A 117,049-nucleotide genomic window follows, 5' to 3' on the forward strand; every position below is an offset into this window, starting at 1 on the left:
CCGCTGCTCCCCTCAGCAGTGTACTTTGTCAGTCTGCTTGCTCTGCTCTCCTCTCTGGCTCTGGTGAATTCTCTCACCCTCCCGCGCTCTGACTGTACCCAGTGCTTGTATAAATGAATAAATAAATCTTTAAAAAAAAAAAAAACAAACTGAAGTCTCTGAGGTTAAGAGGCAAGGGGCGGGACACAAGGGATGGTGGTGGGGTAACTTTTCTTAAATAAATGAATAAAAATAAAACATTGCAAAGATACACCTGGTGACAGAGCCAAAATTTTTATTCAGACCCTCTGATTGCAGTCTTTATCGTTAATAGCCAGGCTATTTATTTCCATTGATAATCAGCTGGTTCAGGTCTTCATAATTGCATTTCACAACTAATGAGCTTCAGCTCCTCAGATGTTTCATATATAAAGGGATTAACATCATTAATCAACAATTAATTGCCATGCCTTTAAAAACCTACAAACACATTTATTTAAGTTCCACTGATACAGGAAAAGAAGTAGAGCTTATAATACTAAAAATCTTAAGGAATAGAGCTATATATTAATTTCATCTAAAATCGTTTTTGAATAGGGTTATGAGTAATGAAAAGTCCAAACTTCCTTCTTTTTTCTTTGTAATCTATGTAAAAAGACATTCTAAACTGTCCCTTAGGCAAGCCTATGTCTTTATTGAAATTTTAAACTAATTTGACAATAAAACAGCATATTCATCATAATTATGCTAAGGAAGAAATATCAAAATATTTATATTACACCATTTTCTTTAAAACCAACAGGGACATTAACTCTGACTCATAAACTTAGTCATCTGAAAGGACTCTCCATGATGAGACCTTGGAGCCTTCCAGCTTCTGAACTTGCAAATCCATGCACTTGGTATATACTTTTCATTAGATAAAAATAATGATTTGCATTTGAATCTCATCTTTGCTCTTTCCAGTTCTGCGTCCAATTCAATAACTTGCCTACCCATATTGGCAGCAGCTGGAAGATGAAATGAATTCGTTCCGTCTGTGATACTGCGTCTTCCAGTCAATACCAATGACCTCATTTCTCCATCTCAATTGGTTTTCCACTTATTTGCTTAGTTCCATGATACCCCAGTTTTCTTGCCTCAAAATTCTCAATTCCCCTTTCATTCTTTCTCTTCAAGTGTTTTAGTGCCTTCCCTATGTTTACCACCATCAGTTCCCCCGTTTTGACCCTTCCATCATCATCTCTGGGATAGATATCAATAACAGAGTTGAGGTCTCTCAATAATAATTTTTAAAAACTAGAGAAAAAATAAAATATGCCTACTTAATTATATTTAGCTTAAATATATTTCTATACAAAATATTTGTATTTTATTATTTCAATATTTCTATTATCGTATTTCTGTAAAGCGTAACACAGGTATACATTTTTAAAACTAACTTATGTTTTATAATGTATAATTCAGACTATAAATTAATTTCAGTTTCATTAGTAATCTAAAATTCAAGTTGCCTATCATTGCATTGTTTTTTATTTATTTTAAAAGATTTATTTATTTATTTGTACAAGAACCAGGGTACAGGCCAAATGTTCAGGAGGGTGAGAGGATTCACCAGAGACAGAGTGGGGAGCAGAACAGGCAGACTGACAAAATACACTGCTGAGGGGAGCAGCAGGTGAGACAGGAGAGGTCTGCTGCGCCATGTGGGACCCTCGCCGGCTGGCCGGGATTGAACCAGCACTGCAGAGGCTGCGGACAGCTTCACGGTGTGGCGCTCAACCGCCTGTGCCACCAGGGCAGGTCCCCCATGTCGTATTCTTATACCATTTTTTTTCTTCTCCCAACAAAATGATGACTCTGTGAGAGCAGACATTGCATCTGCTCTCCTCTCTTCCACTACACATTATCTGCCTTCGTAATCACTGGTGAGAGAATGTACTCAGGAAAGATGGATGAATGAACAAAAGGTTATCAATGTTCATTTTGAATGTCCCTCATATCATAACTAGGAAGAAATTCTCAAATATGACATGTTTTTAGGCCATGATGATGTAGCCTACCCGTGACGAAACAGAATAACTACCAGGAAATTTTAGATCTAATTTTTAATCTGAAACAAATCAAAAAATAAAACAAGACCTCAAGGACTTAAGAATCTTAAAGGAGTGATCATGATGTGAACATCTTTCTGGAATATTTAGCCAATATTGGAACTCAGAAAAGTTCATCAATGTAAAAAATGAAGTGAAGCAAACATTTTCCTTTCCTCACTTTCCCTTGAAATGGGCTCTAAAGAAATCTGGTATATTTTAGGGAGACAGACGTGTTTGCTGTATAGCACACACTGCCTGACTATTGATGAGTCATGATGGTGTTTAACATGTCAAAAGTTCATTCCCTGCAGTATTCAGGCAAGATTTTCTAGCCATCTTTTTTTACTCACTGACTTGGGGAAAAACTACTTACAGTCTACAGAAGGATGCAGGGAAACATGTCATTTTTCTGGTTAGCGTAAGTGAAGACAGCATGGCGACTTCCTTGATGATTGCTCTGAGTAGGTGTCCTTCCACTGCCTCTGAACACAACCATTGGAATCCAGATCTCCATATGAAGGGACTTAGGCAAAAGAAGCAAAGGGCAATGAGTCTCTTCAATCACAAGAATGGACAGGCTGCCGCCTTATGTGCATTGCTCAGTCACGGTGTAAGAATCGTGAATCGACAGTCTGTTTCATATCTCGTAAGTAACATCCAGAATTTTGTCCTGATTCAAGGCAGAAGTGATGATCTGTACCCCAGAGAATATAAGCATTTCAAAGCAGAAGCACAGGAAATGTCTATTTCAGTCAAAAATATCATTAAAATCAGTGACACAGGTAAGGTATCATCTTCTCTTGACTGTTTCATTCATGCAACAAAATATAATGTTGAGAAATAAATTGCTCCTACTTCAGATAATATATTCTACCAAGTCGTTAATGGAATATATCAATACATCATTGTGGAATGGAAATCATTTATTATGTCACCTCCTTTTGCAGATACCTGTCCCCACGATGTTGACTAGGCAAATGGATTTCCATTTCACATGGATTCTTTCTAAATTCTATTAATTTGTGGGTTCTTGCTCAAACCATGCTACTGCAGTGCGCCTTGTAAAAACATATTTTTCACCTATTATCCAAATAACTGCATTTTTTTCCACTGAGAAAAATTCTTTTAGTTCTTTTTTTTTTTTTAATAGAGGCATGCTTTATTTATTTGTTTGCTGGTTTGTTTGTTTGTTTTGTTTATACATGCACTGGGTAAAGTCAGAAGCGCGGGAGGGTGAGAGAATTCACCAGAGCCAGAGCGGGGAGCAGAGCAGGCAGAAGGACCGAAGTACACTGCTGGGGGGAGCAGCGGGAGGCAGGAGAGGTCTGCGCGCCATGTGGGACCCTCCTCTGGTGGCCGGGGAGCAGCCGGGGATCGAACCGGCGCCGCAGAGGCCGCGGGCAGCTTCGCAACCCAGCGCTCCACCGCTGCGCCACCGGGGAGGCCCTCTTTTAGTTCTTGAGTGTATTTTGGTCTTCAAGTTCCACTGTTAAAGCAATGTTATGTATCAATATTATACCTGATTAATTGATTAATGGGTTGCTGAGGGTCTTTGCTTGGAATAAACTCTGGAGATTGTATCAAATTTTATTGATACAATTATTGACACAATTCTATTAATAAATTTATCAAAATTTATTGGACTGCCTTGAGGAAGGTGACAAGACAGACTAGAACTTCATGATTTTGCTATGATCATCCCATATCTCAATACTTACTCATGGAATGAGAACTGGGTGTCATGAAGAAATAGCAAGTAATTCTTTCTTTTCTTTTCTTTCCTTTCTCTCTCTGTCTCTCTGTCTCTCTTTCCTTCTTTCTTTTGAGGCTATATTACGTGTGAGACCCTGCTCTGAAAACTTTATTCATCATTATAAGACCTATGAATTTGATATCATCTGTTCTTATTGGTGGGTTAAGAAAGTCAGCACATTGAAGGCTTGAACAACACACCCTAACTCTAAAAACAGGAGTCAAGATAAAAATTTAGAGTAGTGCAGCCCAGGAGAATTTTCTAAATGATGAAAATGTTCTGTGTCTGTGATGTCCAATATGGAACACATTAGCCTCCAATGGCTACTGAACACTTGAAATGTGGCTTGAGTTTCCATTTATTTAAACATGTTTCTTTTGACTTTAATTACATTTAAATAGCCACATGTTGCTAGTAGGTACCCTATCAGACAGCTCAGGTCTAGATTTTTTCAGATACCAAAGCCAGTGGTGTTTCCAATGATCTCATACACTGTTAAGGTGTTTTATATGCTACACATTAAAATTATTTCTTTGAGGTGACAACTTTCAACATATGATAGAAAGAAGTGTTAAGCTTCTTTGGAAATTCATATTGGAAAGAAAAGCTTTTAATCTGTGAATAATTAATAAACCCACTAATTGCCAGTCTAAAGGATGTCTTCAAGCCACACAGAAACTTAATTTTTAGGGCTTAATTGGAGTGGAGAGAGGACAACAGAAACAGAGCAATAAACAATCCATCCTCTGACCGTTGATATGAAATAACTTCTGAAATTCTCTGACCCAAAGCCTCCTCAGAAAAGAATATCCTAGCAGTCCATCTTCCTCTACAGTTTGTGTAGAAAGAATTACCTAAGTGCATTCCTTAATACCTTCCTGTTGCCCTGTAGCTGCCCTTCCCTGTTCTCATGTCTCTTTCAGTGGTTTCCATGTGTGAAGTCAGCTGAGCGCTGTGTTCAGAAGATATGCGTCCAGATCATCACGGCCTGGATACATCTTCAGATTCGCCACACAGAGAAATATGCCTTTGCTTTCCTAATTGTTCCCTCTTCTCTCCTCCTCCTATGAAGCTTTTACCCAAGTGTGTTCCTGATGTATTTACTGATCTTAGGTTTCTCTGTCTCTATAAGAATTTTATTTCATTTTATTTTTAAGATTTATTTATTTATTTATACAAGCACTGGGTACAGTCAGAAGTGCAGGAGGGTGAGATTATTCACCAGAGCCAGAGCAGAGAGCAGAACAGGCAGAGTGACGAAGTACACTGCTGAGGGGAGCAGCAGGCGGCAGGAGAGGTCTGCGCGCCATGTGGGACCCTAGCCCAGTGGCCGGGGATCGAACCGGTGCTGCAGAGGCTGCGGGCAGCTTCGCAACCCAGCGTTCAACCGCTGCACCACCTGGGAGGCCCCTCTCTAAGAATTTTAAATAAAGGTATTTAATATAGGTGTCTTTTTGAAAATTTTTTAAAGGATTTATTTATACAAGAACTGGGATACAGGCCAGATGTGCAGGAGGGTAAGAGGATTCACCAGAGACAGGGCGGGGAACAGAACAGGCAGAATGACGACATACACTGCTGAGGGGAGCAGTGGGAGAGACAGGCGGGGTCTGTCACGCCATGTGGGCAACTCTGCCACCATCAGGGATTGAACCGGCACTGCAGAGGCCGCGGACAGCTTCTCAGCGCTGTGCTCAACTGCCTGCGCCACCAGGGAGGCCCAATATAGGTGTCTTTTGAAGATGATTGCCTTGTTTTAGTATAAAGACAGTGAGGTGAGGTACCATCATGTGAGGTACCATCAAGTGGGAATTGGTTAGCCTCCTGAAGGTCAGAAGTCACGACATCCCACTTGAAAGTTCTGGAAGGCTTCAATAACAGTATTTACAATTTCGGTTGGGGCCCTGTAAGGTCTGACCTACCCATGCGGGGTGTGTGGCATCAACAAGAACATATCCTGCTTTCTTTGCCCTCTCTCCAGCTACTGCTTCCAGTACTTTATTTTTAGAGCAGAATTTCACATGGGCACAAGCAGGCAGCTCTTTCTGTTCTTTTTCTTGTTAAAAGTTTAAAATTGTTGAGTGGTTAGCTTTGCATGTTGGAAAGCAAGACTTTTTTTGCTATTAAAAATTTCAGGCAACTGCGATTTTTAAAAGGTTCTGCATCTTTTTGAAAATTTAAGGCAGTTATGTTTCAGTTTGTGGGGTTTTTTTGTGGAAGTGACAGGGAGTAGGGAGTCAGGAGGAACAGTGGCTGGGGATAAGACACTGGAGGAGGGCTGACTGTGTGCTTCCCTTCCCAATTCCACATTAAGTTCACATCAGAAATGGGCAAATGCTACAATACAGGATTTTTTTTTTTCCTGAAAAGTCCGTTGTTGAACATTTACCAGCAAATCACTGGGTAGGCCTCACCAGATTCTAGGATCAGATGAGTGGAGAGGAAGACCTGGTTAACTGAACAGGTGAAAAAACACTGTATTCATTTTCATTGCTATCATCCTCCTAGTCAAAGACATCATTACATACTTACAATGTCGAGCACTGTCCTAAGGCATTGCTTTCATCATCGTCCTCACATTAAAAAAAAAAAAAAACCTCTTTGAAGTTTATACTATGTCAGCCCCATTTAAGGGTAATGAAGTCCAGAGCATTACCTGCCTGGACTAGGAAGGCAGATGCTGGATTACCCATCTGAATGTGGTTGGATTCAAGGATCAGGTGGCAGCGCTCAATGACAGGATTTACCCAAGGTGTTCGAATCCCTCCCCCTCCCAATCCCCCCCCCCCACAACAGGAAAGGGGCAGGATGTGCTTCATGTCTGTGACCAGATGGCAGGCAGCAGGGCCAGCCACAAATACTCCCTCCCACTGTCCTCGCAGACACATGGAAAGCTTGCCCTCCCCTTGGCCCTCTGAAGTCAGGCTTGGTTAGAAGACCTGCTCTGGCCAATCACTGAGAGCAGCGGTAATGTTCACAGTATGCAGGCTGAAGCTTTAAGCATCACCCCTGCATCGCCATTTCCTCTCTTTCCAGTGCCAAAGAGATGGGCAACACTCCATTTACATAGCGAACAATTTGACAAAGCAAAATACAAAAACGAACAGATGTTAACGAACAATGTGGGGGCTCTGGGGTTAAGGCAGGGTGGGAAAAAGGTATAAGGAGAAAATGGATGGTGGGGTGGGGAAATAAAAACGCTCCAGAGCCAGGCTGTCAGGCTGGGCTGTCACAGGAATAGTGGCAAGCAGAGTTTTTAGCTGACCCTTAAGAAACCCTTAAGAGCGGCAAGTAATTAACCATTATGGAGTTAGGCCTCTGAGATGCTGGGGCATTTGTTACTGCAGCATAACGCAGTCTATCCATCAGAAGAGTCTGAAAAGCACAGGTCTCCAAAAAACAAGAGACTGAATGGGAGGGAGGGAACAGGATCATTCATTTCCCCTAGGCTGGAGGTAAAGCAAACAGCCATGTCTAAAGCTTACTCTCAAATATATACTCGTCACTAGGTGGGGGCCAAAGCCAGGTTCTGACTTTTATTTCCTTAGGTCACACTCAGGCTGACCCTGACATTGGTCAGTAGTGGGGGCTCTGGGGGACCATGGAGAGTGAGGAGCTAAAGGGACAGGGACATGAGATGCAGGAAGAGCCTGGGAGATGGAGATGAGGAGAGACAGTTAGAAGAAGGGAAGCAAGAGATGGGGGCAGCTGGGGAGGAGGGAACAGAGACTGGGAGAGAGATTGTGTTCAGCCCACTGAACAGGAAACCAAGAGTGCTGGAGACAGGGAGACAGAAACGAGAGGTGACGACAGAGTCCCGGGACACCAGGAAGGGGAAGTGGAGGCACATGTAGGGGCCCAAAGAGGCCAGAACTGGGAGAGAAACAGAACCACTGGGGAAACAGGGAGATGGAGACATAGGAGAGGGGCTCTACCAAGAGCCAGGTGGGGCCAAAGCTACTAGCTGTTGCTCTGGGAGTCCTTGCTGGTGGTGGAGTCCGGGCCGGTGCTGGAGGCGGGACCTTTGCTGGACTCTGGGGTGCCACTTGATTCTGACGCCGCACCTCTACTCTCTGAGACACCGAGGCTTTCCTGGCCTCTGCTGGACTCCAAGTATCCAGTGGACCCCAGGTTGCTACTAGAGTTGGGGTCTCTGAAGGTCACATGGCCCCCCATGGAGCTGCGACTGGACATCGGTCTGTCACTTTGGTCACCAAAGGTGACATGACCAACATTGGAGGTGGTGGCATGGCCTCCACTGGACGCCGGCATGATGCTAGTCCTGTGGCTCAAGATGGACCCGGGGATATTATTACTGGGATTCCTGCTGCCCAGCATGGGCGTGCCAGAGCCCAGGCGGCTACCGGTGAGACTTGAGACACTGTCCCCCTTCTTCAGGTTCTCAGCCATCTGCTTCTGCTGCTCCCGGGCCTCCAGCTTGGGAGGAGCGGGGGAGAGGTGAGTTAGGGACCCACAGGCGAGCAGAGGTCCCCTTCCCGAAACCCACGCCCCCATGCTCACCGCCTTCTCCACTTGTCCCAGCAGCTCCTCCTTGCTCAAGGGGTAGTCATCCTTGGCTTCAAATCCAAGGTGTTCTTCCCTGATGTGGGGGACAGGGAGGGACTGCTACACTCTCCACCCACAAAAGGTTGAGAGGAGCATCCCACACTATCCCCTCGAGCTTCCGACTCCTTCCTGTGCCTCCAAAGCACCCACTGCACTATCTGCTTCCTCCCAGAGCCACACCTACCCTCCGGTTCCCAAGCCCCGCATCCTGTTTGTCTTCTCGGTCCCCAGGGATTCCCCTCCCTCTCCTTCCTCCCTTCTGCCCTAGGCCTCACAGGTTGCTCGGGGGCCGTGGGTAGGCCATCTTCTTAGGCTGTTCCTCAAAGCTCTGGCCCAGCACCGTGAGGGCCGCCCGCTCCAGGCTGTTCTCGGTGCTGTAGTTCTGCAGGGTGGGGAAGTCAGCCGTCAGCTCTGACCCATCCCCTAGGGCCTGACCCAAACAGGACCAGCTCCCTGACCCCCTTGGTGCCCCTGACTGCAGACCTGGGTATCAATGAAGGCCCGCACTGTGAGGAGGTCTACTAGCCGCTGCTCAATGAGGCCTAGGAAAAGGGTTATATCTCGGTCTCGCATGAAGTTCTTGATTCCGAGGAGATCCTTGATGCTGCTGCTGTCACACTGGGCCGTAGTGAAGAGTTTCTGGATGTCTGCAGTTAGGAGGTGGACAGGCTGTCGTGGACAGGTGCCTACCTTCACAGCCGTCTAGCGGCCACAACCATATTTGTTGAAGGAGACAGCAAGCTGGTCCAAGACAGGGAGGCAGCAGACCTGCTCCAACACTCAGCTGGGACAGCTGGAAGGGAGGGGGGTGGACCCACCACAGGTAAAAAGTGGGGCAATTTGAAGCAAAATCTGGAAAATGGACCTACAACTGGACTTCTTCACCCAGCTCGGAAACACCCAACTTCCATCCAGCCCAGCAGCTCCACAGCTCACAGGAGGAGACGTGGAGCTGCTCTGAGGCTGGCCACTTGGTTTTATTAACATCAGGCCCCAGCTGCACACAGCTGACATGACTGATGCCTGTCCTTGGTGGGCCAGCAGTCACGTCACCTATCACTCTCATCACCAGCCCAGCAAGGTCTGTTTGCATTTATTTAGGAAATGGCCCCCAATTCAGCACCCAGACAATGGTGCTCAGCCCCAGCACCCGCCCCCACACCTCCTCCACCCGAGCTCCAGATTCGGATAGGCACTTTCCTCCTGGGATTCCTCCTGAACATACCAGGAGGCCCCTTCGCACCGTGAGCTGGGGCATCCCCCAAACCCATGCCATCTGTCAGGTTCCCCCTCTCAGGGAAGGGCCTTGCCCTCCTCAGGCCAGACTCTGGTGCACCTCATCCCACACTCCCCACAGCCCATCAGCCCAAGACCTCTGCTCCATCCCCTCCTCTCCAAGCCCCTAATTTCCCTGGCTAAAGCCTTCCCTGCTTACAACCCTCCCACAGCCCCCCTACATCTCTGGGAATTAGCCCTGATGCTGCTGCCTGTCCTCCCTGAAGGATCTACCCTCTCCCACTCCCTTCACACCCCAGCTTTGTCCTCACTGCTCCCTAAATATACCTCCAGGTACACCTCAGCCCCACCTTTGGGGAGCAGCCCCCTCACCCCAGTGTCTCAGTTAAACATATCCTTCAAAATCAGCCTCAAGCAAAACAGCTTCCAGGAAACCTTCCCTGAGACCCCAACAGAGTGGGTTTCATGAGTGATATAAGCCCTGTGCTCAGAAGGAACCCCATGTGCTCTGAGGCTCTATTGTTGCCACCTCTGAATTCTTGGGAATGCTTTAGCAACGGGCTCACATCTTCACTCTGCACTGAGGTCCTCGAACGATGGCTATGCAGTCCCTGCTGTCAGGGCCCCACAGTGCCGAGGTGTCCTCCAGATCCCGTGTGCCAATGTCAGTCTCTCCCCGGTGCCCCTCCCCACCGATACCCAGCACTATGGTCACACGAGCAGAGAGAGGGGGATCGGCCAAGAACTGAGCTCCCACCGTGTACCGCCCATCAGCTCTCTCAGGACCACCTTGGCCTCACTATCTCTGTCTACCATGAGGGGTCGATCCATCACCCCATGTAATTCTCAGGACAACCCTACCAAGTAAGTATCACCACCCCATTTCCAGAGAGACTCAGGGAGGAGACCACACACCAGTATTCACATGTGATGGAGCTGGGATTCCAAGCAAGGCAGCCTTGCTTTTGAGCACTCTGCATAGGAAGGAGGGGGAAATGTGTGGAGGGTGGACGGGTAGGTGGGTAGGTGGGTAGAGGATAGATGCATTGATGGCTACATGGATGAAGGGATGAGTGGATAGATGCACAGACAGATAGACGGATTAAAGTGGGTGGATGCAGAATGGATGCTATGGGATGGCTGGAGGGATAGAGATGGATGGATACAGGATGGGCCCATATGCAATGTACAAAGCCATTGGTGAAAAGCCTCCAAGTGGCCCGCCAGGGTCATCTACATGCTCACCGAATCCTCCCAGATAAAGAAGTTGGGGTATTTACCGGCTTTGAGCTTCTCCAGCTTCCCCCGAAAGTCCTGAAAGCGAGTCTTGATGAACTCGGCCTCCTCACGCACCTTGTCTGCCTGCTGCTGCATTTCTAATTCATACTGCTCTTGCAGCAAGCGCCTCTTATTCTCATCCGCACGCCCTCTCACCAGGGCCTCCTGGATCTGTCAGGCAGGGGTAGAACATGCTATGGCACAGCTCCATGGGAGAGGGGCAAACTGATGCAGGTGGAGAAGACGTGTGAGCGGGAGGCGCACGGAGGCAGGGCTGGGGGGTCTCACTCACCTCCTTGATCTCCTCCCGAAGATACTCCAGGTTGGAGTTCTGCTCATTGATGAAGTTGAATTCTGTGAAGTTGCGCTCCTCCCCTGCAGGAACCAGAAGAGGCCCAGTCCAGAAAGCCCGAGACCGAGGGAAAAACAGAGCCAGGGAGACGCACAGGAGGACGGAGAAGATGTTGCAAGAGACAGCACCAAGACAAAAAGAGACCATGCTGGAGAGCTGTAGGTGGAGAAAGAAGGCACAGAAAGAGAGGCAAGTCAGAGTGAGAGTGAGAGGGACAAAGAGGAAGTCACAGAAAGGCAAAGAAATTCTGAGCCCCCGAGATACAGAAATAGCCAAGTGAGTCAGAAAAAGTGGGAGAAGTGGGGAAAGAACTGAAGACCTGGCCGGCCAGGAGACAGAGAGCAAGAGGGCCACAGAGGAGAATACGAGGTAGAGGGAAGGTATGGAGCATAACCAAGAGCCCAGGAATGCGGGAAAGAAGAAAGAATTGGGCAGGGGACATGGGCTTGGTGGGAGACACCCACAGACACTAGGAGAGGACAGAGATGCAGAACCAGGGGTGAGAAACCCTGAAGGAAGGGACAGAAGGCCCCAGACAGGGGTGGAGAGAGATGGGACAGGAGGACACCAAGCACACAGGGATGGGGAGGGAGGGGTAGAGATAGGGCCGACAGAGGCAAGGAGGGAGGTAGCCCTTCCCAGGCCTAGGAAGGTGGATGAGACCCCAGGGTAAAGCAGAGCCCCTCAGTGACCATGACCGAGCCCACTCTGCACTGGATCGGGGGTGCTGGGGGCTCAGGGCTGGCCTCTCTCTACCCCGCACTGCAGCCCAGGTCCTTACTCTCCAGGTACTTGTCCACCAGCAGGTCCAGGTCACTCTCCCCTGTCAGCTGGGACAGTTTATTCAGGGTGTCCTCGTAGCGCAGCACCAGCCTCTCCTGGGAGGTCTTTCGGAGACCCTGGGCCACCTCTTGGGCTGGGGAGAAGGGGACAATGAGGTGGGCGCCCAGGGCAGCCAGCAGTCAGAAGGCCCAGAGGGGAGAAGCAAAGGCCGCGATGCTCCCCAGGCCTAGGTGGCCCTTCGACTGCAGCCCTGTTGGCTGGTGTCCACTGGGCTGGTGTCCCCAGTGCCCTTGGAGCGGCCTGGCCTGTGGGAGGTGGTGGTGGCGGCTGCTCACCTTGCCTCTGGCGCTTCTCCAAGACCTCAGGATCTGGCTGCCGGTCGTGGTTCTTGAGCTTGAGGAAGCAGTGCAGCTGCTCCAGGTGTGCTATGCGGCGCTGCAGGGTCTGCCCCTCCATCTCATTCTGGGTCACCTCCTTGTCCGCCCTCTCCCGCAGCATCCCCATCTTGGTCTTTGCCTCCTCTCTGGGGGTGTAGAAGAGGGGGTGTTAGCCCAGGGTCAGGGAGGTTGGAGGTTGGATCAGGGCCGACCTGGGGTGGTGTGAGGAGGGTGGGATCATCCTGCGGCCCCAGGGAGGAGGCAGAATCAGATCACAGCTGTACTGGGGTCACAAAAGGCAGAAGTCTGAGTAGGTTCCTAGAGATGGATGAGCAAGGAGTTACAGCGTGAGTCAGGGCCCGGGCTTGCTAGGCCATTCAGCACACCCCCAAGGGGGCACCGCTATGAGGCAGGCAGTAGGGAATCAATGGCTGTGGGGAAACCTTAGAAATTATACTCCAAAATGGAAATGTTGGGGATACCTTAGAAGCCTCACTCACTGAACTTCCCCTGGCCAGCTTAGTGGAAGATTCAGCTTAAAAGCCAGTGCAGTCCCCTGTAAATTCAGAGAGCCCTAAACCTAGCGATCCAATCTCATTACAATGTGATTACTAAAAATGAACTCCTCATCTTTTGGGGTTTATTGGCTTTGGACTTTTTTGTCTTGTTGCCACGGACCATTCCAGCTCACACCAGCACACCTTTGCCAACCACAGTTGCCTCCACCTAGAGCATCAGCATCTTGGTCTACTCTAATTCCTCCAAAGCTTGCGAAGGTCAATCCTGGGTGGGAAGCTTCCCCAGCAACCACCAGCCCCAGCACCAGCCCCCACCTCTGGCTTCTGGGGCAGCCCCCCAGGGAACAGGTCTCACAGTTCTTGCTGTGCCTTGCGTTCCACACCAACTGAAGGGCTTGGAAGAGGGAAATCAACACGAGATCCTGAGCACCAGACCCTCAGGGGACACCCCACAACCATGAGCTATGAATCTCCACAGTGGCCAGTAAGGTAGACACCATGATAGTCAGAGTGTGGAAAGGAAGGCTCTCGAGAGGGAGGTGACCTGCCCCAGGTCACCCAGCAAGGAAGTGCTGGAGACAGTGGCTGGTCTGACCTGAAGAATCATTCGCATGCCCTTGCCCACTGGCTGAGACCACCCTGTCCTGTGCCCTCGGCTTCCCTTGCCATCACTGGAAAAGCGTGGGCCGAGGCTGATCCTGACTACTCAGGCAGGCCTATGAGCCATGTAAGGAAACCCAAGTCAGGAGCAAGCCAAGGCCACACGTGAGCAGAAGCCGCTGTGCACAGTCCAAGCACTGAAGGGGTCACAGTCCCCAAAGGGAAGAATTTACAGTGTCTGCCATCAAAAGCCCTGGTGAGGGGCCTCCATGGTGGCACAGGGGTTAAGTCTTAGAGCTATCAAGCTGTTGCCAGTCACTGCAGCACAAGTTCAAGTTTGATACCCAGCCAGGGAGCTGACCCACGGGGCATAGCAGACCTCTCCTGTCTCCTGCTGCTCCCCTCAGCAGTGTATTTCAGTCAGTCTGCCTGTTCTGCTCCCCACTCTATCTCTGGTGAATCTTCTCACCCCCCTGCACCTCTGGCCTACACCCCAGTTCTTGCATGCATAAATAAATAAAAATTAATCTTAAAAAAAAAAAAGAAGCCCCTATGAAGTCAGCCAAAAGAACCTTGAAAGCACAACACAAAATGAATGAAGCCAGACACAGTCACGTGGTGTCTGATTCCATCATATGAGATGTCTAGAGCAGGTAAGCCCTGAGACACACAGGAAGGAGACTGGGGCTGTTAGCGGGGAGGTGGGGGGAGGGGCGGGGAGGGAGGGAACACAGGTTTCCTTCTAGGGTGATGGACGTGGTTTGGATCCATCACTCTCGTAGACAGAATGAGAGCACACATTTTGAATGTACAAAATGCCACTAAATTGTACACCTTTAAATGCTGGATTTTGGTGTGTGTTTTAACTCAGGGAAGTACAGAAAGGATTGATGAGAAGAAGTGCGGGAGGGCAGGAGGGAGACCTGGGCTGCAGCTGAGGTCTGGAGGACTCATGAATCTTGAGTAAATAGAAGTTATGTGATAGAAACAAGAAACTACAGGAAGAAAAGAAACCACCTGGGGCAAGAGAACAGGGCTGAAGCTAAGAAAGCAGCAGGGTGGAATGAGACAGAGGGAGGGCATGTTGCCGAGAGCCTGTCCCTTACAGCCAGCACTAATAAGCACGCATTACTCCCATTCACGGAGTCCGAGGTTCCCGGGCCTTTCTCACCTGTTCCCTGTACATCCCAAGTGCCAGTCACAGACAAAAGCAGTCAGCCATACACCCAAGGAGCTGGGAGGTCAGTGGAGGTGGGAGAGGGCCACCTTACCCATAAAGATGTAGGCTATGATGGTCTATGTCCTGAATTCAGAACTTTTTGCTAATGCCTTAAGAAAAGGCCAGTACTGAGGGATAAAGGATAATCCAAAGGCTACCCAGGAAGCCTCCGAGGGGCCTACCTGATGGCATAGGCTGCAGTGGAAGAGACCATGATCTTGCTAACCATCTGGTGCAAGAGCTGGATCTTCTGCAGAGAAAACCAGACAGAAGACTCTGCTTACAACCTGGGCCCCACATTTCCCCACTGGGACTTAGAGCTCCTGGGCCCCAGAAATACAATCCTTCCTGATTCTGGGTAGCTGGTGGAGGTGATATGAAAAAGGTGTGAAGTGAAAGTGGCCAGGGGGAATGGTGGGGTAAGGGCTATCCGCCCCACCCCAGCCATCCACCCAGAATTCTCCTAACCTAGCCCACCTGACTTTCTGTTCTACGTCAAAAATTTGTGTGAATTTTATCACTGTGAATTCACTAATGTTTCTAGTTCCAGGGAAATGGCTTTGCAAGTGTTATGGGCTAAAAAGTTTTTTGCAGGAGGAAAAAGAAAAAATATACATATATTATTTTTTACATATGTGTGTATGTATATATTCTATATTTATACACGTGTTTATATATTAACTGTGTACCTATATACACACAATACTAACATGATACGTGCACATGGATGTATGCAAACATACATGCATGCACACACATTTACTTTGGAAAAAGATAACCAGACACCACAGCAGGGACCTCCGAGAAATAAAATAGAAGAGATTGGTGAGGACATGATGTCTCTCTGGGGTGCCTTATGGAGTTGTTTTGATTTGGAGACCATGCTAATGGTTTACGTATCCCTGAAGAAAATTACAAGCAAGACAGGAGAGAACTTAAACCGAATGCACACAAAAGCAAATGAACCTAACTATTTCAAAGAACTAAGAGCCCCATGGAGGACCAAAAAAACAGGAACACTTGGATTGTGGATACAATCATTTGAAGAGGCTAGACAGACAAGACAGATACCCACAGGCTCAGATGACAAAACAGACCACCAACAAATCTTAAACTCCATGTCTTGGGATGGGGTAAGGAGGTGCAGCTGTACTAATTCTGATTCCTCTGTGTGTAGGGGAGGATTAAGGCAATGTATATTGATGCTGTTGGGAGCCAGGGAGATAGAAAGAGAGGAGGGGAATATTCGGGAACAGGCCAGTAACCCCAAATTGTAGGAGGAGGTGTCCCCATGAACTCATGAGTATAAAACAGTCAAGCATTTCCTGGATCTCTCCAGAGAAAGGAGCTCTAAGGCACCCCATTGCTGTGCCTTAGTCTTGGTTCCTCAACACCTCCTTCTCACTAGAAAGAACCAGAACACCTCGAAGTCATGTCTAGGGGAGGATTGGGGCAGAACAAGTCCAAGATCATCTGGACTATACTCTTGTGCCAGAAAGTCAGGAACAATTCACAAAAATAATGGGGCCTGTCAAGAGAACACAGAAGCCAGCCTGAAGGGGTGCCTGCTAGCAATATGGGGAACTTCATGTGAACAATAACCATTTTAGATTCTAACCCATAAATCAGGTAAGACCACAGAATCTCATATTGACAGCCCAGGACTTCAGGCGGGGGAGTGATAAGCTCTTTCTTAAGCTTTTCCTCTCTTAGCAGAGATGACAGGTAGGGAAACAGCCAGGTGGGGAGTTGGCAGGCCTTATGGAGAGAATCATTACTGGATGCTAAGTGGGTGCAAGGGTGTCAGGAAACAGGCATTTCCAATGTCAAATCATCTCCCCACAAACCACTTCTTCATTACAAAGAAGAAAGCTCTGCATTGGAGAAAACTGGCAAACTGAGTGATCAAGATCAACATCACTTAGGATGGGACAAACGGACAGCATTGGCCTTCTGACAGGATGCAGGTGAAGAACAGAGTATCTCCTCCATACACCTCCTGAAACACAGAGCCTGAACCAAATCATGAAAAGACAGTAGTGATACCTGTATTGAGGGCTCTCAAATGACATCCAAAATGTCACAGTCATGAGGACTAAAGAGGTGTGAGGGACTATCCCCAATGCACCATAGGCCATGTGGGATCCCAGTCCAGCACCTACAGCAGAACATGGAATTAGGGGCTATGAAGGTCGGCCCTTGGGATGGTAGGTGAACTCTGAATACGGAACACTTGGAATTAGAATGATGTGCCTGATGCGATCGTGTAAGAAAGGGGTCATGTGCTCCAGAAACAGGTCCTGAAGTCCTTAGGAGCAAACTGTCTCCAATGACCTCTCGGAGAGAATAGCTGTTGTCGAAGATCACTCATGGCTTGCAGCCAGAAGAGGAAGTCCAGAGACAGAGAAAGAGTAAATGTGGTGACAGATCAATCTTGCAGAGGGATAGCGAGGAGTGCATTGGGCTATGCAGGCACCTTTTCTACAAGTTTGAAATAATTAAAGAGTAAAAGTTAAAAAAAGAAATGAGGTTGGGGGGAGCAGGAAGGAAGAGAGAGGAGAAGCAGAAGAGGTTGCTCAAAGGACCTCAAGGCTCATTGAGAGGCCCTCAGAATGTGAACAGTCTCTCTGCTCATTGGTTGCCCTGAGTGATAATGTTCAAAATGATGTTCTGTGTTTCTGCAAACATGAAGGAGAAGGCTCCTTCCTCGTTAGGAAGTCTCTGGCACATTTTCCGGGTCTCATTCCCTTAGGATTCAAGCAAGCCTGTGGCTCCAGTGGATTCTATCCTTGAGGCCCAAATGTCAGAGAAGATAGGGTGCATGGTTTGGGGAGAGTCTAGGTGAGACTGTGTCCTCCCCCTTGCTGGGCCATGGGGTCCTTGGTTTCAGGGCCACTGACCTTCTGCAACTTGCTGTGCACATTCAGATAGCGGTTCCTCTCGATCCGCAGGAGGTCCAGCTCCTCCCGAAGAGCAGAATTCCGAACCAGCTGGATGTCAAAGCGACAGGTGACCTGGGAAGGGTTGTGGGGAGCAGAGGATATGAGTCCCTCTGAGGCCTGGCCTGGCTCCCTCCTCCATACTCAGCCAAGGAGGGGCCTCTTCTCAACTGGGGCCTATTAACCTCTTGGAGGACCCTGAGAGCATTGTCTGCTCCCCACCTCAAGGACCCAGGCATCAGTCCTCTTTCCTTGGAGAACCTCCATCTCTTCAGGATACTGATCCCAGCCCTCTAGGATACTGATCCCCTCCGAAAGCCCAGTGATTCAGGCCTGCCCACATCCAGGAATCTGGTACACCATTTTCAGAACTTGACCCCATGCTCAGTTCGCCTTCCCCCACCTGCTCCCCCCATTCCTCCCTCTCCTGTCCCCTTCCCCTACTGCCCCAGGGTTGAGATGTAAAGATAGTCAAGAGGCTGAACCTTACCCTGTCCAACTGGTCTTCTAGAATCTTGATCTTTCTCCGGATCTTGACCTTCTGATCCAGGAAGAATCCTGGGTTTCTGACATCCTTACCTTGAGTTGAGATCCGGGTCTCCATTTCCTGAATCTGGAGGAAAGAAGATGGTACCAGTCTGTTGGCTGAATGTGGGAGAAATTAAGGGATAGACAGCAATGAGTGGGAGGCTGAGTGTCAGTGTGGTTGAGATCCATGGTGCGTCTGTTGTCTTCTGCTGACAGTTCCCAACCTTCCATGTTGTCCTGGCTTCCAACCCCCAGAAGCTGCCTGACCCAGGTCTGGACAATTCACCTAAAGATGGACACTGGACCCAAGCAGAGCCTGCCTGAATCCCTGGGAAAATGCATGAGCTGGATGGGTGTGTGTTTCCTAGCTCTCTCCAGGACTTCTGCCATTGTCATTCTCCCCACATGGAGAATCCTGGAGACAAGACACTGAGAGATGGCAAGACTGAGCCTGGATTGCCATCCTGGGTCTGAGAATGCTTGAAATCAGGTTCCAGCCTGTCCTCATTTCTGTACACATCCCTACTTATTTGGGGAATACTTTCTCCCCAACTAAACAGGAAGCTCTGAAACAATAGCTTTCTCTCTCTCTCTCTCTCTCTCTGTGTGTGTGTGTGTGTGTGTGTGTGAGAGAGAGAGAGAGAGAGAGAGAGAGAGAGAGAGAGAGAGAGAGAGAGAAGGTATTCAATAAAATACACAGACTGAGAGAGAGAGAGAGAGAAGGTATTCAATAAAATACACAGACTAAATGAATTTCTTAATGCCATGTTTCCCAATGTGTGTGCTGTTATGGGTTCAATTGTGTTCCTCCCACAAAAAAAAAAAAAAAAAAGTCATATATTGAAGTGCTAATACCCAGTATCTCAAAATATAACCTTATTTGGAGACAAGTCTTCAAGGAGGTAATGAAGTGAAAATGAGATCCTTAGACTGGCCCCAATCCATGAATACAGGTGTCTTTATAAAAAGAGGCAGTTTGCAAACACAGATACACAGATAGAGAGAACCCCAGGTGAAGATGAAGGCAGAGACCGGGGTAATGCTTCGATACACCTTCTATACAAGGAAAGCTAAAGATGGCCGGCAAACCACCAGAATCAAGAGGCACAGAACAGATTCTGCCTCCCAGGCCTCAGAAGGAACCAAAGGAACCAACCCTGCTCACATCTTGATTTTGAATTTCTGGCCTCCAAAACTGAGAATCAATTTCTACTGCATAAGCCACCCCAGCTTGCTACAGAAATGCCAGGAGACTAACACATGCACTGAGGCACCCCAGGGCACTGCCACAAACTCGGTGGGGGGGTATTTTAATTTTGGAGGGAGACACTTTGACATCCATCAGACACCACACCAACTTCAAGTTCAAGGTAGTTCACTGGGTAACACGAGATGGGGCCATAGTACTTTTGTTGATATTACATCCTTGTGAAACTGAGTTATTAGTGGTTGCTATGATAAAAATAAAATACCCCAAAGTATTCCCATTAGGAGACACTGGCAAAGTACACAGGGAATCTTTCTGCATGATTTCTTGTAAGGGCATGTGACTCAACAATTATCCCAGGAAATTTTTCAATTACAAAAAAAAAAAAAAAGTGCCCAGAGGCAAAAACATCCCACAGCAACTGTGTTTTTTTTCAGAATGAAATACAGTTTTTTTGTGATGTATGTGTATTCTTTTTTCAGTGGTTGTTAGATGCAAACACTCAAGTGAACTATCTGATGAATAATACTGGCAGCAGCAGAACCCCCTTGAACAGCTTCTGAGAGCTGATTTCCATCTTCAGGAATGTGGCAACTTGAATTTGATCATTGGATTCGTTGTCTGACTGGCCTAACCAATGACCTCAAACTTAGTGGCTTAAAACAACATGCATTTGTTTTTTAGACATTTCCGTGGGTCAGGCGTCTGCACTGGATACTCGGCACAGGGTGTCCCAGTGGCAATCAAGGCACCCACCAGGGCTGTAGTCTCTGGGACTCATCATGGGGTGGCCAAATTCAATTCCTCACAGCTGGGGGACTAAAGCTCTCAGCTGCTCAGAGGTCCAGCATGTGCATTCCACTGCACGATAGCTTGCTTCTTTCAGGCCAGAGGGCAAAGGATCCACAGAATCAAAATAAGAAAATCATCCTTCTTGGGCTTGTCGCTGGTGAGTTTCCATGAAAGACTAAGGAAAACCATTTGAAGCAGTCAACACCCACTGTACCACCAGAAAACAGCCAAAAGTTTGGCCCGTGTGAATCAGAATTCAGCTTCCAAAGGCAGTTTGGGGTGATATGGAAAGCTGAACAAATTGACTGAAAATCAAGTGTGAGAAACCTAGAGAACATGTGGTAAACGAAACAATACCCTCACCACCCCCCCCCCCCCCCCCCCCCCCCCCCCCCCCGGCACAAAGACCTCCATATCCTAGTGGCAGGAACTTATGAATGTGTAAATGCAAAATTCTTTGCATATGTGATAAAGTTGGGGCTCTTGAGGTGGGAAGGTTATTCTGGATTATCTGGTCAGCCAAATGTCATCAGGAAAGTCCTCAGAAGTGAAAAAGGGAGGAAAGAGAGAGTTCAAATAACTGGAGAGATGACAGCGGCAGGGGTAGAGCTACACAGCATGAGAAAGACTTAACCAAAATCCTTACTGGCCTAGAAGACAGAAAGTCAGGAGCCCAGGAGTCTAGAGGCAGTTTTAGAAGTTAGAAGAAGTCAGGAAACAGATTCTTTCCTGAAGCCTCCAGAAGGAACACAGTCCTGCTGACAAGCTCATCTTAGCCCAGAGAGACCCAGTGAGGCCTCTGTCCTCCTGTACTGTAAGAGAATTAATTTATAGTCTTTTAGGACATCAAGTTTGTGGTCATTTGTCACAGCAACAACAATACAAATACAGGCCACTGAGATAAGTACCTGCTAAATGCCTGTTTGTGATCCAATCATGTGCAAAAAATCATTTGGCCTAGGCAAGCAACTTTGTTTAGTGAAGCATCCTAGAGAAAATAGCACCATGAATCCCACAAAAAAACAAAGTATCATTTGGTGACACTTTAGTTTCTAAGATATATGTGTGTGTGTTAATATCTTTATGCATCTGTGCTTGGAGGAGCTGCAGTACCAGTGAGTCATGGCCATAAAAACCTGAGAGAACATGGCCTAGAAAAGTCACATTACTTCCAACAAGGTCAAATAGCAAGGTCTGGAGGCAAATGGGATTAGAATCCTGTCTAGACTACACTGCCTTAGCAGGATCCTTTTTGCCGGTGAAGAAACCAGAGCCCAGAGAGGTGAAGAAGCTTGCGGTCACACAGCTCTGATGTGGCAGGGCAATGACCTAACATAGGTTTCACTGACTCCAGAAGGTGACCCTTCTCCCATAACCACCCAGTGCCCCTTTTTTGTATGCCCGTGACTTCCCTAAGTCCTGCACACCCACTAGAGCTTGAGTTCAACTCTCCCAGGTGGATACTTGCAGTAACCCACTTTCAGATAATGATGCTAAGGCCCAAAGTGGTCAAGACACATGCCCTAAGCAGGATCCAGTGTCTGGTCTCAGAACCCACCTCCTTGTCCAGGGTGCTGATCTGCTCCTGCACCTCATCAATTTCTGCCTGCACTTGGGTACGGCACTTCAGCAGGTGAGCCATGTTCTTCAGCCTCTCTCTGTCCCGCAGCCGTTTGACCTGGCCCTGGGCCACACTGATCTGCTTCTGAAGTAGGTCCCGCTCTTCCTGCAGGTGCTGGATCTCCCCACTGCCCAGGCCGGGGCGGGGAGGGGTGACCGGCAAGAACAGAGCTCAGCATCATTAAACACAGTGAGCCAGGCCTCTCCACTGGGACCCAGTCCCTTCACCAGCCCCCTTGCCCAGCTCCAGGACCCAGGCACTAGCTGAGCTCACAGTTGTTTGTTGATGCGCTGGTAGACTCCCTTGCTGTAGGCCCGCCTCTCGCCCTCCATCACTTTGCACTGTCGCTGCAATCTGCTCAGCTCCCACTCCACTGAGGGATGACCAAGCAAGGGATTCAAAGGCAATCCAGACCCCAGGTTTTCCTGTCCAGGTCCTACAAATCCTGGTTTCCTTTGAGCCTCACAAACAGCACCTAAGCTGCTGGTCAAGTCCCCAACATCCCTCTAGTACTGAATGTCAGTTCCTGTATCCCTGAAGCTTCCTCCACCCTTCATATGCCCTTTGTCTCCCCAGGGGTTTTTCCTCTAAGTCCTCTTCCCCTGGGGTTTGAACACACATCTGTTTCTCCAGCAAAGGGCACTCCTGCAGGGCCTTACAGTCCTGGGAGCCCAACCCTTTCCCAACTTGGGAAAGCTGAGGACAGGGGCTGAGACCCTCATGGCCCCTTCTTGTTCCATCCGTCACCTTCCCGTCAACTTTAGTCCCCAAAGCCCAGCAGTCCTCAGTTCCCTGCTCCCACCTCCACATTCTCAACCCCAGCCCCTAGAGTTAGGCCTCCTTATCTGCTGCCTGGATCATCACTCCGGCCTCCTTCTCCACCTCCCCTCCACACCTGCTCTTACAGACCCCAGAATCTTTCTACACCCAGAGACCACCTGCCCCTCCCCTTCCTACTCACAGACCTCTGCTGGAAACTCCAGCTCCTCAGCCAAGAGTTAAGGCTGAGAACCCGGTGACCTTACACTACACAGACTCTCTCCATTCTCCCCCACCAGCTCCCCACCACCCCAGCCCAGTGGGCGAGGCTTCAGGGGACTGCCAGGGACATGGTAACTCTGTCTCACACAGGGATGTGGCAATGTCTGGAGTCCTGTTTGATCATCATGGTGGCTGCGGAGGGGAGGGAGGTTCTACTGGCATCTAATGGGGAGCGGTGGGGAGGGATGCTGCTAAGCACACTACAAGGCACAGAAAAGTTCCCACAACCAAGAATTCTCTGACCCTAGTGTTGACAGTGCAGAAGTGGAGCAACCTGCTTCAGAAAACGCTGTTTTCGCTACTGAACCACTCTTCCCTTCCTTCTCCCCTTGGTAATTCTTGGGAGGAGTTCTGTCCTCCCTGGAGAAAAATGAGGAAAACAGTGAGTGAAACAGAATGGATGAATTACCGAGTCCCTCCACAAAGACCTCACTTCCATCCTCCGAGCGGCTGCTCCCTGTTGGGGCTCCCACAGGCATCGTGGACACTGTGGACAGGCTCCTGGAAGGGGTGTACAAGGGACACCTTCAGAGAGCAAACAAGAGAGGGGCAGAGTAGGTGGGCGAGGGACCCCAGAAGCAGCTCTGGCCTTTCTGAGCCTCAATTCCTACATTGGGTTGGAGGGGCATCTTTCAGGCTTCTCGTACCTTCTCAGTTTTTTATCTAGGCTCCGACTCTGGCGTCGGGCACAGGTCGCCTGGGCCCTCGTATCTCCGCAGCAGGGCTGTTTGGGGAAGTGGTCACGGTGGAAGGCGAAACCCCTGCCAGGCTGTGGGTTCCTACCTGACCGAGTCTCTGCTTTGTCTTTGGTGCTCCAGGCTCACTGTTGTGGTCTGGTTGCTGGGGAGACAAGGGACCAATGAGGCCTAAGGACAGCGGGAGGGGTGGGGACCGAGGCCAGGAGGAGAGGCCGTGGGAGGAGAGGCTGGGGATCAGGGACCTAGATGCTGCAGCCGACCTGCTGTAAAGAGGGGCGGGTGTGCTGTGGGAGGAGGGGGTCACGAGGGCAGTAGAGATGGGCGGAGGGGTCCTGAGAGGGGCGAGGCAAGGAAGGACGCGGGCTGCGGGCGGCCTAAGAGGGCGGGTGAGGAGTGGGCTGCGAAGGACCGGCCTTGCGAGGGCCTTGTGAGGGGGGGCTGGACGGGGCGGGGGCGGGCTTCGGGGTGTGCGGGACAGGGCGCCAAGACCTGCAAAGAGCGGAGCTGGAAGGGCCTGCGAGGGTTGGGCTGCGGCGGGAGCACCAGTACCGTGAAGGGCGGGGCTGCGGGGACTGGCAAAGGGAGGGACAACAGTACCGCAGGGGGCAGGGCTTCGGGGGACTCCCCGGGGCGGGGCCGGGCCCCGCGAAAGGCGGCACAGTGTTCTTGTAAAGGGCGGAGCTTCGGGGGTCACACGAGGGGCGGGGCGCGGGTACCTGTGAGGGCGGGGCCGGGTACCTGTGGTGGACGGGGCTCCGGGGAGCGGAGAGCGGCATGCTTGGCAGAAATCGCGAGGTGCCTGGTGAGAAGGCGCTGCAGAGAAGCTCGTCCCCAAGCTCGGCGGGGGCCGGGGGTCGTCAGGACGCACGCACCCTCGGGGAGCCTGCGGGAGGTCGGGACGGCCGGCACGGAAGCTCGGAACTGGGACGCCGCGGGCTGTGAGGGGCGGGCCGCGTGTTTCCGAGGGGGAGAGCGCGGAGCTGGAAGAGCCTGCGGGGGCAGGGCTGGGAGGGAAACGTCGGGAAGGCTTGGGGGCTAAGCCAAAGCCCTTCGGAACAGGGCGCGAGAGATGCGACTCCCAAGCTCATGAAGACCACGTTATTTGGAGAACTCAGCAGCAGGGAGGCGGGGCCGCAGCCGGGAGTGGCGAGAGAGACGACCGCTCACCGCTGCCTCAGGGCCTCGCAACGCTCAGTACGCATGCGCAGCTAACGGCCTCCAAAGCAGCCGCCAAAAAACGCTTTGCCGCCTGGAGTCCGCGCACTCGGAGGCGGAAGTGGGCGGGGCCTGTGGCGCATGGTACCGCCCCTTCCATCCGACCACGCCCCTGGCTGGGCACTCCCCCTCGGTGGCCAGCTGCTGCCCACGTGGGCCGTCCGGGAGCGGGCGGGTAGTGGGCGCCTCTCTCTTATGGCTGGGTGTGCCCAACGCCTGCGGTTTCCTGTGGGAGGAAGCGGCAGCCTACGGGCCCTCTGCTCAGCTTGTAGCCTTGGAGGCCCAAGAGGGGGAGATCCCACCACCCCCCTCCCTTACCCTGGTCTCACCCTTCCACAGGACCCTAGCGTGGGAAACCCCAGAGCAGCCTCTGGGTACTAAATCTGACGCTGATTCCACTCAGGGAACTTGGCTCAGAGTCCTAGCCGCCTATTCTCCACCCTTAAACCCCCCTTAATTTTCCATCTCCACTCTTCCAGGCACCCAAGGCCCATCCACTGTCCCTGTCCTCCATGAAGAGCACATGACCTCCAGCCCCTAATATTTCCCCCATGACGTGACCAAGACACTAACACAACTGGAGATTGGCAGTCTGAATCCCAATCTCTCTCATCTAGGACTCAGGCTCAGGACTGCTTATTCCCCACCCGTGGAAACCCTCATTTAGGACCCTCTTGGGGTCCAAAGGATTCAAGAACTTACACTTCCCCAAACCTAGAGATCTTGAACTAAGGTCCTGAATCCACTGGCTCCAATGCCTTGTATAATCAGCACATACCATAATGCTTATAGGTGTCAGGAACTCTAAGGAACTACTAGGATGTATTTATTATTACCTCTATTTTACAAAGAAACTGAGGCATAGAGAGATTATTAGTAACCTGTCCCAAATTATAGGCAATGGCTGCAGCAGCTTGGGTTCAAATCCAGCCAGTCTGGTTCTAGAGCGTGGGCTCTACAGCTTCTGGGTCTCCCAAGCAACCAAGTGCCTATCCAGTCACTGAACTGCCCATCCCCATTACCCCTTGGGGAGACCAGATGGTCAACCACCACCTCGTCTTAGACTCCATCAGACACCCAGAAGTCCCAGTTCCCTTCCCTGCCAATGACCCAGGATTTCAGTTCTCTCTCCTTCTGGTCTCTGTGCCTCACTTTTCACGAGCACCCGAGCTTCCAAGAGAGCCAAGTACATACTAGTCATCACCTACACACACAAACGCCCACCCTAATTCAGATCCCCAAGAATAAATAAATAATAAGAGTTAACATTAAATCCCTAGTGCCATACTGCTGTTTAAACCCCTCCAATGACTTCCCACTGCACTTAGAATTAAATGCACACTCCTCCCCTCAGTTTCAAGGGCGCTCTTTGATTTTCCTTTCTACCACTCCCTCTGGCTCCCTACATTCAAGCCACACTGGCCCTTCTGTCTGCTCCCCAAACAACCTGAGCTTGTTCTCAAGAGCCTTGCAATTCCACTCCCACCCCCACCCTCACCCCATTCTGATAACTCCACTCTTCAGGTCTCAATTCAGGTTATCACTTCCTCAGAGAGGCCTCACTCTGGTTGAGGTGACCTTCCTCCACCTCACTTTCTCCTTCAAAGCACTTAACACTATCTGTAATGTGTCTTCTTCATGGATACGGTTTCTCTTGCTACTAAGAAGGTAAGCTCCACAGTAACCGTAGGGTTCGAATCTGTTTTCTTCATTATTAACAAGTAGTTCCTAGCAGATGTCCAATAAATGTTTCATGAAGAAAGGAATGGATATGTTAAACGTGTTAGTGTGCTGGCATCACCTTACTCATTTAGAGTAAGTCTTAGTATTATCAATACTAGTATATAGTCAGTATTATTAGTATTTATTGCACCTACCTCACAGATTTGAAAACTGAGGCTCAGTTGAAATAATTGGTCAAAGTTCCCCCAGCCAGGAAATGGCACTGAGATTCTTAACTTCCATCTCCTTCTAAAGTTTTACACACTCCCCTTCCCATCCCCTGACCCCCCACCATGGCACCAATTCACCAGCCACCAGGAATTCCCACTCCTGGCTGCAGAAATCTGGTCTCCTCCCCCAGACTGCTACCCCTCCAAGTATTCAGTCCTAAACCTCATCGGGGAAAGCTGACATCCGGTCCCAGAACCAGCCCCAGCCCAAACCAGGAGCAGTGGTGGCCTGAGATTCAGACCCTCCCACCCTCTGATGCTTGCCCCACCCCAGGATACCCCTCCCTCCCTCCAAGGACTTCTCCTCTCAACCCTGTTAGGGAGCCCCTGAAGATGCCTGTCTGGGGGCAGTGGGTGGGGGCCCAGAGAATGAGGAACCCGAGAGCCTGGGCCCTCCCTCTGGCTACAGACCTCAGCTGGGTGCGGTGAGGGTGGGTATAAAAGTGCCGGTATATATTCAGAGGAGCAGAGGAGAATCCAGGAGAGCGCGAAGAGAGAGAGGAGGAGGTAGAGACAGGCAGTGAGAACAGACAGAGTGAGACAAGAGGCAGAAGGACCAAGAAAGAGACAGGGAGAGAGAGAAAGAAAAGGTTCCGGGATTGGAGGGAAGGAGGGAGCAAGTCGAGTCGGTGGGGCGAGCGCGCGAGCGAGCGAGGGAGGGAGGAAGGCAGCGAGGGAGGCGGGGGGCCTCGGAAGGGTGGAAGGAGGGAGGAGAAGGGCGGGGCACGGAGGCCTGAGCGAGGGACGAGACTCCGACTCTGACTTTCTCAGCCGATCGGTAAGTTTCCAGTCCGTTATTCGGACTGGGATTTCTTGATTTCCTGGGGAGTACATCAGTTTGGGGAGGACCCCTGTGGAAACCCTGGTGATTTAAGAAGTGATCTGGTAGCACTCAGGGTGAGGACTCGGAAAGGGGTGGGGCCAGGAACGTTTCGGGGGTCCCAGCAGACCTCGCCACCCTAAAACTTCCTGCAGATTGTCCCAACGGCAGTTCACTCTCTCCTGGGGAACCTGAGGTCAAGGCTTTTACCTGAGAACGCTTCAAGTCTGAGGAACCTTCAGACCCTCCCTCCCTTGCTGGACACTGAAGGGTGATGGGAGGCTGACTCCTCCCCTGCCCTATCCTAAGATGGGTCTTGTGTCCACTTTCCCACCAGGTGTCCAGCAGGCACCATTCTGGCAGCTGGGTGGGGTGGGGACCTCATGGGCATAACCAGGGGATGGGGTTTCCCTGGTTAGTGCTTGGAGGCAAGATGTGGGATGAGTCACCAGATGACTCATCTGACCCCCCTCATCCCCCCCACCCGGGGAGAGGAATGGGGTGAGTCAAGGATGCCTGTCCCTGGGGGCAGCCCCCAGCTTCTGAGAAATCTGGAGGGGTGTCAGCTTGAATTTTTATATCCTGGTACATATGTCTCCAGGGATGGAGCTCTGAGGAGAAGGGAGCTTCATTGCTAGTCTTACTCCCTCCAGGACCTAAGAGCCCATCCCTAGCCCTCTCTAGGGACCTAGACCTCTCTTTAGGACCCCAACCTCCTCCCTCAGACTTAAGAAACCTGACCCGCAGCCCCTTTCTCCATTAGACCTGGGAATCTGGACTCAGGATTTGGGTATCTCACCAGCCCCTGTGCCAATTTCTTGAAACTACCATCTCCTGACGTCCTCCACTGCAGACATGTCACTCCTCCTGCTGGTGGTCTCTGCTCTCCATATCCTCATTCTCATCTTGCTTTTCGTGGCCACTTTGGACAAGGTAAGTCTACTGGAGGCCCTGGGACCTCCAACTTTCCTGCAGACTTGAGCCACATCCCATCCTCTAAAGTCACCTAGCCCTGCAACAGGGTGGTCCCCAGGAAAGGGGGAGGTTCCCTGCCCCACCCCACCTCCCCTTCTCCCAGCATTTACCCCTCTGAGCCACATTTCTGACCGCACGTCACTACTACCACCTCACCAGCCCCTTTCATACTAAATCCATGCTTTCCCCAGTTCAGCCCCTACTTAGTATCTCACCATTTTTCCAAACTGTTCCCACCCACCTGCCTCCTGGTCCTGCCCACTTTCTTCCCTAACTGTTTCTCTCTCCACCCCAGTCCTGGTGGACCCTCCCTGGGAAGGAGTCCCTGAATCTGTGGTATGACTGCACATGGAACAATGTCAACAAAACGTGGACTTGCAGTAACGTCAGTGATAATGGTAAGGGCTGAGGGGCATCAGTGACTAGTCTGCAAAGGGGAGGGGTAACCCCAAGTCCTCTGCCAGGACCAAGGATTGGGGGGTCCCCTGCCCCACAGGCTTGAGTAGACAGGGCTGAGTCCCAGTGCTGAGTGAGGATGAGCTAAAAGTCCCCCTCATCACTTAGAAAGAGAGGAAGCCATGCGTTAAATAGGTTTAAGGAATGGGGGGAAACCACTCAAGATTCCAAAGTTCCAAGCATATGGGACTAGGGTTCTGAATGGATGGCTCGACCCAATTTGTCCAAGTTCCAAGAGGGTTGGCGTGGAACCACATTAATATTCCAAAGAGGTGGGACTGAATCCTTGTAAGGTTCTGAAGGAGTGCTGCCATATGCATCTGAGAGGTGCACAGAGAGCTACATCCACTAAAATTTATAAGTGAAAGATTGTATGTTTTTTCCCCTCGGAGCAAAGAATTTCTGCACTCTATTCAACTAGTACTAGAGGTAGCCAATTCAACATAGCAAGAAAAATAAATAAAAGGCATAAAAATGGGGAAGATGTAAAAACGTCACTATTCCTAGTGGACATGTTTATGTATAAAATTCTAAAGCAGCTTCTGCAATTGATAATTTAGCAAAGCTACAGGAATCAAGCATCCAAGTGATACTGCTAAGTATCTAAGGTTGTATGGCTCTAAATGGAGAAGGTTTGTGAGCTGGTAATGAAAGCACAAGCAGGTGGAACTAGAACTCTGGACCCCCTGTGACTTCTACCTCTACCTCCTTATTACAGGCTGGCTAAAGGCAGTGCAAGTCCTCATGGTGCTTTCCCTCATCCTCTGCTGTCTGTCCTTCATCCTGTTCATGTTCCAACTCTACACCATGCGTCGAGGAGGACTCTTCTATGCCACTGGCCTCTGCCAGCTGTGCACCAGTAAGCACTGTTCCCTGGGAGTTGAAGGGTAAGGAGGGGGCCTATCAAGAGGCTGGAGGCCCCAAAAACGGACATCTGGTGAAAGAAAACAATTCTCAACAGCCTGAGGACCACCTCAGGTGCTATTTGAGCTACCTCTGCTCCAGGGACTTAAGAGCTGTAGATTTCAGTGCTCCATGGTGGCTTGTGGTATCTATGAATTACGGGGGATGGGGTGAGCGAGGAGGCTGGCCCTTAGGGTTTCAATGAGGATCGGGGAAAGGAGTGTAGGCAAATGATTTCAGTCACAGGGATGGGAGTAGGGTTAGGTGGCTAATCAATACCCCAGGATTCTGAATCACATTAGTACTGGTTTCACAATTATCACGGTGACCAGTTCCGACTTCTTGTGAACCTACGGTGTAGCAGACACACCAGGGAGTTTTAAGTACTTTTTTTTTTTTTTTTTTTTTGACTTCAGGTGCAACAGCTAAATTTATTATAAGTCCTCAGTTTGGGGAGCAACATCTCCCGGGTCTGCAAAGCACCTCTCGTTTTATTAATTCACTCTCTGAGTACTGAGCTTGTAGAAAGGCACTCAGAACAATTCCTTGGACGGGTGGATGAGTAATTTATCATGGTCTGATTTTACGGAGTAGTCATGGGAACTCAGAAAAATTAAATTGTCCAACCCCCGGCTGAAGGAGTCGCGTTGCTCAGAGCGAGGGAAGCAAAACCACAACTCCCAGAAGGCCGCTGTGCCGTGCGCTCGCCCTCTCCGGTAGCTTCTTTGCCCCTTGGGTTGTTGGGGAATGTAGTCCATTAGCGAGGACCGCAGGACACGTGATTCCGTCTCCCCGCAGGCGTGGCGGTGTTTACCGGGGCGCTGATCTATGCCATCCACGCGAAGGAGATCCTGGCTAAGAGCCCGCCGGGGGGCAGTTTCGGATACTGCTTCGCCCTGGCCTGGGTGGCGTTTCCCCTCGCCCTCGCCAGTGGCGTTATCTACATCCACCTACGGAAGCGGGAGTGAGCGAACCGACTCACTGGCGACGCCCCCAGCCCGCGCCCACCCCACCTCTCACCCCGAAACCCCAGACCCCGCGCGTCCTCCACAAAATAAAACGGTTTAACCGCCGGCTCTGCCTTTGCCTTCTTGCTTCCTTCCTCTCCAGGGACCCCTGCTGCTCACGCCGGATCTCTTCTGATTCTGGGATGGCCCCCCACCATCTGCAGCTCCGCCCTCAGAATGTCTAGCTACAGATCCCCCGTCCTTTTTACAGGACGCGGCAGCCCCAGGCCCTGAAACCTCCCATTAAAAAACCCCAGTGCAGACCTTCAGGCACTTTGGGAAGATACAGGAGTGTGGGCTTCCCCACCTCCCCTAGTTGCACAAGGGTCTGATACCAGGCCGGCTGGATTTCTTTCTTCATCTCTCTCACTCTGCCCTTTCCTCTGGGAAGACACTTCCCTCATTAGGACCCAAGCCCTCTTCTTCCCCCTACCTCCAGATGCTGCCTCTAGACCATGAGATAGTACCATCCTTCTCAAGGCTTACCCAACCCCCATCAGGATACATTGGGGGGGGGGTTGGGGGGGGACACCGAGGAGCAGAGGAAAGCTGGGAAGCTGGCTCTCACACCTGCGCACTGCTGTGTGCAGTGAACAATCTGCACAACTGTACATGGTCACCCTACCTCCTTTCCTGAAGTATCGGGTCCTTCCCAACATCCTCTTCTGTGACCCACTGCTACTGTATTTTACCAACTACAAGCCCGGTCCCTAGGACTGTTACAGCTCTCTCTGCCCAGTACCCACCCCATTTCCGGAGACTCAAGAGTCTTCTTTCCAGGACTCAGGTGCCTTCCTTCTCTCCATGCTCTGCAGCTACCCCACTCATTCTGGTATGGTAAGCATGATTTATTTCTTTTGGAGAGAGGACAGGAGAAACTGATAAACTGATAAATATTGCACAGGCCATTGTTGAGGGGAAATGCAGACCGAGGTAGTTTCTTTAGAAAGGGTGAGGGATGTGGGGAGGGAAAGCACCTGAAGTTGTGGGGGCCCCAGTGGAAGTGAGTCTTGGAGTAAGAATGGTCTCTGGCCCACAGCTCTGTGCCTGGCACAAGTCTCCCAACCCCTTTAGCCTGGACAAGCTAGTAAGTGGCTGACCAGATGCCAGCCTGCCTGCCTTACAAGCAGAGGCAATTGATAGAAAGATCAGGTTTCCTTTAGAAATTCTTACTGGTTGCTTCTAGGCAGCAACAACTGGCTGCCCAAGGCTGATGGTGCCCAGCAGCTGTCACTGGCAGTTAGCCAGAGAACAGGGCTAAAAAAACGTCTCATTGGCTGTGGACTGGAGCTCCTCCTTGGTGAATATGATGGGCAGTTCGCCCAGAACAGGCTAAAAAGACAATGATATATAGTCTTGGGAGGGTACAGTTTAGCAACTGTGCCATCCTCAGCCAAACGGGGGTGGGCCTAAGAAATGGACTAGAAGCAGAGCTAATAAGCTGTGATTGGCTGTTAACCGTAAGAGGTGGGCCCAGTAAGTGGAGGCTGCCTTGATTGGCAGATTTAAGACTTACAATGTAACAGGAAGCCATTGCCTGTGACTGGAAAATGGGGAGTGGTAAAGCTTAGCAGCTGTAACTGACAGCTTGTCATGGGGAAGGCGGAGCTTAGTCCCTAACCAGGTGGCTGGGCTGAGCAGCACAGAGGTTTCCATCATGCGTGCTCACTACTGGTGCTGCCTGGGGGAACTGGGAGGTAACTACAGTCAACGGGTCTAGTTTGGGGAAACCTGGAGGTGGGTACATCCCGATGCTGGGGGTCAGGGCTTGCAGGTGGGCCAGGGCCCGAGTTCCGTTGAAGGCCACCTCACAGCCTGACTGCGCCAGAAGCCAATTCTCCACCTCAGACTGGAGCCACCTGGAGGTCTCTGTGGGGGTGGGGGGGAAAAGGAAGGTGTGAAAAGGTGACGTTGGTACTAGGAAGGAAGGCCTGGAGGGCTGGAGGGGACTGGAGGGAGGGTATACTTGAAGCTAGAAGGGGAATAGGACAAGGCCTAAAAGGGGTCTGACTAGATCTCTCATCTAGGGCCAAACTCTCCTGCAGATCCTGTTGCTCAGGTAAGGGTGGGGGCTCTTGCTGGGAAAAGAACAGGAGAGAATAAACAAGAATCACTTGCTGGGAAAATGTGGCCTCATGTACAGGAATGAATTCACAGGGAGTGTGGGGGCCTAAGTAGCCGGGAGGTATACCACAGCAGGAGTCTGATCCAAGACCCTATCTAGCCTGAGGTCAGGAAAGTGAGGTTATCCCAGGGAGGGGCTACACTCATCCAATTCAGAAACGGGGTTGAGGGTCGGGGTCAAGTTGGAAATGGGTAGGCTTTACCAGGGGGAGTGGGGATGCTGTCTCACTAGGGTGGAGCCACTTGGGACTTAGAATGAGTTTGGGTCCTGCAGGGGCAGGGCAGAGACAATCTCCTTGGGTATGGGAACCCACCTCCCACAAGGGGGCGTGGCATATTAAGGGCGGGGCTGTGGCATAGTGGGCAGGGCCATAACTGTAGGGTCCTAGGGTCCAGTCCTACCCTCTGGCAGGTCACTTGCACCCTCGGGCCTCCTAGCCAGGAAGCTGTGTGCCAGCAGCGCCTCCTTGGTATGCTCGTCCTGGGCACGCTGGGCCAGTGCACTGAGCAGTTCCGAGTTGTTGGACGTGCTGCGGTAGTAGAGCATGTGGGCCAACTCCAGCGCCTGCACATTGCGCAGCTGTCCGAACATCTGCAGGCAGAACAGCCCTCACGATGGAACCGCCCTTTCAGCCAGCTCCCTGGCCTACTCCCACACCGCCCAGATCGCTTCTGTTCAGGTCCAAGGAATGGGGCCCGACTATATATATTCTGTTACAATGTAATAGGAAGCCATTGCCTGTGACTGGAAAATGGGGAGTGGTAAAGCTCCCACACACATAGACAGGTCAACAGTTTTTAGCCACTGCTGCACTGATCTGCTCATCTGAGCCATATGTTATGAATTGGTTCAAGGATTTCTAGACCATTGCAGGTGTAGCCGTGGAACTTTTTATGAAACAATGTTCCTTTTTTAAGAAGTTCTTCTCTTTCACCCACTAAATTAATTCATGAACTGGGTTTTAAACTAGGACCTTAAGAACCCAAGAGACTCCGCAGCCCCCCAGAGCCACTGAGAGGTGGGACAAAACCCATCTGGGCTGGGACTCTGCTTGACACCCCTCACCCGCCTCCCTATTTTAGTCTGGCCCTTCACCTCACTCCTCCCTGGTAGCTGCCCTCCCTCCATGCTAACAGTGCTTCTAAGGCTCCCTGCTGCCCTGGGGATAAAGCCCAGGGCCCTTATGTTGGCAATCAAGGACCTTCCCACCCTCTGGGGCTCACTTCTCCAACTTGGGAGAGATCCCACAATGCGCTCACCCAGCCCTTTCTCTACCAGGCCTAATCCTCCCCTTTCAAAGTGTGACCCCTGCTTCTGAGCACCGAATGGCTCCCTGCTGCCAGTCCTTCTCAGCAAGCATTCCCTGGCTATTTTCTGCGGGATTTATTACCAGTCCTCCTAAGAGCCCGTGGGGATGGCTGAAAACAGCTTGAAAAACAATGAACCAGCACAGGAATGATTGGGTACCACGGATGCCTCCAGCCAACCTACACGCCTGGGGCCAGTGCCAACACTGGGGAGAGTCAGTAAAAGGCAGCCCTCCAGGCTGACTCAGCCTTGAGACGGGGCCCACGGCCCCACCAGCAAAACACAAGTGGGGTGTCAGCCCCAGCCACCCCTCCACCACCGATCCTTGAATGGTGAACAACCTGTGCAACTGTATGAAGCGGCCCTGTATTCAGGTGGAGCAGAATAGTTAAAAATATTAGGCCCAGAGTTTCCTCTTCCTTTCATCTAGGCTGGAATCCTAGAAACTGCATTTATAAACTATAAGACAGCATCCTCGGTAAGAGTGACACCCAGGCAGGATGGGGAAACACAGACTCCAATTAGTAATAATAATCATCAGTAATAATAGCTGGTTAGTAATATTCATCCTCACAGCTGCTTCTCCTATATCACCCTTTGTACCGTATGCCAGATTCTGTTCTCAGCCCCGGAGACATATTCATCCATTCATATTTATATCAGTTTTTTTTTTTTTTTTTTCAAAAAACCAACCTTTCTATTAGTTTAGCATATTTTTAAAAAGACAGTACATTTATGGCCTACAAAGAATAACGATTTTAATTTTTCTATCATACTAGTAGCTTCTAGGGGGGAAATTCTTTGTTTCAGTAAGACTGAAAAGCTCCCTAAAAATATGAATTCAGACTTTTTTTCCTATGGAGTTGTTGTGAGGAGAATCTTTTTTTGGGTCCCTCTTCTGGCCTTCCCTGGGTCAAGATCCCCTCTTCCTCACGCCCCCTGCAACCTAGGCACTGCCACACCTGCTCTGCTGGAGACACATACCTGGACAGATACTGTCTGGCACTGCATGTAAAGAATTCATTGAATCCCTGCAAGAGCCCTATGCTGTTGTCCTCCCTGCTTTCCAGACGTGGGAGTTGAGGCACAGAGAGGTTAGGTAGCTCCTTTAACACAGCAGGAAGAAGGTTTGCAGAGCTAGCTTCAAACCCAGGCAGTCTGGTTTGAAAAGCATGTCCTTCCCCACCTCTTGGAGCCGTGAACATTCATTTGTTGAATTCTCAACCAACCCTCCAAGGTGGACTCAATGTTATCCCCACCTTCCAGATGAGATTCTGAAGTGCAGAGAGATCGAGACATTTACCCAAGGTTGTGATGAGTAAATAAGGTAAAGAAGGAGGGGAGAGAAGAGCAGAAAAGGGGAGTGGGGGTAGGGGGAGAGGAAGAGGGAAGAAGGGGACAGGAGGGCATGAAACTGCAGGAAGCGGGCATAATATACGAAATAAATCACAATTACAGAGTGACCTAACTTTTGGCTGAATTCCAAGAAGCAGGGATTGGGAAGGCATGGGGGTGGACTCTTACCTTGGAGGCACGCAGGCCCATGAAGGCAGCAAAGAGCAGCAACAGCAGGGAGGTGGCCATCTTGAGGTCTGACAGCACCACCATGCCCACATTGACGAAAAATATCACACCAGACACGACGAGTGTGAGGTTGAGCAGCGCCCGCTGCAGGGTGGGTGTGCGCACCTTCAGCTCAGGCAGCAGCTGTTCTAGGCCCTCCAAAGGTGTGTCCTTGAAGCTCTTCAGAACCAGGTGCCCCCGCCTTGTTCGAGCTGCCAGCACCACCCGCTTAAAGTATCGCCTGGAGAACACAGAGACGGGGGGGTGAGGGCAGCCTGGACTACCCCAAGAAGCCTCCAATCTCAGGACACAGCCCTGACTCTGTAGTCACACAGTCCTTTCAAGCTACTCAGTGACAGAGAAAGGAAAAAGCAGAAGTAAACTAAGTACCCAACAAGAGGGGATTCGTTAAATAATGCAACCCCCTGTTACTGGACAAATAGGCTGCGTTTGATTTTATATACTTGACAAATGAAGAGCTGAATAAAATTCTTCTGTTCAGCTAACTTTCAAATTCTGCATATGTTTCAGAGTGCCAGAGAGTACTATGGGGCTCTGGAGAGACCAAAAATGAATCAGTCATTGCCTTTGTGGAGCTTAGTGCCCAGGGTGAGAGACAGATCATTGAACACACAGTCTGCAAGTATAAATATCTCCTTGGAGTAGATTCAGGAAGTGGAATTACTGGTTTTGGAGACGTGAGGGCTTTTTTGTTGTTCATTTTGTTTCCTTCTGTTTTTTTGGATTCGTGACTATATTTGACAAAAGTAGTTGATAAAAGGTTGAGTGAGTTATAGGTCCACTGGCCAATTGTGGGAAGATCTGGCTCTCCTGACCCCACCCTGTATTTGCATATCATCTGTTAAAGTTATGATATTCATCAGAACCTGGTTGTGCCGCTCCGCTCTGCCACTAAACTTTCCTCTCTGAGCCTTAATTTTCCTCATTTGGAAAATGGGGAATAGCATCCCTACTTTTTCTCCTTCCCTGGGACTTACAGTACTTACTCTCCCTTGGAAAAAAGTCAGCCTTTGGGTGATGCATCCCTCCCGCTTCCTCAACTGCCCACCCAGGCCCCAGACACCCAAATCCAGACACTGACCTGTCAGTCCCCTTTCGACTCTAACCTTGCTCCCTTCTCGCTGCATCTGGGGAACAAGGGCCACCTCACCTCTCTGCAGGGGGTGACTTGATGAAGAAGCCACGCTTGGAGCCCACGCTGGACTTAAGGGGCATTTGCCCGACTCGCTGGCCCAGAGCCCAGAACTGCATGTAGATATATTGATCCAAATTTATTGTCACCTGCCAATGGGGGACAAAGGAAAAAGAGGCAGCTGAGCATGGGCTGGGGTGTGAATGTGGGATACTGGAATCTGATGCCTCTCCACACAATGATTCTCCTCATCCCTTTCCCAGTGTCTAGGCAGGGCAGTCATGTGCAGCTGTCCATGTTGTATACTGCACAATGGCACATCATCTAAGATGGCACCATTTTATCTTAGTCACCTTTATAACCATAATTTCCTAGAATCTAAGATGCCACTGATTTTTAAGATAGTCCATTACTTTATGAAGTGAAGTAGATAAAAGAAAAATATTGCCCATTAAACTATGTCATACCAAGACTTGGAAGTCACATCCCAATTTCAGAGCTGACAATATATGACTTAAACAAACATTTTAAAATCACCAAAATATGGAAATTTTAAAGATTTTAGTATCTTTATTATAATTTTGTTTTTTTTAAGGATGAGTCTTTTGTGTTATTTTTTTTTTTTAATTTATTTATTTGGGCCTCCCTGGTGGCGCAAGGGGTTTAGCACTGCACTATGAAGCAATCCGCAGCCTCTGGGGTACAAGTTCGATCCTTGGCTGTCCAGGGAGCAACCCACATGACGAGACAGACCTCTCCTGTCTCGCCCGCTGCTCCCCTCAGCAGTATGCTTCAGTAGATCCTCCTGTTCTGTTCCACACTCTGTCTCTGATGAATCCTCTCATCCCCCGCATCTCTGGCCTGTACCCCAGCTCTTGTATGCATAAATAAATAAATCTTTAAAAAAATGGTTTATTTATTTATACATGCAAGAACTGGGGTGTAAGCCAGAGGTGGGGGGGTGAGAGGATTCACCAGAGAGAGTGGGGAGCAGAACAGGTGGATCTACTGAAATACACTGCTGAGGGGAGCAGCAGGGAGACAAGAGAGGCCTGCTGCATCATGTGGGTCAGCTCCCTGGCCAGACGGGGATGGAACTCATGCTGTAGTGGCTGGCAGTGACTTGACAGCTCTGTCTTTAACCCATGGGCCACCAGGGAGGCCCCGAGCCTTTCATATTAATTATTATGATAATTTTCTGGCAGAAAATCTCTAATCCTAGGTATGTCTTATGATACTTTTCCAACAGATGGCAAGAAGTAACCTGAGAGAGAGGTACCTTTTTCTAATTCCCCAAAGGTATGACATGGGCTGGTGCACTGTGCTCAGGACTACAACTCCTAGCAGCCTCTGCCTCCCTAAGCTTCTACTCCTGCCCAAAGGCCTCCTGGGAGTTGGGGTTCTCCTCAGGAAGACTGGTACCTGGACCTCATCCTGAGGGTGGTGGACGGCCAGAGCATAGGCCAGGGCATCCTCAGACAGCGGAGAGAAGTTGGCCTGGGCCAGCAGGGGCTCCAGAGCCTGAAGCACCTCCTGTTCATTGGACAGACGCTGGGGGTCCGTGAGTGATGGCTCATCCAGGGTCTCCCTGTCAGGGTTGATAGGGTCATACAAGGCCTAGGGAGAAAGTGAGAGACAAGGAAGATGGGCTATGCCACAATGGGAGAGATTGTGGGTACACTCAAGGATGAAGAAACTGGTCACACAACCAGAAAGTGTTAGATCAGGAGTCACATATCCACTGCCGTGTGATGACCCTCTCCAGGCCCCTGTGCCCGCAGCTAGCAGGACCACACTCCATATTACAGCCTGAAAAGCCTGCCAGGGCCTCAAACCATAATCCCTCTAGGCAGTCTAACCAGACACCGTAGGTTTTATTCCTTCAGGCACAGGGACTTTGCACACGCTGTTCAGGGACACTCCTTTGTTCCCTCACTATCTCCTACCCTTTCTGCTCTTGTATTCCTACTCTTCCAACTTATTACAGCTCCTTTTTCATTCTCAAAAAGGCTTCCTCCACTCCCTTGCCAGCCTATGTGGTTGGGCAGGGCATGGGCTGCATATAGGTGCCAGATCTAAAAGGCACACTGTAGATGTCATAGACCTGCGTATTTGTGTTCGCCCTTTCTGACAGCATTCAAGGGGGGTTAGCAGTGCTGTCCAATAGAACTTTCTGCAGCAACAGAAAGATCTGTGCCATCCAGTAGGTCACCACTGGCCACCAGTAGCTAGTAAGTTCTTGAAACATGGTGAATATGATGGGGGAGTAGATTTTTTATATTTTACTTAATTCTAATTACTTCAAATTGAAACAAATACATATGGACAGTGACTACCACATTAGACAACGCCAACTAATGTGCACACCAACCCTGGCACAGAGACCAAGCACAGCTTTGCCAGCCAGTTGCACGTGCAGTGCCCTGGTCTTCACTGTCTGAAGGGCCAGCTCACTGAAAGCAGCATGTTATCATGGCCCAGATTCCCTCAATGGAGCCCAGCACAGCACATAGCACTGGGCCTCACATGCACACCTGCTGCAAGAGAGATTGATGTCGTTGGGTCTTCATGGCAATCACTGCTACCATTTTTTATCTTCAAGTATTCCCTTGGGGACCTCAAGCACCATCTGTCCAATGACAACCCCCAGATTTCTGTCTCCAGTCCAGATGACTTCCCTGAGCTCTGGACTCACACAGACAAGATCCTGCTCAGCACCTCCATGTGATTGTCCAGGGGCCTCTCCACACAGGCTCCAACAGGCATTCCCACCAAATCACTGTGTCGTGAACTCAGGCTCAGAAACTCTTCCACCAATCTGCTCCCTGGCCATCTTCCCAGGCTCCTCTCTTCCTCACACTTTCAACCTATGAGCAAATCCTAGTGGTACCAAGTGCAGAAAATAGTCGTGGGCCATATATTCATACATAGTTCCCAGATCCCCAACCACCTAGCAGCCCCATTGCAGTTCCCGTGTCCACCCAGAATTCTGCTTTCTGGATGTGCACAGAGTCACCCATCACTTAACAGCCAGTTCTGAGAAACCATGTCCTCAGGCCATTTAATCATTGTTTGAAATTACAGTGTAATTACACAGCTGGTGATGGTAGAGTCTGTTTCATACCTTGGCTGGAAGGTACAGCCTATGGGGACCACCACAGAAGGCCTGTAACTGACCAGAAGGTTGTTAAACGATACATGATTTACCTAGGATGTGAAGACTACAGACAGAAATCCCCACCTTCTGGATTGCTGCACTGGCCTTGCCGCTGTCTTCCTACTCACATCCTCACTTCAAGTCTGTTCTCCGCATGGCCACCAGAGGGCAGATGTTTTAATCTAAGTCAGCTTTCCTCCTTCCTCTGCTGAGTCCTCTGAGCAGTGAGGTGGCTTCCACCTCACTTAGAGTCAAAGTCCTCCTTGTGTCCCACAAGGTCTTGCAGCAGGATCTAGCCCTGGTCTCCTGCCGCCTTCATCTCTAGTCCTGTCCCCCTCACTCACTTGGCTCTAGCCCCACCAGTCTCTCTGCTGTTCCCCCTACCCGCCACACACACTCCTGCCTCAGGCCCCCAAGGCTCACTCTCAAACTTCTTCAGGTCACTGCTCAAATGTCAGCCACTTAGGGAAAGCTTCCCAGGACTACCCTGCCTAAAATTGCAAATATCACTGCTTTGTTCTTCTCCTAAATTAGGGTTACCAGGGTTAGCACAAAACAAATGACAAGATGCCAAGTTGAATTCAACATTGAGATCAACAATCAATAATTTTTCACTTTAAGTGTGTCCCATGCAACATTTGAAGATTGTATTACATGGGACATAATTAAATAAAATGAAAATTATAGCTTATCTAAAATTCATCTTTAACAGGCTGAAGAAGGTCCTCTAAAAATCTAGATTCCCTCTGAATTGTAGAATACAACCTCCTTTGGAAACAGAGTTTTCTAGGAGGCAATGAAAGTAAGGATACGGATGACTTCATCCTGGGTTCGGGTGGGTCCTCAATCCAATGAGTGTGTCCTTGGAAGAGACAGAAAAGGACACGGAGAGGTGGGTAACATGAAGATGGAGATGGGAGCAAATGTGTCTGCAAACCCAGGAGTAACAGCCAGCAGAGAGGCACAGGATGGTGTCCCCTTAGATCCTTCAGAAGGAACCACTCCTCAGGGGTCCCACATACGAATTTCAGGATTCTGGCCTCGTGAAATGTGAGAATCAATGTCTTGTTTTCAGCCACCCAGGTGGAGGACATTTGTTATGGTGACAGTGAGACATGAACGTACTGGACGCCCCATACTTTGGCTGGCCACCTTACATTGAGTCATTAACAACCCCTAGCATATTTGACTTCTTCAATTTGTTGAGGGTCTCTTTCCCTCGTGAGACCGTAAACCATGAGGCAGACACAGCCATCTGTCATGTTCACCCACGTGTATCCCCAGGACCTGGAGCCACTGGGGGACACAGTAGGTGCTCAATCAGTATCTGTCAAGTGGATTCGATAAGTGAATAAGGGGAATGTGGGTTAGAGAGAGATCACTGGCCAAGGTCAACTGCAAGGGCAGTGAACAATGAAGTCATGCTGACTTTGAACTGGAGCTGTCCTATTTCTTTCCCTGCCCTGAGGTGCTTTCTCAAGTGATTCAGGTTCTCAGCCAATGGTCATCCAGTGTGTCTTTGCCACCTCTGCTGCTTCCACCCTGCCCCTTTCAGCAACTTGGTTTCAAATCCCTTGCCTCTGTAGGAATATGTATATGCATTTTCCCCCTATATATCTTTTCTATGTTTATACGTATTTAAATATTTATAAGAAAACAAATTTTAAATAGTTTAAAAGAAAAAAAAAACAAGTTCTGCCTCTAGAGGCCACAGGAGCTCCAAGTAAGAGTCTAGAGGCAGGCAGGTCATGATGGGTAGGAAACTACATCTCAGGCAGTCAGGAATCTTGATGGCAGCTGGTTCTCAGTGCTAAAGGCAGGATTGCTGAGCCTGATAAGGAACAAGTACTCAGCCATGAGGGGCTGGGGAGCCCACAAAGCAAAACGGGGGACCTTTTGTGTATGGGGAAAGGGTCAACTCAGCAGGTCTGGGCTATGCAAATTCCACACATTCCAAAGGCCTGGCCCTTACTGCCTCCTGGGAGGAACCTGTCAAGCCCTTGGAAAGTCCTGTCTGATAACCTATGCTAACAATGTGCTTTATGGTGGGCCTCGGTGTCAACTTGACCTCTGAAAGGGCTGAGTAACCAATAAAAACTTGGAACACCAAGTCTTTGGTGACTACCAAAAGCTTACACCTGTTCTGTTCTGATCCTGGTTTCATCTGCCTATTTCCTCTAATTTTATTTTATTTTTTAAAGATTCATTTTTATTTATTTATGCATACAAGATTTGGGTGTAGACCAGAGGTGTGTGGGGAGGTGAGAGGTTTTACCAGAGACAGAGTGTGGAGAATAACAGGTGGATCTACTGAAATACACTGCTGAGGAGCAGTGGGCAAAACAGGAGAGATCTGCTGTGCCATGTGGGTCAGCTCCCTGGGTGGGGATCAAACTTGTGCCACGGTGGCTGGTGATAGCTTGATAGTGCTGAGACTTTAACCCCTGTGCTACTGAGAGGCCCCCTTTCCTCTAATTTTAGTCACTAACGTTTTGCTGTGTAAATGATTACTGGGAGCAGAACAGCTTCCCTGAGCTCTGAGGTCCTCTAGAAAAATCACTGAATTTGGGGACCCCCAATACTAGCAGGATCCTGAAAAGAGAAGGACCCTGAGGATTTTCCTTCCTGACACCACATTCCCCTAGAGCTCCACCATCCTCTCTGGCCACATCTTGTCTTGTCTGTGCCCTTCATCGGTACCAGTTTCCCTTCTTGATCTCCACGCTGGCCTTCCCCAGGGCTTAATCCAGAGCCACCTCTCCTCTCTGTCTATGTTAATCCCCATAGTGGTCTCATTTAGTGTCATCCTGATCCTCCCAAGGGTTGTTTCTCAATCCAGGGCCCTCCCTTGACCTCCAGACCCCACATTGTGTCAACCAGGCTGGCTAACAGGCAGCTCAAATTCCTAAGTCCAAAACTGAGCTCTCAATCTTCCCTGCAAATCTGGCTCCCGCCTCCGCCCCATCTTCTGATCTCAGTAAAAGGTAGCGCCATCCTTCCGGAGGAGCAGGTCAGAACAGCCAGAGGCAACCCCTGCCTCCCCTCTCTCCCTCATCACTGTGCCCACACAGCCAAATGCTCATGCCTGCCAACTGTGACCAGCATCTGACCACTTCTCACCACTTCCACTGCCATTGCTCTTCTGGGAGCTGCCATTCTCTCTCACCATGACAAACATAACCAACTCTTGGATGAGTTTTCTGGCCTGCACAACAGTCAGAGGATTCTAGTAACTCTGAAATCAACTCCATAGACTTCCTCTGCTCAGAGCCCTCTTGGGCTCCCAGCTTACTCAAGAGTCAGAAACAAAGTCTTTACCACAGCCCACAAGGTCAGGCCCAATTTGCTCCCTTCCCTTCCTGCTTTCATCTCCTACCCTCTCTCCCTCCCTCACTCCCTTCCAGCCACAGTAGTGGCTTTGCTGTTCCTCCAACACTCTAGGCCCACTCTTACCACAGGACCTTTGCATTTGCTTTCCCCTCGACTTTGTATCAGTCTGAACTCATCTATCACCTTGATATGAAAGCTTTCCCTGACCATCCTAACACAGGCCCACACTCTGCCTCACTCTTTTTCAGAGCACTTGCCACTCATCATTCTAGGGTATCATCTTTTGTATGTATTGATTGATTTATCATCCCCCCCCGTACTGGAATATCACCTCCATGAGTGTGTAGCTTTCTCTGTTCTAGTTACTGTTTAGACCAGAGTCAGGCTCCAAACAGGTGCTCGGAGAATTTTTGCAGAATGAATGGGTAATCAAACAAGCACCATAGGACCAGAAGGGCTCCATCCTCACCTGCAGTCGGGCCAGGATGTGGTGGTAGTGAAACAAGGTGCAGAAGTCCACATGGGCTGAGAACTCCTCCAGAGTAGCCTTCTGCGCAGGACTGGAATGGAATTCCTGTTAATTCAGGAAGCAACACTACTCTTTAGGCATCTTTCCCCTTCCCGTACGTAGGGAAGTGGGGAGGGAGAGGATTCTTTCCCTAACAGCCCATACACACAATCAGAATCGGGGTTTTAATTTTTTTTTTTTTTTTTGGCTTGGAAGATTTAAAAAAAAACAGAATAAAATGAAAAATTTAAAAATTTTAAACTATTAAAAAAGCAAACAATGAAAGAGAAAAAGAGAGAAAAAACAGATAAGAACAAAGAATATTTTAATTGCAAAGAAGTAAGCAATGAAAGACCAAAAAATTAGAAAGGAAAAAAGAAGACAGAGAAAAGATAAAAGAAGGAAAAAACCCAAAGAATAAAGTAAAAAAAAAAATTTAAACCACCAGTGGAAAGTAGAATAAGCAAATAAATGAAAGGCCAAAACAAAGAAAAAAATAGAATGAATAAAGATAAAGAAAAAAAAACAGATAAACAAGGGAAAGAAAAAAAGTTCTTGCTTGGTTTAGGAGGAGGTCAAGCTGAACCAATTTTACTGACCAAGAATCTGAGGTCACCTGGAAGACTGAAAATCATATGGTTTAAATAGCATCCCCTAGGGCCTCCCCGGTGGCGCAGCGGTTGAGCGCTGGGTTGCGAAGCTGCCCGCGGCCTCTGCGGTGCAGGTTCGATCCCCAGCTGCTCCCCGGCCACCACAGGAGGGTCCCACATGGCACGCAGACCTCTCCTGCCGCCCGCTGCTCCCCTCAGCAGTGTGCTTCGGTCCCTCTGCCTGCTCTGCTCTCCGCTCTGGCTCTGGTGAATTCTCTCACCCTCCCGCGCGTCTGACTGTACCCAGTGCTTGTATAAATAAATGAATGAATAAATAAATAAATTAAAAAAAAATAAATAAATAAATAAATAGCATCCCCTAAATCTCAATTCCACCCCAATCTAAGGATTCCCACATGATGCTTTCCATAACATTGCTGTTTTGTTTTCCCAGTAGCACCCATCATGTTATGAGATTGTCCTCATCTGCACCTGAGTCCTGGTCAGGCCCCACTGTAACAGAAGCTTCCTGAGAGCAGGGACCTGGTTGCTATCATTGTTTTATCCATGGTCCAGCACAGTACCAGGGACCCTCGCATCTTTTGGGGATGTAATTTAAAAAGAAAGAAAGAGGTGCTGAGACAGCTAAAGGCTCAAGTTCCTGCTCTGACACTTACTCGCCAACCTCCACACAATGCTTATTGTGTGCCAGGCACTGTTGGCCTGCATCATACTATCCTCCAGAGCAGGCAAGGGGGTGGATAGAGTTCTTTCTCTCATTTTTCAAAGGGGGAAATGGCCTCAGGAAAGCTACTTGCTGAGTGTCTGTTCAAAGAGAAGCTAAGACTCCGAGGCACACACATTGAAGGGCTTCTTTCGTCCTCCCATCTCAGTGCCTGAGCCTGGCTCCTTACTAGCACACAGGACCACACCTTCTTTCTCAGAAACTGAAGGTGAGAATTTTTGTCATTATGTGTGTCCCTATACAGGTGTCACTTAAGTATGTGTGTAAGTATAAAGTCCAGTCCAAGACTTAGTACATGAATAATAATTGTTACATGAATACATGATAATTCTCAATGACAAGGATGATAATGATGCTGATAGTGAGGTAAGAGTTCAAGTACAGAAACAGGACCAGGAGCAGGGTGAGGTGAATGAGGTGTCTAAGGATGCAAAATTTAGGGGTCTCTCAGGGTCAAGTAAGTGCCTAATCACCTCACCCTCGTCCCCACCTGCTATGTAGTCAGGTTGCTTGGGTTCAGATCTGGAGCATGATGTCATGATCTTGGATCTATCACTTCCCTGCTCCTGATTCTAGAGAATTCGTTTGTATAATGGGGATGGTGGTGATATGTCTCTTACTGGGTTGTTCTGATGATTCAACAATACATGGGAAATGCACAATAGCACAATACCACGTAGTAAGAGCTCAGTCTGATAACAATTATGATTATACATTCCTAATAATCATTAGGTAGAAGCAATAGTAGTGATGAAGATGAGTGTTAAACCCACTTGCAGAAGGTAAAACCATGCTCCAGCGACTGCCTGTTCAAACCTCCCTCCTCTAGAGCAATCTAGAGTAGGGATCTATGGTGCGTTGGGATCTATGGTGCGTTCGCATCTCAGCGCTCTTCCCTTAGAATACAAATTCACTCTACGCCCCGTGGGAATGAGAATTGGAACTACAACTCCCAAGAGGCGCCCCCGATAGCGTATAGGGTCCTGCCACCGCGAAGCCTGCCGGGAATTGTAGTCCCCAGGCTTTGGCTCCCTGGACTGCGGGTACCTGTATCAGTAGGCGGAGCAGCTGCTCCTTGGAGAATGGGATGAATCTTTCGCGGTACTGATGGGCCCAGTCGCGGGGCTCCGTGGGGTTCCACATCTTGCGGTACTCCCCAATCTTGGTCGCCAGCGACGACAGCGCCCGGGGGGGCCTGAGGGGCGCTGGCAGCAGGGGCCATGCTCGGACCCTGGATCCCCAGACCCCCCGGGTCACATGCAGCATGGCTAGATCCTTTCCCCGGAGCCTAGACGAGGGAAACGGGCAAGGTGCAAAGGTCACCTGGGGGGAAAGCGCCCTTTCCACTTCCACGTTCAACCTCCAGGGGCCGTCCCGATCCCAGGCAGGGCGCAGAGCCCTTCCGCCCACCTCTTAGCCCCCCTTGCCAGTCTCCTCCTACACTGCTCAGTTGGCCGGAGTCCCAGACACGGGTCAGAGGTCTTAGGTCCTGGGGCGTTTTGCGGGCCTAGTGACGCTGTGATAGTACAACTAGCCTCTGCGTAATCTAGGCGCCGAGGTGGGTTTTAGGAGCAGAGGAGATGTCGGAAAGGCTACACTGGGGGTGCGGAGCGCCCTCCCGGTTCATGCAATCCTTCGCCCGCTCCCTCACCTTAGCCAACGCTCGACTGTCATTGAGCCTCCTGCGCATGTGCAGAAAGGGGCGGCTTGGGCCCCTGAGGTTGGGCTTCAGGCAGCAATAACACGCATGCGCAGCTGCGTAACTGTGCTCTATCTCCGTATATACACTGGCTCATCAACTGCGCATGCGCATTCTACGTGCCTTGCTCCACCGCAAACCTATTTGGCGCATGCGCTACAAAAGGGTCGTCTTATCCTCCTGCTTCAAAGAGAGGGGGGCGGGCGCGAGACTCCTGGAATGAGGGCCAGGGGGCAGGGCAGGAGACCGCTCCCTCGCGCAACCGGCCAACGGCGGGCGGCCCAACGTCCGCTGAGACCACGCCCCCGTTCGTGTCCGCTCCTGAGTAGGCGGGAAAAGAAAGGGGGCGGGACTTGGGAATAGCCAATCAGCTGTGACGGAGTGAAAAGGCGGGAAAAAGCGGAACCAAAAGAAGGCTGAGGTGGTGCCAGGGACCAGGAGGGGAGGGTGGGCGAGAGGAAGAGCGCTCCTACAGGGGACGCAAACAGGGCCTCCAGAGTAGGGGTGACTGTGTCAGGCAGTGTCACCTCGAAGCCCTGCCACCTCCATTCCACGTCTTTAAACGGAAGACCCCAATTCTAAGAAGGTAGCTTAGTGGGGGAGGGGCATGGCCTCCTAATTCTGAGGGGATGGCCTAGTTCTGAGTCCATGTTACCCACCACATCAGAGGTCCAGTCTCCCAACTGGAGGAAATATGCTTGAGTTTGTGAAGCTGCCCCTGAATTCTAAAGGCAGGGAGGGGTTATTCTAAGGAAATAACTCCATATTCCTAGGACAGCCTAAAATGGACCTTGAGATGCCTGAGTTCTCCATGATGGCTGCTGTAAGCGCCAAACCTGTAAGGGGTTCCTCTGGTTCAGACCTCACCGGGCCTCTCATCTCCATGCCATTTCCCCTATGCCCTGGAAATTGTGTCCTCTCAGAACACAGTCCTGATGGGCCCTCTGGCTCCTGTCTGAGGGATATGACTCCCAAATATCCCAGCCCTCTCCCCATCCCTTCTTGCTGGAATGGGATCTCCTCACCCTACACCTCCAACTCAGGGACCGTGATAACCCCCTCACCCTACAGCCTTTTCACTTAGCAGTCCTGACTCCCTGGACTTCCAGCAGCCCCTTCACCCATACCCTCTACTCTAGGATGCCGTGTACCCCTACATTTGGAAATCTCAGGAGCCCCATTCCCTGCACCCCAATTCAAAGCATCCTCAATAACTCTCTCACCCTGCACCTTAAGCTCTGGGACCCCCAGCATCCTCCACACTCCATAGCCCAATTCCTGACAACCCCGGAAAACCCCTTACCCACACAACTTCCTGGGACCTCCTAGCACCCTTTCACCCATGCCCCTACTCCTGGTAGCCCCTTTACCCAGCACCCCAGACCCTAACAGCCCGCCTCGTCTTGCAGCAGCTGAGCTCCAGGGTGGGCGTGGAGAACCCCGGACAGCAGCAGACAGCACCCAGCCTCCCTGTCCCCACCTCTCCAGGCCTCAGAAGCAGAGCAGCCACCATGCACATCCCTGAAAGCCTCCAGGACCTGGCTGACAGTGAAGCGGTGCGGTTTCTGAAGAGACCAAAGACAATTGCTCGGATCTTTGCAGGGGTGAGACCCCTCTGTGATCTGATGGCCCCCTGGGTGACTGGACATAGGCGTTCTCAGCCCCCAGACACAGTGCAGAGGGAGCAGGGTGGGGATGGGGAGATGGAAGGGTCAGATAGGGAAGGCCAAGTCACCTTTACTGAGCACCTAAGTCCAGGCCCTGCACTAATCTGCACAACAATGAACTCATAGAAAGAAAGAAATCCTTCCAAGGTGGTGCCATGAGCTCCATTTTTGAGATAAGAAATCTGAGGATCAGAGAAAGAGAAGTGTCTCTTTTTCCCTCCCAATCTTCCCTCTTCCCCTTCCCACCCCAAGAAAGAAGTCTTAAATCTGTGCTATCCAACAGGGTAGCCAGCAGCCCATGTGTCTTGCTTCATTTAAACGAAATAGGAAATATTCTGTTCCTTGGTCTCAGTGGCCATGGAGCTGGTGGTTCTCATATTGGATAGCTAGAACGTTCCATCATGGCAGAAGATTCCACTAAGCTGCAGTGGCTAGGGCTATACATTAATGGGGACAATCCACATTCAAATAGAAGGGTGTGAGATGCTGGAGCCCATTTGTTTTCCACCTCCTAAACAAGGGGCAAAGAGAGCAGGAGGGGCTGGGCCTCCAGGAAGAAAGAGGGGCAGAGATTATGTGACAGATCTACAATGCCAGGTGCTGGGTGGTTGCTCTGTGCCAAGCACTATGCAAGTGAGGGCTTTCTGCACGTTCATTCCATGCCTTTGTTACATACATTCACTGCATGTCTTCGTTACATGCATTTGTATCCTGCCTTCATAATATGCATGTGCTTCCCTGCCTCTGTTACTCACCTTGGTTACATACCTTCGTTACCACATTCCTGACTAGTCAAGACATCTGGCATCAAATCCTCAGCCCAGAATTTACTGTGTGACCTCAGGCCAATCACTGCCCCTCTCTGATGAACCTTACTACATAAAGAGTTAAACCTGAGACTCTGTTCCGCCTGCATGGCTCTCCTCTGATGGAGTTGGAAACCGGGATCTGGGGAGATGATGAATTTTGATGAAGCCCAAGATCATGGCAATGGGGAGGGGTAACTTGGATGGAACCCAGGGCCTCCCCATTCATTCCTAATCCAGTGTGTCTCCTCTCCCCCACTGCTGGAAACTGTGGTCAGAGAGGAATCAGACAGGCCTGACCCAGAATCCTGGCTTAGCCACAGGCTGACCTTGTAGGGTGACACACTCCCCCATTTGCTGGGGCCAGTCTTGGCATGACTAGCTGCAGCAGCGCCTCTCATTCTCAAGTGTCCCTTTTGGTTAACTAACGTGCAAGGTCACCCATTGTCCATGTGACCTTGAGCAAGTAATGTAACCTTTCACACCTCCCAGGTGTGAAAAGAAGATACTCAAGCCCTGCTCATAGGAAGGACTTGTGAAAATGAAACAAATCAATGCCTAGAAACTGAGCAGTTCCTGCAAATAGTCATCTTTCCTGAAACACCCAAATTATTATTATTAGGACAGCATAGTGGTGGGGACCTGTGTCCAAGGCGGCTCTCTCCCAGGGGAAGAGGGGAATTATCAATTCCAGGTCTCAGTCTCCAGTCCCTGCCTCATGTCAGCTCTTCTCACTTACCACGACCTACCTGGAGCTGGGAATCTGTGACCGTGTTTGACCCAAGGGGAAACTGAGGCTTCCAGAGGTTGAGTGATTTACCCAGCTGGCAACTGAGTCAAAATGGGGATCCACCCTCCCACCCCCAAGCCTGGCAAGGAAAGGCAGGTGGCCAGGGAGTGGAGGCCCAGCTGTTGTGGCCTGGTGTGGGGAAGGAGGAGGGCAGGGCCGCCAGCCGTCTTGGTCACGGACTTTGCCTGCTACCTCTATCCTCCTTCCTGCCTGCCCACTCTCCCCTCCTCCCCCCTGGCCTGGCTCCTCCCTAGGGTGTCTCTGGGCAGCTGGTGCTCTTGTCCTTCTTGCTGCCATTTGCCAGCTGGTGCCTTAACTGATGAATCTTTGCTCCCTCCCTGGGGACAGGCCAGGAAGGGTGTGGAAGGAGGTTGGACTTGGCTTCCCAGGGCCAGAGTCCCTCCTACCCAGCTGAGCGCCCTCCCTCCCCCTTCTCCACCGCAACCAAAGGATTTTAGGGTCAATGGACAGATGGGAGCACAGGCATTTGGAAGTCAGGAGGCCTGAACTCCACTCCCCCTTCCCCACTGACTAACCTTGACAGGACACATCCCCTCTCTGGGCAGATCACAAGATCTCCCTAGATCCAGCCCCCTTCCATCCCACCTCCCATGCCTCCTCTTTCACAGCCTAGACACAGACTGGGAAACTGAGGCTCCAGGCGGTGAGCGAGTTGCCCTGGGCCACCCAGCTGGTGAAGTCAGAGGCTCTGGCTCTTTCCACTCCTCCCTAATGGCTTCGATTTATCACCTGTGAAACAAATGACTGAGGAACATCCACCATGTGGGGCTGGTGTGAAGCTTCAGGCAGGTGGTGCAAGTCAGGGAACAGGGACTCAAAAATGATCGATGGGCCGTCCCATCCTTGACCAGGCACTGCCCAGACACTGCCCTTCTGTGGACTCAGTTCTTCCACTCCTAGTGGGGAACAGATGTGAATCCACCTGGTCGTCATTGTGACCACTTGTCATCGTCTTTCAGAGAAGGCAATTAAGGCCAACGAGAGAGGAGATGGCCAGAAGCAGAGGGGTTTGGGGGCCAGTACTTTGTCTTTCCCTACCCCACACTGAAGGGCAGAACAAGAGCAAAGAAGGGACCCAAAATCAGTCAGGTTTTCAGCACACACTGGCTGGAGTTCAATCCAGTGCTTGACCCTGAGGACAGAGAATCCCATGTGGAGCCTGTCTAGGAGCAGACTCAATGAATTCCCTTCCCCTCACCTCCTTCCCTGATCCCTGTCTCTGTCTCCAGCACCACCAGAGCCAATCAATCACCAAGTTCACTTTTACATCCTGATTATCACTGAATTCACCTCAGCTCTCATCTCCAGGTTTCTAGCCTGGGTCTTCCCACCAATCTCCTCTCTGATCTGTTGGCCTTGCCAAGCCACCATGACCTTAAAGATCTCTCCACCTCCCAGAACTGGTCGTCCAGCCTCAGAAGCCATCATACATAAAATTAAATCCAAGTTAGAAATTTCATTTTCTACAGCTCCCAAGTCTAGGCCTGTGAGTCTGGGGTTCAAGGCCTGTCAGGCTCTGGTCCTGGCCCACCCTAGTCTTATCTCACATCAAGTCCCCTAAAGAGATTCCTCCATTCCCTATGGGAGCTCCATCCTGCAGCATCTGGCTTTTGCACATGCAGCTCCTCATCCCCCCGTCACCCCCCTCCCCCAACCAGCACACACACCTGCCATGCCCATCTCCCTCTGCCAAAAAATTCATTCTTTACAGAGCATTCAAATCTCTCCTGTGACTAAATTCAGCCCCATGAATTCCACTCAAGCCTTGTCTCTCTCCTGGACCCCAGGTCCCAGCCTCCTCCCTCCCTATTGCCCCCTTCCCAATCCATCTCCATGTACCCCAAAGTGACCCTGCCCCTCCCCTGCTCACAGATCCTTTGTGGTTCCCTATTATCCTCCAGACGATATCCCTATTCCTTAGCCTTTCTCACCCTACAACATTCCTCACAAGTGGCACCTTCTCCAGAAAGTCTTCCTGGACCAACTACCAGCCATGCCATGTACACCCAGTTCCTTCCACATCAGGTGTGGACCTTGCCACGCCACGCTGTACTTGCCTGGGACAGATAATTGGGCCTGGAAATCCTTACTAGGTTGCATTGATTAGAACCCCTCAAGGTGTCTGGTCCAGTTCAAGGCAATACAGTAGCGGGTAAAGGCCAACTCAGGAGCTGGATCGTTTCGGTTCATATCCGGGCACTGCCATTTTCTAACAATCTGACTTTGGACAATTTCTTGTCCACTCTGTGTCTCCATTCCATTAGGGAATAACATTCAGTGCCCACTTCCTAGGGAGTCTGTAAGAATGACACAAGCAGGCTAGTGCTTGTGGAGAATTTCAATACTGTGTAATATAAACACTGTAGAAGACCAGCTGAGATGCAGACAATTGTACCACAGTGCACTGTGTGCAGCATTGACAGACAAGAACGGGGCTACCATATCTGTGATGTTGTATTTGTTTGAGGGGAAAGATAATTCCAGGTACACACACGAAAAGCAAAATGGTAGGTAATATTTTTAGGTGCTGAGTGTTAATTATATTCCTCTCTGTACTTTTCTGTGTCTTTAGAAGATTTCACAAATTTATAAATATTTTTTATCGACGTGACATTAGTTTACAACACCCTATAGGTTCCAGGAGTACATTTTCTCACTATGCCCACCAACAAATGATCAGTCACTACCCATCACCAACCAATCTGTCCATTCCCTCCCCACTTCTTTCCCCTCCATTAACTTCCCATTCTATTGTCAATATCTAAGGCTTTGTTTTTAGTTTTGTTCTCTTTCTATTCCATAAATGAGTGAAATCTTCCAGTATTAGTCTTTTCCCCAATTTATTTTACTGAGCCTATCCCTTCCAGATCCATTCCTGGTGTTGCAAATGGCAAGATTTAATCCTTTTTTCATGGCTGAATAGTACTCTATTGTGTGTCTCTACCACATCCAAACATCAATCATGGAGCTTCACAAATTTATTTGAAAAAGTGAATAGGAATTACCCCGAGCTGGGTGGGAGAAGGAAGAGTTGCAGGCAGCGGGAAGAACTTGGAGGTGGAGAGAATAATCCTGATGGCAAATACTGACTGAGCTCTTCATGGGGCCCTGTGCCAAGTATTTGGCACCTGGCTTTGGTGCCCAGTACCAGTTTGGGGTAACTGAAGGAGAGTGTAGGTGAGTTAGGGAGGAGTGAAATGAGGCACCAAGAGAGCTAGAATGGACAGGGTGTAGAAAGACCCCTCTGGGGCCCTGTGGGTAACAGGCTGAGGGTCCTGATTGGAGGACCCAGCAAGAGAGAACCAGGACCAAGAAGCATGGCAGGAGGAATGGAGCTTAGCAGTGCTGAGAACAGGGCCCAATGGACACAAGGCAGGGTCTGCTGTCTCCCCACAGGATCTGGGGGTCTGAACAGGTTTAGGAGTTGCTGAGCTCTACTCTGGGCCCTGGAAACCCCCCTTCCGTCCACACAGGTCTTCTCCCTCGTCGTATTCTCCTCCCTGCTGACGGATGGCTACCAGAACAAGGCTGACTCCTCGAAACTGCACTGTGTGCTCAACAGCCACACCCCGGCCTGCAGCTTTGCAGTGGGAGCTGGCCTCCTGGCCTTCCTCACCAGCCTGCTCTTCCTGCTTCTGGATGCCCAGGAGGCCCGCATTGCCAACACCCGCTTCAAGACAGCCTTCCAGCTCCTGGACTTCATCCTGGCTGGTGAGCCCTGGGGACCAGCCCCAGAGCTGTCCCTGGCCCCCCAGAGCCTCTTCACCCAACCAGCTGGCCTCTGACCTTGCTCCCCTGTTGCAGCTTTTTTGCACCTGCTCTTTCCTCCTGAGGAATTATCCTCCTTTAGACTCAGGGTAAAGGTCACCTCTTCACCCTCAGGCTATTCCAGAAGCCTCCCCTTCTATCCAGCTTTGGGCTCATAGCCACGTCTTTTTCACATAACTTTTCTTGAAAAGTCACCCAGTGGCAGGAGTAGAGTCAGACAGAAATGAGTTCCCATCTCCTCTTGGTGCCTCCTCTCTTGTCTGGGGGCCTGAGTGTTTCTCCCCCCTGGGGTAAGCTGCGGGGGGGGGGGAAAGTGGGGATGTAAACCCCCCCTACACACACATAAGGGTTTTCTGAGGATAAAATGAGAGCAAGACACCTGTAGTGATTGAGGTTGACCTTTCCTGGGTGCGTCCCAAGGCTCAAAGTCAAGCTTGGAGTCCAGGGCACCAGGTGCCTCTCTCATTTATTCCTCAGAACTAGCCTGTGGAGGCAAATCTTGTTCATATACCCATTTCACAGAGGAGGAAACTGAGGAATGAGTTGTTTATGTAATTGGGCACATAGCTACTGAGTGGCAGGTCCAGGCTTCTAAGCAAGGTCAGTCAGCCAAGCACCCTAGCTTAAGGGAGCCTGGCACACAGTAAGTGTTAAATATGTGGGTGTTCCTTGTCCTCGGGGCTCCAGACTCCTTCTTCCCAGTCTGGCTGATCTCTACTCTTCCCCTACCTCTCCCTCCTCCACCCAGGCCGGTCCCAGCATCTCAGGGCCCTTAAAGGTCAGCAGTTGCAGAACCATCCCAGAGAACGTTCTTTGAGGGTGGAGATATCCTGCATCTGCACTCCCAACTCAGGAGTCATCAGCTACATGTGGCTACCAAGAACTTCAGATGTGACCAGTGCAACCAAGGGGCTGCACTGTCTTAAATTTTATTTGAATTGATGGAGATGTACATAGCCAGGGGTGGCCAGCGGCCTCTCTGTGCACAGGGCTGCTCCACCCCAGAACATGAGTGTTCCTGAGGGCTGGGAGTAAGAGGCCAATCGAGACCCCAGATGCCTTTCCTGAGCCAATTCTTCCCCTACCCCTCTTCTCTCCATGACCCCACAGTCCTCTGGACAGGCATCTGGTTCGTGGGTTTCTGCTTCATGGCCAACCAGTGGCAGCATTCGCCCCCCAAAGAGTTCCTCCTGGGGAGCAGCAGCGCCAGGGCGGCCATCGCCTTCGCCTTCTTCTCCATCCTTGTCTGGGTGAGGAGAGCCCCTTCCCTGGGCACCCTCTGCAGGGGATGGGGTCAGAGGGGTCCCTCCCAGGGCCTCCACTAGCCCTTTCTGTGACCTAGGAGGGCCTGGGGGACCTGGACATATGGAAAAGGAGGTAGTAACCCTTGCTGGGAGCAAACAAAAGTCCAGCATTGGGGATGGTGCTGGGTGCCCTGGGGCAGGGAGGCATGGGCCCCTCGGCACCGGCAGCTCCTTCCCCACCCCGCCCAAGCCAGCCTTCAGTCCACCATTTTCTGCCCACAGATATTCCAGGCTTACCTGGCCTTCCAGGACCTCCGGAATGATACTCCCGTCCCCTACAAGCGCTCTCTGGATGAGGGTGGTGTGGTGCTGACCACCATCTCCCCACCCTCAGCTGCCAGCCCCATCAACACACCCGCTTCTGGAGCCAACAGCCTGAGTTACTCCAGTTCCGCTCTGTCCCCCTATCTGACCACTCCGAAGGTCCCCCGCCTCGCTATGATGTCCGATGACTAAACAGTCTCCTTCCAGCAGTAAAGAGATAACCCTCCCTGCAGGGAGCTTTCTGAAACAGCCCTCTCTGTCCTGCACATATCTGTTCTTCTCTGGAGTAGCCCGGGTGGGAGAAGTCCTCCCAGGTTACCACAGGGGTCTGTGCTGAGGTCTCATTCCCCAGCACCTCCAGGGTGCCACTAGGATGGGGCCCATCAGAGGTGGGAACAGGAAGAGGACTTACCTTTCAGAGCTGTTCCCCACCCAGCCCTTGACTCCTCACATGAACCACGAAAGGAGGCCCCCCTATAGAGCTGAGGTCAAGTTTAGGGGAGAAAATACAAAATGAGTGAAGCCCATTCCCTTACCAAGACAAGGGCCCCAAGTCAAACAAAACCAAACTGTGTGAGGAGGAGTCACTGAAGGAACAGGGGGTGGCAAATCCATGACTAAGACAGGACATGATCCTTATCTTCAAGTATTTTAATGACAATCTCAGGATAAAGGAAGGGGTCTTACTGTAGGACCCCAAAGCTAATTGGGAACTCATATGCAGGTCACAAAAATCTACTTCAAAGGGTGAAGCAACCCAAAAGGAGGAGATGGAGTCAGGAGCTATGTCCAGGAGGGAGTCCAGGGCAGCTCTCACAACGTGAGTCATGGGGGACAGCTCTAAGTTGCATAGTTGCCCCATGAAGAAAAGTAGAACAAAAGAGTGGATAGTCATTTCACATCTTTTATTTAACCCACATATCCAACATGTCATCAATATAAAAATCCTTCATGGGGCATCTTAGATGCCCACAGTAAGTTCCCACACTGCCTCTAGACTCCTACTTCAACTGCTGTTGGTCACATGTAGCTCTAGGCTACCGTGTTGGATGGTGCAGCTCTAGAACCTTCTGATTTCCCTAGTACAGTTGGACATTCCAGTGTGGGAATAGCAGAATGAATTAAATTTATGTGGAATTTGTTGGCAATGAATTAAAAAAAAATTTACCCCAAACTGTTTCTAGAACCTAGAGGTGGTTAAGACAGTTAAGGAGGATCTCAGTGGATATCTAGGAAATGTGACTAAGTCAGGAGGCAAAACTCCAAGGGCTCCCAGGTTAAAGGAACAAGGCCAGGTGCAGAGCCAGTATGGAGAGACATGGGCTGTATTTCACTTGCCTTTTAACTCCACAAAACCCAAACCCAAATCAACAGCATCCACCCGATAATGAATTGGTGACAAGCCCTCAGCCAAGTCCTGGGGACTGTGGTGAAAAGCTTGCGTGTCCCAGCCATTGAGCTCCTGCCATCTGTTGCCACCCAGAAACATGGACCTGGCATCATCAGATTGATGAATTTCTTTCTTCAAGAGAAGCCAGAAATCCTGACTTTAATGTGGAAATCTGTTTTTTTTTAAGGCTGGCAACTGATTCTTTTCATTTTAAGAAAGCATGCAATGGGCTTCAACAAAATGCCCACTAAACAGGGGCAGGGAGATAGGGGCTGCCTACGGCCTCCGAGTCATATGCTTGTGAAGGTCATCCCTGAAATCCAGGACAAGTGTCAGGAAAGTTCTGTGCTAAGATAAGAATCTTTGAGATTTATTTTTTCTCCAAAACCTCTTCCCCCAGGGAAGCCGTGAGGAGTCAGGAATCAGCAGAGTCAAACGCCAGAGAGAGGGCCACAAGTAGTGAAAGAGAGGCATCATTTTCCTCGGTTTATTTCAAGAGAACAAAGAATCAACCAACAATTCTGTACAAAAACACGGCAGGAGAGCCGCGGTGACCCTCTGGCCAGCTCCCTCCCACGCCCAGCCCCTTGCCCCCCTAAACTGCCAAAAAATGAGGATAAGACCAAAGAACCCAAACTCTGGGAAATCATTATCATGAAAAAATCAGGGGCACCTTCCCACCCCTCTTACCCCAGTCCAAAATTTGGGGGGGTGGTGGTGATGGTTCATGGCCGTGGTGGGAGGTTGGGCCAATGAGGGTGTTGGCAGATTTAGTGTTTGGCAACCCCTGGGGCTAGGCAATAGAATCTGGAAGGGAGCCGAGGGGTCTGGGGGGAGGGAAAAGCTCTCCCACCCTGCCACACCCCACAGGACACTCAGAAACAGTTTATAAAAATGGGGGCTAGAGAGTAGAAGAGAGAGGAGGGTCATCAGAATCAAAAACTAAATAGTGGAAAGCTTTTTTTCTCTTCTCTAAAAGGCAAAAAACTACAAACAGCCCAGGTCCTGAGCTCCCCAAGACTTGGGGGTCCTCCACCACCCCCTGAAACCCGGCAGGAGGGGACGATGGGAAGTGGGGAGAAGTTGGTTCTTTCAAAAGTCACCCCTGGACCGAAAGGTTCTTGTCTTTCGTTGCCTTCCCCTGCCTCTCGCCGCTGTCGCCAAAGAGAGGGATGGCGAGAACGAGGACCGGGGCTAGGCTGGCAAACTCAATTTCTTCCCCTTTAGGACTGTGAGGAAAGAAAAGAGGACAGCCATTACTATGGGGGTGCCCAAGGAAGGAGACTATGACCTCTACCCAGAGCAGGCATAGGAACCCTGGGGTGGGACCATGGATTACAAATGTGGCAGAGGGGATTTGCTTCAATTACTAAGGAATAGGCTCAGGGGGACCCTGGTCTGGTACTGAGGGCTGAACAATGGAGGCCCCAATTCATCTGGTGCTGGTTGGCCCTCTCCCACCCACAAAGGACCGCTAGGTGCGAGGTCTTAGATTTCAGGGAGCTGAGCTCAGAGGGAATGGTAAGACGAGAGCACCCCTTCTGATCTCCACAGTCTCCGGCCTGCTGCCCCCTCTTCCCTTCCCACTGACTGAGTCCCAATTTCTCAGGTCTCTGCTATAAATGTCACCTCCTTCCAAAGGCCTTCCCTGATCTCCCCACAATAGCCCCTCACCCTCCACACATGTTCACTAACATGTCCCTGGTTTCTTTTTGTCAGGACCCATCTCACTATTTGCAAGCATCCTCTCTTTATTGTTCATTCACCATTACTCCCCACCTCTGTTCCTACTGCCACATCCCTTGAGTCTGGCACCTGGACAGACACACAGAGAGTGATCAAGAAATTTGCTGGTTGAATGAATGAATCTATGTTGGTGAGTCTGAGTCTCTGAATGAATGACTATCTTGGTGGGCCAGAGTCCCTGAGGGTGAGGACAAGGATTAGTCAATGAAGAGGAGCACCTCCCTCCTCTGAACACGGCTGGGACTGATTTAGATGGGAATTCTAAATTTTCTATGGCTATGAAATGAAAAACTATTGGCTCTGGAATATCAAGGCAGAGGCAGGACTTTCAGCAAATTCAGGGAGCTAAGTCAGTGGCCACCCCTGCCCCTCTCTCTGTCCTCTCTTCTCTCCAGGAGTGGGGGGCTGGGGAGAGGGATGCCTCGCCTGTGTGGGAAGGGAGACCCCTGCTGCTTGCCCAATCTTTCCTCAGAGATGTGGGGCTGAAGAACACCTTGGTTCTTGAGGAGGCAGGGCTGGAGGTCTGAATTCCTAGGGCCCTGAAGCCCTCCATCCCTTAAGTGACCCAGAGCCAGTGATGATGGTAGCATACCCAGGGCAACACAGGAGCTGCAAGGGTACAGAAGTCCTCTGGCTGCCCTCTACCCACAAGGGTTACCTTTGGTGATGTAGAGGTAGAAGAAATCGCAGTAGAGGACCGTCTGGACCAGGCCAGCCACGATGGCGATGAGGTCGAAGAAGCCCTCAAAGTGGTAGCGCCAGATCCAGTTGAAGAGATAGAGCGTGCGGTAGACACCCAGTGCGAACAGGTAATGGCTGGTGATGGTCTCCGCCTCGCCCGTCTTGCTCACCATGAATAGCTGTGGCAAGATGGCCACCGACTCCAGGTAGATGGAGAAGGTCCAGAGGATCTGTGGGTGCAGGAGCAGGCAGGAGATAGGAGAGAGGGGAGCTGGACAGCAATGCTTGGCCATGTGTACTGTGCCCACGCCACATGTCTGTGCTTGCCTAATTGTCCCCAGGACCCCACGAGTTAGGTACTATTGTTAGCATCTCATTCTGCAAATGAGAAGTCAAGGCCCAGACTGGGTAAGAGACTTGCCCGAAACCACATAGCTGGATAGTAGCAGAGCTGGGATTTGAACACAGGGTTTGGAGTCAGTGCACGAGAGTTAGTGCTTTGACGTACCTCTCCCAAAGGCTCTAGGCTCTGAGACTTCCCTCTTTGCAATCTTGGGCAAGAATCAACCGTATCTCCCAGCCCAGAACTTCCTTATCTCTAAAGTGGGGAGGATTTTCCTGTCCTGTAATATCTAATCTTTAGAGACATGGAGTAGTCACTCCAGAAGACCCTCCAGGAGCTACTTCTTACCTCAACCAGAATAAAAAGGAAAGTCCTAACCCTCCAGGTCCTTCCTGATCCAGCCTCATCTCCCACTCCCTCCTCTCACTCTCCTAATGGCTGGCAGCCAGCTAGGCCTATCTGGTCCTCCAGTGTACCCACTTCCTTCTTCCTGCCCCAGGGCCTTTGTACTTGCTATGCTCTCAGCTCTTCCCTGAGACTGTCACATCCTCTCTCTTCTGCCTCCTTCTAGCCTTAGCTCATCAGGCACTTCCTGAGAAATGTCTTCCCTGACCATCTCCCCCCCCACAATACTGTCACATTGCTGCATCATCTCTTTCCTGGCAGCTCTCATGAGAATGTAAGCTCTATGAGGCCCAGGATCTTATATCTTGTTCCCCCTAGTCCCTGGCACAATGCCTAGCACATATGTGATGCCTGAATGAATAAGTGAATGACAGCAAGTATCTAGAAAGAGCTCCCCACAAGCCTGTTGCAGGGCCCCATTCAGGAAACTGTGACAGTCATCACCAGCGAGCAAGACAGGGGAAAAAGAGATCGCAGACATCTGTGGCCCCCTTTCAATTCTCAGCGCCCTGAAAGTCCCACCTGGGGTGATTCAAGGTCTGCAGACCAGTCGAAACCTCCCACAGAGAACCAAGCCAGGTGGCAGGTGTAGCTCCTTCCTCCTTAGTTGTTTTGGTTTGAGGGGGTGACTTATTGGGGGACATCAGAAAATATTCATAAAACTCACACTGATAGAGCATTTACTATGCCCCAAGCACTGCCCTGTGTGCATTCCAGGTATGAACTGGCTCTGCCTCAACCCTATGAGGTAGGTCCTGTTGTTATTCACATTACATTGAGAAGACTGAGACCGAGGATAAGTTAATTTGTTCAAAGTCGCACAACTAAAGTGGGGATAGAAACAGATTCCAACCCCGGCTGGACTCCAGGACCTCCTCCCATAATGGTTCAGAATTCTCTAGCGAAACTCCTATCAAGTCAGGTTGCTACAGCCTCTCAGGAAATGTACCCATTTAATTGATAACCACAAAACTTTTACCCTGGGGGACCAGAATCATGACTTAGGAGGGAATGGAAGATCTGTGGCATTTTATTTGATCCATTTTGTGGCATCTGAATGTTCAAAGAATAGTTTTTCCTATCTAAGGGGGCACACACCCATACCCCTCCATACCCCTAAAGCACAGGCAGTGTTGTGAATCAATGACACATCCATAAAAAAAATACAATTTTTTAAAACTAAAATAAGAAGCATTTTTTTAAAAAGTTACTACTTCTAGAAGCAAAAAAATAATATATTTTTAGTATGCCTAAGTCCCAGCATGGGTTCTGAAAGCAGGAGGATCTGGGTACCACTCCTGGGCACTGTCACCCTCTGCATCTCCTCTTAGTCCTTGAAGAAGTGGGGTGGGATGTCTGTGTCCCTAAGTGGCCGAGGTACCAGACAGAACGATGACAGATTAATCTAACTGATGCCAGCTGCATACCAGGGACCTCCCCCATCTGAAGGAACGACCCAAGAGACCTGGGTTCTGGTTTTTTTGGGTTTTTTTTTTGTTTTTTTTAAAGATTTATTTATTTATTTATATAAGCACTGGGTACAGTCAGAAGTGCGGGAGGGTGAGAGAATTCACCAGAGCCAGAGCGGGGAACAGAAAAGGCAAACTGACGAAATACACTGCTGAGGGGAGCAGCGAGCGGCAAGAGAGGTCTGCGCGCCATGTGGGACCCTTGCCAGCGGCCGGGGATCGAACCGGTGCTGCAGAGGCTGCGGGTAGCTTCGCAGCCCAGCGCTCAACCGCTGCGCCACCATGGGAGGCCCGAGAGACCTGGGTTCTGGTCCAGCCTCCTCTACCCAGGGCAAGCCCCAACCACCTTCCCCAGCCTCAGTCTCCCCATCTGTAAAATGGGATAAGCTGGGATGTGTGCTCCAGGCAAGGTGGTTGATGATAGGTTTGCAAAGTCCAGGGCCTGCAGTCGAAACAGTCCTGCGGGAACAGTATGGCCTCCCTCTGATACCCACAGGCCCATGTCAGCTTCCATGAGATCTGTCAGGCCAGCACAGAAATATCTTCTCACTCTGTGGCCAAGTCTATGCAGCCAAAGCTCACAAAAAAAAAAACAAAACCCAGATTGTGGCTTCTGTTGTAAACCTCAGCACGCTGGGCCATTCAGGTCCAGCTGCCTACAGGCAGAAGTTACAGGGTAGGAGATGGCAGACTTACCACAGACCCTCTCAAAATTCCTCCCAGGAATTTGCACGGGTCCCCCTAAATGCCACACAATCAGAACCACAGCAGTTAATGTTTAAGGTGAAAGTATGGGACCGGTAAAGAAGACTTTAGTCATTGAACAAACACTGACATAGCACTTCCTACCCAGGCCAGACACTACTTGGCCAACATTAACCCTTCCTCAGGACCCTATGCAGTATTGATGGATGGTGGCCAGAGAAGGAAATGGAGGCGCAGAGTCCGCTGGCCGTGATGGATGCCAGTTTGGAGTTCCCAACTGCTGTCTCAGGAGTCTATGTGCTTTACCATTAAGTCCTCACAATGATGTAATATCGACTTTACAAGGCCTCCCTTGTGGCGCAAGGGGTTAACACGCAACCTACGCAGGTATCCATAGCTACTGCAGCAAGAGTTCGATCCCCTGCCAGGAAGCTACCCACATGGCACAGCAGACCTCTCCTGCCTCCCCCGCTGCTCCCCTCAGCAGTGTATTTCAGTCAATCTGCCTATTCTGTTCCCTACTCTGTCTCTGGTTGAATCCTCTCACCCCACACACCTCTGGCCTGTTCCCCAGTTCTTGTATGCATACATAAATCTTAAAAAAAAAAAAAAATCGACTTTACAAATAGGGAAACTGAGACACAGAAAGGGCAAGACACCTGCCCAAGTCGCACACACAGAAAGAAGCAGATCTGCCATTCCAATCCAAGTAGCCTAGCTCCAGAGCCCCTTTTCCCAGTTCCTGAGCCATTCATGAGGCACCCGACCCTGGACAAGTGTTTTCTACCCATTTCTCATAGGTCAAACAGGCTGTTGTGAAAAGTCATAAGTTCATGTATATGAACTGCTAGAGTCGTATCTGGCACAGTTGCTGGGGCCTGGTTATCAACTGACTCCAGAGCCCACATCCCAAAATAAGGAAGTCTGAACAGACCCTGCAGACAAGCCTGTGAGAGGGTCCGCCCCATCAACTACTGTCCTGCCACAGCCCACCCCATACCATGATGGGGTCCCTGCCAGGACGCCTACCTCTAGAGGGGTAAAGTCATGGTTGACCAGAAAAGCCAGGATGGCCGTGGGGACAACGAGGAACTCCACCCGGAATGTGTCGTGGTTCCCATCATAAGTGGCTTTGAACTTGCTGTAAATCATCCAGACCGTGGTAAAAGAGCAGGCAATGTAGACGACCTGTCGAGCAGGATGAGGAGGAGCGCCCTTCAGCTCACAGCACAGGATCTGTGCCCGCCACAGGCTCTGATCCAGGAGTATGGACCCCCTACCCCCAGCCTCCTCTACCCTCAGAAATGGGAGTCTGGAAGCCCAGCCCCTCCTTCCTCAGACCCAGGAGTCTGGACCCCCACAGGGCCCTCCTCCCTCAGACCTAGGAGTCTAGGCCCCCTTTCCCTCCTACCTGAGACCCAGAATCCAGGCCCCCAGCCCCTCCTCCCTCAGACTTGGGGGTCCAGATCCCATTCCCCTCCTGCCTCAGACTCTCATCCGGCTCCCCCACCTCAGGAGGGCCCAGGGATGTGGGTAGAGGCTTTACCTTCATGCAAGTATTGTAGAGTGAGATGTAGTTGGTGAAGAGGTCCAGGTATCGTGCAGTAAACACCACAGCAAACAGGACCTGGCTCTTCCCTGAAATCCCTACGGTCCAGAAAGATAGGGGGTTGGGGGGAAGCTGGGGGTGGGCTGCATGGAAAACAAACCAAGTTCCTACACCTGGGGCCAGGCTAGAGGCAGCTTTGGAGTGCAGCTGTCCCTGGAGGCCTCTCCCGCCAGCCTGCCAGAGCTGGGCCCTTTCCCACGGCCCACAGCCAGGGGGCAGCCCTGGCCCGGAAGCTACTCCAGCCCGAGGCTCTGTCCCAGGTTAGGCCTCATGGCCACCCCCAGTCCCCTCCGGGTCCTCCCACAGTCCAGACCCAAGGTGGGGCCTAAGGAGGATCCCATTGGACCTCAGCCCCCCAAAACCAGTAGTCTCATCCCTTCCGCTCCCTTCCTGGACGCCACCTTCCACGTCACCAACTCCCAGCCACCTCCCTGCCTGCCATGGTTCCCGGTTCCCAGTCCCGGAACCGGGGGGCCACCCAGATGGGGGGGGTGGGAGGCTGAAAGCGGTGCCTGGAGCCACCCCCACCAAACCGTGTGCACCCCCAGCCTGGGGAAGGAAGTTGACCCCCTGGTGACCCCGGAGCTGCAAAGGGGATCCCCAGCAAGTAGTGGGGGAAGGAGGAGGGCGGGGAAGGAACCTGTCCCCTTAGCGCCTCCAAACGCTTCCCCGATCTGGGGATGTCCCCTGCACTCCCCCCACCCTCTTCTCCCATCCCACTGGGGTTCTCACCGGCACAAGAGCGGGACTTCCAGATTTTTAGCAGTAGCAAGATGATGGCTAGGAGGTGGGAGAGGTCTCCCAGGAATCGGAAGAGATTCATGGTTGGGGGGCGTCTGGCAGGGCTGGGCTGGAGGGGGTCAGGCTGGCGAGAAGCTGCCTCCCGGGGCTGCTGCTCTGGCCGGGCGGCCGGGCGGGGGGGCGGGAGAGGGGCCCTGGGGTGGGCTCCGCTCCGGGGAGGGGGCTCTGGGAGGGGGAGCCGAGGCCCGAGCAGGCGGCAGAGCTGGAGCCGGGACGAGGGAGGCGGGCGGGGGGGGGTGGGCCCCGCGGGAAGCTCCGCCCCCGAGGGCGGAGTCCGGGCTCCCCGGCGCCCCCTGTCTGGAACGTTCCGGCTTACGGAGTCGGCGGCGCGCACGGTACACCCGAGGCACCTCCTAGGAACTTGTGGGGTCTTTGGGATCTGAATCTGCCAGATCACGCGCCCGCTCCCTCGCGCAGGTGGTACCTCCGCCAGGATTTCAGCCCAGCCGCCCGGCCGCCGCCTTAGACAGGGACCCGGGAAGCTGGTCCCTGAACTTTTGGTTCCCAGCTTCCGCCCCTTAAAGGGGCCCCCAGCGCCAATGCAGCCCCAAACAAGAAAACAACCCCCAGTCCCTCCCTCAGATCCAGGAGTCCAGGCCCCCAGCCCCTCTTCCCTCAGACCCAAGAGTCCAGGCCCCCAGTGTCCTCCCTCAGATCCAGGAGTTCAGGTACCCAGCCCCTCCTCCCTCACCCCAGGAGTTGGCCCCTTCCTTGAGTCCCACCTCGAGCACTTTGTGTCTGCCTTAAACATCCTGGCCCCAGGAATCTAAATCCACAATCCCTTCCTCTCTATGGGACCCCTAAATTCAGGTCCCAAGACTCTTTAGGACTGTGAGTCTTCTCCCCTATACCCAACGCCTGCAGTCCCAATCTGCAGGTTCAAGGGCAAAACTCAGACCCACCCCACTTCTCAACCCAAAACTTGGGCCCCACTTCCCCCCACCCCAGAACTTCCCCGTTCACAGATTTTCCTCCCTCTCCACCCTCGGGAGCCTGGTGTCCTGCACCCCACTCACCCCAGCACTGCATGGCACTTTTATAGAAGCCAGGGGCCCAGCCCCCCTAGCAGAACGGTAGGGACTGGGCAGCTTGTCGTGAAGGACCCTCTGGGGACTAAACAGCATTTGGGAGGGGCAGACACAGCTTTCTCTTCCAGATGTTTCAGTACCCACGGGTGACAGAGGCTGGGATCCCTCAGCCAAAGAAGGAGGTACTGGTTTCCTCAGGATGGGTAGACTGAGTGTCTAAGGGTGACAACCACCAGACTTGGATTTGTGGGCTCCTGAGGGCAGTTTGTGCTCCAGGGTCAGCCTAAAAGGGACTCAGGGTGGAGGAGGGAGCCTGGACTCCTGTCCGAGGAAGGAGGCTGGGGGTCTGGACTCCTGAATCTGAGGGAGGAGGGACTGGGAGCCTGGAAACCTACTTTGCAGATCTGGTCCTCTGGGGTAGTAAAGCCAAAAAATGGGTCTTGGCGTGGCAAAGGGTGAAGTCCAGGAATGACCTCCAGCTTCTCCAGCCTGAAATTGGGGAGGGGGATGAGGGCAGCAGCCCTCCAAGCCCTGGAGTTGAGGTTTGAAACTGATATCTTAATGCTGAGTGTGAGTCCTGATGGGGGGGCGGGGAGGCAGGGGGAGGAGGGAGAGGGTGGGGGGAGGGGGGAGGGAGGGAGGAAGGGGAAGATGTCCACTTTTTTTTATTTGCAGCCCCTCACTCCTGTCCCAGGAGGAAGACAGAGGCTATGGACTGGGGGGTGGGGGCGATGCTGTCTCCCAGGCAGGGCAGGAGGAGGGGTCCCCAGGGAAGCCAAGAAGGGGGGGGCTGTGGGTCTCCTGGCAGGGCAGACAGGGACTGAATGTTAATCGCATCCTGAGTGAGAGCCTGTGTGTGTGTGTGTGTGTGTGTGAGAGAGAGAGAGAGAGAGAGAGAGAGAGAAGGAGAGAGAACAGCTAGCATGCGAGTCCCTCCCGCTTCAGCTCCTCCAAGCCACGGCTGCCGCCGCCACCCTCCACCCGCTGCCTTCCTCAGCCACTGGTGCCCAGCCTGGGGGTGTCGCTTGGGTGGGTCCGCCAGGCCCCCAGGGGTCTCTCGTGTGTCTGCCATCTGCCCGGTGAGGATCTGTGTGTCCTGGTGTCTGGGGCTGGGCTGGTGGGGGGGGTGTGTCTGTCAGGGCTGCAGAGGCTGAGGGAGGGAGGGGTCTGTCTGTCGGGAGACTCTGAGCTGCCTGCCTGGGTGTCGTGGGCCCCCCAGTACCCTCCCCCAGCCCCCCAAACCCAGATGGATGGTGTGTACCTGGGCTCTGTGCCTCCCGCCTGCGTCCGGCCGGCCGGGCGTCTGGCGTCCCCGGCTGTTGTGTCCTCCTGTCTGTCCGTACAGCTCTGGGCAGCAGTGGCAGCCAGGCCCCCATTGCACCCACTCTGTGTGTGTATGTGTCTCCCCCCTCGAGCTACGGGGGTGTTAAGGGGGAATCCCAGTGAAGTGAGGTTGTGCGTGTGGGCTGTGTGTGTCTGTGTGTGTGCTCCTGCCTGTGCTTGAGAGTGGGGGCCCTAAGGGGGGGTCTGGAGGTGGCCAAGCGAGGTAGGGGCCAGCAGTTCCCCACACAGACAGTCTCCCTCCCTGCACACCAACACACGCCCGCCACCAGCTTCAGAGGTGACCCAGACAGACAGACAGACACAGACGCTGGCGGGGGGAGGCACTGAGGGCACAAAGGGGGGTGCGAGTGAGCCAGGGAGAGGCGGGACTGGACACATGGACTGGGGGAGGAGCTGGGGCTGAAGCGGCAGAGGGGGGCACCCCAGGTGGGCGGAGGGGGATCCCCACGGGGTCGGGGTGGAGAGAGGACACCCCGACAGCCTCTGCAATGTCCGGGGCCCAACTTCCAGCGCAACATGTGTAGCGGCGTCTTCGCCTAGCCGGGGTGGCCGCAACCTTGGGGGACAGACAGGGCAGGACGGACCGAAGAAGAGGAGGGCGAGCTGGAGCCAGGGACAGGCAGGAGGTCCCCGCCGCTGCCGCTGCCTCTGCTGCCGCCACTGCCGCCGCTGCCGCCGCCACCGCCACCACCACCACTGCCGCCGCCGCTGCCACCCCAGGGCCTGCCCCCCCATCAGCTCCCTGAGCCCTCTGCCGAATTTTCGGTCTGCTGGACTCCGGTTCCGGTCCTGGCCCCCCAAAAACCGCCCCCACAGAACAGGGTCATGAAAAGGTAAGGTCGTGGTAGGGGGTAAGAATGTGGACCCCCAGAGCCCGCACTGGGAAAGTTGGACAGGGGCCTCAGGGAAGGAAGGGGCTTGAATGGGAAGTAAGGGTCTTTTCCCCTCCTGGCTCCCCGTCTCTCGGAGACTCAACTGCCCCCCCTTTTTCCCTCTTTGAACCCCTTTATTCTGGGTCTCTACACCTCAGACCACCTAGTACCCCATTTCTCTGATGCTTTGCTCCCTCTTCCCAGCCCCATATGCCTGCTACCCCATATCTATCCCCCACCTCTCTATCTCACCTTCCCTCTGCACCCCCCTGGCCGCATCAACCTCCCCCCTCGCTGGCCCGTCCCTCTCCCTCCCTGCTCTAGCTCTCCCCTCCTTCCCCAGAGCTATGAGTCTGCTATTAATACCCCTGCCAAGGACCTTGAGGGCATCCAGACCCCCCCCATCTGCGCCCCTCATGCCAAGCTACCACCCCTTCCTCAAGGTTCTGTAGTACCCTTCCAGCCTCTCCTGAGCACCAGGATTAGGGTGGGGAGGGAACCCTGTGAGGTGGGGGGGACAGGACGCCCGCCCTCCGCAACACGACGGGGGGGGGGGGGGGGGGGGCCGCGGGCTGTTGATCAAAGTGGCCTCTAGTCTGTTCTGTGATGAATTGGGGGGGGCAACAAGGGGGACAGGGACACCCCAGGAATCGCTGGCACCCTCCTCTTAAGCTTGGGGACAGGCTGTGCTGTGTACAGGAGCCGAGTGGGGAAACTGGGGAGGCTGGAGTTGCGGGGGGAGGGGGGGGTGCCCAGGATGTTGGGACTGATGGGTTTGAGACAAAAAGGGGATCCTTAAGGAGGGAGAGAGCTGGGGGCCTGGGATTGTGGTTCTTGGGAAAAGAGGAGGTTGGGCACCTGGTTCCTGAGTCTGGGGGCAAGAGGGGAGCCAGAGGACCAGGACTCCTGTGTCTTTCAGGCAGAAGTTGGATAGGACTTCTGTGTCCGAGGGAGGAAGGAGCATGCGTGGGCTGTTTCCTAGGTCCTTGAGAGGGCAGAGGACAGGTCCTGGACTTAGCCCCCCTGTGGATGGAGATGGAGACTGAGATTCAGGAGGTGGTGGAGACTGAGAGCTTGGACTTTGTGATCTCCTAAGGGTGCAGGTTGTGGGGATTGAGCCTCCAGAGTCCCCTAGTGGCTGGGGATGTCTTTTCTTGGTCCCTAGAGGGGTGGGAGCCTACCACTTCAAATCCCTCATGGAGAGGCCTGGGCATCCAGCCTCCTGAGTAGGGTGGAACCCCCAGCTACCCTCTTGAGCCTTTGCAGGGTCCCCTGGGCAGAGGCCAGGCAGGGGTGGGTCTGAGGGAGGCAGAGGAGGGGTTGAGGGGTAAGCAGCCACCAGGAAGGGAGGGGAGAGGGAGTGTTAACCCCGCGGGGGCCAGGCCACAGCTGTGGGTTATTTTGGGGCTGAGGAAGGGGGGGCTATTCTGAGCACTGATTGAGCCAGCTGCTTGGGGAAGGGCAGAGAAAAGGAGGGGCAGGGAGAGTGGGGAGGGGGGAACCAGGATTTGGGACAGGAATGTTAAGAGCCCCAGACTCCCTTGCCTGAGGAGAAGTGGCCCAGGATCTCTGGGAAGGTGGGGGCAGGGCAGGGTTTCTAGGCAGGGGAGGGGATGTGGACCTTTCCCCCACCCTGCTGGCTGTGGGGCGGATGAGGCCATGCTACCATGGCAACCGAACTGGCACCTGATTGACAGCTGAGAAAAACTCTTCCCTGTCTGGCCCCTGGCCCCTTCAGCAAGCCCACCCACCCTGTGCAGCCTCCAAGTTCTTTCTGGCAACCAGGAGCCTAGGTCCCCCACCTTCTTCTCCCTCAGACCCAGGACCCAGGAGTCTGGGCTCCCAGCCCGACCACCCCCAGGCAGCTAGTATTCAACAGGGGACACAGGAAGAGATGCTGTTTCCTCTAATTTACTAAATTACTCTGGGCTGGGATCCAGGGACCCCCACCCCCCAGTTCTCCACAGCTGTGCCCCCAAACCCTTAGCCCAGCCTGGGCCTTGACTCACCCTCATTGAGAATGGGGAGGGGTCAAGGACAGGAGGAAGGGGACAAAAATGGTTGGAGGTGGGGGTGGAGATGAGGGGGAAGGTCACAGGGGCACTGTCTCCCCCTGGGGTGCCCCACTAATTTCTTCTTCTCTTTTTCTCTCCCCCCCCACACACCTGACCCCTTTTCCCTTTCTCATTTTTTTCCCCTCACTTTTTCTTCCTTTTATTCTTGCTCCCTCCTGCCACTTGCCTTCCCGGTCTTCCTTTCATGTCTGTGCTGGGCACCTCCCGGGTGGGGGTCTCGATCTCTGCCTCGCCTCGCTATTTCTGTCTTCCTGTGTTTTCGGTCTGCTCTACCCATCTCCTCCCTCCGTCTCTAATTCTGCATGTTCCTCGTCTCTTGTGTGTGTGCATGTGTGTGGCGGTGGCCTTGGGGTCTGGGTCTCCGTCTTCCTGGGTTCTCGTCATCTTCCTCTCTCTGTCCAACTTTCTCGTCTTTTATCTCTGCATCTCTCCCTGCCTCACTATCATTCCCTATTTCTTCCTCTGTCTTATTTCTCTCTCCCATGTCTCCCTATCTCTGTCACTGAGTGTCTCTGTCCTGGCCTGTTTCTCCTTCCACCTCTCCCCTTACTCCCGCTGCGCTCTCTCTCTCTCTCTCTCTCTCTCTCTCTCTCTCTGTGAAACCATTTCTCTTTCTCCCTGGGTCTCCCTCTGCTCCTATTCTATCTCTGTGGGTCTGTTTTCCATCTGCCCTGTCTCTTTGTCCTCACCTGGTCCATCCCTTTTCGCTACCTCTATATCTTCCCTGTCACCACATTTCCCACTTCCTCCCCCCCCCATTGTCTCTCCTCTCTCCCTTTGCTGTCTCTGTGTCTGTATCTCTCCATCTCGGTGTCTCTCCCTCCCCCTAAATCTCTCCCTGTCTCTGTCTCTCCTTGCATCTGTACATCTCCCTGTGTCTCTCCCTGTCTGTGTCTCTCCCTCCCTCCATCTCTGCACGTCCCTGTCTCGTCCCTGTCTCCCCGTGTCTATCGCCCCAACCTTTCCCTCTTCTAACTCCACGTCTCTCCCTGCCTGCGTCTCCTCTTCTCCTGTGGCTTCCATCCCTGGGTCTCTCCGCTCCCGGTGTCTCCCCGTCCGTGTCCCTCCCCGGCCGGGGCGCTCAGAGGCCGCCCGGCGGGGCCCGCAGGCGATGCGCGGCGCCGGTGGCCCCGGCGGCCCTCGGGCCCCGCTAAGATGCTGCTGCTGCTGGCGCTAGCGTGTGCCAGCCCGTTCCCGGAGGAGGCGCCGGGACCGGGCGGGGCCGGCGGGGTCGGCGGGGGCCCGGCGGGGCGCGGCCGCTCAACGTGGCGCTCGTGTTCTCGGGGCCAGCGTACGCGAGCGAGGCGGCGCGCCTGGGCCCGGCCGTGGCGGCGGCCGTGCGCAGCCCGGGCCTGGACGTGCGGCCGGTGGCGCTGGTGCTCAACGGCTCGGACCCGCGCAGCCTCGTGCTGCAGCTCTGCGACCTGCTGTCGGGGCTGCGCGTGCACGGCGTGGTCTTCGAGGACGACTCGCGCGCGCCCGCCGTCGCGCCCATCCTGGACTTCCTGTCGGCGCAGACCTCGCTGCCCATCGTGGCCGTGCACGGCGGCGCCGCGCTCGTGCTCACGCCCAAGGTGCGCGCGCCCGGCGGGCGGGGGCGGGGCCAGAGGCCAGGGGTGGGGCTGAACCACCTGGTGGGCGGGAGCTGGAGGGGGCGGGGCCGGCCTGGAGGGTCCCGCATCTCCGACGCTGTGGGGCCTAATGGTGGCTGTCTGGTCCAGGTAAACGTCGGAGCTTACATGAAGGGACGCGGCTGGTCTAAAGAAGGCGCGGGGTCTGCTCTGGGGCTTTCCTTGGTGCAGGGTCTGAGAGAGCTCAGTTGTGGAATGTCAGGGTCGGGGGAGGCGTATGAGCAGGAAAAAAGTTCTTAGTGAGAGGTGGGCTGGAAAGGGGTAGATCAACAGCAAAGACTACAGAAGAATTGGGTTTAGGGTGAGGCCAGTCAAGGAAGGGGTGAATCAGGGAAGGGGCGGCCTAAGCAGTGAGGGTGAGGTGACAGAAGAGGCAGGATCCTGGCTCAATAAGTCCTAATGGATCAGGCTAGGAAGAAAGACTGCCCTGGGAGTGGGAGTTGGGCAGGGCCATACCCAGATATGGGAGAATCCAGAGTGGGCCTGGGAGGAGTTTGCCTACACTTGAGGCAGGCCCAGCCAAGAGGACAGAACTGGAGACCTGCAAGGGGTGACTAGAAGCTGGAGCTGACTGTGGCCTGGAGAGAGGTCTGCCTTTGAGGGTCCAGGAGGAGACAGCTGGAGTGGACTTCTGGATGAGAAGGGCAGCAAAGGACCGGCATCTGGTGTCGGAACTGAGGAGAAGGGGTCTGCTGAGAGGAGTTGCTAAGAAACGGTGGGGCCCACTCAGGGATGGGACTCCCTGGCCCATGGGGACATCCTGAGTGAGTAAAGCCCTATATCTCCACAGTTCCCTGCTCTGAGGGCTAGTGGCTTTGTAACTAGGGTCACTACCGCATTCTGAGCTTAGTAGTTCTCTGTCTAGAGTCTTCTGGGAAGGGCTGCTGTTGAAGTTTCTTTTCTTTGCAACGGGGTTGTCTAGAGATTTATAGGTGGTAAAGCTAGGAGGTGTGCTTATTACTTCCTGGCTGCCGTGTGCATAGCATAGCAAGAAATGTGTTCCCTTGTTGACTGCTGCTGACAAGTGAGGCTGCACTGTTTCATTGCTGGCTGGCACTGTGGCCAGCTCAGTGCCCACCCATTGCCTTCTGGGATATGCAGTGCCCTCTATGTGTCCTGATGGAAGAAAGAATGGTCCTCACAGGTCCAGATCTGTAGCCCCATTAAATAATGAGAATGGGGTCCTCTCAGTACACCTGCTGAAGTGTTCTCACTGTGTTCTGGGAGACTTCATCCCTTCAGGACAACTGCTCTATTCCCTGTGCATATAACCACAGTCACATGCCTAGGGAGAAAGTCCGTTTGCTCTTTTCATTGCATTACTGGAAGATTTATTGAAGGCTGATCCTGTGCCAGGGCTGTGTTAGGTTCTGGGGAATACAATTGTGAAAGGTAAAAAAATAAAATAAAAAGAAGACAATGCCCTTGCTCTTATGGAGCCTGCATTCTGATGGGGAGAAAGGCAAAATGAGTAACAGAAAGCAAAATCTGTCTTGGTGGAAAGGTAATGGCCAAGGATGGGGCTTCCATAAATGACGCTGGTCAGGGGAGGCTTAGGGTGGAAGGGGGGGGAATGAGGTAAAACCGAGCTGGACCTGAGGAATTGGGTGGGGCTGTCAAGAGGAACAGGAGAAAAGTGTCCCCAGGAGAGGTGACAGCTAAAGGCAAAGTCAGAAGCCAGAAGGAACTTGATATATTTGAGGAAGAGCAAAGAGGTGGGGGTGGTGCGAGATGAGGTCAGTTCATGCAAATTTGGCTTTGATTCTGAGATAGAATCATTGGGAAGTTTTCAACCAAGAAGGGAGATGATCCAATTAATATTTTGAAAAGATAACTTTGGCTGCTATGTGGAGAAAATGGATGGGAATATGTGAGAATAAGCAGGGATGGGTTAGGAAGCTATGGTCCTTATCTAGGCAAAAAAGTGGTGACAACAAGGTTATAACAAAAGCAGGAGAGAGGAATGGACAAAGGGATGTGTTTTGAATATAAAGTTGAGAAGACTTGGATATGCCTGGATGTGAGCAGGAGGGAAAGGATGACTTAGAGTTGGGGACTGAGCAACAGGAAAAATAGAGAAAAGCAGCAGGGAGCTGGTTTTAGGGAATGGGCACTGAGAATTCTCTTTGACACGCTAATTTTGAGATACCTCTTGGAAATCTAAGGGGGGTTGTTGAGTAGAAAGGGTGATAGGTTTCTCTGGAGTTCCCCAGCTAGGTTGTGACTGAGGATAGGAGTCAGCAACATATCTGGTTGTGCAACAGGACCTTCTGCAATATTGAAGATGGTCTGTATCTGCTGCCGATGGTGATCCAGTGTGATAGGCATTCAATGACTTGTGGCTGTTGAGCACTTGACTTGTAGTTAGTGCAAATGTGAATAGTCATAGGTGACTAATGGCTGCCATACTGGAGACTGCGGGAGACAATATTATTTAAATCCGTAGCTCTGAATGAAATTACCAGAGAGAAAAGACAGAGAAGAAAAAAGGAATAGCAGGACACACCTACATTTAGAACTGTAATTAAGAAAGTGTGTTCAGCAAAGGAAACAGACAGAAGAGACAGGGAGGTAAAAGCAAAATCAGAGAAAGGAAAGTCCATTCCAGTTGGAAGATTCAGGGTCTTCAGAATGCTCACTAATGCTGGGAAATGTAGTCTTTCTCAGTGGATGCTGTAGTTCCTCTCCCTGGATGGTATGTATATTAACTAAGGTAACTTTAGTTGCTTTGACAGGTAAATCCCATGTTTTAGTACCTTAACACAGTAAGAGGGTGTTCCTCACACATATAAAATTCAGACTGCTGTTCATGATTGGCGTGGCTCTCCTCCATGTGGTGACTCTGAGACTCAGGCTTCTCCCTCTTGCAGCTCTGAAATCCTCTGAGACAGCAGTCTTCTGGGGCTTCTGCATCAGCCTTCAGACAGGGAACAGAGCAATGTGCATGGGGGACAGATTTTTTATGGATGAGTCTCCAACTTATTCACATGGCTGAACCTAATGTTGGTCCAGCTCTGTGGCCCAGCAGAAAAAGAAGATGGGTTTGGTGAAGAGCTAGTTGATCTGGCATGTTGAGAACTGTGACCCGAGTGGGCCATTGGAAGCCAATCTCCTTAACAGTTGGGGTCCCCTCTTGACCAGCTGTTGACTGTTCAAGGTTCCTTATGGATTGCTGGGAGCCTGCTCTCCACATCAGGGATCCTGACATCTTCCTCATCTCCCGCAGGAGAAGGGCTCCACCTTCCTGCAACTGGGCTCCTCCACGGAGCAGCAGCTTCAGGTCATCTTTGAGGTGCTGGAGGAGTATGACTGGACATCCTTTGTAGCTGTGACCACGCGTGCCCCTGGCCACCGGGCCTTCCTGTCCTACATTGAGGTGCTGACTGATGGCAGCCTGGTGGGCTGGGAGCATCGTGGGGCACTGACGCTGGACCCTGGGGCGGGCGAGGCAGTGCTGGGTGCCCAGCTCCGCAGTGTCAGTGCCCAGATCCGCCTGCTCTTCTGTGCCCGTGAGGAGGCTGAGCCCGTGTTCCGGGCTGCCGAGGAGGCTGGCCTCACTGGGCCTGGCTACGTCTGGTTCATGGTGGGGCCCCAACTGGCTGGAGGCGGGGGCTCAGGAGCCCCTGGGGAGCCCCTTCTTCTGCCAGGAGGTGCCCCACTGCCTGCAGGGCTGTTTGCAGTGCGCTCAGCTGGCTGGCGGGACGACCTGGCTCGGCGTGTGGCGGCTGGGGTGGCTGTTGTGGCTAGAGGTGCCCAGGCCCTACTGCGTGACTACGGTTTCCTGCCTGAGCTCGGCCATGACTGTCGTGCCCAGAACCGCACCCACCGAGGGGAGAGTCTACATAGGTGAGTGGGACTGGTATGGGAAGGATGTGGGAAGGCTCTAGAACCTGAATACCTGGGGTATTCCCTGGCTGAATGGATCAAATGTATTACATTCCCCTCTCAGATTCTCATTTTCCTTTTCTGTAAAATGGGTATAACTGGGTTTCCTGTTGGGGGTTAAATCAGATAATTTGGAAGAAGGACCTAACAGACAGTAATTGTACTCCCGTATTTCATGATACTAAGATGCACATTTTGTCACAGTTTAATGATTTTAAATCAAGACGTCTTACAGTTGGTTAGAGTATGATCTGAGTTCCAGTAACAAGAATATCCAATATTTCAATTGGCCCAAACAAGGTAGAAGTTTGTTCCTTTCTCACTTAACAATCCAGAGATGAACAGTCCAGATTATTGGGGACTCCACTGCTCCATGTGATCATTCAGGGACCCAGGATCCTCCCAACTTGTTGCTCTGCCATCTCCTTTCTGCACTGTCAATGCTGAATGGTGCACATGTCTACAGTGTAGCTCCTGAAAAGAGGAAAAGAGAGCGAGCAATTTCCTTTTGGGCAAGCAAGGTGGAAGTGATAAGTCTTACATCCCATTGGTGAGACATAGACACGGGCTTATTGGTAGTTTACAGTTTCTTCCTATTGGATTGGTTGGACATCGAGTCTGATTGGCTAGTGCCTGCTGTTAGATTTTGAATGCCCCTGTTCGCATTGTATCTGCAAGGAGGGTTGGGATGTTGACTCTAGCTGGGCCAGTGTGTGCCCAGCTCACATGCTGTTATTTTACAAGAGGGGAACAGGGTTTGGTGGAAAACAGCATTTCAAACACAGGAAGTTTTGGGAGTAAGAAATTGATGAGTTTGGTGACAGAATGGTGGAAGGGGAGGTCTTAAATTTTGAAAGGAGGATGAGTTGAACTTGGGAAGAGGTGACAGGTGCAGAAGAATATCTAAGGGAGGAGAACCGAGAACAGATGGGTTGGGAATCGGGATCTAACGGCAAGACAGTGAGGAAACATTCCCTTGTTCATAAATACTTACTGAGTGCCCACAGGAATTATGGATCATGCTGGGCACAGGGCACAAAAAGATGAATAAGACTAGGACTTCTCCTCAAAGAATGAAGGGTGCTATAGGGATGGTGACAGGGATGGGGATAATGACAACACAGCATGCTCCTTGTAATAATGGAGGTGGCATGGCATTGTGGGAACACCAGGAGGAATGCTGTCTAAGCCAGGCTGTAAGAAGCAGAGTCCATTCAGGTTTTCTCAGGGAAAGGCAGGTTTATTGGAAAGATAAATATGCACAGAAACCTAGACATCAGGACTTGAGGCCAAATCTGGGGACCAGCTACTCTTTCATCTCTTACTCTGTCTGCTTCTCAGGGGCAGGGGTGGGGGGTTTCTCTCTCTCTCTTCACTCCCAGAAGTTGTTCAGTTTTTCTCTTATCACCACTTCCCCAGAATTTCTGCTCTTTCCTAGTACTCATAATTTCAGCCCATTTCTGTCCACCATACATCCCCCGCAACCTCACAGCCAACATCTGGCCAAGAGAGGAATTTCATTGGCCCCAGTCAACCTTCCAAACTAAGCTGTGTGTGTCATGAGTCAGACTCTGGAGTCGGGGAGACCAAAAGGGTGAATTGTTCATTCGTTCATTTGTTGAAAGGCCCTTTATTGAAAGTTTACTAAGTGCCAAGCCAGCTTTAGGCACAAGAATATATAGCAGTGAATGATGTCACGGTTTTCACAAAGTTTACAATCTTATAGAGGAGACCAGCAGTGAACAAACAAGAAAGCAGAAAATATCAGCAGGTGATCATTTCTGAGATGAAAATAAAACAGGTGGACTATGAAAAGAAATGCCTAGCATACTAGTCTAGGTAGGGTCAGCAAATGGGCAAAGAGATTGAGATGATTGCTTGGAAGATCCATATGAAGAGAAAGGAGAGGTGCAAAGGTCCTGGGGCTGAAATCACATGCTTGGGAGCCTAAATTAAAGTCAGTTTGGCTAGTGCATAATGGGCAAGATGGGGGGCAGTGAAACTAGGGATGGAGAAACACAGGGAGTCCATTTCACATAAGGCAGGTAGGTCAGATGAAGGGTTTGGATTTTATTCTAAGAACAGTTGGGACTTCATGAGAAATAGAGATTATTTCAGGCCATGGAAAAGGATGGTGCAAAGGAGCCACAATAGCTCAGAGCAGATGAAGACAGATGAATTACGGTCAGGGGGGACAATGAGGCTGGAGGCATAGACTGGCTTAGGCCACAGGGCCCATGCACACTAGCTCGAGACTTTGTTTCAGGGCACTGGGGGACTATGGACTATGGGTGACCTATGAATGGGGGAGAGGGGAAACTCCATTTGGGGTGTTGAAAGACCCCTCTCTGGGTAGAGTGGGGAAAAGACTGAAGGAGACAGACTGGAGGCTGAAAGCCAGGCAGGAGGCTGGGGTGGGGGTCCAGGAGGACTGTGAGGACAGAGAACAGCAGAGATCCCAGGAGCAGGAGAATGGGATTGGGGGACTGATGATTTAGGCAGGGAAGGTGAGGGTCCAGCCCAGGAACTGGGACAATATGAGAAGCATTTAGAACACAGGACATCCTTGTATAGTGAAGGTGGCTGGGAGTCCACAGATCTTGTTGGGGCTTCTTCCCAGAGAAAGGGATGCTTGAGCTGAGTCTTGATGACATAAAAATTGGTCCCGACGAGGTCAGAATGAGAAGGTAGCGAGAACGCATGTGAGAGCCTAGATAGGACACTGCTTGAGATGTTTGGGAGACACTTTGCATGCCATATTGGGGCACAAAATGCGTTGGATATAAAGAGTTTGAAGGTAGGAATTGATCAGAAATGGGGTTGCAGAGGCAGGCAGGGTCAGAACACGCAGGGTCTCTTGGGCCTCAAACCCAAGCTGAAGGTCTAGGACCCTGTCAGTTTGACAGCTGAGGGGAGAGGGCAGAGCAGAGAAGACATATATTTGGGTTTTCAAAACCTTGGAGTGTAATTCCAGCTGGAGGTTGGTGCTGGCCTGTAAAAAGAGGACTTTCTCTCCCTTCAGCGCCCAGATTCAGTTCAAGTCCCCATATGCCCCCTCCCTGGCTCCCCCGCAGGTACTTCATGAATATTACCTGGGATAACCGGGATTACTCCTTCAATGAGGACGGCTTCCTCGTGAACCCCTCCCTCGTGGTCATCTCCCTCACCAGAGATAGGACTTGGGAGGTGGTGAGTCCCAGTCCCAATTCCAGGCATTGGAGAGGGCCGGGAGTTCTGGGTCCCGCAGAGGAGGGGGCTGAAGTCGGGGGCTTTGGACTCTGACAAAGAAAGACTGGAAACCCAGACACCTGGGTCTGAAGGGGGCAGGGCCTTCTGGGTCCTAGGGGGAGGAGGGATATAGGACCCTGGCTCCTGGGTCAGAATTGGGTCCAGATGAAAGGCAGGCTGGAATGTTCCCCCAGAAAGCCTGAATGTCCTTCTCTTGGCCAAGGTGGGCAGTTGGGAGCAGCAGACTCTCCGCCTCAAATACCCGCTGTGGTCCCGCTATGGACGCTTCCTGCAACCAGTGGACGACACGCAGCACCTTATGGTGGCCACTCTGGAGGAAAGGCCCTTTGTAATCGTGGAGCCTGCTGACCCCATCAGTGGCACTTGCATCCGAGACTCCGTCCCCTGCCGGAGCCAGCTCAACCGCACCCACAGGTGACAGCCGGGGATCCAGGAGCTCCGGCTTCAGAACCCTTCTCCCCAGAAATTAGTGTTGGCTCCGGCCCCCTCCTCCCTTGGGACCCAGGGCACACAGAGCCCTCCAGCTTGGTCACTTTGGACACATCACCTAACTACTTTGAGCCTCAGTTTCCCCCAGAAAGCGCGATCTTGGTTTTAGCTGCTGCCAGTCTCTCCCCCTCTACCCTAACCTTATGGGAGAGCCTAAGGCGGGGTCCCCGAGGTCCCCAAGCCTGCTCACTCCCCGCAGCCCTCCGCCGGACGCCCCCCGCCCAGAAAAGCGGTGCTGCAAGGGCTTCTGCATCGACATTCTGAAGCGGCTGGCGCACACCATCGGCTTCAGCTATGACCTCTACCTGGTCACCAACGGCAAGCACGGGAAGAAGATTGACGGCGTCTGGAACGGCATGATAGGGGAGGTGAGGCTGGCAGGGATCTGGGTGGGAGGCGCGGGGGCAGGACAGGTGAGGAACCCGGCGGGACCGGGAAGCTTCTGGATCAGAAGGGGCGGGGCCAAGAGGTGGAACCTGTGTCCTGAGAGGACGGGTCCCCAGGGCGACTGGAGGCTGGAGGGGCGTAATCAAAGGCTGGAAATGCTCGTTTGTGAAGGGACGAAGCTGCAAGGAGCGTCCGCCTTGGGGAGGGGCGGGGTCAGGAGGCAAGACATGGGGCGGGGGCGGGGCTAAGGGCTGAGCTCCTAGCAGAGAGGGGCGGGGCCTAGAGGAAGCGGCCCAAAGCCACCATGCACCAGCAGGACCCGACCCCGGACCACCTCTTCCCTCTACTGTTCCTTCTGCTCTCATCTCCACCACTCCTGCTTTACTCCGCACCTCCTCATCCACCCCGCCATTCTCCTAGCCCTTTCTTTCACCCTCTCAGTGGTCTCCTGGAGCCTGTCTTGCACGCCTGCCTCTTTCCCCAAGTCAACCTTGTTCCCTCACCCCTTCCACATCCTCATCCCAGGTGTTCTACCAGCGTGCGGACATGGCCATCGGCTCTCTCACCATCAACGAGGAGCGGTCCGAGATCGTAGACTTCTCTGTGCCCTTCGTGGAGACCGGCATCAGCGTCATGGTGGCACGCAGCAATGGCACCGTGTCCCCTTCTGCCTTCCTTGGTGAGCCTGGGACAGCTGTCGCCACCCACGTGGATCCTGGGGTTAGAAAACCTAGATTCGGTTCCTGGCATTGCCCGTGCCAGCTAGGTGACTCCAATGAAGTGACCTCACTTCTGAATCTCGGTTTCCCAAACTGTAAATTAGGAGAATTGCCCAATCAGAAGTGATTCTACCAGAAAACCAGGGAAGCTTGAATTTCAGGATACTTCTCTTACATAGCTCCTTCAAGGCCATGGTTTTGTATTCACAATTTTGTATTTCTTTGAGACCCCCCCACAAAACCCAAGCCTACATATATATATACATATATATATATATATATATATATATATTTGAGGAAAAGACATAGTTCTGGCACAGGGTAAGGGTTCAATTCACACATCACTGTATATTGAACACCTACTCTGTGCCAGACTCTGGACTGCACATAAATCCTTGTCCTCTAAGAGCTTGCCACCTGATGGGAGAGACAAAATATAAAGTCTTATAGGGATTTGAGACAAAATCACTTCAGCTGGTGATCAGTACTACAGTAAAGTCAGCTAGAGTAAAGAGATGGAGAGGATGGGTGGGTGGTCAGGTGCCTCTGTGGTAGTAACTCAATCCTGCATGGATTTGGCTGGAAAAGGAACTGGATGGGCAAAAGACACAACATGGGAATGCAGGTGGAGTTCTTATAGCTATGTGGATACCTATATGGCTGGAGACAGGGAGTGAGGGAGTGGGAGGGATGAGAGATGAGGTTGACAGATTGCTTGGGGCCCTTGTAGGTAGGTTAAGGTTTATTCATTGTGCCATTATGATCATATTTAGGTTTTAAAATATTCCACTGTTTGCTCTGTGAAGGAAGGAGGCCTTTGAGGAGGCCGCTGAGTAGTCTGGGCATAGGGAATGTGAGTGTGGGATTGGGAGAGAGTAGCGAGGGTAAGACAGTAGACAGGCATGGGATGTGATATGGAAGCTGACACCCAGCTGGGTTGGTGGCTTTGAGTTGGGTTGGGTAGAGATCTCATTGCCTGAGCATGGAGGAGACTGAGGAGATGTGTGCAAGGGGCCCAGCACACCAGCTCATGTGAGCTCTCTCGTTCTCTGAAGTCTGAGCAAAGCTCCATGGCAGGGGAGCGATGGGGTAAAGGGACATCCTTCTCTTGTGTTCTGTTTTCTCTCTTGGTCCCCAACAATGTCTCTTGTGGCCTCCTCTTTGCCCCAAGGTCTCTGCCCGGCACCCTGAGAGGCACCACGTGGGTCCTCTGCATCAGCAGGGAAGTGACAAGGTCACGTTTATACTCCACAGAATTGTCCAGTAGAGGTGATAGACATGTCCCCAGATACCACAGTGACAATCCAGGGTGGTGACCCTGCTGTGACTGTGCAGTCCTGGTCACTTGCATTTGGCTCAAAGAGGTCAAGTCACACGGTACCAATCTCAAGGAAATGGTGATTTGGGTTTACTGTCAGTCAACTCCTAGAGGCAGTGTGAGGAGGGACACGTGGACATCAGCTTTTCTGAAGGACAGGTCACGGTGGAGCCTCTGGTAGGGAGGCCTTGAAAACAGAGGCAGAGAGGGTATGGTTCAGAGAGGGAGCTGGGAGTCCTGAGTGGTCAAAGCAGTAGGATTTTAAGAGAGAGCCAGGCTGGAGAGAAGAGTGGAAGCAAGACTTAGGGGCGAGGACTTTGTTCTGAGGAACTGGGGAACCAAAGGAAGGTCTCGTGAGGTAAAGAGGAGAGACGGTGTCATATCTGGGTATAGAAAGAGCCTCCAGGGCCCTGGAGAGGTGGGCTGGAGGGGAATTACTGGGAGATGTGTCATGGTAGAGGATGAGGTCTGAGCCATGTTGGCTGAGAATGGACAAGCTGAGGTAGCAAGAGAGGTGAGGGGCTGGGAGCAAGGGATTGGGAACGCATACATTGAGGAGCGAGAGTGGGGAGGGGCTGAGTATGGCAAATGGTGGGGAGGGAGATTAATCTATGACTCATTGGACTGCGGGGCTCTCAAGATGGGGAGCCTGGCATTTGGTGCTAGGCTCAGTGGGGGTCATGATGAATGGAAAGTGGTGGGGGGGGAGGGGGAGGGCGGGGCTGGCCTCCTGACTGAAGAAATGGAGACTTGGGTCTGGGGCTCAGGAAACATGTAGAAGACAGTTTCAGAGATGACTACGATGGCTGTCTTTGAGAGAGACTCTCTCCCATCTTCCACTAGATGCAGAACTTGGCAAGGGGATAAAGTAAGACAGGTTCCAACCTGCCCTGTGCCTTTCCACCTGTGTTGATTCCCTCCCCCAATCCTTAACTTGGCTGAGCCATAACCACATACCCCCATTACCCCTAGAGCCCTACAGCCCCGCCGTGTGGGTGATGATGTTCGTCATGTGCCTCACGGTGGTTGCTGTCACCGTTTTCATCTTTGAGTACCTCAGTCCTGTCGGCTACAACCGCAACCTGGCCACTGGCAAGCGTGAGTCCCCTTTTCCATTTCCCTTCCTTGGAGTGCCTGGACCTCAGATAGAACTACATTTCCCAGCAAAACTGGGGTTGGGTAGAGCTGTGCCTCCTGAGGGGGCAGAGGCCTTGGGGGCCACTGGAAATTATAGTTCTTTCTACTCCCTCATTGAGCAGAAGGGATTTGGGGTCCATGTCCCACTCCTGGCCCCCTGCAGGCCCTGGCGGCTCAACCTTCACCATTGGGAAATCTATCTGGCTGCTCTGGGCCCTGGTGTTCAATAACTCAGTGCCTGTGGAGAACCCCCGAGGGACCACCAGCAAAATCATGGTGCTGGTGTGGGCCTTCTTCGCCGTCATCTTCCTCGCCAGCTACACAGCCAACCTGGCTGCCTTCATGATCCAGGAGGAGTACGTGGACACCGTGTCTGGGCTCAGTGACAGAAAGGTGCGTGTTTTAGGGGTGGGAGGGCTAAGGAGCTGGGCTAGAAGGTCACAGCTTGCCATGTGGGAGGCCAAAGGGGGATTCCTGAGGTTTCTTCCTAGACAGAGTGCCAGAATGGCTGAATGGAATGTTCTGGAGGAGAAAAGGTATGTTTCACAGTGACTTGTTAAAAATTCTCAGGGGAAGAGAGTGTCCTCAGATGTTCTAGGGACAGTCGTGTCAAATGGGATCTTATAGACCGGTGTTTCCCTCACACTGATGAAGGGCTGGTTTTTGAAATTTCTGACCCAGCGGAGCCAACATGCTTGAAAAATGCAATCGAAATGAATGACCAGGCAAAAATTAAATTTAAAACCATAATATGGGGGCCTCCCTGGGGCGCAGGGGGTTGAGCACCGCACTGTGGGGCGGTCCACAGCCTCTGCAGCACAAGTTCGATCCCCGGCCGGCCAGGGAGCAACCCACATGGTGAGGCGGACCTCTCCTGTCTCGCCCACTGCTCCCCTCAGCAGTATGTTTCGGTCGGTCTGCCTGTTCTGTTCCCTGCTCTGTCTCTGGTGGATCCTCTCACACCCCTGCATCTCTGGCCTGTGCCCCAGCTCTTGCATGCATAAATAAATAAATCTTTAAAAAAATAAAAAAACCAAGATATGCAAAATTCAAAGCTCAATTTCTATGTATTAAGTTCAACAGACATAAAATTACTCTGTTACATTACTCTAAATGCTCACTCCCTTATGGCCGGCACTCCCTTCCTTGTGAGCACAGGACTGGTAGTCAGTGAGGCAGGCATAGAGACTACAGTGGTTCATTGGGTACTGTGGCCTGATAGGAGGAAGCTGATTCACTGGCAGGCAACAAGCATTTTTTGTTAATGGACTGGAATAGAATAGAATAGAAAGTATGTTTGACGACATCTTATATAGTAAGCGTGAATGTGTTTTGCAAAACTTTTGTTATTCTTGTCTGCACTTGACACAGCTAGCACACTCCTATCTGGCTCTATCTGTTGTTAAAATAGTGAACTATTCACGTATGGATTGGAAAAAGCCACTGCCCTCTGCCCCGGCCATGCCAGCCCCCACCCCTGGGGTGGCCCATGATTGATCTAGTGACCGGTTAATGCCTGGCTCATGGCAGAGCTCAGGGATCCCTCTTGAGTTCTGTATCTAGAACTGATTGGACCATGGTCCAGTCAGGCCAGGCTGGGTATGAAATATTTCGAGACGTCTACCTGTGTATCAGTAGACATTCCAGTGTGCATATGTATATACATCTGCAGATGGATGTGTGGATGGGGAGTAGAGAAGTGTTTGCTGCTGTAGGTCACGGTGAGCAAGGATGGGAAACACTTCTGGACTGGGCTGTGTCTGCCATTTGGTGGGTGTCCCCCAGAATGGAGCATCTGGAGGGAGACATTCTCTACTCAGATGCACACAGGGTGGGGACCACAATAACCTCTCAATCTGCTCCAGTTCCAGCGACCCCAGGAGCAGTATCCGCCCCTGAAGTTTGGGACAGTGCCTAACGGGTCCACGGAGAAGAACATCCGCAGCAACTACCCTGACATGCACAGCTACATGGTGCGCTACAACCAGCCGCGAGTAGAGGAGGCGCTCACTCAACTCAAGGCAGGGTCAGAGCAGACTGAGGCCGGGGTTGGGGGCGGGGCCGAGACCTGGGGCTGGTCCGGGGGCGGGGATAGGAGCGGGGGGGGGGGGGAGGGGCGGAGGGGCGGGGCGAAGCGATGGGAACCCTGAAGATGCCCCGGAGATCCAACTGGCCAGGGATCCCGATCATTAATCAGTCTAAGAGGTCTTGAGGGTGGCAGTGACTACCCCCTTCCAGGATTAGAGGTGATGTTTTCAGGGATCCAGTTACGGATTCTAGGGCTAGACTGCTGTGGTTGAAATGCAGTTTCTGCCCCTTTTTGGGCTGTGTGGCTTTTGGGCAAGTTACTCAGCCTCGCCGAGCCTCAATTTCCTTCTTGGTAAAATGGGGATAACAAAAGGACCCACTTCATAACGTTGTTATAAGAATTATTACCGTTATGATTATCAGCTGACAGCTTATCATTGTTATTCTTAATAGTCAACCCATGCAAAACACTTGGAATAGCACCTGGCATATTGTGTCTGCCACTATTATTACTATTACTGTTATTACATCTGAACTCAGTGGAATGAATACTTGGGTTATGTTGCTTTTTGTTTTTTTAACATCAGTTTCCCAAATCATAGAGATAAGATTAAATTCAAGCCTCAAAGTGCAATCCAAGGTGAGAAAAATGCTGAACACAGTAACTGCCTCCCTCTCCCTTTTCCTTAGTCATTCAGCACACATTTATTTTCTTAACCCCTGTTCTATGCCAGGCAGTGAGCAAACAGACCACAAATTTCTACCCTCAGAGAGCTCTGGGTCTAGAAGTGGGAAATAAATGATAAGTGTTCAAGCAGAAAAACCTGCCTCATTATTCAGAGAGTGATGTTGAACTTGAGCACAACTGAGCTGGGATCTAGTCACCAAGGTGTTCATGGTGGGCCTCTTGGAGGAGGTGACCTGAGCAGACCCCTGAAGGAGGTGAGAGAGAGAGCCTGGTGGACTTTCAGAGGCAGTGCCTTGAGGTAGAGGAAACAGGGTATGCAAAGGGCCTGACCCTGGAGTGGTCTTGGCTGATCAGGGGAAGAAGGTCAAGGTGGCTGAAGGTCAGAGAGCCCAGATGAGATGAGGACTAAACCAGGGCTGGGTTTTATTCAAAGGGTATTGAGAAGCCATGGGGAGGGGTACTTTATGGAGAGGGAGGAGTGTGATCTCAGCTCTCTTTTTAAGGAACCCTCTGATTGCCACGTGGAAAATGGATGAAGGGGGGTGTAATCAGATGGAGAGTGGTGTAATGGGGACTGTGAGGCTATTATGTCCCCTAGGTCACCTTCCCCATGGCCCACCCTCTGCTCACCCCTCAAACAGCCATTCTTAGCCGCGTCTTTCTTATCCCTCTGGCTTGATCAGAATAATTGGACTGCAAGGAAAGAACGCAACATGGCTTCTTTTCAAGAAATCAATATAGTTTCAGTAAAATGATAGGTTAGCATGAAGACACAGGGGTGTTGCTAAGAACCAGTTACAGAAGGGAAGGCTGGGCTTTGTGGAAATGTGCAAGTCACTCATTCATTTACAGATTTTTTTAAAGAGCACCAACTCTATTCCTACATTTAATAGCAGTAGTCAGCAAAACTTGGTTGTTGTTTTTTTTTTAACCTCTCACAATAAGAAATCTAGGGGTGAGGGCCTCCCTGGTGGCCTAGGGGTTAAGACAGCGCTTTCACCATGACAGCCTGACTTGGATCCCCGGCCAGGGAGCTGACCCCCATGGCGCAGCAGACCTCTGCTGTCTCCCTGCTGCTCCCTTCAGCAGTGTATTTCAGTCAGTCTGCCTGTTCTGTTCCCCACTCCGTCTCTGGTGAATCCTCTCACCCCCTGCACCTCTGGCCTGTACCCCAGCTCATGTATGCATAAATAAATAAATCTTTAAAAAAACAAAAGAACGCAGGACAAGACCCAAAAGCAGGCACACAGAGAAAATTTTTAAAAAGAGGTTTATTTATAAGGGAAATGAGAAAAGGGAGAACAGAGAAAGAGAGTAAAGCCATCTGAGTTGAGACATTAGGGTACAAGTTGAAATGCAGAAAAAGCAAGAGAGCCTCAGCTCACATATGTTCAGTTACATACCAAGCATGGCTCCCAAACTTTATCCCTAGTTCCCAGCAGACCCCCATTCAGGTAGTCAGATTCATGGCTTGCTGGGAATTGGAATTCTAGGTGCCTGAGATTGCTTCAGCATGGAGATGGGATGGAATCTGTAAAAAATCAGGGGGCAGTGGCCTCCCTCATGGCGCAAGGGGTTGTCTCAGCACTATGAAGATGCCAGCAGCCACTGCAGCATGAGTTCTGTCCCTGGCCAAGGAGCTGACCCACGCAGCGCAGCAGACCTCTCCTGTCTCACCCACTGCTCCCCTCAGCAGTGTATTTCAGTAGATCCGCCTGTTCTGCTCCCCACTCTGTCTCTGGTGAATCCTCTTACACACATACCCCCGCACCTCTGGCCTATACCCATCTCTTGTATGCATAAATAAATAAACCTTTAAAAAATATCAGGGGGTCTTTCCCGGTGGCGTAGTGGTTGAGTGCTGGGTTGCAAAGCTGCCCGCAGCCTCTGCAGCGCTGGTTCAATCCCCGGCCACCGGGCGAGGGTCCCACATGGCACTCAGACCTCTCCTGCCGCCCGCTGCTCCCCTCAGCAGTGTACTTTAGTCCTTCTGCCTGTTCTGCTCCCTGCTCTGGCTCTGGTGAATTCTCTCATCCTCCGGCGCTTCTGACTGTACCCAGTGCTTGTATAAATAAATAAATAGGGCCTCCCCTGGTGGCGCAGCGGTTGAGCGCTGGGCTGCAAAGCTGCACGCAGCCTCAGCAGCGCCGGTTCGATCTCTGGTCACCGGGCGAGGGTCCCACATGGTGCGCAGACCTCTCCTGCCGCCGGCTGCTCCCCTCAGCAGTGTATTTCGTCAGTCTGCCTATTCTGCTCTCCGCTCTGGCTCTGGTGAATTCTCTCACCCTCCCGCGCTTCTGACTGTACCCAGTGCTTGTATAAATAAATAAATAAATAAATCTTTTTTTAAAAATTAATAAATAAATAAATCTTTGGGAAAAAAAAATATCAGGGGGCAGAGTTCATTCAGGACATCATTCTCAGAGTCTGCTCCTTACTGTTCCTCCAACACTTCATGCTTATAATGACTGCCTCATAGTCACAAGATGGCTGCTATCCTCCTCTTGGAGCACAGTTTGGTTCCAGGCAGGAAGGAAGAGGAAGAGTGAAAGAAGGAAGGATTTTCCTCTCAAAAAGTTTTGCCTTTTGTGTGTTTGTTAGGAGGGGTATGCCTGTCTCAGAAACTTATAGCTGTATCTCAGAATGTGTCAGATGGCCCCTCCTAGCTGCCAGAGAAGCTGGGAATGGGTATGTTAGCCCTTGTGTAATTTGTGTTTACTGCCTTGTAGCTTCTCTCTCTCTTTTTAAAGATTTTTATTTATTTATACAAGAACCGGGGTACAGGCCAGATTCGCAGGAGGGTGAGAGGATTCACCAGAGACAGAGTGGGGAACAGAACAGGCATACTGACTAAATACACCGTTGAGGGGAGCAGCGGGCGCAAAAAGGAGAGGTCTGCTGTGCCATGTGGGACCCTCACTGGCCGGTCACAATGGAACGGGCGAAGCAGAGGCTGCGGACAGCCCCACAGTGCTGGGCTCAACCGACTACACCACCAGGGGAGGCCCTATAGCTTCTCTATTGAAACTTTTCCTTCTCCAGCTTTATCTCCTCTTTCTCAATTCCTGGGGTCACATCATCTCTTGGCTCCCATTTCTCTGTGGCTCCTCTCCATGCTTTCCCTGCATGCCTCTTATTTCTGATACTGAGAGCTTCAGCACTTTCTTACATCACTACCTATAATGAAATGTTCTCTCTGTTCCACATCATCCCTGCAAGGTGTTGTCTCTTTCTCCCTTACCTGCCCCCTTGAGGCACTATTAACACCAGGGGATTTGGTAATATACTTTCCTTTTTCAACCGGGACTGTGGGGAGACCCACCACTAATGTTTGCAGGGCCAGCGCCCTAGTACAAATGTAGACTTGCATATCATGGTCTAACCATTTTAACCTTATCCAGCAAGCCACCAAGCCATTCATAAGTGAGATCCTTCTGCCTTGACAACTATATAACTTACCAAACAGAAATTCTGATAAGATCAGGCTCAGAATCTTCAGAGACATGAGAGGAGCTGACTCCTTGTCTTCCCACTCCTGTCTATTCTCTTGCCTTTTCCAGCTTCTCCAAGCCGCCTGCATTCTGTGGCTCATGACCTTGAATCACCCAAATGCTGCATTGTCACATCTCCTCTTCTGTCTCCTCTTATGTTCTTTAAAGATTTATTTATTTATGCATGCAAGAACTGGGGTACAGGCCAGAGATGTGGGGGGGTGTGAGAGGATTCACCAGAGACAGAGTGGGGAACAGAACAGGCAGATTGACTGAAATACACTGCTGAGGGGAGCAGTGGGCGAGTCAGGAGAGGTCTGCTGTGACATGTGGGTCACACCCCTGGCTGGAGATGGAACTCATGCTGCAGTGGCTGCAGAGAGCTTCATAGGTTGCATCTTAACCCCTTGCGCCACCAGGGAGGCCCCTTCTCTCCCCTCTTATGATGCTCTTAGCCCTCCCTGGAGAATCTGGGATCACCTCCACATTTCAAGAACCTCCATTTAATCACCTCTGAAAACTCGCTTTTGCCACATGAGGTCACATCGTCACAGATCTTAGGTAGCAGGGTGTGGATATCTTTGCAGGGGTCATTATTCTGTCAACCACAGGTTCCAAGTATTAGGTTGTGGATATCTTTGTGGGAGCATTATTCTGTCTACCACAGGTTCCCAGAGCATAATCCTAAAGGGAGATGTGAATTCTGACCAGGGTTCAGAAGCAGTCCTGTTTGCTGGAGGTGTAAGGTGGATATTGGGTTTGGAGAATCATGAGCAATAAGTAGAGCTATTAGGACACAGAACAGAATAGGGGAGAAAATGTTTTTGAATTATACATTCATCCATCCATTCTTCTTTCAGCAAGTATTTATTGAATGCCTTTCATGTACTGGGCTCAGTTCCAGATGCCTAAGACGCCCATTTACTTGAAGCTTCCTTTCTAGTATGGGGAGGGGGTAGACAAAAAGCATCCAGATATTGTAAACATACATACCTTCAAGGTCTCGGAAATGAAGCATCTTGAGGGGGGAATTTCTCTTGGACCATCGTCCTCCCCAGTTCTTTTGGTTCTCATATTTCACCTTATCTGCTTCCCTTCTCTCCAGAGAGCAGTTTTCAGTACCTTCCTGTATAATGTTGGGGGGTTCTTATGTCCCTGGAGTACCTAACAGTATCCTAGGGGATGATTAACAGCCCTGGTTTTAGTAGCAGATGGCCCTAGGTTCAGATGGAGACTATACCCCTAAACTTGCTGTGGGGCCAGTCAATTCTTGTCTTAATTGTCACTTCCATAACCTGGGGTGAATAGTTCCACCCCGTTGTAAAGCAACTGAGGGAAACAGACTGTCAGGAGCCCAGATCCCTCTCTTTCTTTTCTGCGTCTTCCATACTGGGGTCAATTGTGCTCATCTCAGACTTTCTGCACGTTATTGGTTCTTGTTTGCAGCCGTGCTCAGGAAATCTGGAAGCTCCTCCTCTCCCCCACAACCTTTTAGCTCCACATTTCAGTCTGAGACCTGACTGGTCTTGGCTCAAGTTCAACCCCCCCCCCAAATGATGCACAAGTGATTGGCCCAGCTGTGGGGTTCTCACTGCCCTGGCCAGTCAGCGGCGGCCATGGTAGGGTCTGGTCACTTGAAGCCCGAGAGTCCCACTTATCTACCACTGGCAGGTACAGAATGATGGGAGCAGACCTGTGACGTGAAAAGCCTGGAGCTTTCTTGAGCCCCCTTTCTCCCCTAGCCTCCTGCCTTTCCTTCAGCTACAAAATTTGGTGGACCCCTCAGCCCTCTTCCCAGGGCTCCCCAGTCTTGGGGACACCCTCCCTTCTCTGTGCCTGGCACTTTCCTGAGCATCTTGAACCAATCTGTCCCTTCCCCAAGTCTCTTTCCCTCTCTTTAAAGTTTTTATTTGCATACCCATCGCTTCTTATTTTTTTTTAAAGAATTTTTTTTATAGAGGCATGTTTTTATTTATTTGTTTGTTTGTTTGTTTTTGTTTATATACGCACTGGGTACAGTCAGAAGCGTGGGAGGGTGAGAGAATTCACCAGAGCCAGAGCGGGGAGCAGAGCAGGCAGAAGGACCAAAGTACACTGCTGAGGGGAGCAGCGGGCGGCAGGAGAGGTCTGCGCGCCATGTGGGACCCTCCTCTGGTGGCCGGGGAGCAGCCGGGGATCGAACCGGCACTGCAGAGGCTGCGGGCAGCTTCGCAACCCAGTGCTCAACCGCTGCGCCACCGGGGAGGCCCACCCATCGCTTCTTTTATTTTTCTTTTTTTTATTTAAATTTTATTTTTATATTCCCCATACAATTACAACCCCCTTATTTTCACCCCAAGCCCTCCTTTCCCCGCCCCCACCCTCCATAGAGTGTCTCTTGTTCATAGTTATTTGTTGATTTTGATATTTTCTTTCTTATAGTTATTCTTTTTTCCTGGTCCCTTATTTAAGTTTTCTAGATTCCTGCTATGAGTGAGACCATCCGGTATTTTTCTTTTTCTTTCTGGCTTATTTCGCTGAGCATGATCCCTTCCAGCGCCATCCATGTTTCCATCGCTTCTTAAAAATAACATGAAAAGTGAAGCTCTCTCCCTCCCCTCCCTTATTCATTATGTGCCCAGGCATTTCCTCTAGCCTTTTTCTGTAACAAGCTTTTTCTTTTTCCTCGTTCCTTTCCTCCTCTTCCTCTTCCTCCTCTTCCTCTTCCTCCTCTGACTTGTACTTCTTCCCCTTCCACATTCTGGTCCCTTCTGTTGCTTTTCCCAGCCCTATATGGAATCTAGGCTCTCCCTGCCTCTTAGATTTAAATATCATTTTCTCCAACCCCTCTCCTAAGAATTCTGCAAATTCCTGGATTTCTCAGAATCCCTCTAGATCCACGCTCCTCAGTGCTGCGTTTAATTCCTTTTCTGGGCCACCTCGCCAGCCAAGTGGGTCTTCCCAATTCCAGAGCCTTAGCCAGAATTGGAACCCACTCCTTCATCCCCACGAAGCTCCCACTGACATCAGGCCTATGTGTGGTGGACAGAAGGTTGGGAAGACAAAGGGTTCTTGTGGACAGAACTGCCCATAGAAATGCAGTGCAAGCATGGGCCTCCCTGGTGGCGCAAGGGATTAAGCACCGTGCTATGAAGCAATCCACAGCCTCTGCAGCACGAGTTTGATCCCCAGCTGGCCAGGGAGCTACCCACATGGCCCAGCAGATGTCGCCTGTCTCACCCGCTGCTCCCCTCAGCAGTGTGTATCAGTCTGCCTGTTCCGTTCCCCACTCTGTCTCTGGTGAGACCTCTCATCCCCCGCATCTCTGGCCTGTGCCCCAGCTCTTGTATGCATAAATAAATACATCTTTAAAACAAACAAAAAAAGAAATGCAGGGCAAGCTATGATGTAATTCTAAACTTGTTAGTAGCCTGAAGAGCCACAAAGACAGAAAAAGAAACAAGTGACTTTAGCTTTAGTCCAGCCGGAATCTATTATGTTAAAAATACTGTGACAGGTAATCAGTGTAATCGTGGGTGAGAATTTTACATCATTTTTTCTCTTTTCCCCACTGTAGGCTTTGAAATGTGCATGCATTTGACCCTCAGTTCATACTCAATGTGTTTCCAGTGTTAAAACAACCCCAGTAGTCATTTGTTTTTAATTAGGCAGCTCAGGTCTACGGCACTAATGGCAGTTTCACAGTGACCCGTATGAACGTGAAACATAAAAAGATTCTAGTCGCCACTCCCACCCTCCTGGGACTTTTTCACTTCCTTCCTTACCTCCTGAGTATCCTCCCCAGCCAGCCAGCTGACTCATCTTCTCCCCTTCTCTGCCCCCCCCACCTTCCCTTTTTGTTTTTTTCCCCCCTCTTCAGCCCTTTCCTCCAAGAAGGCCCCTGGGAATTCCAGTTCCTCCCCGTCTCTCCTGCAAAGCTGTGCGGTTTTCCTGGCTCTGCCCACCCACCCTGCTTCACTAGCACAGAGCACTCTTCCTCAGAGGCTGGGGGAATTGCCTTCCTCCTTTATTTCTACAGACAACCCCCATACTCCCAGTCTGTTTCACCCTTGCATCCAGACAGCAAGAATTCAGAGAATCGGGGACCCCAGGCTCCTAAGTTTAGGAGAGCAGTAAAGTGTGACCCATCTCAAAAACAATCCAAATGTATCCTATCCCTGACATCACAGAAAGAGGGATACCTGTGCAGTCACGGGTCCCTTAACAATGGGGACGCATTCCGAGAAATGCATTGTTAGGTGATGTTGTCGTGGTGTGCATGTCACACCTGGGCTGGATGGCACAGCTATGGGCATCCCCATTGTCGATCAGATTGCCAAGGTTCAAATTCAGGACAGGGTCCATTTGTATACATGAAATGTCATTAAACGACACCTAACTATATTTTGTTTTTCATTCCAATGTAGCCACAATCCAGCCCTTTATAAGTAAAGATAGCTTGAGGCACCATCCTGTACTTTTTTCTTTTCTTTCTTTCTTTTCTTTGCTTTTTTTTTTTTTTTTTGAACTCTAATATACATACAGAGAAGGACACAATTTTTATAAATTTTATCTTATATTCCCCATACAATTGCAACCCCCTTATTTTGACCCCAATCCCTCCCATCCCCCCCCCACCCCCCATAGAGTGTCTCTGGTTCATAGTTGTTTGTTGATCTTGATTTTCACTTTCTTATAGTTATTCATTTTTCTGGTCCCTTATTTAAGTTTTCTAGATTCTTGCTATCAGTGAGACCATCCTGTATTTTCTTTTTCTTTCTGGCTTATTTCGCTGAGCATGATCCCTTCCAGCGCCATCCATGTTGCTGCAAATTGCATGTGTTTATCTTTTTTGAATGCTGAGTAATATTCCATGGTGTGTATGTACCACATCTTCTTGATCCAGTCATCTATTTTTGGGCATTTGGGTTGTTTCCAAAGCTTAGCTATTGTAAACAGTGCTGCTATAAACATAGGGGTGCAGGTGCTCTTTGGAATTGATGTTTCTGTGTTCTTTGGGTAAATACCTAGGAGTGGAATTGCTGGATCATATGGAAGCTCTATGTTTAGTAGGTCAAGAAATCTCCACACAGCTCTCCATAGTGGTTGGACCAATTTGCACTCCCACCAACAGTGCAGGAGAGTTCCTTTTTCTCCACAACCTCGCCAACATTTGTTGTTGCTAGTTTTTTTAATATGTGCCATTCTCACTGGTGTAAGATGGTATCTCATGGTAGTTTTGATTTGCATTTCCCTGATTACAAGTGATGTTGAACCTTTTTTCATATGCCTGTTGGCCATTTGTATTTCCTCTTCAGAGAAGGTTCTTTTTAGCTCGTCTGCCCATTTTTTGACAGGATTATTTTCTTTGTTGTTGTTGAGTCTCATCAGCTCTTTGCAGATTTTTGTGATCAGTACTTTATCATTAGTGTTGGGTGCAAAAATGTTCTCCCAGTCGGTGGGGTTTCTCTTTGTTTTTGTTATTGTCTCTTTTGCTGTGCAGAAGCTCTTTAATTTGATGTAGTCCCAGTTGTTGATCTTTGCCTTCACTATCACTGCTTTGGGTGATGTGTCTATAAATATGTCTTTGATGTGCATATCATGTAGTGTTTCGCCTGTATTTCCTTCTATGTATTTTATGGTTTCAGGTCTTATGTCTAGTTCTTTAATCCTTTTTGAGTTGGTTTTTGTGTATGGTGTGAGGTAGTAGTCAAGTCTTTTGCATGTAGTGACCCAGTTTTCCCAGCACCATTTATGGAACAAACTTTCTTTGCTCCAATGCATAGTCTTTGCTCCTTTGTCAAAGATTAGTTGACCATAAATATGTGGGTTTATTTCTGGATTTTCTATTCGATTCCATTGGTCTGTGTGTCTGTTCTTGTTCCAATACCATGCAGTTTTGATGATTATGGCTTTGTAGTACAGTTTGAAGTCTGGGAGTGTGATGCCTCCATTCCCTTCTTTTTTTTTCAGAAGAGCTTTGGCTATTCGGGGTTTTTGGTGATTCCATATGACTTTCATCAATAATTGTTCTATTTCTTTGAAGAATGACATTGAAATTTTTATTGGAATAGCACTGAAACTGTAGATTGCTTTTGGTAGGATGGCCATTTTAATAATGTTTATTCTTCCAATCCATGAGCAGGGGATGCCTTTCCATTTCTTTGTGTCTTCTTCTATTTCTTTTAACAGTGTTTTGTAGTTTTCTTTGTATAGGTCCTTTACCTCTTTTGTTAGATTTATTCCCAAGTATTTGATTTTTTTTGTTTTGATAATAAAAGGGATGGCTTTTTTGATTTCTTCTTCTTCAGATTTATTGTTTGTGTATAGGAAGGCTACTGACTTTTGCGTGTTGATTTTGTATCCTGCCACTTTACTGAACTGATTGATGAGTTGAATTAGTTTTTCTGTGGAGTTTTTGGGGTTCTCTATGTATATTATCATATCATCTGCAAATAGTGATAGTTTGACTTCTTCTTTTCCTATTTGGATTCCTTGTATGTCTTTCTCTTGTCTTATTGCTCTGGCTAGGACTTCCAGTATTATATTGAAAAGCAGTGGTGAGAGTGGACATCCTTGTCTTGTTCCAGATCTTAATGGAAATGCTTTCAGCTTTTCACCATTGAGAATGATACTGGCTGTTGGCTTCTCATATATGGCCTTTATGATGTTGAGGTATGTTCCTTGTATCCCAAGAATTTCAAGGGCTTTTATCATGAATGGGTGTTGTACTTTGTCGAAAGCTTTCTCAGCATCTATTGATATTATCATATGGTTTTTATATTTCTTTTTGTTGATGTGTTGGATAACGTTGATTGATTTTCAGATGTTGAACCATCCTTGTGTCCCTGGAATGAATCCTACTTGGTCGTGGTGAAGTATCTTAAGGATACATTGTTGGATTCTGATAGCTAAAATTTTATTGAGGATTTTAGCATCAGTGTTCATTAGGGAGATTGGCCTGTAGTTTTCTTTTTTTGTGTTGAAGGACACAAACTTTAAATGTAAAGCTATATGGTGGTTGACACGTGTATACACTTGTGTGGCCTGACCCGGATGAAGGCATGAAAACTGTCTGGGCCCCTTCTGCGTCTCTGCTTGCCATAGAGTATCATATTCAGTTAGTTCTGCCAAGTTTTGATGATCACATAGCAGATTCAAACAGTGTCTGTAACAGTGTATCTGGCTTGTAGCTTCATTGGGTGTTACTGCTGGGCTGTTGGTTTATTGCTCTGTCTCATTGAGTGTGGCATTGTTTGAATAGACTAGAACCTTTCATTCTACTGTTGATAGACCTTTGAGTTGTTTCCAGTGTTTGGTCATTATGGATATTCAACCCTGGATGTTCCTGTACAAGTCTTTGGGGAATACTACCATTAATTATTCCCGGGTGAATGCCCACAGGTGGAACTGCTGGCCCATCTGGAGCTATAGGCTTAGCTTCAAAACCCACTGTCAGGTTAAAATGACAATGAGATATGACGTCACACTCATAGAGTATGGCACAAGTCAAAAAGCTCAACAACAAGGGCTGGAGAGGATGCAGAGAAAAAAGAACCCTATTACATTGTTGGCAGGGATGTGAATTGGTGCAGCCATTATGGAAAGCAATCTGGATATACCTACAAAAATTAAAAATAGGCAATCCTACTGTTGGGCATCTACCCACAAAATATGAAACCATCAACAAAGAAACCCATGTTCCACAATATTCACACCAGCATTATTTATAATAGCTAGGATCTGAAAGAAGTCTAAAGCTCCTCCAGTGATGAATAGATCAAAAAGATGTGGTACATACACACCATGGAATATTACATAACCACCAGAAAGGATGGAATGCAGCCAATTTGAACAAAATAGAGGGAATTTGAAAAAAAAATTATATGCACCAAAGCAAATTAGCACAATAAAAGCAAATATTGGACATCCATAGAACAGACAATTTGACGATGTAAAACACTTTAAAAAATGACTGGACAGGGCCTCCCTGGTGACACAGGAGTTAAAGATAGCACTATCAAGCTATTGCCAGCCACTGCAGCACCAATTGGATCCCTGGCCAGGGAGCAACCCAAATGGCGCAGCAGATCTCTCCTGCCTCGCCCACTGCTCCCCAAAGCAGTGTATTTCAGTCAGTCTGCTTTTTCTGCTCCCCACTCTGTCTCTGGTGAATTCTGTCGCTCCCCACATCTCTGGCTTACAACCCAGTTCTTGTATGCATAATAAATAAATCTTAAAAAAAAAAAAAGACTGGACATCAATGGACATCCTTAGCTTAAGAGGAAGCACAGAGGGGAAGGTTGCAGGGGACCAAAAAAAAAAAAAAAACTCCTAAGAAACCAAAAGTGACTGCCAGGCATTTTCTAAAGTGACTGTATCAATGTACACACTCATCAGTGTAGGAAAGTTCCACTTGTCCCATACCCTTGGTATCATTACAATATCTTTTTAATCTATAGTGTTTATTATATATCAAATTCAGTTTGAGCTCATTTAAGTTCATTATCAGTTTTTCTAGGACTACTGTAGCAAAAATGAACTACTCATATTCCAGTGGCTAGAAGTCCTCCTGGTTTGTTCTGAAGGTGGTAAGGGAAGGACCTCTCTCCTTGGCTTCTACTTGTGTCTTTGAATCCTCTTCCTTCTATTGTGTCTCCATGTCCAAATTTTCCCTTTTGATAGGGACACAGGTCATAGTAGATAAGGGCTCTTTGAACTTGATGAGCTCGTTGAACTTGATGACCTCTGTAAATATTCTCCAAAGGAGGTTGCTTTCTTTCTTTCTTTTTTAAATTTATTTATGCATATAAGAACTGGGGTGTAGGCCAGAGGTGCAGGAGGTGAGAGGATTCACCAGAGACAGAGTGGGGAGCAGAACAGGCAGATCTACTGAAACACACTGCTGAGGGGAGCAGAAGGTGAGACAGGAGAGGTCTGCTGCGCCATGTCCGTCACCTCCCTGGCTGGGGATTAAACTCATATTGCAGTGGCTGGTGATAGCCTGACAGTGCTGAGACTTAACCCCTTGCACTACCAGGGAGGCCCCAGAAGGTCACTTTCTTTTTTTTTTTTTTTTTTTTTTTTAAATAGAGGCATGTTTTATTTATTTATTTATTTGTTTGTTTGTTTGTTTGTTTGTTTATACATGCACTGGGTACAGTCAGAAGCGCGGGAGGGTGAGAGAACTCACCAGAGCCAGAGTGGGGAGCAGAGCAGGCAGAAGGACCGAAGTACACTGCTGAGGGGAGCAGCGGGCGGCAGGAGAGGTCTGCGCGCCATGTGGACCCTCCTCTGGTGGCCGGGGAGCAGCCGGGGATCGAACCGGCGCCGCAGAGGCTGCGGGCAGCTCTGCAACCCAGCGCTTAACCGCAGCGCCACCAGGGAGGCCCAGAAGGTCACTTTCTAAGGCACAACTTTAATATGAAGGGGGGAGATAGCACCATTCACTTTACTACAAAGGTGGATATTTTATTCTCATTTTCTAGATGGGGAAACTAAGGCACAGCAAGATCCCACAGTTGCTGGGTGGCAGAGCTGGAATTTGAATCCTGGCAATCTGATTTGAGCCTAGCCTCTCAGCCACTACATCACATGGCTTCACACAGGCAGTGAAAATCCCAGAATAACCCTCCCTGTGCCCTCCCCAGATGCTTCATGGATATACAAAGGATACCCCTTTTTCTTACTGTTACCTCTTGCCCCGAGCTCTGCTTCAGCTGAATTCTCCAGCTTCCCCGCTCTTGCCACCCCCAGTATTTCTTTTTATGCTTTTTTAAATTTTATATCTATTTTTATCAGCATTATTCATCTGCATCATTTAGAAATCAAATACAAGGTCTTTTTAAATGAAAACAGTGGCCCTCCTTCTGCCTACCCTCCATTTCTCCCAGTCAGAGAAATCTGCTTTCACCTCATTTATTGTATCATTTTGTTATTTTATTTCCTTATCTCTAAATGCCATGTTTGTATGGCTACCTCTTGATTTTTCAGTTCTAGGCATTTTCTATTCACTTCTCAGTATGGAAAACACATACTCATACTCTTACTTCTCCAGCCTCCCACATTGTGATTCTGGCTGGATGAATATGCAGTGTTTACATGTTATGACTGTATAAATGCTCCCACAGCTGCCGCAAGTAGTAAACCTCGATTACTTTCTTCTCCTACGCAAATCTTTGTTTTTCCTGGAGTTAATAATTGTGTTCTGTTTTGTTTTGTTTTTTAGTGGCTGAGTTTTCTTTGTGCTTTACTAATTCAAACCCAAATACTTTGTTAGCTATATGAATCTCTTTTTCATATATCCAGACACCTCAGGGACCCCATTTATGTCACAATGAAGGAGACTCTTGCAGCCTACAGACTAACTGCATTCTGGTGCACAGTCACTATCTTGATCCCTCCACCTCCGTTCTGTCGTATCTCAGTTCCTACTCTTCCTGGGTTTTGTTTTGTTCTTTTGAACTTCCTGACAAAAGGCACGTGGAAGGTAAAAATTCTGGAGGAACTGCATATCTGACAGGATCTTTCCTCTTGATGTGCCATCTGGCTGGGTATAAAATTCTAGGCTATAGGTCATTTACCTCCAACATTTGAAAGCTTCACCCAATTGTCATCTAGTTTCCAGTAGTACTGTTGAAAGACCAAAGTCATTCTGGCTCCTAAGCATTGTTATGTGACCTATTTTTCTTCTCCTTGTCCAAAGTGTGCTGGCATTTCTCTGAATGCCCTTCATCAAAAATGTCCTTCCATCTATTTTCATTGATGGACCTTTCAATTACATCCTTATGTCATTCATTCTGGGACATATTCTTAAATTCTTTCAATTGCTATTTCCTCCTTCCCTTGCCTCCATTTCTCTCTTTTTTCTTTCTGGATCCCTGGTGTTTTAATACTGGGTTTCCTGAACTATCCATTTCTTTTACTCTTTGTCTTTCTGCTCTACTTCCTTAGGGGTTTTCTTACTATATTATCTTCTACACTTTTATTAAGCTTTTCACTTTTGCGAGTGTATTTTTAAAATTTCTAAGAACTCTTATCTCTGAATTTTTATACTATGTTTATACTATGAATTTTGTTTCTTCTTTTCTTTCTCTGATGATATTAAGGACAGTGTTGCTGTTTTTTCTTGTACATTTTTCCTTCTCTGCATAGCATACAGAATCTTATAATTACCCACACCCTCCTAGTTTTGTTTTGTTCTATTTCGATGTTTCTTTTTACAGGCTTTATCTGATGTGTAGTAATGCTTGGTAATTTGTTCATATTTGGCAATGGGGATTCAAAACTCTGGAACTGGTGGACCTGTGACAACATGAGCAGAGCTGTTGACTATGAACTTCAGTCTGTCTGGACCATTTTTTTTTTAAAGATTTGTTTATTTATGCATACAAGAACTGAGGTGTAGGCCAGAGTTGCCAGGGGTAGGGGGAGGATTCACCAGAGACAGAGTGGGGAGCAGTACAGTCAGAGTACACTGCTGAGGGGAGCAGTGGACGAGACAGGAGAGGTCTGCTGTGCCATATGGGTTAGCTCCCTTGCCAGGGATCGTACTAGTGCTGCAGCTGCTGCCGATAGTTTCATAGTACTGAGACTTAACCCCTTGCACCACCAGGGAGGCCCCTGTCTGGATCATTTTTATGGGGAATTCCCAATGTCAGTATTTTTCAGACTCTAGTTTTTGGTTTTTCATATGTGTATATAAATGTGTATATAGATATACATAGATATATACAGTATATATATAGATGTAGACACAAGTTTATATATACATATATAATTTCAATATAGAGGGGAACAAAGAAGAGAACAATGAACTGTGGTCTCCCAGAAACGATAACCCCTAATGATATGAAAGTGTAAAGATACTCATTCATTCATTCATCCAGTTAATGTTCATTAAGTTCTCCTTACACCAGGCACCGGGCCATGGCTGAGGGTATAGTGGTGAACAAATCAAAGTCTCTGCTCCCCTGGGGCTCACATTCTAATCTGGATGTTATATAGAACATTATACTCCAGTAGCTTTTCCTGCAGTTATGGAAATGGTCCAGACTTGTGCAGTCTAGAACTGCCACCAGTTTCCACCAGTCCTTCCTTGCTGGACCCTTGGTTGTTGTGACTAAGGAACTGCATTTTTAATTTTAATTGAAATTTACATTCAAATATCCACATGTGGCTAGTATGTGGTATACCACCATGGGCAGAACTGGAAAATTCTATTCTGAATATGCTCATGAAAGGGTATCCCTTCATTTAAGTACCTTTTCTGTATCAGGTGCCATTATAGGCTTTGTGCATACCACAGTGAGCCTGACAGAACTTAAATTACAGTGGGGAGAGATGGACAATCAACTTAACAACTGAGATTGTTTTATAATTACTAGGCGATAAGTGCTACAGACAAACCAAATTCTCTTAAAAGTGAATTTGGCAGACATGGGGATAGAAGGTAACAAGGCATATTATTAAATAGAGTGGTTGGGAAAGTGCCTGTTGAGCAAACACTTGAAGGAGCAAGCCAGGAGGCTATATGGGTGAAAATTGTTCCAGTAGAGCAAACAGCTTGTGCAAAGGCCCTGAGGCAGGAGTATGCTAGATGGCCAGGAAGCGAGCAATGACTGGTGTGGGAAGCATTTGTGGGACATGAGGGCAGAGGGTTAAGGAGAGATTGGGGGGGGGGTGCTTTGGTAGCACAGTACCTTGTAAATTGGAGGGAACATAAGTCACCCCAAGTGAAGTAGGGGGCCAAGGAAGAGTGGTAGTGAGGATGGAATGGAGGGTGCTGAATCAAGTTAAAGTCCCTCTGGCAATAGAAGCAAAGGATTAAAAAGGATAAAAAGTGAAGGCTGTTAACTCCCCACCTTAAACCTTCTCACTACCAGAAGCCTTTGCTCTTTGGGTCTTTCCCTCCCCTTTTCTCCCCCTCGCTTTCATCTCTCAAGCGTTTCTGAAGAGTCTTCTTCCATCTTATCCTAATCCTCAATACCTCCCTGTCTCCTCTTCAGTCTGACTCTGGATGTTCCAAATTCTCCTCCACTTAAACCCAAGGAGTAATTCAACTTTCGCCCCCAAAGACATTTCCTATACAAAGAGAAACCTAAAGAGATGTTGCAGTTGGCCTATAGGGCAGCAGTGCCTGCAGGCAGTAGTGGTATTTCTCTTGCCTATATTTTCTAGACTATATATATATATTTTTTTTTAAAAGATTTATTTATTTATTCATTTATACAAGCACTGGGTATAGTCAGAAGCGCGGGAGGGTGAGAGAATTCACCAGAGCCAGAGCGGGGAGCAGAGCAGGCAGAAAGACCGAAGTACTCTGCTGAGGGGAGCAGCGGGCAGCAGGAGAGGTCTGCGCGCCATGTGGGACCCTCCTCCACTGGCCGGGAAGCAGCCGGGGATTGAACCAGTGCCGCAGAGGCTACTGGCAGCTTCACAGCCCAGCGTTCAACCGCTGCGTCACCAGGGAGGCCCTAGACATTATATATTTTTTCCCAGATGTCAGCTAGGATCTCCCTGCTTCTTAGCATCTGTTTGAAATTAACACCAAGCATGGGTGTTAAATGCCCTCCCCAAGTTTCCAGTCCTCTGTGGGGCTTCACAATCTATGTTCGAACCTCCAGCTTTTGCTTTAGCTGGATCCAGCCCATTTGGGGGATCTGCTGTGTCTGCCTCCCCATTGGGGGCACACAGACTAATTCTTTTTCTGTAATATCCAAGCAACCAATGCATGTACTTAAGGCATTTATGTGTGCGGGCATGTGAGTGTATGGACAGGGATTGAATGGAGATTTGGGGACATAGGTGTTTATATTAACAGAAAGGCAAACAACTCAAAACTCCAGGTGATATGCTCGTGTATTCAGACACTGCTTTCCCGGCAACCCTGGGTCTAACCCATTCCTTGATGGCTCCTGCTTTACACTGCCTAATTTAAATTGGGTAAAATGAAATACAACTTAAAAGATCCATTCCTTTGTGGCATTGCTCACATTTCCAGTGCTCAAAAGCCACCATGCACTGGTGGCCACCATGTTAGACAACGCTGGTGGGACATTTCCATTAGGGAAGGGGGTTCTTTGGGCCAGTGCTCGACTAAACAGAGGTCTCTCTCACCATGAGCTAGTCTGCTGTCTGAAATTAAAGTAACCAAAATTTTACCCCACAACCACCAAAAAAAAAAAAAAAATGTGTGACAAAAAAGAAAAAACATAAAAAACAAAAAGAAAAATTTTTAAATAATAAATATGGAGTTCTACTCTACATGGACTCTGAGACTAGTTTTTGTTTTGTCACATGAGTTCATCTTCGGTGGTGTTCTGAGGTGTGTATTCACTTGCTCACTCATTCATTTATTCCACAAATACTTATGACCACCTCACATGGACCCGGAACTGAGCAGGGAGTCACAGCCTCAGGAGTGACTGACTTGGACCCTGCCCTCATGGGGCTTGCAGTCTCAGTGGAGAGGCTGACAGTTGCCAGATAACAGAAATAAACGTAAAATGGCAGCAGTTGTGACCTGAGCACCTGCCATGTGTCACGAGGCATCCGTCTCACTGTATGTACCTCTGAGAACTGAATTCCGTATTTCCCATGTCTTCCCACCACAGAACCCCACAAGTGAAGATGTGGGTCTGTGGTCAGCGTTCCCCTGTTTGAATAATGGAAGTGATCCATTTTTACCTCACAAAATGTGGCAAAGATTCCATGAGTTATTGCCTGGGGGCCTGGCATCATCAGCAGTCAGCAGGCATTAGCGTTCTTTTTTTTTTTTAATTAATTTATTTATGCAAGCACCGTGCACAGTCAGAAGCGCAGGAGGGTGAGAGAATTCACCAGAGCCAGAGCGGAGAGCAGAACAGGCAGACTGACGAAGTACACTCCTGAGGGGAGCAGTGGGCAGCAGGAGAGGTCTGTGCGCCATGTGGGACCCTCGCTGGCGGCCAGGGATCGAACTGGCACTGCAGAGGCTGTGGGCAGCCTCGCAGCCCAGCACTCAACTGCTGCGCCACCAGGGGAGGCCCGGGCATTAGCATTCTTTTTATTTGTCCCATCCCCTTCCTGAGGTTCCTCCTCCTATTGACAATGGAGGAATGCACCAGACCTTCTTTTCACCAACCCTGGAAGGGAGGTGTGACCTTCTCTCCGTTTTACAGATGTTGACGACACTGAGGCACAAATAGGGCTTACTCCAGATTTCCCTGCTCCTTAAAATTTGTAGCAGTTGGCCCTTAGGGGTGAGAGGGCTTTAGGGCTCTGCCAAGAGAGCAGGGGCTGACCCTGCCTTCGTGCCCCCGCCCCCAGGAAGCTGGACGCCTTCATCTATGACGCGGCTGTGCTGAACTACATGGCTCGCAAGGACGAGGGCTGCAAGCTGGTTACCATCGGCTCGGGCAAGGTCTTTGCCACCACGGGCTATGGCATCGCCCTGCACAAGGGCTCCCGCTGGAAGCGGCCCATCGACCTGGCACTGCTGCAGTTCCTGGGGGATGGTGCGGCTGCACGCAGAGATGGGGGTGGAGGGGATCCCCGGTTCCGGGAAAGGGTGGGGATGAGGACCAGGGCAACTGGGTCTGAGGGAGGAGAGGGTGGGTGTCTATAATCCCAGACACCCAGAGGAGAGGATCCTAAAGGTGCGCTTCGAAGGTGACCTCTGCCCCCCCTTTCCCCAGATGAGATCGAGATGCTGGAGCGGCTGTGGCTGTCGGGGATCTGCCATAATGACAAGATTGAGGTGATGAGCAGCAAGCTGGACATAGACAACATGGCGGGTGTCTTCTACATGCTGCTGGTGGCCATGGGCCTGTCCCTACTGGTCTTCGCCTGGGAGCACCTGGTGTACTGGCGCCTGCGGCACTGTCTGGGGCCCACCCACCGCATGGACTTCCTGCTGGCCTTCTCCAGGGTATGGACGTGGAGGGGAAGGGGGCAGAAAGGGAGTGATGGGGGGAGGGAACAGACCCTGTGGAGGGGTGGGAGCAGAGGGAGGGACTTGGAAAGGCAGGTGCCCCCCTCCATCCCGCCCTGACCGTGCGCTCTCCCGCCGCCCCCGCAGGGCATGTATAGTTGCTGCAGCGCGGAGGCCGCTCCGCCGCCCGCCAAACCCCCGCCGCCGCCGCAGCCGCTGCCCAGCCCTGCGTACCCCGCAGCCAGGCCGGCGCCGGGCCCCGCGTCCTTCCTGCCGCGCGAGCGCGCCGCCGTGGACCGCTGGCGCCGCGCGAAGGGTGCGGGGCCGCCCGGGAGCGCCGGCCTGGCCGACGGCTTCCACCGCTACTACGGCCCCATCGAACCGCAAGGTCTGGGCGTGGGCGATGCGCGCGCGGCTCCCCGGGGTGCGGTCGGGCGCCCGCTGTCCCCGCCCGCCGCGCAGCCCCCGCAGAAGCCGCCGCCCTCCTACTTCGCCATCGTGCGTGACAAGGAGCCTGCCGAGCCGCCCGCCGGCGCCTTCCCAGGCTTCCCGTCGCCGCCCGCACCCCCAGCCGCCGCGGCCACGGCCGTCGGGCCGCCGCTGTGCCGCCTGGCCTTCGAGGACGAGAGCCCGCCGGCGCCCGCGCGCTGGCCGCGCTCCGACCCGGAGAGCCAGCCCTTGCTGGGGCCGGGGGTGGGCGGCGCGGGGGGCGCGGGGGGCGCCGGCGGCGGAGCCCAGGCTGCGCCACCCCCGTGCCGCGCCGCGCCGCCCCCCTGTCCATATCTCGACCTCGAGCCGTCCCCGTCGGACTCAGAAGACTCGGAGAGCCTGGGCGGCGCGTCGCTGGGGGGCCTGGAGCCCTGGTGGTTTGCCGACTTCCCCTACCCGTACGCCGAGCGCCTCGGGCCACCGCCCGGCCGCTACTGGTCAGTTGACAAGCTGGGGGGCTGGCGCGCCGGCAGCTGGGACTACCTGCCCCCGCGCAGCGGCCCGGCTGCCTGGCACTGCCGCCACTGCGCCAGCCTGGAGCTGCTCCCGCCGCCGCGCCATCTCAGCTGCTCGCACGACGGCCTCGACGGCGGCTGGTGGGCGCCGCCGCCCCCGCCCTGGGCCGCAGGGCCCCCGCCCCGGCGCCGGGCCCGCTGTGGGTGTCCGCGGTCGCACCCTCACCGCCCGCGGGCCTCACACCGCGCGCCCGCCGCCGCCCCGCCGCACCACCACCGGCACCGGCGCGCCGCTGGGGGCTGGGACCTCCCGCCGCCGGCGCCCACCTCGCGCTCGCTCGAGGACCTCAGCTCGTGCCCCCGCGCCGCCCCCGCACGCAGGCTCACCGGGCCTTCCCGCCACGCGCGCCGGTGTCCGCACGCTGCGCACTGGGGGCCGCCACTGCCCGCCGCGTCGCACCGGAGACACCGGGGAGGGGACCTGGGTACCCGCAGGGGCTCGGCGCACTTCTCCAGTCTCGAGTCCGAGGTATGACGCGGCCCGGGGGCCCCGGCCGCCCCCTCGGTCAGCGCAGGCCACGGCCCGAGGGGGCACGCGAAATGGACAGGACCCGCGTGGGTTGGGAAGGAAAAATGGAACTAGCCAGACCCCGCCTGGAGCAACGTCCTGCGCCCCTCGTTTTGGGGACACTGCGAGCCGGAGGGGCTTGGTCCCTCACATCTCACGCAGCCAGAGGGCGAAGGGCGGGGATCTCAGAGCCCATTGGACTTTTTTTTTTAAACCCGATAAGGGCTTTTTAACGTCACCAGATGAGGCGGGAGGTGGGGGGGTCACGCCACGCCCGCGCCCCACCCCCACGCCCGGGGCCGTGGCCCCCACATCACTGTGCAGCTCCCCGGCCCCAGCCACGCCTCCGGGGAAGCCCGTTTTTAACCTTTCATCCATCGGGACTCAAAACTGTGAGACGCGTTCGCCAAACTGTGACCCCAGACCTTGGCCCCGCCACACAGAAACCCCTGACCCCAGACTGTGACTTCCGACCCCCAAAAATGGTCATCCGACCCCAGACTGTGACCCCGACCCCAAACTGTGACCCAAACCCCAGACTGTGTCCCTACCAGACTGTGACCCTTGACGTCAAACCGTGACACCCCCCTCCTTTACCACCCTCTGTCGCTTTTACCTTTTCAGACCTAGGACATGTCCCCAACGGAAGCCCTGCCTTCCCCTGCCCCAGCGTTGATCCGGACCTTAATCCTGCCAAAATTTCCCACCCTGTCGAACCTCACTACTGGTCCCAGGTGCCACCAACCACATGCTCTCCAAATTCAATCCTTATTTGTAACCCTGCAAGTGATGAACCAGCAGACCCACAAAAGTCTCCTCTTCCCAGATCTCCAGCCGGGTCTGGAGCTGTGTTGTGGAGGAGAGGGTCTGAGAGTCCACACTCACCACCACCCTACCTTCCCACTCTCCTGTTCCACATTGCAGTGTTTGGAATAAACCATGTTTTTATGCCTCGTCAGTCCAAGTGTGAGCTCCTTGTCTGTCTTTCAGCCATCCTCCCTCCACCTCCCAAATTCCTCGGGAGGGAATAGAAACAAAGAAAAGTTCCACAGAGTAAGTGGAGGAGAGAAAGCCAGAACAGAAATTTGGAAGGGAGATGGGAGACAAAGACCCTAAAAAGGGTTGAGAGGGTGGGAGCAGGGGAGAGGTGGTGGGAGACTCCGGATCAAAACATTTTAGGATCAAGTCTATGGTTCTATTCCTATGGTTACCGGAAGTGAGGCTTGCTAGATTCTTAATATGGTATTCATGCAAGCTAGGAGAATGTCTAATATGTGCCAGTCAATCCACATATCTTGAGTGCCATTAATCTCGCGAATGAGAATCTATTTCTAATATTTCATTATTCCAATTAGCCAAATCTCTGGTGCTGATGGGCGATAGAGAGCCGCAGCACTTGTAATAGCTGTTTCCAGAGTGTGGAATTTTTGATTTAGTGCTCGCTGACCATAGCTGCAATGTGAACGCTTCGTTAGGCAATTGACGGCCCCTAGAGGGTAGATTCAACCGACTAACTTACACGTAATAGCATCCTGTCTATACTAAAGCCCTTTTAAGTAAATTAAATCCATCATAACAGAAGGGGAGAATAAACCGGCTTTATTGGCCCTTGGGGATTAGAAAACCAGTCCCCAACCAGTAAAAGCTCTTATTTGCATACATGAATAATTAATTAAATGGAAAGCAAGCACAGGCAGTCAAAGGTGGAACAAAGAATCCAGGTTCTGTACTCCTCCAGTTGATAGGGCGAAAACAAGTCTCTTACGGAACTACAACTCCCAGGAGGCCTTGTCAGGGCTCAATCGGAAGAACGCCCCAAAGCTACGCAGCGGGTGGACTTTCTCGGGGTCCGCAAACTACTGTAGCTAGGCTTGGACGCCGTTATCTATTTGTCCTCAGCATCTCTTGGTGAACTAATAGGTTTCCAAGGTAACCGCAGCAGGGCGGCCAGAGGCAGACAAACGTAACCCGGAAGTGACGCTCTCAGCTTGCGCCGGCAGTGAGTGGCTTCGAAGATGGCGGCGCGCAAGAATCGGCGGCGCACGTGTGAAACCGGGGAACCCATGGAGGCTGATTCCCCGGACGCAGCTTCCGAGGGCCCGACCCAAGTGTACCTCCCTGGCCGGGGACCGCCACTACGTGAAGGAGAAGAGCTAGTCATGGACGAGGAGGCCTATGTGCTCTACCACCGAGCACAGACTGGTAGGGCTGGACCTCGGACTCCTGGGTCCTAATGGAAGGAGGGCACTGGGCTTCTGAGTCCTGAGGGGCCTGCGCGTGAGGGAGGCGGGGTCTTAAGAGTATGCCACCCCAACTTCCCACCCCCTTCTTTCATACCCAGGAGCCCCATGTCTCAGCTTCGACATAGTCCGGGACCATCTGGGAGACAACCGGACAGAGTTGCCTCTTACGCTTTATCTCTGTGCTGGAACTCAGGCAGAGAGTGCCCAGAACAACAGGTGTGTGAGACTGAGGCTTTCTCAGCCCAGGAGTCTGAGTCCCAGCCTCTCACTTCCTCGGGATCCAAGGTTTCAGCCTCCCCTCTCCCCTAAAGATTCTGTCATCCATTGCCTCACTTATCCTACACTTTCCCCCAGACTGATGATGCTTCGGATGCACAACCTGCATGGGACAAAGCACACGACACCAGAGGACAGCGATGAAGAAGAAGAGGAAGATGAAGAGGATGAAGAGGAAAGGAAGCCTCAGCTGGAGCTAGCTATGGTGCCCCACTATGGCGGCATCAACCGAGTCCGGGTAAATACAATTCTAGGAGCCTGCTGTACAGGTGCTGAAGCACACCCCAAACCCCCAGGTCTACACCCTGACATTTCATGTCCTTCAGGTTTTAGAAAAATGCCTGACACATGACTTTCTGCCTTAGATTACATGTATCTTTACTATAGTTTCCATTACATGTTAGATACTATGGATTGTTTCTAATTTCTTCATTTGTAAAATGGTGAGAATGATAAAATTCTTAAGTTATAAAACTTAGTGGATGGTGCTGATGTCAGGATAAAATGGAATCAGTTATTTCAACTGAAATACAGTTGTTTTGGGTACCTAGAAATAACACTTGGTTGTAGTGTAATGTGTGGTGGTTTGTTTTGTTCAGGAATTGTAATGGCTATGAGCTTACACTTGAGCTTCAGAATTGTTAGCCCCTTCCATCAGATTTATGTGTAAGTTAAACGACAACAACAAATTAAAGTGTAAGAACCACTCTTACGATTGCTCTTGGCCCGTAGGTCTTGCTAGATGTTCCCATTGAACTATTATCACATTTTAAGGCATGTTGTAAGCACTAGGCATTTAACAGGAAACAAAAGGACTGCTTCCATGAAGGTTACATGTTCTTGGGGAAGGGAACAAGAATGTGTTGTCAGGCTGTCCAAAAATAAAGCAAGGTAAGCTAGGACGTTCCTGGGATGGGGTGACTATTTTAAATAGTGTAGTCAGGGAAGTATTTATTCTTAGGAATAAGTTATTCATAGGAAGTAAGGGAGTGAGCCAAGATTTTCTGTGGTGAAAGGTTTGCGGGCAAAGAAAATATAGGTGCGCAAGGCTCTGGAGTGAACTTGACATGTTTGAGGAGTTTCAAGGGAAGCTGGGAGGCCAATATGTCTGGGGCAGACTAGATGAGAGTGACAAGATTTGGGGTTGCACCCAGGGCACACTATTGTTGTAGGCTATTTTAAGGATTTGGCTTTCACTTGGGGAGAAATTGAGAGCCATGGGATAGTTTAGAACTGAGGATAGATAGGATGTGACGTATGTTTTACAGGGATCTCTCTGGCTGCTATGTTGAGAATAGACTTCAGGGAGGCAAGGGTAGAAGTACAGAGTCATAAGAGTGAGGATCTCGGGAAGGATGACATCAGTAGTAGCATAAGTGACTACAATAGAGCAGTGAGAGGGATTAGGAGTGGTGTTTTGTCGGTAAAACTAGCATAGATGGCAGTTGTGAAGAGGAAGAGAGAAGTCAGTAAGTCTGATGTTTGGACCTGAGGTGAGGACACTGGGGAGGGGTGGGTTATAGTCTGTCACTAGGACTTTGACTTTGGTTTATGAAGTTGAATGGTCAGTACCATGAGTTGAATTCAGGGTAGATGTCAGCACTCAAGGCTGTCAACAAACTCTAAGATCAACAGGGTCTCCTAGTGACCACATATGTGGGGGCCCGAGATCTGCCAACATTTAAAGGGTGACAGATCTGATACACTCCTGAGGGCTGGTGGGATGATAGACTCCATTCCTGGAAATCTGAAAGAATTTTGTCCTCCCCTCATGACTGCCTCTATGCCAGTGTGGGGGCTGTCTCAGCAACCACGCTGCTCTGGTGATCTGTGACTCCTTTCCCCCAGAGGGCTGCAGACCTGGTCCTGAAGGGTCTGCGGGACTGTGGTTCTGTTCTCAGGAATGCTTGGAGCTGTGGTCTCTACTCTGAGCCAGCTGTCCTCGCCCCCTCATCTCATCTCCCATCCTCTTGCTTCCCAGGTATCATGGCTGGGCGAGGAGCCGGTGGCTGGGGTGTGGTCAGAGAAGGGCCAGGTGGAGGTGTTTGCACTGCGGCGGCTTCTGCAGGTCGTAGATGACCCCCAGGCCCTGGCAACCTTCCTTCGGGATGAGCAAGCCCGTGTGAAGCCCATCTTTGCCTTTGCTGGCCACATGGGTGAAGGCTTTGCCCTGGACTGGTCCCCCCGTGTGCCTGGTGAGTCCCTGGGTTGCGCATTGGGTCCTGGAAGGTGGGAAGAAGCAGTGTCCATGGCAGGGGTAGGTGCTAATCCTCCAGGGAGGGGAGTGAGCTGGGGCCAGCTGAGACAGGTAGTTTCTGGACCCTTTTCTCCAGGGCGCCTGCTGACTGGTGACTGTCAAAAGAATATCCACCTCTGGACGCCAACAGATGGTGGCTCCTGGCACGTGGACCAGCGACCATTTGCAGGCCACACACGCTCCGTGGAAGACTTGCAGTGGTCTCCAACTGAGGACACGGTGAGGGGAGGTGGGGGGTGAATCCTAGTTAGAGGGCACTGAAAGAGAGGGTAGCCCAGTGGGGCATCCATGGGGTCACTCAGATTTTGCCTGTTCCAGGTATTTGCCTCCTGCTCTGCTGATGCCTCCATTCGCATCTGGGACATCCGGGCAGCCCCCAGCAAGGCCTGCATGCTCACCACTGCTGCTGCCCATGATGGTGATGTCAATGTCATCAGCTGGAGCCGCCGGGAGCCCTTCCTGCTCAGCGGTGGGGACGATGGGGCCCTCAAGGTCTGGGACCTGCGGCAGTTCAAGGTACTTTCCCAGGTAGACACCTGGGCCTAGAGAAGCTCCTGCTCTCAGCATCCTTTCAGGTTTATGGGTTCTTTCTCCCATCAGTGGTTTTGTATACCTAGCTGAGAAGGCCTGCCTTCATGGTACAACAGATGAGTAAACTGAGGTTAAGCAGGAGGAAGGCTTGTGACCAGTGTGGGCTCACTTACTTGACTAGCTGGAGAGCTGTCAAGTTTGAAGGGCCTGGGGTGACAGAGTCAACATCTCCCATCTGCTCAGGGGGATGTGATCCAAGTGGCTGTGCTGCCCAGAGGCCCAAGGCCTTCTGGGAGTTATAGTTTTTCTTTCAGTGGCTTTTAGCTAAAACTAGGGCCCAGCTCACACATTGCTGAAGAGGAAACTGAGGCACAGGAAAGGCAGTAGAAATTGCAGCTTGTGGCTTCCCTGCTGTACTTGGAGAACCTCACCCTCATCCTTTTAAGGATGAGGAAAGGAAAGGAAACTGAGGCATGCCAGGGGAGAAGCAGGGTAAGGATTTTGTGGATTGGGGCTGACCCAGCAGCCCCCAGGATGACTTCTGTCCATTTTAGAGAAGCTGGAGACATAAGGGGTAGAACCTTGGTCAACTCCCAAGGCTGAAGAGGGGTGGGGGCTCTGCCTGGGTCACCCCAGGAGTCACACCAGAGTGCTCATAGGCCCTGATTCCCTTCTTTCTATAGTCTGGCTCCCCTGTGGCCACCTTCAAGCAGCACGTGGCCCCCGTGACCTCCGTTGAGTGGCACCCCCAGGACAGTGGTGTCTTCGCTGCCTCGGGTGCAGACAACCAGATCACACAGTGGGACCTGGCAGTAGAGCGGGACCCCGAGGCAGGTGACCTGGAAACCGATCCGGGACTGGCAGACCTCCCCCAGCAGCTGCTGTTTGTGCACCAGGGTGAGACGGACCTGAAGGAGCTGCACTGGCACCCGCAGTGCCCTGGGGTTCTGGTCAGCACAGCCCTGTCGGGCTTCACTGTCTTCCGCACCATCAGTGTTTGAGATGGCGGTGCAGCATCTGCACCAGACTTCCGCTTGGGAACCGAAGTTGAAGTTGGCTTCCCAGGAAGGGACTCAGATCCGCTGAACATCCCCCGTCCCAGAGGACTTTGGCCCGTTGACCGCTGTGATGGATTCTGTTTGGTTGTTCTCTGAAAAGACTTGTTTGGGTCTGGTGGCCCCCTTTTGCCAAAGGATGTAGTTTCACCCACGTCTCTGAAATTACTTGTTTTGGTCCAGTGACTCCTCCCATCAGAGGACTTGGTTTGATCTGGGGTCCTGTAAAACCACTGCATTTAATACCCAGCCCCTCCTGTTGAAGGACTCTTGTTGGTGGCACATTTCCCAGTGGGCCTGTAGCTGTGGCTGTTTTGAAAGCTGTGACACCTGGTTTGACCCTGGGACTCTGTGCGGGGACCCAGCTTGGTCGTTGGTCTCCCCTGGGAACTCAAGTGCCTTAGTCTGCCCAGATCAAGCCTAATGGAGGGTTCCTCCCAACAGTTTGCACCTTAACTTAGTAAGCCAGGTTGGGCTAGAATTTCCCAGCTTGGGTTGCTTGGGGCCTCTTTCCTGCGGAAAGGTAGGCACTGTGCAGGGAAGAGTGTCGGGGCTCCCGGAGTAAATAAAGGACCCAGAGCAAGGCCTGGTGTGTGAATGCGAGGCTTGTCCTTTTGGCTGCTGTCCTGTGTGAAACAGGAGCAGGAGGCAGGAAGGTGGCCCCCTGCTGTCCCTTGGCCACTGGGAATCCAGGCCTCGACCCACTGGGTGTTTCTTCCATTAGTTGATTGCATCTGAAACTCACTCCAGGGAGCCCCTGGAGGGCTATCTCACCTTGTGCCATCAACAGTTTATGGCTTCATGTAGGGGAAAGGAGACCCTCCCCCACCCAATCCTTTGTCCCTACCACTGTCCTCTTCACCATTATCATATCATTTCTTTGTCATTGTCCCCCCTCATCTCCACCCCAGTTGCATCCCCATCTCTCTGTGTCTCCCTGCCCTCCCCCACCCCCGTCTCCTCTGCCACTGTCTCCTCTCCTGCCTCTCCAGCTTGCTTGGGTTGCAGCCCAGCCACTCTGTCTGGCCCTTCTCCCTGGCTCCCCCTCTGCGGCTCTGAGCTGGCCCCACCCCCTGCTCCACCCCCAGGCCAGGTCTCTGATCTGCCAGTGGACACAGAGGTCGGCACCCGGCACAAAACCCCTGGGGCCAGGGACAGATCAAAGCCCCTCAGCACCCACAGAAACTTCCCCTTGGCCCTGGCATAGGAGCCCCTGGTGGAGGGCATGGGGGTGGGCTGCCCCACCAGGTAAGTGCCTCCATGGGATGCCCCTGTGTGGGTCCTGGGCCTGAGAGTCATCCCACGTCCTCTTGCCCACCCCCTGCCCCGCCATCCTCCCTTTCCTTCCCCACCTTCCTTTTCCTCAGGAACTTCTGCTGCCCCATCTCTGGCTCTTCTGACACTGTCTCCCTCACTCCCTTCCCGTCTTTTCAGTTCCTAGCATGAGGTCTTTTCCTAAGACAATCTGCCTGTCTTTTCTCCTCTGCTCTGGGTCTGTCTTCCTCTCCTCGCCACCCCCCCCACCCCATCTCCCCCCAGCCCCATTGCATTCCCCCTGAAGTGTCTTGTCCACCACTCTCACAGGTCTGCCTCTCAGCACTGCCTCTCCCTGTCCATCTCTGGGCCTCAGCATCTTTTTCAGCTTCCCTCCCCATATCCCCTTCTGCCAACCTCTGCCCTCCAACCTGTTATCCAGACCCCATGGTAGGTGGGGAGCCAGGAGAACATCCAGGGTCTTGGGAACAGCGGGGAAGTGTTTCCTTTGGGGGGATGGGAGGTGGTGGCCAAGGGGCAGGGCTTCTGGGCCTCAGATTAGACAATGACTTTGACACCAAGTTCATTCACCTTAAGCCCTGTGTCTCCTTTATATGGAAACATTAAGCTTCTCTTGCAGGTTGGGGCAGAGGTGAGGTGGGGGGAGGAGGATGACTTAAGGCTGTGGATCCTTTTCCCTCCCATCCTGCCTTTGCGGGGCAGGTGTGGGTACCCTGAGCTCCAGTCGCATCCACTGCCTGTGAATTGAGCCATGTTGGACACAGTCCCCACGCCCCCACCCCTCGTCCCGGAGGTGAAGAGCCCCATCTGGCTGTGTGTCTTGGGCGAGGGTGGGTCTGGGATTTAGGAGGCAGAGCCCTGGGTTGAAAAGGTCTCAAGTAGTACCCCATCCCTGGCACTGTGTGGGTCTGGCCAGGTTTCTGAACCTGTTCCCCAAACTGAAATGGGGCGATGGTATTGACATCCCAGTGTCCTGAGCAGTAAGGTGAACAGCAGGATCTGGTGGGCGGGCTGTGGACATTCAATGCGCAGGGTCATATGTGCACAGGGGCATGCTTGGTAAGGTGGTCTGTGGTTCAGTGATCAGGCTTTCGTACTCAAGAAGCTCAGATGGGCATTCAGTGTCATGCCCCCCAGGAACTGAGACAAGGGTTCTGGTGAGAGATGAGGGCATGTGTGTGGGGAACAGCCAGAAAGAGCTGCAGATGTAGAGGTCACAGCCTCAGCTACTAGCCTGTTCTTTTGAGGACAGTCTCTAGCACTCCAGGTAGTTAAGGGTGAACAAAAAAAATCAGGGTTGGGATGCATTGTGGGCTCAAGTCCACTCTAAGACCCTCAGCTTCATGCCATAGAATGGCCTACTAACATCCCATGTGGTCATTGGGGTGCAGGGGCCCATTGGTGTAGACCTTGATTTTGACTAACAGCCCCCTCCTTGGATCAAGTGCCCCAGCCCTGCCAAGAAGTGCATGAGGATCCCCACCGCCTGGCACCAGGGGCACCTATTACATAGGTCTTGTTAACTGTAGATGGAACTGTATACAAAATATGTAACCAACCCCTGGCCCAGACAGGTGCTAGAAGGCTCCACCATGCCAGATGTTAACCCTACAAATATAATTCACGTACCATACAATTCATACATTAGGCTCCCTGGTGGTGCAAGGCATTAAGCACTGCACTATGAAGCAATCTGCAGCCTCTGCAGCACGAGTTCAATCCCCGGCCAGCCAGGGAGAAACCCACATGGCGAGGCAGACCTCTCCTATCTCACCTGCTGCTCCCCTCTGCAGTGTACTTCAGTACATCTGCCTGTTCTGTTCCCCACTCTGTCTCTGGTGGATCCTCTCATTCCCCCTCATCTCTGGCCTGTACCCCAGCTCTTGTATGCATAAATAAATAAATCTTTAAAAAAATTCATACATTAGGGCCTCCCCGGTGGCGCAGCTGTTGAGCGCTGGGTTGCGAAGCTGCCCGCAGCCTCTGCAGCGCCGGTTCGATCCCCGGCTGCTCCCTGGCCACTGGAGGAGGGTCCCACATGGCCTGCAGACCTCTCCTGCCGCCCGCTGCTCCCCTTAGTAGTGTACTTCGGTCCTTCTGCCTGCTCTGCTCCCCGCTCTGGCTCTGGTGAATTCTCTCACCCTCCCGTGCTTCTGATTGTACCTAGTGCTTGTATAAATAAATTAATTAAATCTTTAAAAAAAAAAATCATACATTAAAGTGAAGAAAAGTTTTTTTTTTTCAGTATATTCATAGAATTGTGCAACCATACCCACATTTGAGAACATTTTCAAGAAATCCCACATCCTCTGGCTTCCCAGTTTCCCCACCTAGGCAGTCCTGCTCTCTTTTTTCAGTGTATACATTTGCCTGTTCTAAACATTTCCTAGAAATTAAAGTCCTAATAGGTGCTCCTCTGTGTCTAACTTCTTTTACTCAGCGTCATGTTCTCAAGCATTACCTGTAGCATCCATCAGAACATCATTCCTTTTCATTACAGAGTAGTTCATTGCCTGGATATTAACTAACCACATTTCATTGATTCATCCACCTGTGGGCACTTGAGTTGTTTCCATCTTTTGACTCCCATGAATAAGGCTGCTACAAACACTGTTTTGCGTGGACATGCATTTTTATTTCTCTTGGATAGATAACTACCAGTGGATCTGCTGGGTCATATGGTTCAGTCATTTAAGGGGCTGCCAGACTGCTTTCCACAGCAGTGGCACTGTTTTACCTTACATCAGTAGCGTACTGAATTCTCCACATCCCTACTAACGCTTGTTATTTTCTTTTTTTTTTTTTTTTT

General features: G+C 51.0%; 7 protein-coding genes across 22 annotated transcripts; 4 read left to right on the plus strand and 3 right to left on the minus strand.

Annotated features, from left to right (window-relative positions):
* Window positions 1–6,636: 6,636 nt before the first annotated feature.
* On the minus strand, window positions 6,637–24,812 carry ODAD1 (outer dynein arm docking complex subunit 1). Of its 4 annotated transcripts, none has more exons than XM_037516882.2 (16): window positions 24,322–24,812; window positions 23,669–23,725; window positions 23,295–23,386; window positions 22,118–22,217; window positions 21,782–21,971; window positions 18,187–18,309; window positions 17,658–17,771; window positions 14,940–15,007; window positions 12,379–12,566; window positions 12,042–12,176; window positions 11,201–11,283; window positions 10,911–11,079; window positions 8,878–9,041; window positions 8,670–8,776; window positions 8,350–8,428; window positions 6,637–8,265 (listed from the first exon to the last, which is right to left on the minus strand). In XM_037516882.2, the coding sequence occupies exons 1-16, from the start codon at window positions 24,357–24,359 to the stop codon at window positions 7,789–7,791; spliced, it is 2,184 nt and encodes a 727-aa protein (XP_037372779.1). In that variant the 5' UTR covers window positions 24,360–24,812; the 3' UTR covers window positions 6,637–7,788. The 4 variants fall into 4 exon arrangements, with proteins under 4 accessions (XP_037372779.1, XP_054553248.1, XP_054553247.1 ...); XM_054697273.1 differs by having other exon boundaries at window positions 24,300–24,324; XM_054697272.1 differs by lacking the exon at window positions 24,322–24,812 and adding an exon at window positions 24,073–24,169.
* Window positions 24,813–27,030: 2,218 nt separating this feature from the next.
* EMP3 (epithelial membrane protein 3) lies at window positions 27,031–30,995 on the plus strand. 4 transcript variants are annotated; one of them, XM_037516895.2, is made up of 5 exons: window positions 27,031–27,181; window positions 28,373–28,503; window positions 28,841–28,943; window positions 29,720–29,860; window positions 30,703–30,995. In XM_037516895.2, exons 2-5 carry the CDS (start codon window positions 28,426–28,428, stop codon window positions 30,870–30,872), a joined length of 492 nt encoding a protein of 163 aa, XP_037372792.1. In that variant the 5' UTR covers window positions 27,031–27,181; window positions 28,373–28,425; the 3' UTR covers window positions 30,873–30,995. The 4 variants fall into 4 exon arrangements, with proteins under 4 accessions (XP_037372792.1, XP_037372793.1, XP_037372791.1 ...); XM_037516896.2 differs by lacking the exon at window positions 27,031–27,181 and adding an exon at window positions 27,188–27,528 and having other exon boundaries at window positions 28,424–28,503; XM_037516894.2 differs by lacking the exon at window positions 27,031–27,181 and adding an exon at window positions 27,434–27,528.
* A 546-nt stretch (window positions 30,996–31,541) lies between these two features.
* On the minus strand, window positions 31,542–47,120 carry TMEM143 (transmembrane protein 143). Of its 3 annotated transcripts, none has more exons than XM_037516883.2 (8): window positions 47,042–47,120; window positions 46,438–46,678; window positions 44,017–44,121; window positions 38,483–38,677; window positions 37,079–37,209; window positions 35,869–36,148; window positions 33,438–33,627; window positions 31,543–32,780 (listed from the first exon to the last, which is right to left on the minus strand). In XM_037516883.2, the coding sequence occupies exons 1-8, from the start codon at window positions 47,062–47,064 to the stop codon at window positions 32,521–32,523; spliced, it is 1,425 nt and encodes a 474-aa protein (XP_037372780.1). In that variant the 5' UTR covers window positions 47,065–47,120; the 3' UTR covers window positions 31,543–32,520. The 3 variants fall into 3 exon arrangements, with proteins under 3 accessions (XP_037372783.1, XP_037372780.1, XP_037372781.1); XM_037516884.2 differs by lacking the exon at window positions 47,042–47,120 and adding an exon at window positions 46,832–46,845 and having other exon boundaries at window positions 31,544–32,780; XM_037516886.2 differs by lacking the exon at window positions 44,017–44,121 and having other exon boundaries at window positions 31,542–32,780.
* Window positions 45,567–57,747, plus strand: SYNGR4 (synaptogyrin 4). Of its 8 annotated transcripts, XR_008552559.1 has the most exons (7): window positions 47,517–47,675; window positions 47,863–47,927; window positions 48,499–48,693; window positions 53,847–54,084; window positions 55,252–55,391; window positions 55,668–56,529; window positions 57,500–57,747. XR_008552559.1 is itself a non-coding variant. In XM_054697274.1 (6 exons), the coding sequence occupies exons 2-6, from the start codon at window positions 47,874–47,876 to the stop codon at window positions 55,899–55,901; spliced, it is 861 nt and encodes a 286-aa protein (XP_054553249.1). In that variant the 5' UTR covers window positions 47,517–47,675; window positions 47,863–47,873; the 3' UTR covers window positions 55,902–56,883. The 8 variants fall into 8 exon arrangements, 7 of the variants coding, with proteins under 7 accessions (XP_037372786.1, XP_037372788.1, XP_037372787.1 ...); XM_054697274.1 differs by lacking the exon at window positions 57,500–57,747 and having other exon boundaries at window positions 55,668–56,883; XM_037516887.2 differs by lacking the exon at window positions 57,500–57,747 and having other exon boundaries at window positions 47,863–47,912; window positions 55,668–56,883.
* Window positions 56,173–65,080, minus strand: KDELR1 (KDEL endoplasmic reticulum protein retention receptor 1). The gene is made up of 5 exons (XM_037516892.2): window positions 64,790–65,080; window positions 63,995–64,095; window positions 63,478–63,636; window positions 59,504–59,756; window positions 56,173–58,328 (listed from the first exon to the last, which is right to left on the minus strand). Exons 1-5 carry the CDS (start codon window positions 64,878–64,880, stop codon window positions 58,294–58,296), a joined length of 639 nt encoding a protein of 212 aa, XP_037372789.1. The 5' UTR covers window positions 64,881–65,080; the 3' UTR covers window positions 56,173–58,293.
* A 6,208-nt stretch (window positions 65,081–71,288) lies between these two features.
* GRIN2D (glutamate ionotropic receptor NMDA type subunit 2D) lies at window positions 71,289–106,867 on the plus strand. The gene is given in 14 exon segments (XM_037516897.2): window positions 71,289–71,316; window positions 71,319–71,417; window positions 71,420–71,751; window positions 75,035–75,654; window positions 78,768–78,882; window positions 79,145–79,356; window positions 79,631–79,799; window positions 80,344–80,497; window positions 82,828–82,953; window positions 83,156–83,385; window positions 84,858–85,018; window positions 104,488–104,675; window positions 104,856–105,088; window positions 105,239–106,867. Coding segments are annotated over 14 exon segments (3,999 nt in total). The 3' UTR covers window positions 106,571–106,867.
* Window positions 106,868–108,412: 1,545 nt separating this feature from the next.
* On the plus strand, window positions 108,413–114,388 carry GRWD1 (glutamate rich WD repeat containing 1). The gene is made up of 7 exons (XM_037516899.2): window positions 108,413–108,805; window positions 108,945–109,062; window positions 109,201–109,360; window positions 111,104–111,317; window positions 111,456–111,598; window positions 111,698–111,895; window positions 112,594–114,388. The coding sequence occupies exons 1-7, from the start codon at window positions 108,619–108,621 to the stop codon at window positions 112,909–112,911; spliced, it is 1,338 nt and encodes a 445-aa protein (XP_037372796.1). The 5' UTR covers window positions 108,413–108,618; the 3' UTR covers window positions 112,912–114,388.
* The last annotated feature ends 2,661 nt before the right edge of the window (window positions 114,389–117,049 follow it).

This window comes from Talpa occidentalis, unplaced genomic scaffold, assembly GCF_014898055.3.
Source record: "Talpa occidentalis isolate TD23 unplaced genomic scaffold, MPIMG_talOcc4v2.1 talOcc4.17, whole genome shotgun sequence".
In the NCBI taxonomy this organism is placed as follows: Eukaryota; Metazoa; Chordata; class Mammalia; order Eulipotyphla; family Talpidae; genus Talpa; species Talpa occidentalis.

Excerpts from the sequence above, each read along its gene's own strand:
- SYNGR4 (XM_054697274.1), top strand. The coding sequence starts at position 47,874 with ATGGACCTTGAGATGCCTGAGTTCTCCATGATGGCTGCTGTAAGCGCC. Across the intron at positions 47,928-48,498 it reads CTGCTGTAAGCGCCAAACCT|CAGCTGAGCTCCAGGGTGGG; the intron begins GTAAGGGGTTCC and ends CTCGTCTTGCAG. Across the intron at positions 48,694-53,846 it reads TTGCTCGGATCTTTGCAGGG|GTCTTCTCCCTCGTCGTATT; the intron begins GTGAGACCCCTC and ends CCGTCCACACAG.
- KDELR1 (XM_037516892.2), bottom strand. The coding sequence starts at position 64,880 with ATGAATCTCTTCCGATTCCTGGGAGACCTCTCCCACCTCCTAGCCATC. Across the intron at positions 64,096-64,789 it reads GAAGTCCCGCTCTTGTGCCG|GGATTTCAGGGAAGAGCCAG; the intron begins GTGAGAACCCCA and ends TCTGGACCGTAG. Across the intron at positions 58,329-59,503 it reads CTACCTCTACATCACCAAAG|TCCTAAAGGGGAAGAAATTG; the intron begins GTAACCCTTGTG and ends CTTTCCTCACAG.
- ODAD1 (XM_037516882.2), bottom strand. The coding sequence starts at position 24,359 with ATGCCGCTCTCCGCTCCCCGGAGCCCCGTCCACCACAG. Across the intron at positions 22,218-23,294 it reads GGTCTTTGTGGAGGGACTCG|TGGAGTGGGAGCTGAGCAGA; the intron begins GTAATTCATCCA and ends GTCATCCCTCAG. Across the intron at positions 15,008-17,657 it reads TGCACAGCAAGTTGCAGAAG|AAGATCCAGCTCTTGCACCA; the intron begins GTCAGTGGCCCT and ends TTTTCTCTGCAG.
- TMEM143 (XM_037516883.2), bottom strand. The coding sequence starts at position 47,064 with ATGACAGTCGAGCGTTGGCTAAG. Across the intron at positions 36,149-37,078 it reads AAGTCACCCCCTGCAGAGAG|GCGATACTTTAAGCGGGTGG; the intron begins GTGAGGTGGCCC and ends TGTGTTCTCCAG. Across the intron at positions 32,781-33,437 it reads TGCAAGTGACCTGCCAGAGG|AGACCTCCAGGTGGCTCCAG; the intron begins GTAGGACTGGAC and ends CCACCCCCACAG.
- GRWD1 (XM_037516899.2), top strand. The coding sequence starts at position 108,619 with ATGGCGGCGCGCAAGAATCGGCGGCGCACGTGTGAAACCGGGGAACCC. Across the intron at positions 108,806-108,944 it reads CTACCACCGAGCACAGACTG|GAGCCCCATGTCTCAGCTTC; the intron begins GTAGGGCTGGAC and ends TTTCATACCCAG. Across the intron at positions 109,361-111,103 it reads GCGGCATCAACCGAGTCCGG|GTATCATGGCTGGGCGAGGA; the intron begins GTAAATACAATT and ends CTTGCTTCCCAG.
- EMP3 (XM_037516895.2), top strand. The coding sequence starts at position 28,426 with ATGTCACTCCTCCTGCTGGTGGTCTCTGCTCTCCATATCCTCATTCTC. Across the intron at positions 28,944-29,719 it reads CAGTAACGTCAGTGATAATG|GCTGGCTAAAGGCAGTGCAA; the intron begins GTAAGGGCTGAG and ends TCCTTATTACAG. Across the intron at positions 29,861-30,702 it reads CCTCTGCCAGCTGTGCACCA|GCGTGGCGGTGTTTACCGGG; the intron begins GTAAGCACTGTT and ends GTCTCCCCGCAG.